Genomic DNA, 134,373 nt, shown 5'->3' on the forward strand with positions numbered 1-134,373 from the left:
CCCCCCCATAAGAAAGTTACAGATGAAATTGTGGCGGTGCACTGGTATGGGGTTTAGTTAGTACCATGGCCGTGTGCGTTTTTTTTGGCGAATGAAAAAAAAAACAGAGGGCTAGATGGGAAATTGGTGAGATGGAAAGAGGGGGAAGGGGAGAGAATTTGGCTGCATAAGGGGAAGAGGGTGTGTGTGTGTCAGGTTAGGGTAGGGGTAGTAATATATTACAAATAGTGGAATGTATATTTGATTCGGGAAGTATGGAGCTTTTTTTTTGGTTTGGGAAGTTCCGAGTTATCCGTTTTCTTTTTTGAACTTTTATTTAATCGTTGGGAAAGGTTGACAGGATGATAGAGGGAGAGGGGGGGGGAAGGGGTGGGACTAAAGTACCTCTTCTAAATACTGTGTGGTAGGTCAGGATAATCGTACTACAGTGTGAATGTTTTTTTTTCACCATAATCTAATGAGAATTGCATCGGAAAAGAGCACATCACGCATGATCAAGTTCTGCACGAAGAGAAAAATAAAGGCCCTAGACAAACTCATCTTTTCAGCAACTTTCTATCGCAGCTTCCAAATGCCATTATCAGTAACAAGGGCAAACCCTCTATGGATATCACAAAACAAGAAGAAAAAAGAGCGGGGTTTGGCAGCAAAAAGGACGGCATGCATAGAGAAGAAGTTAGAGAGAGAAAAGCTCGAGCTCAATCCTATGCCTTTTCCTTCTTCTTCTCCTTCTTATCATGATGATGCTTTCCGTGCTTCTCGTCCTTTGCATCCTTCTTCGCTGCCGCCTCGGCCATGAGCTGCTCAAACGCCATGAAGTCACCTTCTTCTTCGGGATCGCGCTCAGCCTATGGAAAAACGTTAGTCTTTTTTTCCCAATGCGAACAAGGACAAAAGTAACAAAACATACCTTCTGGAACATCTCTCCGATAATCATGAGGGCATGAGCGCGCTCTACACGCTTCTCGAGCTTAATCTTCTTGTCGTTGAGGACGGCGTCGCATACATCGCGCAGCACGCTCTGAATCTCAAACTTGCTACCTCTCCATGCAGCGGCGAGAATCTTGCCAGTGACCTTCTTCTCGTACTCAGCCTTCTTCTCATCAGTCCATGCCTCGCCACCTTGCTCTTCCAGCTTCGCCATTTCTTCCATGGTGAGCTGCGCATCTATCGCAGCCGACATGGTCGACCAAGTGTCCTTAACAAGAGTACCCTTGTCCTTGATGCGGGAGAAAAAGCCTGAAATGCCGAGGAATTTCTGAGACTTGAGGAATGAAGATGCCTTCATGGTGTAGGTGGTTCCAATAGCGTGGAGGATTTCAATACCAAACGACTCCATCTTGAGATTCTCAATCTCGAGATGAATCTTTTCCTTGAAAGCAGCTGTTACGTCGGTAGCCTTGTCGGTCTCGGTCCATAATGAGATGCGCTCAACAAGCTTCTTAGCAAGGTTGCTAACGCGTTCCTCACGGATCCTCTTTCGCTCCATTTCGTATGCTGCAAGCTCTTCCCGTTGCTCTTTAGTAAGACCAGCCTTCTTCTTTTGCTTTTCCCGCAGCTCCTTCTCTGCATCAGTCATGCCTTCTGCCTCCATGCGTACCTCTTCATCGGACTTGTCCATGATAGCCGCGCGGATCGGAATGCCTCGTGTTGGTGGCGTGCTTGTCCGGGGTGGGAGCGGTGGGGCCTGTGTAGGAGTGGATGCACCGGCTGCAGGCGCTGGAGGTGCTTCTGCTTCTACATGAGGAGGCGGTACGTTTGCCGTCTGCGTTCCTGTGTGCTCAGCTGCTGCTTCGGCCTCCTTGGCTGGTGCAGCAGCACTTGGGCTTGTTGCGTCTGTGGCAGCACTTGGGGGGGTAGCACCAGTCCCTTCGGCCGTAGGCGCCTTTCCGGCTTCTGCCTTCTCAGCCTCAGCCTGAGCGGCAGCCTCTGCCTCCATCTCACGCTGGGAGATCTCCATAGTCTTGGTAAGGTCCTTCATTAAGGAAATTTCGCCGATCCTGCAAGTATCAGCATTTTTGTTCGAACGAGACACCACTAATAATGTGTCGCGGACTATGCGGCTTACCAGTCTACAAAGGCCTCTCCACCAAAGATCATGGTGAAGAACTCGGAGGGGTCCTCTGTGACTTGTCAGCGTGCCGCACTCGCAGCGCCGAATGTATATTCTTACCAAAACCGCTACTAGGCATAGCACCCTCTTTGCCATGTTTGTCGTATGCTGCGCGCAGCTGTTCGTCGCTGAGAATTTGGTATGCCTCACCAATCTGTCATACTGTGAGCCCCGCAATCCTCTTGCATTCTCGACCATGTCTGTCGGACGCTGCCCTCGCAAGCGATATACATACTTCTTGGAATTTCGCGTGCGCCGTCTCATCGCCAGGGTTCTTGTCTGCCCTAGAGTCAGTCACAGGTCCTGAAAACTGTAGTCGTTGCGCTGCGTACCCGGGTGCAGCTTGATCGCAAGCTTGCGGTAGGCCTTTTTGATTTCCAGCTCGGATGCGGTGGGCGGTACGCCGAGGGCGTCGTAATATGCGGTTTCTACTACCATGATTGCGAATGTGTAGAGTAGAGGGGTAGGCGGTGGGCGGTTCAAAAGGAAATATGAGTAGAGCGCGCGTCGGCAGCCTGCACATGGCTGTCCGTGAAAATCACTGCACCGCCACAGCCGACGTCACCACTATTAGGCCGTGCCATCCGTTCCTTGTACGCTCAACAAACCCACTTGACTCACGCTCTATTAATATGAGCGATAAGCCACATCGGCGTATACGCTTAGTCGTGTATATACACACAGTATAGCAGCTACACGCCCACCTCACAAGACTAAGGCGCAACGAATCTTCGAGCACACCCTTCCTGGTGCCCGCCCTCACCATCAACCTCCGACACCCTCTTCACAATGCCAACCATCACTGTGCGGCTCTCACTCTCTTCAAACCAATCGTGAAAAGTGCGTCTATTCTCTTATTCATAGATATGTCAGATACTACAGTTTTTCTATGCGAGCCCAGAGCCCTTCACCCCATCGAGGTGTACCAGCCATGGCCGTATGATTCATATAAAGAACCTGATATCACCCTTCGCAATCCCATGCGGACGCCATGCTAGAAACTCGGTCCCTACCAACCGATAGTGAGATATTCTTTTGGACCAAACAGTGAACAAAGTGTGGAAATGCAGTCCGAACGTGGAGTGCGTAATGTGTCCGCCGACGAAGGAGGATATTACAAGCATCAGCCATGGTGCTGTATGCCTAGAGATGAAGCCAAAGCTTTAGACGCTGAATTTGGCTTTTGCGCGAGTGCTACCGGCGTGAGCGGCATCGGTGTGTCCAGAGAATTCGACAACATCGTTGTCCTTGAGCTGTAGCGCCTGCTTGAATCGCCTGCCAATCTTGAGAAGGACCTCCTTGCCCTGCTCTTGGGTCCTTCCCTTGCCTCCATCGCCGGGGATAGCACGGCCGACTGAGCGTGTCCAGAGACCAATACGGTAGAAACCTCGCCTAACGTTGACGACAACACCCATGACTTCGTTGTCGTCCTCATCCTCAAGGTTCTCGCCAATGGCGGCCAGCATGACGTGCAGCCAGAGCGCATCAATGTTGATTGCCTTCTTGTCCTTGAACTGGAAAGCCCATTTGCCACCGTGCTTGTTCTGTGAGTCTTCCCACTCGGGACGTACACCCTTCTTGAAGAGATGGTAATCGGACTTGAGTGCCAGGTCGGATGTTGGAGTAATGTTGTTCTGGAAGCCATGTTAGTTTCTTAGGCTGCGCCAGCGGCAGAAGATAGCTTACGTAGATACCCCAGAACTCCTCGACCGAGTCAAACGAGATAACCTCTTTGAGCAGTTCGGCCCAGTTGTCGCCCTGCAATAGTTAGCGAGGATACATTGGTTGGCATACACACGACGTTAGCGTACCTTGCCGCTCGGGGGCTTGGTGAACCACAGTGTCCATGTGTTCATGAGCGGGTGCTTGACGTTGAAGTTTTCGGGATCATGGAAGACAGTGCGGATCTCGCCCTCATTTGCTGTGTTGCTGCTGGACTGTTCGCCCTCTCCAGAGTTGTCGGTAGGTGAGATGGGAATCGTGTCGAGCGGAACCTGTTGGTTGCTGTTCGCGGATGCGGCGACTTCAGCCATTGTGTTGGTTTTTGGGATGTGTATGTGTGTGGGTGGTGGTTTGGAGAAAAGGTGGTAGCGGTTGCGGGGGAATTTAAGAGGATTGGTGGTGGGCGGAATAAGGTGAAGGCGGGCCTATCGCAGTCGCACCAGGCGATGGTACCGAGGCGGTCGCGGGAATGTGCAGCCTAAGGGACTGCTTGCGGAGAAGGGACGGGTCGAAATTAGCTGCTTGCGGCGGGCGTGTCTGTCGAGCAGAATAATATGCAGCGCAATCGCACTTGGTGGGAGCCTTTTGGCCTTGGCACGCTAGACGCTCAAGTTTCAAACATGTCGCAAGCAGAGCGCCAGAGTCTCAGATGGCAGTTGGGAAGAAAAATAACTTTCGCTTTTCTTTGATCGCCCCCCCGAACTTGTCTTCCCATCACCATGAACGCGTTTACCAAGACAATTCTTATGAAGATAACCCCATCCCCAAGTGAAGTGCACGCCTGCAAAGACACCTCTTCGACACACCCATCAATGCAAAAAAGTATTATTATACCCCGACTATCGTGCCAGGTCCTCACAGATGACTTGTAATCCGGCCTCCATCGTCGTGCAAAATTAAAATTACTAGGATCCAACTCTATAACTGCCTTGACTCGTTCATGGTGGCTAATATAATTACATACAGACATAATGGCGAAACATAGAAACCCTGGAAATCCTATAGTTCGCTCTTTTCCACAGTCTCTAGGACTTTGGTGACTTGCGCAGGTGCCGTGCTGGCTGCTCCGCCTAGAAGTTTGCCAAGGTCCGTTTTGGCCTGAGACCAGGCAATATCGAAGCGGGCGCCTGCGAGGTAGGCGATGAACAGCTACCAAAGGTTAGCAAAGCTCGAGTATTCGTAAACTTGAGACATACCATCAGCGAAGTCATGACAAGAACAGTTCCAATCACAGCAGCGACAACATAGATCAGGTCCCAGTTGGCCTCTGCATCTTCCTTCTGCTTCTTGATCGCTTCTTCTATTGTGGCTGGTGCTTTTCGGTCAGGTGGAGGCTGTTGCGATGGGAATATCGACTCGATGAATTGCTCAATCTGGGCCTGGTTAGCCAAATCATTTTGAACCGACTTCACATGAGACTCACCTTTCCCAATGTAATGCTGATCTTCAAGAAATTCGGGTCGTGTGGGTTGTTCTTCTTCGCAATCTTGCGAGCATATCGCCTAAAAATTTCACAGACAAGCTGCAAGTTCTGTGTAGATTCAACCATCAACTGGCAAGCTTCGCCCTTGGTAATCTTGACGTTCTTCTGGAAAAGATCATAGTTCTGGAAACAGGCTTCCAGAGTCGCAATGGCCATGGACTGGGGGATCGCGCAGAAGTTGAACACACTCTGCTCTCGGAGACCAGCCAGATAGTACAAGCAGTCATCCGCACGGGTTAATGCCGTCAGAATCATTTCTGAGCTAGCGTTCAGTGCCTTTTCACTGTTTTCCGGCTTGAAAAGGTCCTCGAAGTTGTCCACGTGCTTGGACCAGATCTCCTTGGGCCAGAATCGGCGGCCGTCGTCGAAGTCCTCCCTGACGTCACGGGTGATGTTGACCTGCTGGAGGAGCTGGCCCATGGACTCCATGAGTTCTGGCCTCTTGAGTAGCGCAGCATTTGCCAATCCAGCCTCGACAAAGAGGCGTGTGCATCCCTCACCAACCAGGCCCGCGACGTAGTGGCAGTATAGCTCGTATTCTTTGATCGTCTTGACTCCAGCATTAAACTCAGCGTTGTTGGCATAGTCTGCCATTCCGTTGCCCATGCGCCTGGTGATGTCCTTGATGATGTCCTTGTAGGCGGGCTTGATCTTTTTGTATTCCTCAATGACCACGTTGAACTCGACCAGAAGCTGCCTGTCCTTCTCGTTGGGACCATTTTCCGTAAATGTCCAGCCATCCTGTTCCAGGATATCCTGGAAGTTGCGTAGAAGAGGCTCCTTCTTTGCCAAAGGGATGGTCATGTCATCCTCAATCGTATCGAGACCACGCAGGATCAGGTAAAATACTGTGACGGGCGCCAAAAGATCAGGGTGCAACTCGAGGATGACGGCGGCAAAACTACGGCTTGTTTGGTTGAGGAAGTGGTAGCATCGCTTCAGGGACTCGGGTTCCTTTGATTCGTCGCGCTCATGTACTGGGTTGTGCCATACTTTCCTGGGGGGGACATTAGCCACGTCGACCACGTAGGGAGGCCCGCAGACGCGCAAAGGAATACGCAAGATGGAACTCGTACCATTGAATTATGGAGCGCAATTCAGCCGGGTGAACGGCGTAGTAGAGGAAGCCCAAGGGACTCATGCCAGGCAGACGTAAAGGAATCGGGGGTTTGTGCGGGTGTTGGCGCAGCGGTGTATACTACTTGCAGAAAAGCCACAAGACAGACGCCAATTGGTACGCAAGAGACAGAGGACCGTGGTAGATACAAGATCCAGGATGGGTGGCAGAGTGTGCTGCTGGGCGGTTGCAGAAGACGTTGGTTTGCCCCTAATTCGAGCCTCTCCGCAAAGAAACAGCCTTGGACCCTGTGGTGCACGGCCCATTGGTAATCCCGCTTTTCGCGCCTCCCTCTTGTCATCACTGATTGTTGCGTGTCACCCATCTTCACCGCCAACCCCTTCTTGAGCGTACGAATAACGGCCAACATAGGGACGATGACGAGACATCATGGCTTTGCTCCAAGAATCTGGCACGCCGTCATGCGCATGCCCTGCTCTTACTCGTAGTTCGTCCGCCGTGAAGGCCACCCGTTCTGCATTCTAGCGGGAATGATGCCAAGTAGATGCGGATACATTAACACTCATTTCTTGATCGCTCTTGGGCCTTTGCTCATTTTCTCGTGCCGAGTACAGCGATGTTTTGGTATGCCAGTGGCCTCAGGCAACAATTTCGTTTTCGGTTTCCGTAATCTGCTCCACAACAGACTCAACGACTTTTCACTACGAACTCATCTGGTAATAGGATGTGGGACGCGCAATGAGATCATGTCATGTATTTTGTGTTGGGGGAAAAGAGATCGAAAAATTTCGTCCGCCGTTCACGAAGTGATGAGAGATGAATGGATTAGATGAGTGGATTAGATAAGGTGCGACGGTGACACAGAAGCAGAACCCAATCGGTAATTTTCTATTCCATAGCCCCCCTACAGTGCAGCTCGCACCCTGGCTGCCCCGTCAGCTTTCCACACACCACGGCCATGTGTATCGAACTCTAGATAATGATGTGCTCAGCCCAATTGAGGTAATGACGCCACAGATGCACTATCGATAAGCCGATACCATTCCTTCAACCCACATACATATCTACAGCAGAAACAACACATCCTACACCAAGAGCCATGGCAACAATACAGGCTGCACCAGTTGCTCTGCCACGCGTTGCAATTACATACTGCACTCAATGTCGCTGGATGCTGCGAGCAGCCTATGTAAGCCCTCTTATACGTTGCACCAACAACCTTCACCAACATATACTAGTTTGGCCAAGAACTCTTATCAACATTCGGAACGCAAATAGGTGAAATCGCCTTGATCCCCGCGACTGGGGGCCTTTTTACGGTGGAACTGGTAGGTTTTCATATTGCCATCACGCTTGCTTGCTAGCTGCTGACATTGCAAGACATACCTTCCGCCTGTGGAACAAGGTCAGAATGCTGAAGCAACAAAGGTGCTACTGTGGGATAGAAAAGCCGAAGGGGGATTTCCTGGTATGTATCTCTCAGCAATGAAAAGCGTTCAGTTAGTGGGATGCTGACTGGCTCTAGAAACAAAGGTACTGAAGCAAAAGGTGCGGGATTGCATTGACCCTTCACGGGATCTAGGGCACTCAGATAAGCACGGTAAGAAGAAGGAAGAGAAATCGGTCCAAGGAGATAAGACTGAGCCCGAAGACAGAGGAGCAGGCCAGGAGAAGAGCCAGGAGGTTGAAGTCAAGAGGAATCCAGATGGAACCATTTGCGAGGATTGTAGATGATAAGCGAGGCGTGGGCTGTCATTGGCAGGATGAGCTTAAGCTCGGGTATGTCCATTGCTATATCTAGTGTTTTTTCTTAGTAGGCAGTAGTGTACAAACTGATATATCTGACAGAACAAACTTGTGTATGGGGGTGCGGAATGCCACCCTTGATTTGATCCACACTTCGCTACAGAAACTCTATTCCATTTTGTACGTATACTGTCTAACCCTAGGCAAGTAGAAAAGCTAACGATGGCTCAGATCTCATGCCAAGTTTGCCGCAACGCCAATGTACAGCTAGCCTCAACATCAACAGCAATGCTGCAGCAGCATTTGCACTACTGTGAAGCGATCTATCGGCGTAGCCTCTATGAGACATGCATTATCGTGAAGTGAGGAGCCGCGCGTAACTTTGGCGCGCATGTGGGGAGGATGCACTATGGTAGGTGTAGTAGTGAATGAGAATACGTCATCTACTTGACAGCAAAGCTTTGATCCGCGGATGACGATTAGTTGGATACATGAAACTGACCATGTCGATGATCTTTGCGACGTGGTGTAATCGTTGGTGATGTGAATGCTGTCACGTAGTCGCTGATCGCGACACTCGGAGGCTGTAGCCGGTGATGCTCCTTGCATGGTGCAATATGTTGTAATACACCATCATTCGGCGGAGGTGAAGTCCGAGTAGGCTCTGGCGTGGTGGTGACGACGACGAATGCGATTACAAAGCTGGCACAAGTCGGCGGGGAGCACTGCCAGTATATGCAGTGGCATGATGCCCACCGGACACCAGCATCTATACCTGTGCTCCTGCTGTAATAGACAGCCTGTAAGTATGTAGTCATGCATCGCAATCGTACGCTAAGCTGTGAGGAGAGCCGAGCTGCGAGCAATCTTGAACGGCGATCATAGCGGGCTGACGGCATCCCCACCCCCGACTTCACACTCACAATTGGTGCGCAACAAACACTCCGACACACTTGAATTCGGACGCGTACAACACCACGCCAGGTCGATGCGCAAGCCATCATTTCCCCATCCTCGCTGCCACATTGCCGTGGCGCCAGTAAAGCGTGGGAAAAATGGCCCCATACAGCCTCGACAAAAACCGCCACCCTGGCTGAGGGAGATCGCCGTATCGTCTAGAAGCGCCACACAAGCCTTGCTAATTATTCCAGCACTCCCAAGGCTCATATGCTGGCGCGCGCTTTACTACAATTTGAAAAAATAAGGCCATGTAAGCGACTGCGGGGTCCTGAGTTGGGAAGCAGCGCAGACAGCCCCAGGGCCTAACAGCCAGGCCAGGTACACATGGCCGCCCAATTACACGCATGGGGGGTTCTAAACTCTACTCTTCTGGGACGCCTCTAGGCATACTCTGCACCATGTGCGTCGAGAACGGCCGCGCCAGTTCGATTTCCCGGGGCCATAGCCTGACCAGCGCAAGCCACTCACGGCAGTCGACCCCTTCTGGCATGGTCGTCTCGCAAATCGCTCTACCCGCTTCCTCACGAGCCGATACATGCACACTATAGTAGGCGGGCGTTGCGATAGCTGAAGGGACGACGGGGATCTAGACACATGGCTGCATTGTCCCACCTTCGGCTGCTACGAACTTCCACTCAACCCTGTCTCCCTGCCGCAGCAGAGGTAAATCGATAACATTGATCCCCGCCCGTGCGTGTTGTGTATTTCATTCTTTGGTACGCTTACCTGCGCTTTTTCACACTAACATAGCCTCGAAAGCGCCTCAGCCCGTACAATTAACGTCAGAGACAAAACTTCATTAGCACTTGATTCCCAGTCGCACGTCTACCCTCTTGACAACTTTTCATGATTCTGCACACAGTGACCTGAGCTTGGTAGTCGCCACAGCCTCATTGGGCGGACTTCGACGGCCACCCAAGGACTCCGTACATTCCAATCAACACGTCATAGCCGGACTACAGGCGACCATATCTATTTTGGGTTTCTACAGGACGATAACACGAAACCTTTAACTGGCATCTAAATGGGCTCGAGATCTGCCAGCTGCTCTGCAGCAACACGAGAACCGATGCATCCGACAAAGATTCAGCGATGGTCGGGCTTGACCCGTACAGTAAACGACTGGGACCACGGTTTGCGAAGGGTATGTTGAAGCTCGTCGTTATTGCTCTTGGCTGACAGTTCGAAAAGGACCCCGAACTATGGTATGAAGATGGCGACTGCTACATTCACCTTCATGCCAGAGGAATGTCACGTCGCGGCCCGTCTTTCTGCATTCCTTTTAGAGTCTTGCGACAAAAAAAGTGCGAGTCGATAATCAGCCAGTGTGATGCCCATTTGGTTTCACTGCAGACATCGGCCTCGCAAAAATTGAAGCGGGTGCCCAGTTCACTGATTGATGCAAACAAGCAACAAAGCACTATGGAACTTTTCATACCTGCGCCCGCAGAGGTTGCTCGACAAGACTCTTTCAGATGGCACATTACAACTCGTAACTTCTTCGCGTTCTTGCTAGGCAAACCGTTAGTTGGCGACCATATGGGCCAGGCTTATGTGGATCTCCAAGAAAGGTTACACCTTTTCCGGCCTGATCACCCTAGCAACATGCAAGACTTTCTATCATACGCTGAAGACCAGGGCTACCGGGACTTGGTCGAATGCACAGATTATGCTCTTGCAAGTTTGTTCTATGCAGAGCGTTACAAGCTCAGGGATGTTTGGGTTGATGCTTTCGCCCATTGTGTTGGCATGAACGAAAGTTTGGCCCTCAGCCCGGAATTTTCAGTAAGGAGCCAAAGTGTGCTACTTGAGTACGACGCTAACAACTACACAAAGCCTATCTCAAAACTTACCAAAGCCTTGATTACCCGAGCTCATCGCGAAGTCGATGCTCATCTCGGGCGCGTATCTAGTGCGCTCAGCAAGTTCCTGCAAGAAGACTTCTCGCCTACATATCTTGGGCTGACGGACGCTGCTCGAAGCCATCTTGACCGATTCCGCCGTTTCTTGCACACATTCTATGCTGAAAAATTTGGCTACTGGCCGCCACCTCGAGGCACTGTATTCCCCAAGGCTCTTTACAAGTCCATGTATTATGACTTCAAGAGCCTTTACGACTATCTCGTAGATACAACATCTACTGTCGACATTTCTTCTCAAGGGCCAGCGAGTGGTGGGATTTGTGTTCTGCAGAACGTGCTTACTTTTGACCAGCGGCACAACTTCACTTCACTGCCACATCCATTGCCACTGCTGCCAACATACGTATCGCCTTCGAAAAAATCAGACTCGCACAGGGCGTTACGGCAGCTTACTCTTGCTTCTCAACATCAGAAAACACACAAGATCCATACCATGAGCGGCGCGTTAAGGGCCGCAACGAATATTCTAGACCAGCATGTCATCAGCTCGAAGATTGTTCAGGCGTATATGCACTTTGAGAACACACATGCCGTCAACGCCTGCCGGCGTCAGGAGAAAATAACCGTCATGGATGCGCGCAAAGTCCGGTGGCTCCTCATTTATGGTACACTCCAGTACCTAGTGTCTGCACTTCGGGCTCCAAAGCAGGTCCGCGACTCTGAAAGCTCAGATTATCCCTTGTGTTATATTGCAGATCCCACTTCATCAGCTGCAGACCGCACAGATGCGGCTCCTTCGCCAGCCCCTTCGATGAATATTTCCCAAGCCATCGACCAGTACATTTTGGAGTCACAATGCAGCCCTTCGCCTATCGAACCAGATTGCCAAAGGGAGGACTATTTTACCCCCAAAAACTTGAGTCGGCGAGGGTCCATGGAAGTATCACCACTCAGAGTTTCTCGACCTGCGCGTCCATCCTCAGTGCGGTCATTGTCACAAATTTCACTGTCCTCTCTGAGCTCTAGACGGAACAGCCTTACGACGCAGTCCACGCGTCTCTGCGTTAGCAGTACCAAGGTGTTGAACGAGTTAGTGGAGAAATCTCAACCTTCAAATAATGACCCGCTTGTTCTTGTTTGCTCTGATCAATCCACCTCGCCGATCGTCATCAACCGAAGTGGGTCAGAAACATCTTGGTTCAGGTCGCGCACACCTTCTGTTTCGCGCAGCAGGCGAGCCTCAACAAGGAGCACAGATGGCTTCCCGAGAACCCCACTACTTGACAGCTCACAACTCGATCGTTCTGCAAAGGCGCTATCGCTCTTGGGCATGGGAGAAGTCCCCAGCCGGTCGGACAGCACTAGCTCTACGGGAAGTTCGTTGTGGAGTGAGGGTGTAAGTGCAGCTTCATCCAAGTCAAGTACATGCGACGATAAACCTAAGACCAGTGAAGCAGAGGAGTGTGGTCTTCTAGGCGGTCTTGTCTCCATTATGACCCCAGTGGACTCACGAAGGATTATGTTGCCAACCACACCTCCCGTGTCACAAAGCCACATACACCCTTCGTTGCGGCAGGAATCTCGGGGAGACGGGTTCCAATTCGAGTTCGATGACATGAAATCAGGAGCCGAGCATGGTCACCATGAACCTAATGATTCTCAATCAACCATTGGCATGGCCGTGTCGATGCCTCCATCATCCAGCCCCCATGTTTCTCTAGGAATAGAGCCTACACTCACTGATACCGAGACACGGCTTCTAGTTTCTGACAAGAGACCGTTCCTTCCACGATCCATTTCCATTCTATCGGCTCCAGCCAGTCCATCCTCTGCATCCCATGACGGCCTGGATACCGTCAAGGCTCCCACAGAGAACTACTGGGAGCATTACAAGGCCACACTTACCCAACAACGAGAACGGTCAAGGTCACGTACCGGTTCGCGGTCAGAACTTGCCTCTCCCGGACCCTTCAAAGTGCCCTTCTCCCGCCTCTCCAACCCCAGTAATGAGGACAATCGCGGCGTGAAGAGTGAGCGAAGACTATCCCATCTATGGCGGCGCTAAATTTCATTCGTTCGGCTTTGTCGTAAATTCGGTTTCTTACACTTTTAGCGACTATGTGGCGTTCGGCGAACAAAACTTGTTCCAGCATCTCTGTTCTATACCCTCATCTGCATCAGCATTTTCACCTTTTACACATGTACATCAACAGCTAGCAATAATGCACTCATAAGGCAGGGAAAGCGATCTCTTACCGCCATCTTGCTCTGCGCATCTAGAAAATCTTGAACCTTGAATCTTTGACGTATCTCTAATCGGACCATGGTAAACGGAGCGACCACGGACGCAGCCTAGATATGAGTTTCCCCGGCTGCTAGGTTCATGACAACAATCTCTAGCGTCTTGCGGGGAGTAGGTTGCTGCTAGCTACACTCGCCTATCCTACTGACTGAATGCACTGCGGTAATTTGTGCACAATCGCGATCGTCATTAGGAGAGCCTTGACAGAAGTAGCGCGTAGTTGTGTATTTAGTAGCCTAAACGTACATCTTCAAGAGATTTTACAGTCACAGTTCTTCGCTAACAATTACATAGGCATCACCCCGATCCGACTCATGTGTAGCAACCTCCACAGTATAGCGTGTATGCAGATGGTGGAGACAGCCAGGTACAAGTTCGATAAGGTTCTTTGTCATGGACCTAACTCAGGATAGAGTGGCCTCGACGCTGGGCTCGGAGTGTGGCTCGGCATCGACGCGGTGAGCTGACAAGGAAGACGCCGAAATTTGAGTATCCACTGATGGCGTTATCCTAAGCAGACAGGCTAGAACGGCTTGCGGCCGAACTGTCGAATCTTTTCCTCAACAAACATACGATCGCCTTGAGTGATCTGGAGCGCAGTTAACTTTGCGCCAGCGATGGGGGTTCTAAAAATTGAACCCCGGCCCCAGAATTTCGAATGCGTCGCCTTCCACTAACAACGTCATCCAGAAGCAACTAAATAGACCAAGTGGCGAGATTGCGACATCGATGAGGCTTGGGCAGATTCATCGCCCCAAATGAATGGATGTGGCGTGCGGCTCAACAGCATTTACCGCTCCAGAGCGGTACCTGTGCAGCCTTGCACTTGCGAGTCATTGTCTATCACAACAAAACAACGTGGTACTCATGCTCGCTAGCAACAGGCTATGGAAAACCCGTTGCGAGCACCTAAGGTTCGGCCCTTTGCCATTGCATGCAGATGCACGCACAGAACGGTTGTTCCTCGTATTTGAATCAAGAATATCTTGGGCTGTCTGTACAAAAGAAGCCATGTTGGGGGTGTGGAACCTATTTGTGCCGAATATGCGGAAGACATTGTTGGAACTAACTTGCACTAATCCAACATCTGTGACACGGGCGAGTACAGTTTACGCAACTAATTCCTCCTGATTACAGCTGATCAGTTCCCTGTTTTGCATAACAAGAGCAATTTGCTAGGCAAAAGGGAAGGCGCAAGGCGTAGTGTCCCGCCATTTTCCACACACAAGGCCGGTAAACGTCCGTCTGAGGATAGGCAGGCGGCAACCACCACGCTGTGGCTCCATCATTTCTCGTATTCTCCACTACCCCCTTGGTATAGAATGTACAATATCTGGAGCTCTGATAGACGATCACGTCGAAGCTTCGTGCCCCAAGCGTCGACCTTATGCCAACTATGTATGTAAGAGCCTGGGGTTGAAAATGGAAACAAGATAAATACAACATCCCCATCCTCCCCACAGCCCATCTTCATCCACAGGCAGCCGTCTCACTACCTCCTTCCAATCCTCTCCTCCAACCCAAAACACCGCAACAATGCGCTTCCTCACTCTCACCACCCTCCTCGCCACTGCGAGCGCTGTCCCAACGCTCTACCAGCGCAGCCCTGTCGGCAACGTTGAGCCCGTCCTGATCACCGACTACAGCCTGCGCAAGACAAATGGTACCATCCAAAATGTCAACTTCCACATCCACGGCTTCCAGGCCCGCAATGTGTCCTGCGCCGCTGGCCCCATCCTCTCGCTTCCCAGCGAGACTGTCACCTGCGGAGCCAGCAACTACAGGTTTGTGCTGTCGCCATTGAACGGCACCGACCCCAACCAGTATGCCCTGAGCGTTTACCACCAGACCGGTATTGCGTAAGTTCTTCCCTCTCCCCTTTCCTTTTTTCCATAAAACTGTTGTGGTATGATGGTAGTGGCTAACGGAGAAATTAGTTCTGGCAAGTACGCCACTGGTACCGTTCCTACCTACTGCGTTGCTGGCGGTCTCGGATCCCAGGATCTGCAATGCAACCAGATTCGTCAGCTTGGTCCTTACAAGCTTGTTCTTCGCTCCTAGATGGATGCGGGTAAATTGACGGGGTAAATGAAAGTAAGATGGATATGAATATTGGCAGGCCCTGAAATGTTTACTGTATATAATGAGGGCGCGAGAAGAGATGAGAGACTGGGGAGGTGGTGAAAGGGGCGAAGTGATTATTGAATTTCTTGTATATAGAGTGAGGATAGTTTATTGAGTGGTTTGTTGGCTTCGATCATTAATGTTTTTTATCTGCGGTTGAGTGTAATGAAGTGAGGTTTTTTGACATGTGGTGTGAGGACAAAAACAAGTACATACATTGGGAAATAGGTAACTGTACCAGTGTTTTCCTCATCTATATTCCATACACACAAAAATCATGACATTGTCTTGTTGACATGCAAATACACCTCCTTACATCAACAGCTCTTCACTAGGAGACATACTCCGGATCAACCTCAATCACCATGTCCACCCCAAATGCACTCGGCCTAGGCGCTACAAAATGCGGTATCCGCCAAACCTCCTCATTCCATCTCTCCAGCGTCCCCGGCGCAAGTTCCTCCTGGCAATCATAAACATTAAGATACTACCACATCACAAAACGTCAGTCACACATCTCCATCCCCAACTCCACCCCCTCCCTCAAAACCCCCCAAAAAATCAGAAAGAGAGAGAGAAAATAATAAAGAACAACATACCTCCAACCCCCCCATCCCCCCAATAATACTCAAAACCCCCTCCCCAATAACCCCCCCACACTCCCCAAACTCCACCCTTCTAACCCGTTCCTTCCCACACCAACTCCCCAGAAAATCCCAAATTCCCCCATCAACCCCACTACACCTTTCTAAACACAGCTCTTCACACCCCCTACTCTCCTTCAGCAAAACCGCAACCTCCGCCGTCCCCACCACCGCCCCCTCAACCCTCAACCCCAGCAACCTCCTCCCCCAGCTCGGCGTCTCGGCGCCCAACACCCCCCACGCCTTCCTCTGCTCCTCCCTATCCAGCGCCATCTGCGCGCGCTCCACCGCGCGCCCATGACTCCCAGCATCGAAACGCAGAGAAAGCCGTTGCAGTGCGGAGAGGTTGCGCAGTGCGTGCGCCATGCGGACGCTCATGGTCCAGAGCGTGATGTCGACGTGCGAGAGGAGGGGTGCGTGGCGGGTTAGGAGGGTGGTGAGGAGGGCGGATTGGAAGTTTGAGAGGGTGGTGTAGGGGTAGGTTGTTATGTTTGGGATGTGGAGCCAGTGGTCGTGGGGATGGCGGTCGGGAGTGGGATGGACCTGAGAGGAGAGTGTTTGAGGAGGGGAAAGACGGTGGTTTGATGCGGAGAATGAGTATGGGGAGGGTAAGGGGGGATTCCCAACGAGAGGGATTGCAGGTTTGCGTTTGCGAGGGTGCGGGCTGGACGGCAGGTTTCTGAGAAGCGGAGCAGGGAGGGGAGGGGGAGGGAGGTGATGATTTGGCTGAGGAGTTCGGCGGGGAGGGAGAGGATGTGGGGGGACATTCTTTCTTTCTTTTTTTCTTTTTTGGAGGTTGGGGGGATGGGGAGTGGGTGAAGGGGAAAGGAAAGGGGAGTGGAGTCTTGCTTTCTTGACTAGAGGTAGATGGTGAGATAGTATGACAAGAGATGGATAGACATCTAGTTGGGAATCCCGAGACACTTGTAGTAGATCCTCCAGAACAGATTGTGCTGTTGTTACCTCGACCAAAAGAGGCCATACGTGAGGCCCTATTTTCAGCCCTCTCCGCGGAATCACCCACCGCACTCGTCCCCTCCCCTCTTGCTCATTCTTCGCAAATCATCTCACAGGCGCTTATCCCATCGGTGTCTCTAGCCCCAAGTCCTTACTCTTCAACAAACCCCGACATGGACGCCGTGGCGCTCGCCAGTGCTGTGGGGGTGGAATTCTTTGCGTGCGGCGTTTTTCCCTGACCTACATCGCATGATGTTGTGTAATACGGCCCCCCCCCGAAAAACCGAGGTGCGTCAGACGAGGTGAGGACAGTGTACCCGAGAGAAGACGAAGGGATATCCTATTTCTCACAGGGTCGATGAATGTCCGTGTTGAATCTGGGTTCTGTACGAAGGATCGCTGTGTAACTCTAAGAGACGCGATCGCAAAAGTGATGCATGGGAATGTGGGGTTTGCACGCATTGCAGGCTACGTGCTCTCGTTTCGACGCGCTCGGCGTGATAGTGATAAGAATCGAGCTGCTGTCAAGCAGCACAGCACATGAAGCCAGCCCCGTCATCTCTCTTCGGAGAATGGGCATTGCTGTGTGAGGCATACATCATGTCATGTGCGCTCGTGTGGATGCGAGATACATCACGACCGCATACCAGGTTGGTTGGGAATGGCCAAGCACGCACAGCGCCAGGATCTGGACATGGCAGATGATGAGCACCGGGGCCACGGGTACGTATTGTCAGTGGGTCGCTTGTGCATTCGCTACGCGGTGCATGCGTATATGCACGAGAAGCAGTATTGGATCCTATGATCATCTCGCGTAACAAAAAAGCAAGCATGCATGGAGAAGAGTGTACATTCGCCTTTGGTCCTCTGCATTGGGGCGAGATCGCCATCGCTATTGTATTCGAAGGCCTGCCTTAGCCTATGATCAAGCCACATGTTGCGAGGGAATAATGAGGCGTGTTGGTGCAACTCGAGATCAAGCTCTGTCGGGGCTGGGGATCACTATCAAGCCTCTCCACCAGCACCCCTCTCAAAAACCCTCACGCTACCGTCGCCTTTAACCTGGTACAGAAACTCCTTTCCTCGCCTATTGTCACCACTTTCTTTGGGTTCATTTTCGTTGAGATCCAAGTCTGACCATTCATGCTTCTGTTCGGTGATCCGTATGACGCCGCTCACGTCCCTTGCAACTCCAGTGTCCAAGATCCTCACACCCAGTATCCTCCTGCTCATGTGAGCAAATTTGACTAGCAGGTTGTGATGCGCAAGCTCAAGTGGTTGAGGTGGTGTGGAAAGGTTGAGAAGCGGGTTATCGGATTGTATATGGGTGAGAACAGGTGACACAGTTGGTATTGTGTGAAGAGCCAGAGTAAGCGAAGTGAAGTCCGAGGGTGTGATGGAGGGGTTGAGGGCGAGGAGGAGGTCTGGATTATCGAAGATGAGGAGCGTCTTTCGCTGTACCGCTGAGGGATTGAGTGCAGAGACGGCGCTGGAAATGGTCGTTTTGATTTCTGAAAGGTCGAGTGTCTTCAATACGTAATGACCGGGGGTACTGCTACCTGCGTCGGCCGCCTCTGATGTTGTAGGAACCGTAGCGGGTGATTGTGTAGGCGCTGCCGCTGCCACTGCCGCTACAGGTGGTCCTCTTACAGGCGCTATCCCTCCGAGAGGACCTCGTGCAGGTAATGTCTGCGGCCCTCTCTGCACCTGGATCCTATTCAGTCCCGTGACTTGTGGTTTTGCCTGTCGATTGGCCCGCGCGTCTATTCCGGATATACCATTGCCAGGCGTATTTGCACCAGCCCCCAGCCCATCAACGAAGGCGAATCTCCCCTCTTTCCTGAGTCTCTCCAAATCTAGACCCGCGCTCTTTCTGGATTCCTGTTTCCAGAACTCGTACTGTCGCATCCAAGAAACCAGCACTACATTGTGCCCCTCCTCCCCGCCGTCTTGAGCTGTGACTGTGCTCAGCGCATCGCACAGGAACCGTAGTAGCAGCCAGTTTGCGCTGGCTCCGAGAGTGCTCGTGAGCAGGATAAGCGAATCCTCGCGAGGAAGTTGGATGTATGGTTGGAGAAGAGGTGGTATGCGACTCGACGGTGGCATTGCGACACAGGGCTGGAACAAAATTGTGAAACGCAAGAAGCCGCCCTGAAGCGATGCACACGTGCCGGTTGCTGTCCGAGACCGATACTTTGAGGCTTTGAGGCTTCCGGACTCTGTTAATCTGCTGCCGTCAGTCAAGTTGCGTGTTGGACATTCGAGCCATCAGTCGGCATCCCTAGCAGTTGACCGTCACATTTTCTTTGATTGATAGTGCAGCCGTCATGTGTCTGACGCCTAATCTACTGTGAATGCTGACTTGAAACCCACGACCCTTGTGCTGGTAGATGAGAAGATCAGAATCGTCTAGGTAAACGCTTGTAGCTAATTAGCAGCATTGCTGTCTCACTGGGCATGATGGAAAGCCTAAGACTGAGCTGTACGATAGAGAACATCACGTGACCATGACGTATCTCCATCGGCCAGTGAAGCTGGAAACAGAATCTCCCCGCACCAACGATATGAAGCCCACTAGATGCACAGCAGTCTATGTATACACGATCATGGCGACCAGGATATCAGTGATGAAACAGCAGAGCATACGTGACAGGGCACCACTCAAGCGATGCTATGGCCGAGCGAGCGTGTTTTTGGATGGAGCGTCGTCGCCGATGCGCAATTCGCTTTTCTAGGCACCATCCTGCCTGCGTACGTCCGACTCTACCTCGTCTGCTTCTGTGGCAGCACAACTACATACGCAGACCGAACCTGCGCCACTTTCGGTTGGGTAAACACATTCCATAGCCACTGGTTATCTCGACCCTGCTTGCCATCGTCCAATCACATGCAGTCATACAGGACCCCAAATCAGTTGCAGCATGCCCAGTGATTTGCCAAGGGTAGACGCCTCAAAATGCGGTTCCCATTGGAGCCAAATGATCATCAATGGAACTTTTGTTAAGTTCACGTTGTTTTGCAACCTTCCTAATCCGTCATCCGGAATAATCGCCGTGGGCAAATTATATATGAACAAATAATCCCACAAGACGCATGACTAGCCATCATTTACTTGCTAGCTTCTATCACACAACAATCAGCTCTTCCAGGGACCACAGTGACACACTCGTATGCAAGTAGTCAGGCGGTAACCAGGCTTCAAGTATGCACGACGACCTCGAAAATGTTAGTGCTGCTAGCGAGCCGATACAAAACAACAACAATAGAAACTCTGTGTCGCCAGCAATATCCATAACGCATGCCTCAGGCGAGGACAAGAATCCGAATAATTCATTGCGCCAAGAGGCCCTTGTCGAAGAAAGTACAGCCAGAGCCGAGCCAGGAGAGACTCACGCTTTTCTCTTCAACGATCGTTCCGAAACCAGAGCTATAGGACAGTTCATTGCAAAAGACAAACACAACAGCGCATCAGTTCTCACGACATGGTGGTTTGAACTGGCCTCTTTAGTAGCCGCCCTATCGGCCTTGATCGCTATTGTGATTACTATGGCAAAGTATAACGATAAAGAGCAACCTGAATGGAGATACTCAATCAATCTCAACACGATCATCGCCGTTTTGGCCACTGTGCTGCGATCATGTATGGTGGTTGTAGCGGAAGAAGGTAAGAGGCCCATCGATCTTTAAGTCAATCAAGGGCTTGACACTGTACCAGTCATTAGCCAATTGAAGTGGTTGTTGTTTCGGCGACCACGGCCCCTCTGGCAACTTGAGCATTTTGATACAGCTACTCGAGGGCCCTGGGGCTCGCTGCTACTCTTCTTCCGAACAAGGTCTCTGTACGTATACTCCTACGGTGCTGTGGCGGAAGATTGAAAAATTGTATAAACTAAAATACATGATAGAGGTGCGGCGTTTGTAGGATGCATAGTCATCATACTGTCAGTCGGCATCGGGCCTTTCTCACAACAAGCTGTGAAGTCTGTATCGTGTGAGCGACCTCTGGCGGGAGCAGAAGTATCCATCAGGATCTCCCAATAGATGACCACCTCAAACACAAGTGAAATCGCAAAGGGTCACTCGAAATGGGACTTGGACTTGGACACCAAGGTTGCCATCCTGGACGGACTTGTGAATCCCAACACAACTCGGTCCGATATCACGCCGAGTTGCAGTACTGGCAACTGTATGTTTCCTTCACGCAACCGTGTCACACATTCTTCGGTCGGGCTGTGCAGGAAATGCGTGGATGCATCTGATCGGTTAGTGGAGGTAGGGCTACAAGATCAAGACCGGTGGATCCGGTTATCAGACGGTAATGGCATTAGTGGAAACCTAAATAGAAGCCTTCCACGAATTGCCCTATCTGTTCTTACACGATCCAGTATGCAGAGAGACTGGGAATCGGTTTCTCTGAACGGAAATCTTTTGAAACCATTCGACGTCTCATCAGACGACATATTTGCAGCATCAATACTCAACGTCAGCATTGTCACCTTTACGAATCATGGCTGTGAGTCCTTGGGGCGGGAAGATGACCCAAAATTTCAGCGTTGTCCAGGAGCTGATGCAAACTGGACACTTCCAGTCATGAACTTCCTAAACGCCGTGGCGGCAACATGCTCGTTCTACCCTTGCGTCCGCGACTATGCCGGAACTGTCCGCAACACCACCTTCACCGAGACAGTCATAAAGGAAACGCCAATAAAACCAGCAAGAATCACAAAGGAGAGCCGCACTTACGACTTCAAGGATCTGCACAGTCCATGGATCATCGATAACCAAATATACACACGCAACAATATATCCTCCGTACCAATCCAAGGCAACAACTTTTCTAGCTACTTTCTCAATAGCATCAGCACAACCTTCCCAACAGCCTGCATCTATGGCATCGATGGTGACTACGCACTGAGTCTTGGGCGTTTCATGCAATCCGTCATGAGTGGGAATTGCTCCACCGTGGCACACTTTGTTCCCGAATTTTACAAAAACGACTACAAAGCTCTGGTGTGTAACCCCTGGCAGCTCGAGGCCCTGGTAAACAAGGGCCGCGCCAACTTCGACACAATCAATCGCAATATGCAATCTGTAGCCACGGCTGTTACGAGCGAGATGCGTAGAAAGGGGTCTTACTATGATCCAGAGGTTACTTACGGTCCTCGGTTTCACAGTGCTCCGCCTACATTTGTTACAGGAACGGTTCTTCGTACGACGACCTGCACGAAGTTTGATTGGGCGTGGTTGAGTTTCCCGCTTGCACTAATGATTTTAACAACACTTTTATTGTGCATTACGTGCGGCAAGATGGTGTTTGACAAGTCCGGGGTTCCCGTATGGAAGTCATCGATTTTGCCGTTGTTGCTAGCGGGCCATCGACTGAGAGATGTGGCTGCTGCGGAGGATATGGATGACATGAAGGCGAATACGAAGTTGCTGATTGTGAGCCTTGTGCAGGATGAGAGAGGATGGGAGTTCGTGATTGAGGAGTTCAAGGATAAGAAGAGAGGGGAGGACTAGGCTTTGCGACACTCAAATGTAGATTAATCGCATTATCTATATAGAAATTTATCATCAAACCATACTTTTTGGTTTTACAGCTCTAGTGTGCTGATGAATAGGGTTACGAGCAACCATAGGTAAAAAACTCTTATCGTCCGAGCTCTGGTATAAGAGTACGACTTCTCTTTCCTGTAGAAGAAGCATTCAATCCATTATGACTCCAGTCATCCTCCAAATTCTTCGTAGCTCTATGCATCCGGATACTCCTGTGATATCGAAGGCGTGGAGGTGAAGATAGCTCGTCGCCCCTATTGTAAGACTCATTGCTCGACACCATCTACACCCGTTGAATAAGGCCAATCGCAATCTTCCGACAACTCGGCAGAGTATATTGTAGAAAGCCTTGCTCTCTCATGTCATCATAGAAGCTACTCAGAGAGTTACTCTGCAGACTTTCGGCATACAATATCGCTTTCAGTGTTTTAGTTTTCATATTTTATCATCTGTTTATCGATATTTATCTACATCGGCTTTCATGCCAATGATACCGTGTGTCCCGCATCCACCACTACCCATGGGTATTAGAAGCTGGGTACATTCCCCGTTACCTTTTCATATCATTGAAAGTTTTCATAAGTGACCGTCGAGGCCGAATCACCGTCCCGTAGAACTTTGGTAGCTAGATCTTGAACCCAGAACCTCAGATTATCAGCCCATCAAAGCCCCACATCTCAGACTTGCTCCTCCTCTTGGATGCTGACCCACTCACTCAAGGTCTCCGTTGCAACCGTCTTTTGCTGTTCCTTTTCCGGACCTAGGTAAGACTCAATGACAGGTGGACAGAGTAGGTCGAATAGCGATGGAGTCGCGTTTGTTACTGGGGTCTGAGCATCGGGTTCATCGTTGGCGCTACTATTGTCCGGGCTTTCTTGCGTCTCAGGTGCTGTGACGACCGGGGCGCTCGCTTCAGGTGGCCCAACGCTGAGATCCAAGCCCAGTAGGTCCTCCAAGTCCAGTATTTCTCCGTAATGCGTGGTACCTGCTGCTGTCTCCACGGCTCCAATTTCAGCATCTGATTTAGCAGGACGAACGTGCTTGGTTTGGCGAGGCTGGTCACTGGTCCCATTCGGTTGGTGACTCGTTTTGCCGCCGGTAGCAATCTTTCCGAGCTCACTTGGGAAAAGCCATGGGAAAGATATCAGTGGCATGTGCTCTGGGTCCTTGATACGAAGAGGTACAGTGCTGCCTCCGACAATCTTGGTTTTGGTACATTCGTCCAAAGCAGTTTCCATCTCGCGTGCTGTGACTGTGTACATGGCAGCAACAAAAGGTCCTAGGCGTTCCCAGTCGTTGTTATCACTTAGCTCCGCGGCAATGCGGCACTCGCTGCGGAATTGATGCTTCAATGCTGCAATGGTTCTGCCGAATTCTTCGGCAAATTTATAGTCACCGCTCTCGTGGTTGTGCACCAGTACGAAGACAGACCATGCTTCGAACTCGGTTTTGATACCGTGTTTGGCCATCAGTCGTCGGAGTGCTTCGTCGTATGAGAGCTTGAGACTCGCCGCCTTGTCCAATAGTTCTTGGTCGAGGTCGAACGCCCCCAAGATGCGCTTGTCAAACGGGTTCTCCCACTGGGGCTTAAAGTCGATCAATTTTACCTCATCGTAGAGAAGACCGAGAATATTCTTAGACGTATAAATCTGATGTTGAGATAGATACTTCTTCTCCATGAAATGCGGCCATTTCCTTGGCCTGAGTTCGCGCTTCATCTCAGCTGGTATGCCGCTCTTGGGGAAGTCCACTGCTCTCGAATGCAGCTCCGCCAGTTCGAGACAGATTGGATCACCAACGCCGTCTTGGTTTAAGTCGGCTTGCGCAAGATGCGCATGAGCGATTTGGCCGAGAGCGTCGTTTTTAATGTAGTTAACGAAGAACTTACTCATATCAATGGCGGAAATCGGACCGTCAATCTCCAATGGTTTTTCCGGTGTGAAATCCATCGGCGGCTCGTTGATGAGCTTTGGTACCAGGTCTTCGTCCCATAGGACCATGTAGTCATCTCCATCAAGATCACCCCCAGAGCACATGTTTGCAAGGTCGCGATCCCCATTCTGAGGAAATACCACGACATTTTTGAGATGGTGAAGTGCTGGGACGTTCACTGCGCGAACCACTCGAACATCTCCTGGATGCAATGACGGGTTTCGTGCTAGTATGCATATGCCTTCGATGGTAATATAATGACCTTTGCTGTTAGGATCGCTGACCCGTAAGAAGATTTCTGGCAGGGTAGCTAGTTTCTCCTCCCTGGTAGCATCAGGTCTGGATTGAGGGTCGTTTAGATGTCCTTTGAGCGTCTTAGTCTCGTCAACACAGCCGAGCAAGAAAGCGCCCTTATCAATAGCAATTCTTGCCTTCTCTTTCAAGTTTTTTATAGTGCAAGCTCTCCAAAGTGCGAGCAAAGACATGATGAAAGGCTCACGGGATCCCATGAAGCCATCTAAAACCATTGCAGCCATCGTCAAGGTAATCTGGTTAATGTCGATGTTCTTTCTGAGTTTCTGTACGGCGATCGATTCATCACTCATTGCTTTCGAATACTCGTTCATCATGTCTTCTTGTTTTCGAAGGAAAACCGCATCTTGAACGCCAAGATATGAAAGAACGAGAATAATCTGCCGGTTGAAATATGGTGTCGCAAAGGAAGATGATCGGATGATCTCAAGGCCGGTATGAGGGGCCCGAAACTTGTATTGGCTCATTCGAATGTGAACTTCGTTACCATTCAGATTCGGGTCGAGTGCAAGTACTCCTTTGCTTCCTCCAAGTCGAAATTGGAAGAGGGAAGGGGGGTCAGTAAATGCGTTGGCCAAGCCAAGTTCCTGAGCTGCCATTTGGGCCAGGAAGGGAGAGAGCTTTCCAACACCATCCGTGAAGACGAAACCGTTGCGCTCAACGTCTGGAGCCTTGACAAGCTTCACAGTAACCCCCATCGCGCGTGTCGTAGAGAAACATTGACCCAGACGCGCTGCAAATTTGGATACGGTTTTGATATGATCAAATTCTCCAAGAGACATACGGATATCGTTCGCCGACTTTGACGCTGTAGGTGCATAAAAGTAGGCACCATTCTCACGGAACTGTGAATTTCCAAACGCTAGGAACTCATAGTATCTCCCGGCAACAACGATACCATTCTTCATGGCGCGAAAAACCCTGTCAAATAGTGCTTCAGCCCTACCATTTGGCTGGTTACGTAGCTGACCCTCGGACTTCTCGTCGGTGAATCTCACCCGAATAAAGCGATCAGCGTCCGCTTCATATTTGCGAATGATACGGTTGGATGTCTCCATCACAGGTGTTGCCACATGCATCATAGTTGGAGTGATGGTAACCGATCGCTGCAGAAGACAGTAGCTCGGTATCTTTCTTTTCGTACTTTTGATTGGGATATCGAAAATCTCCATGGGATTGTAGTAGATTTTCTGCCTGTCAGCAACCTTCTCCAAGATGTGCACAGCTCGTTGGCTTTCTAGCGTCTCTAACTTCTTCAAGAACCCAATCGTGATAGTGTGCTCTTTGATATACCCATTTGAAAGGCAGACTTCAAGCTGGTAGCGTACCGGAAAACTCAGATGAGCCTGTCTTGCGAAGATATTGTTGAAATCCATTCCCTGGTTGCTGGGAGTGACATCAAGATGCGGGTGCGTACCGTATATTTCCTCTGACAGAAGACTCCACAGTGGCGAGGGGATTTTCCGCTTGGTAGGATAGTCGATGAGATCCTTGATCTCCACCCCATGGTCGGTAAGGGCATCACTGAAGTTTTTGAATTGCGGGCCACTCAGTGATGGATTATCAAATACCAGGCGGTAGTCAGTCCATCGACCTGATCAGATTAGCAGGAGCTTGCTGAGACTAGTTTGGATGTTTACGTACCAATGTCGATAATAGCAGTGTCTCTATGATTCATCACGGGAGTACGCCGGAGGGTTGCTCGAATGGCTCCATCAACGATATCAGTCACTCGGTACCAAGTATCCCAATCACTCCAGATCTTGTCTGTCCTAGAGAAACTAGTTTGCTTTCGCCCGTCGCCCAGGTTTTCACCTTCGTTTCTCTGCATGTAGAAACATGGCGTGGAGTCGAACGGAATGACGAGGGACGGCTGACCGGTGCTATCTTTGGTTTTGTAAATGTGCGAGATTAGAGAAATGGGTAAGGAGAAGCGAAACTTTCGCATCTGGTTGTTGATTGGAATTCGAAGTGAAAACAGAATATCGAGCTCTTTGCGCTTCAAGTTTAGCGTCACCTGAACACCATCCTTCGCAGGTGGCTCGACGGTGCGCATAGCAATCATGGCTTTTTCCGACACTCTGGCGCCAAACTCGATCCGCTTCGCAGAAAGTATGGTGAACTCGTAATACTTCTTCGCAGTATTTGTGGGACTTGGGATAGTAGCGGCAAGAGGTGGGCGTACTTCAGACCGCACATGTGCAGCACCAACTCGCAGCCTTTCACAAGGGATGGGTTTGTGGGGAGGAGGCCTGGAATACGTTAGTTATGTTCATTTAACTGTGGCGCATGGCTTACCTGAACACTACATATGCATTGTAGCTGGCATCACTACGCGATGTCTCCATTTCGATCCTGAAGACGTTGCCATACGATGACATTGCCTGGTAAACTTCTCTTGTCCAGCAAGTCTTCGGTAAACCCAATATCTTGAACTTGCTTTCCTGGTAATGCGCTGCCTCGCTTTTCAGGATGGATCTATGCAGACTGCGCTGACCATTTGAGTCGCCCTTGGATTTTGCTCGGTTAGTCTTGGAATGGCTGCCAGAGCTACCGGAACTGTTGGAGGATGCTCTACTACTGTGGGAGCCGCCACGAGAGCCGTGTCGAGCGCCTCGTTGGCCGCCTCCATCCCCGCGATTCATACTACAGCTTCACAACTGATTTTGTGCTTGGGGCTTGCCTCTGATTTTGTTCGCTGTAGCGCTGTAATGTATGGTCTTTAGCACGTTATGCAAGCGGTGGACGGTGTGGAACTATTATGGTTCTATTCAGGATTGGGAACCCATGTTCGTTTGCACGTAGAGGCGCTTGCTTTCACTCTTACTTACAGGGACGCACTAAAAGATTGGCGGCTGAGGCGGTGAAACCCCACCAGATCAAGAGAGGCGGGAATTCAACAAAGCCGATCCAAGTGATAGAGAAGCGACAGACTGGTCAGGTAGTAGTGGGAAAGTTTCTACCGAATTCAAAGACTTTAGTTAAGAACTTTAGTTTTGAGACAACGACGACCAGACCGCAGGGATAGAAGTAAAGTGGGCCAGTGTGGCGGGGACTTGTTCGCTTGTTCAAATGATGGAGGCAAACAAATCTTGACACGGGCTGTCTAAGCGGCCGAAACGTGTAGTTGCAGGCACGCGCAAGCAATCGACTATTGCGGTGAGTGTGGATGCGGCGAAGTTGCAATTCTGGCCTTGGAGCTAGCTTTGTAGTAGACGCGAAAGTCTGTGTGGTTGTGATAATAGTATTTAAAAAAACAAATATCGATCAGATTGGGAAGGGAGAAAAATCTCGGGCCGATAGAAAAGGAAGCCCTTTGCAAGGAAGGTGAGAGGGATGCAGCTGTGTATGTGTGTACGTGTACTCGATAAGCGTGCGCAAGTTCTACTAGTAGTTAGTAGAGAGACAAGTTGCAGCCAAGTGGAGGGCTTGACGTCACGCGGACAATGACAGCGGTACCAGAAAGGCGCCAGTTTCATGTTGCGCACTGCAATTTCGAATACAACCCGGTTAAGATCATATTGAAAAGGGGATTTGTGTTTTTGCGTTGCAGATTAAAAAAGAAAAAAAGATGCCAAGCACACATGGGGTGCTCGCTAAACTAGTACTACTAAGCAAGTACTACAAGGGCATGCAGTTTGAAGACAAGAGGTCATTCTGCAATACCAAGGCAAAACAACAGAGAAACAATAAGGACTGATCCACAGCCAACAGTGAGGGAAACAACAACGCGAGGTGGATGCTTAGTGGGTCGAGGTCTCTTTTCCCACACAAGGTAATCCCTTTACTATTGATACGCAAGGAGCACATTGCATGCATTTCGTACTCTGATGCAGCTGGCCGAATTATCATATCAACAATATAATAGCGCTACATCAACAATCTATCTGAATCTCCATGTGCTATAAACTGACTCTAGGACATGCGTGTGGAAGACACCTCACAAAATAAGAACACAAACTAGTTTGTGTATATCGAGATAAACGCCGAGAAAACACAGTTACCAATGCCGCTGGGCCAATCCATTGGTCCCATCATTTGGCATGTCTCGCTCCTCCCCTTGTGCCTCTCACCTTTGTGATGTCCACAATAGTCTCGTCGAGCTCCTCCATCGGCTCATCAACATCAACATGCGCCCTCTCTACCTTTTTCGCCCGTATACGACGCACCGCTTTACCTGCCGCAGTAGCTTTACTGTTCTCTTGCTTGACCACTGCGGCAGTGTTTCCAGGCTTGCGTCCGGGCTTTGTCCTAGGCTTTGTTGCAGACTTCTTGGCAACCGGAGATTTCTTGGTAGCTGCAGCGGTTCGGGACGAGCTTGTCTCACTTGCATCGTCTGTTGATACCTCAACAAGATTCGTTTTGGGACTTGGAGATCTCTTCTTCCCTGGTTTGGGAGTAGCTTCCTTCCTCATCCTTTTGCGTTTACCTGCTGTGATAGCGGTACTATCGGATGACCCATCATCCGAATCGTCTTCAGATATGAAGCGAACCGACTTTCCCGAAGTCTGGTGCTTGCCAGTGGCACCCTTCCCCAGCGATGAAGGCGTCCCAACCTTGTTGCGCTTGCTCTCCGGAGTATAGGCTTCATCACCAATACTACGTTTGCGCCTAACAGTCCTGCCGCTGCTGGGCTTGGGCGTGGTAATATCGGCGGGTGTGTGTTCCAACTGCGACACATCCACTACCGGTGTCTCAGATCCAGGTGTATCGTCAGACTCCTCGATAGGAACGGCATCCGTTGTTGGAGTTGTTTCAGCACTTGTTGGCGCAGTGCTGACGCCACTCTGACGTCTTGGACTCTTCTCGAGCGACATCTCACGTTCTCGATTGATCATTCTAGAAACAGGGGATGACACATGATTGTCCGATGTCAGTTTTCCGTTGGCTTGGTCTGCTATCCTGAGAGCATCTAGTACTGCTTTGCGTGCTTTTTCTCTCGCAGCACGTGCACTCTTTTCTGCAGACTGGGCCTCTTCCCTTGCAATACGAACCAGGTCATTTGCAATAGCCACTCTGTTTTCTCGTGTCCGCGGCAAAGACGCTTGTGACTTTCCGGATGACAACTTGGCGGGAGTCTGAACCATAGTTGGTGTGGCTTCAGCGATAGTGCTCGAAACCGTTGCTGCGCTCTTTGTTGTCGACGATTGCACTCGAGTAGCGTCTGCACTGCCAGACTGAGCACCACTTTGCACTACACGGTGACGTGGCTTGGTGGGTGAAGCATTTACAGCACGTCGAATATTCGTTGGGCCATCTGAATTTGGGTTAGTGTAAAATAATGAAAGAACTAATTTGTTCTATACCTTTCTGCTGAACGCTCAGCTTATCCAGGAAGATCCGCGGAGCATATTTCTTTCCAAACTCATCCTTCTCTTCGCCAGCGTTGAATTCTTCCACAGCTTTTGCGATTTGATCGGCCGTGCACAACCGCTTTATCTCTTCTTCAATCTGCTTTGATGGCATCGGGAGTTTGAATCGGGACCCAGATTCGTACAAAGCAAGACTTTTGTATTGGTCAAGAGCTGGATGGTCGAAGGATACGTTGGTCTCGACAACGTCACCCTCTGCTTTCTGCTTTTTCACAGATTCATGAAGGTCATAGGCAATTTTGAGATTTTCCCAGTACGCCAGTTGATGTGTTTCGGGGAAGGGCAGGATCGCTGGGAAATTTCTGTGCCAAACCTCAGCATCACTGGACGGTCCTCCGTACTTGAATGTCCGGCTGGTTTGCACCGTTTTCTGTGTTTTCTGGCCTTTTCTCAGGGGCCCAGTCACAGGATCATAAATCTGCTCATCTTCTCGGTATAACGCGTGCGTCACGGTTGCATCAGATCCCCTTTCCCGCAAAGACTCTCTGTTCTCCATCACGGTTTGTGTGCTTTGTCTAGCTGCATCATAAGCCTCCAGCTCTTGCCTAACCGTACCGCGCAAGTGTTGATAGAGCGCATCGTCGAAGTTGGCCCCTTGCCGAGGCAATTGCTGTACGAGATAGTCATCGATTTTGGCTACATGCTCCATATATGTCGCGGGAGAGTCATCACCTCCTTCGTCATCCAAGTATTCCAGAGCTTGGGCCAGTCGGCGGTTGATCTCCTTTGATGATGGCTCTTCACTACCGCTCGTTGAGGCAGCCTGCGTAGGGCTAGATGGGCTGCTGAGGTCGGAAAGATTGTCCGCCAAAGGATCACCGTAGGTATCCACCATTGTGTATCTGGTCAAAAGTATGGAATCAACAGCTGGGTCTTGCGCATGTCAGCAGTGGTCATTTCACAACACGGAAACAAATAGACTAAATCATTCATACCTTGTCCAAGTCACGAATCGAACTGAAGAAAGGGGCACAAGAGACAATTTCGTGAGTTCGAACAAGATATCTATTAGGCAGACAGGAACAAGAAGTCTTTGTCGTGACTGCGGACAAAGGATGTCAATAATGAAAAACAGTAGTGCTGGCCGCATGCGGTTACCCGCCTTGACATTGTTTGACCATATTCGTTGGAATCTTCTTTGTGCAGACGGCAAATAGCATAGTAGCACAGCCATACGTAGTGCTCGTGACGATTAGTGACATTTCCTTGTGGTAAACAAACCACAGTCGAAGCGGTATTGTAGTGTTCCTCTCTGTGGCGATTCCAAGCTTGCAACAGCGGTTCGGGCTGAGGACAGGTCATCTGTAATCTTCTCCAAGGCCAACACGATAAATTGATACTGTAGGGGGCGAGGCAAGGCACGCGTGTTACCCCCAATAAGCAATTAGCTTGGCAGTGTTCCAACGCGCCAGCACGTGACTGGCACCTCCGCCCGAAACTCCGATGGCCCAACTTTTTTCCTGGTGGGCGATTCGGCATCCCGAAGCGACAAGACCTCAGCGTCGTCCTTTCGTTGTATACCCTTTCTTTTAGCATTTTGAGGTGTTCAAGATGCGGGTACAGTCTATCCTCCGGGCTCAATCGCTCGCCACGAGCAGTCTTCGCTGTTCTGCTCGATCAGCAGCGAGAACGCCTTCACGATGCGCTCTCTCGACTATTGCCGCATCGCGCACGCCATACACCAATGGATTGAAGACCGACACATGGATAGAAAGCCAGCGGATCCAGCAGCAACGAAGATGGAACTCAGTGGCCGCTCAAGTGTATGTGCCCGCAGAGACTTCCATAGACAATGGCGAGGTGGCAGCAAAATGCTGATTAGGAAGTTTAGATTAGAGCAAGCCAAAGAAGATCCGTCCGCCCTGACCCAGGAGAAAATCGTTGAGAACCTGAACCCTGTCGAGTGGGAACGACTCTCTAGAGTACGAAACATCGGTATCGCTGCGCACATTGACTCTGGTAAAACTACCGCCACCGAACGTGTTCTCTTCTACACCGGCCGTATCAATGCTATACACGAAGTCCGTGGTAAAGATTCTGTAGGCGCCAAGATGGATTCCATGGATCTTGAGCGTGAGAAGGGCATCACTATTCAGTCTGCCGCCACTTTTTGTGACTGGGTCAAGAAGAACGATGAAGGAAAGGAAGAGAAATACCACATCAACTTGATTGATACACCTGGCCATATCGACTTTACCATTGAGGTAGAGAGAGCGCTGCGAGTCCTCGACGGAGCTGTCATGATTCTGTGTGCTGTCAGTGGAGTGCAAAGTCAAACCATCACTGTCGACAGGCAAATGAGGCGTTACAACATTCCTAGGTTATCCTTTGTCAACAAGATGGACCGAATGGGCGCCAATCCATGGAAGGCTGTTGATCAGATCAACCAAAAACTCAGGATAGCAGCTGCGGCTATTCAGGTGCCTATTGGACGCGAAGATGGTTTCTTGGGTGTGGTCGACCTGATCAGGATGAAGGCCATCTACAACGAAGGATCCAAGGGCGAAATCATCAGGGAAACCGACGAGATTCCCGCAGATCTTATTGAGTTGTGCAAGGAGAAGAGGCAAAAACTCATCGAGACATTGGCAGATGTGGACGATGAGATTGCAGAGCTCTTCTTGGACGAGCAGGAGCCAACCGTTGCCCAGATTAAGGCTGCCATTCGACGAGCAACAATATCTCTCAAGTTCACTCCAGTCATGATGGGTTCCGCCCTCGCCGATAAGTCTGTACAACCGATGCTCGATGCCGTATGCGATTATCTACCGAACCCCTCCGAAGTCGAGAACATGGCGCTGGACAAGAAGCGAGCAGAAGCCCCAGTCAAGCTAGTCTCATACAATGATTTACCGTTCGTTGGTCTAGCATTCAAGCTAGAAGAGAGCAGCTTTGGACAGCTGACGTACATTCGTGTATACCAAGGTACGCTCAAGAAGGGCATGAATGTGTTCAACGCTAGGTCAGACAAGAAGGTCAGGATCCCTAAGATTGTGCGCATGCATTCCAACGACATGGAGGAAGTACCGGAAATTGGCGCTGGAGAAATCTGTGCAGTGTTCGGTGTTGATTGTGCATCTGGCGATACCTTTACTGATGGTAACCTTGCATACACTATGGTAAGTGGCCGCAATTATTTGGGCCTGTACGGAGCTGACATTACAGACCTCCATGTTTGTTCCCGAGCCCGTTATCTCTTTGTCGATTAAGCCCAAGCACACCAAGGATACACCCAACTTCAGTAAGGCCATGAGCCGCTTCACCCGCGAGGATCCTACTTTCCGCGTTCACACCGACCCTGAATCGCAAGAAACCATCATCTCAGGTATGGGTGAGCTGCATCTCGACATTTACGTCGAGCGCATGCGCCGTGAGTACCGAGTCGAATGCGAGACTGGACAGCCACAGGTTGCGTACCGTGAAACAATCACCAAGCGCGTCAACTTTGACCACACGCTGAAGAAGCAGAGTGGTGGATCCGGAGATTTTGCGCGTGTAGTAGGATGGCTGGAGCCCAGCGAGTCCCTCGCCGAGAACAAGTTCGAGCAGCAAATCTCCGGTGGAACTATCTCAGAAAAGTTCTTGTTCGCTTGCGAAAAGGGATTCATGGCCTCAACAACCAAGGGTCCTCTTCTCGGCCACAAGGTACTGGGCACCTCCATGGTCATCAACGACGGAGCAACGCACGCCGTTGACTCCTCCGAAATGGCTTTCAAGAACGCTACTCAACAGGCCTTCCGCAAGGCTTTCCAGTCTGGTGCACCACAGGTCCTCGAGCCCCTGATGAAGACTACCATTACTGCACCAAACGAGTTCCAGGGCTCCGTCGTTGGACTCTTGAACAAGAGGAACGCAGTTATCAACGATACGGAAATTGGACCAGAGGACTTTACAGTGTATGCTGATTGCAGTCTGAACAGCATGTTTGGCTTCAGCAGTCAGCTACGTGCCAGTACGCAGGGTAAGGGCGAGTTCAGCATGGAATTCAGCCACTACAGTCCTGCGCCGCCGCAGCTGCAAAAGGAGCTTGTTGCTAAGTACGAGAAGGAGCAGAAGGAGAGGAATGCTTGAGCCTGAAATATGGGCAGGAGAAGCATGTTGAAGAGAAGATGTTGAGGACTCGAATGGTATACCCTGGTGAAAAAAAGCAGGACAACATGGACAAGAAATGTATGACTTGCATATAGACGGAAATGTCTGGCGTATTCTACGGAACCAAAACACTGGGTGTATGTAGATTATTTGTACATGTATTGTAAATGACCACGCAGCCTTGTAAACGACTGAAGAAAGAAAAAGAATGATATCCCTCTCAACAATCACAACCTTCTACCTTCCCATCTCTCTTTGAAAAAAAAAACAAGTTACTCAACATCCAACCCCGGCCTCATCCTCCTCGCCCTCCTCTCAAACGCCCTCCTCACCGCAAGCGCCACCTGCGCCCATCCTACAACCTCGTTATGCCCTCCGTACCGCGTAACCTCCAGCTCTACGCATCTCTCCCCCTTCGCATCCTCAACCTTCTTGTACGCAAACGCACCACGCTTAACACGCTCACCCCCATGAATACTCCGTCTCGTCTCCTCCGCCGCCACCTCCGCCGCCGTGTCGGCAGACCCCAGCATAAGCGTCTGCAGCGGCTCAAATAGCGTTTCGCTCTCGTGATATGAAATATCCTGATCGTTTCGCGCGTGGAGGAGGGAGATGTAGAAGCCGTGTTTCTTGGATTTCTCGGCGGAAATGAAAGATTGCAGGCGGGGAAGCGTGGGCCAGGTGTCGAGGATGCGGGAGGAGAGGAAGTTTGCTAGAACGGGGTAGGGTTGGAGGGGTTTGAGGATGGGGAAGATGCCGGCGATGCGGTAGTGTTGGAGGAGGAGGGGGAGGGTGCGGAAGGGGGCTACGAGAATTATGCCGGCGAAGGATTCTTTGGCGGGCTTGGGAGGTGGTTGTAGGGTGGAGAGGGAGGAGGGGAGGTGAGGGGAGGTTGGGTCCGTGTAGTAGAGTGCTGCGGCTGCTGTGACGGCGGTGCCGAGACTTTGGCCTAGGAGTACGGTGCGGGACATGGGGTGGGAGAGATTGTTGGTCACGTAGGATACTAGGGAGATGGCGTCGGTGATAATGCCGGTTTCAGTGGGGATATGAGGAGGGTTGTTGAGGGTGGAATGTCCGAAGCCACGGTAGTCGCAGGTTAGGAGGTGGGTTTTTGGGATGCCGGAGATGGAGCGGTAAGTTGATGGGCGGTAACCTTGAGCGATGTGTCCAGCGTTCTGTCTGAGTGTGAGAAATGAATTTCGCTTGCTTTGGGATGAAGCGGGTGTTTTGAAGAGAAGATAATGAAGTCTCTAAAGAGAGACTAGACCGTGCCTGACGACTGATAATATGGAATGGAGATAGTAAAAAGACATAATGAAAGTTGAAATATAGTAAATCAGGGAAGATGAACAGAAAATAGAGACTTACGCCATGAAAGTTGATCACAACTCTAGTATCAACATCCCTACTCATCAGCTTCTCCCCCACCGTCCCCTTCAACTCTTCAACCGCCTGTCCCACTGCCGCCGCCGTGGAAAGTTCATGTTCATTCTCCAGATACACATCTAGAGGAAGCACGTGCCAGCAAAACAGCTTCTCATTATCAAAAGTCGTGAGCCAGAACGGCTGAACCTGGCCCTCTGTTGGCAAGAAAACATGTTAGTCAATCAAAGCACCACTTCAATCGTACTTCCCAACCCACCACAACCCAGATACGATAAAATAAAGATAAGATGGATAAACTTACTCGCAAACCCAAACTCCTCGGGATTCGACACATTGCTCCAAAACCCTATGTGGAATTTATGAGCATATAGCGCACTGTCGTTGTTAGTCCATGTCTCTTCTTATCTTCTCCATCTACCCTTCCCTCCTTGCCCCATCTCCCTTCTCTCCAACGAAAAAAGAAAAAACACAAAGAGAAAAGGAAAACTCACTGCCTCTGAAACCTCGAACTCGTCAACGCCCCCAGAAAAACCGCCCATAGCATACCCAGCCCGGCAAATGTCCAGTACGCTCTTGTGAACCATACTTTAAAGTCTGGCATCTTTTCGTTACGAGTTAGTACCGTTTGTGCCGCCCGCCACCTACAAGCAACCCAAAAAAATTGGGGTCCAATGGTTCAGGTCGGAAATGGAGGAGATGTGGATTTAGAGTGGTGAGATGAGGTATTCGGGAAAAAGAAGAATGCAAGATGGCTAGATCGGACTTGGGCGTTTGTTTGCGGTGGTGCGGGTTAGAAAGTCGGGGGAACTAGGCCGGATGAGTATGTGAGGGCCGATAGAGGAGAGGGGGAATGGGGCTTGGCGTCGGCGATAACGAATGACGGATGTTTCTAGTATGTTGCTTATCGGGAAATGGAATGATTTACTGTGTAGTCCGGTAACAGTGATTGATTTGTACATGTTGAAGTTATCTATCTGGGTAGCCTGATTGTAATGGAGAGATTTCAAGTGGAATCTATTCACGCAATTGAGACAATTTCACACAAGGAATAATGTTCAGGAAGCACCTAGCGATGCTCAAAATTCGGGTATCGTTTATACTTTTGTAGTAATACGAGCTATTATTTTCTTCATGATTCTCGTGTAATATCAACACAACTAGACGTACACGTTATAACATTACTTCAGACCAGACTCTTCCTAGGTCGTCCGGCCTTTTTTCTATCAGCTGCGCTTACTGTAGCCGCGCCTATGCCTGTCATATGAACATCCTGCACCGGTGTTGCAATTGCAGGCGTCACATCACCACTCCTCAGCCTCTTCTCTGGCACTTCGTCGCTACTTCTCGGCAGCCTGAAAGCCAGATACGTTTCGTCGGCGCGCTTGCAGCGATCAAAAACCTCGTTCATGTATTTTTCAACAATGTGCGGTGGTCGAATTGAGCGCGGGAGGGCGCTGGCGATTTCATCCCCGTCGTCGTTTTCGATGAGTAAAAGCACAGTGACTGGCTGATAAAACTCAATGTTGTCTATTTCGTTCATCTCGTCGAATTCCTCAATTCGCTGGGGTGGTTTGGGCGGGGCAAATGGCGTTGCAGGTGTTGGAGGCACCGAGGCGGCGGGCTGTATGGATGTGAAATTCGGGTTCGAGGGGGTTGCCATGGGCGTCATTACGTTCTGAGGAGCTGGGCCAGGCGTAGGGGCGCCGGGTGTAGGGGCGCCAGGTGTGGGTGCGCTGGATGTTGGTACGGGTGCGGGTGTAGGTGTGGGGGCTGGCGCCGGCGTAGCCTTTGGAGCAGGTGTAGAAGGCGGTTCAACAACAGATTCCGGCTTTGGCTTTGGCTTCATCTTCGTAATCAAAAACGATAGCTTTGCGCCAGTGCCATTGGGCAGCCATTCCATAAAGCTGTACGAGGGAAAGTAAAACTTGTCCTCGTTGCCATGGACAAAGCTGAAGACCAAGGGACGATACGTCGTTCTTGGGGGAGGGTTGTAGACGGGCACTTGAGGTGGTGGGTGGTACTGGGGCGGTTTGCTGTAATTATTAGGGTATGGCGGGTGAGGCTGGTAGAGCGGAGGAGGTTGCTGCTGCTGCTGCTGCTGCATGTGGACTTGCGAAGGACCCGGGGTATAAGACTTGGGCGTGTTAGGCTGGATAGGCTGGGGCATGGGCTGGACAGGCCGTGGGAGTGGAGGCGGAGCTGTTTGCTTTGGCGGAACGGGCGGTGGAGGCGGGGGCGCAGGCTTTGGGGCAGGCGGCGTGGGAGCCGGCTTGTGCATCTTTTCCTCCTTTTGGCGGGCAAGGATGGCCGTCAGCTCGTTGATGTGCGTCTGGAAAAACTCAAGCTGCTCCTTGCTGGCCTCGCCCGCCGCGACAATCTTCATGACAGCCTTCAACGCCGGGTCGGTACCAGCTCTAGCAGCGAGCATGTGGATGACGGGATCGGGGGCGGGAGAGGGCGCGGGGGGCGCTGGGGGTGGAGGTGCCACCTGGACGGGCTTGGGCGGCTGTGGCTGAGGCGGTCGTGGCGGAGGTTTCTGGTGGAGGGGCGGCGGGACATGGTGGTATTTTGGGTGCTGACTGTGGGAGTGCGGGTGGTGATGGGCGGGCCATGGGGCATAGGGCGACGGGGCAGGCGTCTTCTTGTGCATTGGCTTGGCCACCTCGCGCGGGCCATATAGTCTTATAGGCAGCGTATGCGGCTCGATGACCAGCTTCACCACGACGCGGTCGCCACCGACCTGAGGGAAGTTCTTGAGCAGCTCCTTCTGGCGCTGAGCCTTTGCACGGTCTTCATCAGTGCGGTCGGCCAGCTTCTTGGGCTGCGTGAAGTGCGAGTGGAAAGTACGAAAGTTTGCGCCCGACAGCCACACGGCCTTGGATCGCTCAAATGATGTTTCAAGCACGCCGCTCTGCTGGATCGTCTGCCATTCGCTGCATGGAAGATCGAGCGGCTGGGGCTCGGATAGGGTAGGGAGCGGTGCGCCGTCGACAATGCGTAGCGGAAGTGCCGGTTGTTTGGGGGGAGGAGGTGCTCCTTCAGTGACTGGCGGCGTCGACGATGATGCTGCTGCTGCTGCTGCTAATGCCGCTGATGCGCCTGGTGTTGATGATGGTGGCAACTGAGGCTGCTCCTTGACTCCGGCAGTCGTCCTCTTGCGCTTCTTCAGCGACGACGAGGACGAGGGCGAAGGCTTTACGGCCGGAGCAGCTTCTTCGCGAGCGCGTGCCCTGGTCGACCGTCGCGGCTCAGACATGGCGGGCGTATAGTAATGCTTGGGATGGGTGTCATGTGATGTTGGCACGCAGGTGGACACATGGCTAGGAGGGCGGTAGGGCGGGCATAGTCATGGTCAAGGCCGGCAGCGTCGTTGCGGTCGTCACAATGGTCGCAGTCGTGGCGGGCGTGTCGAATGCAACGCGAGACGTTGCAGGGCGGCGGGACTGCCAAGCGACCCCGGCTCCCTGCTGGGCCGGTCAATGCGGACTGCCTCATCTAGCCCTCTTCCTACTTCCCTCGCCTTGGCACCACCTGCATAAGGATGCGGAGGCCACTCTATCTGTTTCTTGTCCCTTCTGGACCTCGTGTTTCTAAATTTCTCGTCTTTTGGTCTGCATGACGGTTGCATTATGAAACCAGCTATGAGCGGGCTGATTACTCCCAGGACCCCTACATGCTTCTTATTCACCGAGTATCGCCTTTCATCGTAGTCCAGTGCGCTTGGGGCTCGCCATGGCAAATCAAAACCATTCAAAGCCCCCGCGGTATCCCCGGAGGATCGTGGCTACGAACAATCAGGTTTGGCCACTTTTTATGCTGCTCGTCTCCAATCCCACTATAAGGCGCCCGCCATAGTCTCTCTTGCGTGCCTCTCGTCTCTTTTGTACGGACCAGTCGTTACACCCTTCACCACCTCCCCTCCCATATCGCCCATCATGCGGATCGCTGCGCTGGTTCCCGTACTACTGACCTTCTCTTCCTCTGTCCTTGCCACCTGCTGGTTTCCAGATGGCCAGGAGTCTACCCTCGACACTGCTTGCAACCCGGATGCCATAGTCTCCTCTTGCTGCTTCGACCGTCAAGCATGTCTCTCCAACGGACTATGCGTTTCCGACCCCCATGACCCAGCAAAAGCTCGCACTCATCGAGGAACATGCACAGACCGAGGCTGGAAGAGCGGAAACTGTGTGCGTCAGTGTTTTGGTGAGTCGCGTGCCCTCATCCACACCCATATATCCCACATACTCACTGCCATACAGATAACATGCATGCTGGCGCGCCCGTCTACAGCTGCAACGTCACGGATGTCGACTCTTACTGCTGCTACGAGAACTGCAAGTGCGAGAATCCGTTCGAGGTCTTTTCCTTTGATGGAACGCCTGCAAACGTATCCACTATGACTGTTATCCTCGAGGCTTTCACCCGGACTCGCCTCCCAACCGCTACAGCGAAGCCTCAGAATCCCAGCAGCCTGCCAGCGACTTCCTTTGCTCTCCCTACTGGCTCTGCGAATAGCTCTGCGAATGGCTCTGCATCCGCTGCAGGAGCCTCATCTTCAACCTCAAGCCCGAATTACCTCGCGCTCGGCATTGGTCTGGGGCTCGGTCTGGGTCTAGGCATTCCTGTCATCTTCCTCATCGCCTTTTTCTTCTGGCGTCGCAGAAAGGCAGCAGCCAAGAAAGTGCATGAGAATTCACGGCAACCCCCAGAGTTGAGCAGTGACGAATACTGCCCTCCGGCACAGAAATACGCATACAACCTCAATGTGATGCCCAAGGCTCCGCAGTAAGAATGCCAACCTTTCACTGTCTCTGGGTATCTGGACTAACAACCCGTCCAGACCCGCACCTTCTCCCGAAATTTCGCCTTCAGAAAAGGACCTAGCTCAGATCCACGTGGCCGAGCTACCAGATGATCAGGTCCTTCTCCCCGGCTCATCACATGGCAAAGCGGGGAACGAGAAACAATTTTAAACGATACTTGTATAAATATTTAGACGAGAGAAAGTGTATCAATATTTAGTTTGCCTTTTGGACGCCATGTAAGGATAAGGATGATGAGAACAGTTAGATATACCCCTAAACCAGCCCGTTAATTTTACATTAAGTACACGAAAGAAAAGAACGAAGAAGTAGTAGTAAATAGCCCCATGAATCAAGAAAGAAAATCACCCCATGGCAAGTGTCACGCAGTATGGTAGAAACCGTCTCGAGTCTTGTCGTTCCCCACTTATTAAATGTCGCTAGATTAACTATGCCCGAAATACCCCCCGAACACTCGACTTTAGTCAGACTAGAAAGAGAAAGGTATAGAATAGCATTGGCCTCACGTAAGCACAGATGAACCAACGGTCTATGCTGGATTGAACGGAAAAACTAAAATCTATCTATTAGCAATCGATAGTTTTTTCTAGTACATACAGCATCGAACACACAAATCATTGGTGTTGAAGATGTACGCTGCCCTAGTCCCGCCTACGCATACATCTCCCCACTCATCCAAAAAAAACGGCCATTCACCTCACAAATATAAGTCTCACCACCACTACCACTCCAACTCCCCATGCCAACACATCCCCCAAGACACCCACCAGCACGTCCCCCTCCCCCAACCCCATCCATTCCCACTCTCCCACTAGCCCCCAACGCCCCAACCACCTCCGCATCCTCCCCCCACCAAACCCACTTAAGTAGGTACACTCGTACTCATGCCAATAGCGCCGCCAAGAAACCGTCCTAAGTACTACTTTACTATTTCCCATAATTCCCACCCATCACATCCCTACTATCCGTAATCCCTTGCCCCCCCCCCTACCTTCCTGCCTACCCCATGTAAATCTCTGTCGTTCAGCAAGTAGCCCTGTGCATCGGATCTAGAATGGGGGGAAGAGAGAAAACTCATGACTCACACCCGCTATGTGTGTAGTAGCACCCAAGGACCCAGTCTAACTGTACCGTCAGATTGATGGGGAGATACTAGATAGAATCTGTAATTGCTGGGCGGACTTTGAGAGATTCATTACGTACAAATTTTTTTAAATGGGAGGAGAAGGTCTGAGGGGTTTAGTGCTGATGGGGTACTTACGTGAACACTTGGGTTGCTCAAAGGGGGGGGGGGGAGATCCCTGTGTGGGATCATATAGGGAGATGATGGGGTCAGATATTGTCTTGGTGTATTTGAATGAGGTTCTTGGGGTGGTGTGTCTCGGGAACTCGGTTCCTAATTCCAAAACTGGAATAACTAGTAGTGAGTAATCTTGTCTGACTTCATGTTCACTCCAAGTGTTAGAATCTGGTGAAAAGGGATAGTATGTGCATCACTATTGAGCAAAAAGGAAGATATGATAGAATCAACATTTGAATTTCGAGTTTCCCACGGCTATGAGCCGAGGGTTTGTTATATACACCGACGTCTCCCCCATTTTCTTATGTTCAAACGCCCGATATGTGTGTATCTCCCTTCGTGTCTTCCAAAGACCACGATTGTTGTTTCCCTTCCATGTGTTTCGAACTCCGGTAAAATGCGCAACAAACAACGACGACTACCTCAGCAGCAGCAGCTTCAAGTTCTTTCGAACTCATCCAGAAGAAAAGAAAAGAAAGAAAAGAAAGAATGGCGGGCTAGGCGTTATCCACCACCCAAAAAGAAGGAGAAAGAAGAAAAGAATCGGTCCCAGACCTTTTGTCGAAAGAAGAGAAAAGTGGAAAAGGAGTGTAAGAACGTATGTGTTAGCAACCACAACTCATCAAGTGAATGTAGAAACCTAGTAGTGACCAACCCGACGGCTCATCAAGTGCGAGCGTACAATACGTCCATTGTAGCCCCTCTTGGTGATGCTGCCATTAGCACAGGTAGTACCAGCCGCAACCTCCTGCCAGACAAGCTTGCCATTGTTGCAAATACCAAACTGAGTAGCGCCGTTGCACACGATGGTACCGTTTTCGGAGCAGGCGGATGAGCCGCCGCCAGGGGTGGAGGGAGCACCTGAGCCACCACCAGGAGTAGAAGGAGTGGTGGGGGTAGCGGGAGAACCGGTGCCTGCAGAAGGAGTAGGGCGGACAGGGGGAGTGGGGGTTGCGGTGACGGTGACGAGGGTGGTGGAGGTTGAGGGGCGAGCTGGGGCGGTAGGACCGGCGGGAGAGCCGCTAGAGGCTCCGGGGGCGAAGACACCGCCACCGTTGGGAGGGAGGGGTGCGGCGGAGGGCTTGCTGCCAGATGGAGGTGATGGGGCGGCACCAGATGGGGGAGTTGGGGCAACAGTGGGCTGGCCTCCAACTGCAGAGGTGGGAGCGACAGAAGGCTGGCCAGCAACGGGAGGAGAGGGAGCAGAGGGAGCGCCACCAGCAGGAGCAGAGGGAGCGGAGGAGGGCGCTCCACCAGCAGGGGAAGAGGGCTGAGAAGGATCAGAGGGGGTAGTACCAGTAGATCCACAGTCACCAGTAGGATCGAGAATATCAGCCGCGTCTCCACCCGTTTCGAGGACAGATCCAGGGTTGGGGAACTTCAGAACTTTGCTGACCTCCTGCTTGCAGGTGGTGGCTCCAGCGAGGTTGGCAACAAGCATGTCAGGAAGTGCGTCAAACTTGGACTTGTCGCTAGCACCACCAGTGACCTCGATAGGTGCACAGTTCATGTACATCTCTGGGCCACCGCTGAGCTTCGCAAACCAAGTCCAGGCGAATGTAGCCTTGCCGTTGGGGATGCTGTCAGGAAGTTGGAACTTGAACGTCTCAGCCTCTGAGATACCTGGGCATCCACCTTCGATGGACTTGATAACCTTGAAAACTGAGTCCTTTGTTGGCTCGGTATCCATTGTTACGCTGAGCTGGCATGAGCCTCCTCCATGAACAGCACTTCCTGTAAAGCTAAGCTCCTGCTCCTCTCCTACAGCCATCTGGTTCATCTCAGAGACAGTGAAGCCAATGTTGGACTTGCAAGGAAACTGGGAAGCAGAAATCGGTGAGTTGTCGAGCTTGTCAACACTGAATGGTACAGGGTGCTTCATGATCATGTGTGAGTTGACGGCGGCAATCATGGTTGCCGCAGCCATAATGGTAGATCGGAGAGACATGGTGTTGGTGGGAGAAATGATATCGTACAACGATAGTAAAATGCTGAAAGTTTTGAAGAGAGAGTGATTGATCTAGTCCAGCTAGTCGTGCAAAGAAATGCTGCAAAGCAAAGAGTGTGGAGGCTGCTGAGAGAGCGTGTGTTGTGATGAGGACATGTCGTACATGCGCTTATAGTCATTTATACAGATGGCACTGCCTATACAGTGTGGGCACTATAGCCATCATGTGTTGCCACTGTGACCTCCACAATTACGTCCTCTGAGATGCCCCCTAATCAAACCTCGCCTCTGATAGCCAACAGTGTAGAGTCAAAACGAAGCGCATGGCACGTCCTTGCTCCACACCGGCGAGCGCCTACGGGATGAAACGAGCTGTCCAGGTACGCTGTGGCTTTCAACCAAGGAGAACAGCTGGTTACGGCAATCTTGCCGCGGGGATGTTATGCGTTGAGCTAATCGGGGAAGGCGACGATTGCGTACACGTGAAGATCAACATGCCACGATGTAGGGCCTTAGGCGAGGTTTCGTTTCGATGGTGCCTCTGGTCGATCATTGGTTGGGGCGGATTCGCTTAGCAAGCCAGCAAGCAAGCCAGGCCCCTTGGTGTTTTATGCTACGTCGCACTTCCGGCCTTACAATCCCTGCATTGCGTGGCCGATTGGTGAGCCATCGCTGTTTTTTCTCAGCCGCCAACTATACGCATCCACTATCAGGTCCACTGCGCCTGCTAACAAAGCTTGGTTCTTCTTCACAAGGCTGCACCCCGACCTGTCACATCTTTGCCCATATGCCATACAACACTGGCTGCAGCGGAGCGCCAACGTGCAGATCATGATCTTGATAGGATGTGGCTGCGGGGATGCAACATGGCTTTTGGTAGTCGGTGGGCAGTAATAATGGCATTGTTTCATGTAACGTCGAGCTGGCCTATGGGCTAGACCAGCGAACTAGGACTTCATCCGCTATTGGAAAGATGACGAGTCCTGGTGTTTCGAAGCGTATATTGCGTATCGCTCCCCGTACGGCATTTCCAAAAAAATCTTGTCGCGGTAGTATTAATGCGGTGGCGTCAATGCGACTACGCCACAATGGATCGGGTGTGGCGCAGGACTTGTTAAGTCATGCGCTGTTGAGCTTGCAAGACCCTTACTAGTAGTAGAGGCGTCCTCGTTCCAACTTCCGAATCGGCACACCAGCGGCAAGGGCAATATGGCCGACTTCCTCGTCTCCGCGTACGTCGGCAATGTATACGTCAACATCTTTAAGGAGCCTTGCTCTCTCCATTGCATCCAACGTGGTGCCTCCATCAGGTACCTTGATCCAGGGGTTTTCGTATGTCATACTGGTGACAAAGCCAAACATTTCGGGTCCTAGTGTTTTATATTTTAGAACTAATGCCGCGACGCCTGTCAGGAGAGTAACTGATGAGGCGACAAGCAAAAGTACAAGCCAAGCAAATTCGCAGACGAAAACCTCTTCGGTGGCAGTGATAGTAGCTGTTGTTGTAGCCCCGATAAATGGAGACCTGATATCCTGGAGTCCTATCTCGAATTGGCCATACCAGTCGGTGAAGGTATGGTCAGTGGCCGACAAGTTCTTCGGTAGGTATGCATTTATATCCGTGGCTGGATCGGTATCCGGGCCATATAACGACAAGTTCTTTGGCAAATTACCAAAGTAACCCGTTGGCTGTATGCTCAACTGATAGAAAGTGTTCATGGCCAAGCTAAGTCGTTTGGAGAACACCTCAGACGGTACAAGTGATAAGTCAGTCAGAGCAACGTCCATTGACAAGTGTCCGACTTGTTGTACAAAGGGAAATGCAGATGTGTTTGCTAAGAAGAACTCCGTGGGACTAGAGCCAGATGAAAACTTCACTGCCCTTGGAAACTGCTTTGCAAACCAGAACATGATGGTACCATGTTCGAAGCCAGTGAGTGATGTGGGGCGATTATCTTTCAAGGACTTGCGCACCTTTTCAGTGGAGCAAGTGCTGCCTTTGCATTGGATAGCAGCTTCGATGTGATTTTGTGATAGGGAACATTTTGCGATGTTCAGGCCTAGGCGTCCCTGGCTATTTGTTGAATACTCCGAGACGAACAGCAACTCTCGTTTGGTCGTAAGCTCTGCCTCAGGCATCAATGAACTGTTGAAGTTGCCGAAAAAGCCGTCCAACCGGCCCATATAGAGGTCGCGATCATCGCCCTCCTTAATACCCCAGGGAAAACTACGAGTTGTATCCATGAAGAACGATGTCCGTCCACTTGTCTCATCACCGAGAGGGGGGTCCTCATCTTTTTCATACCATACCTGGCCAGGCACTAGCTCTTCGAGGCGAGTGGCGTTTACATCGTACCAATAATTGGAGCCATTATTTCCGGGGAAGGACTCTTGAGTAAATGGTTGACAATCCACTGAGAGATAGGTGTATTCCAGGCTGAAATTGGATTTTTCGTTGGAAGGGAGCCCAACTACGGGTAGTCCGACCAATGACGAGTAAGCCTCGGGTGCTGAAATGTCAGTTGGCACAGCGACCCAGCCATCAGCATCCGCAAGTGATGAGTTAAGTCCCTCTAACGTCGGGATCTTGACATTATTCCAAGGGTCATGTGTACCTAACTTCGTAGATAAAGGTGCTAGTAATGCAGCAGTATAGAGAGCTCCGGCATCAGCCCATTTGCCACTGCCAACATATGTCGAAGACAAGCCCCACATACTTGCTGCTGGACCGGTAGTCATGTATCGAAGCTTCGCGTTTGAAAATGAATCCTTTGTGTCTCTTGTCATGAGTCGGAGGGAAGCTTGACCTCCAAGAGGGGATAGGGCCCACAGGAAAAGGAGGTTTATACCGACCATCGTCATCCTCTGCATGAGTAGTTGGCTTTCGAACGTGCCCCACACAGACTGGCTTGCGACGAGGAGCTCCAATGTCTTAGCTGATTTTAGCCGAAAGATTCAAGGACCTGTACGTAATCACGTCGAAGAAGCGCACTTACGCTAATTTTCGTGCCCTTTTCTGCAAGATATCGTGCGATCATCTTCATACTCCGCCCGACTATCGCGGCAAACAAAATGGGGAACAATGTTGGACCCTTGAAAGGTCAGTAAAGCCCTCGTAAAATGCTGGTCAGCGTAGTTTACAAGATCCATAGCTGCCTCTACTTTTGATCCAAAAGCAGAGCCGGCGGTTGGCTTTCCATTTAGTATGATAACAGCCACACCGAGGACTATACTGGTCAGATGAATGATTTGGTATCCAACTGGAAACATACGTATAAAGTATATTGGCAGTAGCACCAGTATCACATCGCCGAGTGAGTAAAGGCGAGTAAGCCAAGTGTGAGCTTTAAGCGGCTTAGCCTCTTCAGGCCAACTTTCAATCTTCTGTAAGGTCGTGTTCCATGTTTTCGATTTTGGTGGTGCCAGGGGTGGCTGTGTCGAATGCGTCTCTTCTACTATAGAATTCAAGACACGATGTCGGAATGGGTTCCATCGGGAATTGGCAGTCGTACTCATGATTGCTGATGCGCTTCGTCACGCGGCGCTGCAAGGCCACGAAGACGTATAGGCAGATGCGGCTGATGGTTCGCGGGCAGCGGACATGTCTCTTTTGGATGGCATCTTTGCGGCACAGCAATAGCGAATCCCCAGCACGGCGCTAACAGAGTGTGCCTTGAGCAGGAGCGCGCTTCTGAAGGTATGCTGTGCTGGGATGCTCCCAGCGAATCATTTGATGTGATGAAACTCGAAGCGCCCGGTGGACCCCAGTTGATTTCCGGGTACCTGCGCTCGGCGGAAGACGGGCGATAACGAGATGGCTTGCATACGTAACGGATGCTGTGTAATGTCTAGCATTCGTCCTGGAATGCGGCGAAGCTTCGGGCACAAGAGCTTAATAGAGCAAGTGATGTAGTCACGATGATGTGCAGCGAGGCGTGAGACGCGTGCCAAGTCCAAGTGCGCAGTGGCGTCACCTGATGCTTGCTCGGTTTCTAACAGGAGCACGACCTCCTTCCTCCTAATAATTACCTTTACGGTACGGAACGGGACGATGTCACAGACTTGCAGTTCGACAGCCGCCCTGGCTAGGCCTATTATGATGTGCTGCTGTCGATCAAACTGCCCTGCGAGGCTGTCTGCTTAGACTCAACAGACCCCCACCGAATCAAGCGCAAGCACGATGCAAGCAGCACACTTTCACAGGAGGACCAGCGGTACATCGCACTCTCACTTAGCGAGAAGGATTTATTGAGAGAACTTTGACATTTTAGTCATCGTCTATGCTATTGTTGTCTTAGAACATGTCACGCATGCGCCGTCGAGCATGTGGCGCGGACTATTCGGGCCTCATCAACAGAAGGCTCACTCAGCGCACCCAAATCCCCACACGAAGCAGTCGTTGAAAGTATTCTGGGCTACAAGTGAAATCGGTGGGTTGTGAGACCCTTATGACTATTTCAGCACCGCTCCTCATGGTCTTGTTCAGTACTCGTGCAGTGGTCAGTACGAGCCACACCAGTCATGTTTCAGACGCCACGTGAAGAGGCGCAAGCATGCGACTACCAAGACCAGGTCCGAAAGGTACCCATGATACATGGAATCTGAATCCATGCCTTTCACCTGAGGCCATAGTTGCTGTATGATCCGGTGTGGAAATAGTTGCCTGGTGGTTCGGCTGTTATCAGGCGCAAGATGTAGTAGTTCATTTGATGTCTGCATTCTCCTTTTGCATCACACAACTCACGAATTTTGCATACTTTTTTTCCTCATCGAAATGAAGCCAGAAACAGAAGAAGCGGTTCAAGCGGTAGGTTCCCGTTCCAAAACTAGCGCTTTGGCGGCGGCACCTGTTTCGCATATTGATTATGGCAAAGTACTGACCGAGTTTATCCAGGCCAAAGGCCTATTAACAGAACTGGTAATCGTCGCATCGCTGGTGCGAGCTTTGACTGATACTTTTGGATCAGCGAGCGATTTGTATCAAAAGCTGAAGCGCAAATCTAGTCCCAGAGACAGCGACGATGAAGACAGATTCCACATCAGCATGTTTGGACGCAGACGCCGCGACTCTGGATTCGGCATGTCGGGCAGCAGCAAGGATCTTTGTGAAAGCGAAGGAGAGCTCATTTTTACCTCTTCCGCTCAAATACGAGCCGAATATGACCGTGGATATCGGAAGATTGGAGAGTCTTTCGCTCGCGGGGATGGTAAGTCCTCATTTTGACTCAACGGGCTATATACTGACTAGACGAAGCTACGGCGCAGATCCAACTTCAATCACAAATTATACAGCTTCAGAAGGTTTGTCTGGTTATACACCAAGACCTGTCAATGAGCTCGTACATCGCGCCCTCATCTACCCACTCGCACCTGGTGCGTCTGATCCAGACCACACGGACAGCCCGTGCAGCCTCGATGGCGGCACTGAGCATGCAGTATCAGCGTATGCTGCCCACACCCTCACCCTCCCCAAGGCAGCCAGATCCGCCATTCAGTCCTCCTTATAGTCCGCCTTGCAGTCCGCCTGGGGCTTTTCCGGACCCCGAGGATACCTGGCACACGACGAAGCCATTCAAGCCAAGGCGGCGTACGGGTGACAGCTCAAGCTCGTCGACTTCTTCAGAAGACAAGGAATTCAAAATACTCCCAGTCCCCAACCCGATTTCCAAACCGAAGCCAGTACCGAAACCAGAACCGAAGCCAGCACCAAAACCCGAGCCAGATCTGAAGCCGAAACCAAAACCCGACGACAAGCCAACAACGAAGACCAGGCTATTCTGCATCTACGCAAAAGAGCTCCAAGACAACCCCCTGATGCCGCTGGCTGACGCCTACAAGCCATGCGGTGACAACAAGTGCCCATTCTGCCGCACATATCTAGCCATGCGGACCGGCAAAATCTGGGAAATCGTCGTCGACGACTGCCGCGAATCCAGACACCTCCGCCGCAAACCCCTCTACCGCGTCTTCCGCATCAAAAACCGCTTCATCGTAAAGTCGCACCGCGAACAAGGCGGTTTTGCATGCGTCCTCTGCGCCCGATTCCGGCGCTTCGACATGTTATGCCGCGACATCGGATCGCTCATGGATCACCTGTGGCGCGAACACACGGCCGACGAACTCGAGTGGGACTGCGACATTCTAGAATGCTGAACAACACACACACTCTCCTATTCCTTTTTTTCCTTTGACTTCGGCGTTGTTGATGATACCCCCCCTTAACGATCTCTCACACTCACGACCTTGCTACGCTCACGATTTCCTTATTGTTTTGTTCGAGTTTACCATACACGTTACTTCTCCATAGCAAATTAATCTTACACCATGTCATCGTTCTCCTTTTAGAAAACAGACACAACTTCCATCTGACCCCTTTTTACCCCCGTGATATCCAACACCCCCCTCTTCACACTCTTTGCATCGCACATCTTCACGGTGGAGAAATACCACATATGCGCATTGACATCCATAGCCAACCACTTCCCATTCCCACGAAAGCTAACTGCTCCCTCGTACACTTGGACGTCGCTTGCGGATACATCCTTGCCGTTCGGCTTATCGATGTAGTACTCCGGGCTCGTGTGTACGTATCCCATCGTCAACAACGGGAGTTTGGGCATGGGGTCGTTCCAGTGCGTGATGCGGTAGTTGCCACCTGCCTGCTTGGAGATGTAGTCGCTGATCTTGCTGCCACCTACACGCGGCGAGCCGTAGGTGTATAGTGCGACTGTACGGCCTGCGTTGCGCATGCTGGCTGCGGCGAGGGTGGCGATGGCGCCGCCGAGGGAGTGCCCCGTTACGCGGATCTCGTAAGAGGGGTTTGCGGTCGCGGCTTGCGATACGGCAGGTAGCACGCGGTCGCGGGCGTCGAGCCAGGAGCGCCAGAAGCCGCGGTGGGCGGAGCAGGAGGAGCAAATGTCGGTTTTGGTCATGCCGAGATCGAGGTTTGTGAGCCAGTTGTCTGGGGTTTTGCTGCCGCGAAAAGAGACAATGATGAGTTTGTTGGTGTGGTCTGCGGCGATGTAGCCGGTAACGTCTGTTGATGTTTCATCTCTGGTGGATTTGTTAGTTTTTTATTTTACTTTTCCAGGTCGTTGAGGGCAAGTGTAGTCGACTTACTCGCTGTATTCGGCTATAGTATTTGAATCTGCGGCTTGAACTAATGGGCACTTTCCGTTCACGCAGCTGACCTTGTTACCAGGTGAATTGTAGTTATCGGAGCAGTACGCTGCTGAAGCGTATTGGCTCATCAAACCCATGTCACTGATGAGCTCATCGGTAACAGCCACTACTTCTTGTTAGAATGCGATTGGTAAAAACTTTAGAACTCATGGGGGGGCGACATGCCTCTCTTCTCCATAGCCAGTGGCGAAGCATTGCCCGTGAGAGCGCTTAGAAGCGCAGCGATAGCGAGTGACGCGAACGAACGCATGTTGTTGTAATGAAAACCAATGAATGAACAAAAATGAACGACTATAGAACTGTAGCAAAACGGGTATCAACTCTCAGGGTGACTCGCGAAGGGAGCCGTACGGCATATAAAACATGCACATTTGCTTTCCCACGGATTCATGGTGGGCGTCCCAAAGAAACAGGACGCCATCGCAACGAGATAACGCCAGCTCCCTTGTCAAATGCGGTCCTTTCAACTACCCGCCGACCCGTTCCTTTTGCGGGCCTCTGCAGATGTGAATCAAGACAGAGTCATTGGAGTATTGATTTGTCACGAGGCTTTGCTTCACCTTGTGTGTGTCTAATTCCGGAGCGACTTCTGGAGCGTGATTGGCTACACGCTAGAACTTGCCATATTGCTAGTCCGGATTATTGGCGCGTGCCCAGCGCTTAGGGCTGAGTCTTGGCTATTGAAGGCGTGCAGCTAATCACTTGAGGGAAATGCAGCAAGGACAGCTTGTTTGATTTACATTGAGCTCATGCTGTTCGGCCCATGGTTTGGGGTAAGGTAGTAGTTGAACGAGTATGTGAAAGCCGAAACTTTATTCTCTACTAAGAGCGTGTGCTTAGTACAACAACTCTAACTTATCGATAAAGAAAATATTCTTCTACGCACGGACGGAAAACCACGATTTACTCCCCTTTTTTGCATATTCTGTAAACTTTGCAAAAGTAAAGTGTTAGAATACATGAGCGAGATCAATGGTGAGTTCTGTGCAGATTTCCCGCCGCGAAGATCTGCGAATGCGGAGATTATTTCTTTCAGTATAATCACCGTATTCCCGTAAGTAATATGGAGATGGAGATACTAAGGCTTTACGTTGACTTGGCACATTACTTCGCCCCGACCTCAAAACAAATCGTTACGGCATTTACCTGTAGTCTAACCATATTCTGCTGTTTCAGGTCTGTTCAACATACGTCAAAAGGCCCTAGAGTACAGGAACGAACATGATGTTTGCCCAAGGCCCCGAGGCTGAGGCGTTTGAGAGCTTCGTAATGAACTCGCGATAACAATCAAGCCTCTGTAGAGTATCAAAACTCTTCAGCGGTCTTAACTCCAAACAAACTTATTTCTGGAAATGCAGTTTGGTTCGCACTTTGACCTACATCTTGTTGAAAACAGTCGTGTCCTAGACAAGGAGCAATCCTTACTTTAGTGGGTGCCGCACCATTCCACGCCCCGCGGCTCCCGCTTATTTCCTCGACGATAATTTGAATGACCATGTTTTTAGTCGCGCACGTAATTTTCGAAATTCTTGCTTCTTCCTTTCGAAGCAAGAATAAAATTCCTTCGTAGGTAAGACGAATTCAATGCGCATTGCAGTTTTCGCAGGGCCGTTATATTGAGTTGTCAAGTCTGAAGGATAAGCTTAAACTTAATATCCATGTTGTAGTGTAGCGAAACAGCTATTACCCTATAACTTGGCGCAGCTGGGTCTAATTCCCTAATGAGAACAGAAAGTGAAGACGAATATTAGAAAGTCTGGGTGCTAATTCAACTCTCAGATAGAGATGCCATACTGGTCGATGAGAGTTTTGAAGGTCGGAAGGTCACGTTACCTTCCTTCCTCCCATCACAAGGAATCATCGCAATGGGATGCTGACTAATAATTCCGGTCTTTTCTTTGTGCAAATACTGTTTGAACAGATGTCAAGTCACACGTGAAAGGGTCCAAGGGTCCAAGGGTAAACCTGAGCTTCCGGAGTACGTGTACAGTCTGGACATCCAGGGAAAATCCGAGAAGCAGCATTTACCAGCGATGCTACTGGATGTAGCATATTAACAACCATTAGTTTTGAGATGACAGAAGCGTTCAACTAAACTCGCACACGTCGAGATTGCTCATGAGAATTGGGGTTCTAGGCCACAAAAATGGTCGCGGGGCTGAATCTTGCCATGTGGATCTCCAGGGGCGCGGCGCTAAACCCTTCAGTCACCGCTTGGTATCTCCTTAGCGCCACATCCTCGCACCTCAATACAACTACAACCCTATCAGAAACCTGAACCCCAGCCTTTTCATTGTCACGAAGTTGATGGTTCGCTTATTGTACCCCAAAGTTCCTAGTAGTTTTTAATTGCGAGTCCGGCGAGCTTTCCATCGCTGTTGGGACCATCGGGCCACCTGGACATACCCTACTGCCAGCGATATCTTTGCATCGCCTGCAGAATGGGCAAATTAGCTTATCCTCTGGACCCCAAACTCACTGGCCAGGATCGTATTGTGCTGAATCTTCTGCAAAAAGAATATGAGCTGCACGGAGACCCTGCATGCGGATCGTCGACAGATGCAGGGGATGATTCTGACGACTCGGTTATCAAACATTCCAAGACCGTAACCCCATCACCAGAAGGTGCGTTTCTCCATTGTTGCAAAACAGTTCCTCGTCTTTCCTCATTCATGGGGTTGTGCGACTAACCTTTGCAGACCTCCAAGACCAGCAACAACAAGCAATTGCTTATTTCAAAAAGCTCAATGATCCAAAGTCTGACAGTTTTGAGCCCACGGTATTCTGTACGTTTGATGAGCCAGACATCAAGAATCCCCTTCTTCGCAAATGGATTATTGATCCCTACATTCGCTGGGCCAAGAAGGTAGTCCGTGTAGAGACAGATGTTGTAATGGTTACACATCTGCTTCTTTACTTTTGCACCAGCGTCCCATCAGCTATTTACCTATATGTCAACTTTCATTGGTGGCATGCTGTACTCCACTGCGTCATGCAAGGCACGTATATGGGACCATTCACTCTCCTGAAGCACCAACATATCCACATGCGGGGTGTACTCAGTCCCAAGTACAGCCTGTTTGATCGGATCTTTCCATACATTTTGGATCCGCTGATGGGCCATACCTGGAACTCGTACTACTATCATCACGTCAAGCATCACCACGTGGAAGGCAATGGCCCTAATGACCTTTCTTCGACTATCCGATATCAGCGAGACAGCCTCTGGGACTTCATGCAATATGTCGGCCGCTTCTATTTCCTTATTTGGTTCGAACTGCCCATGTACTTTATCCGCACACGCAAGCCCAACCTTGCACTTCAAGCAGGTGTGTGCGAATGGGGTAACTACATCTTCCTGTACCTCATGTACAACTACGTCAACGCCCGCTCAACAATCTTTGTCTTCTTGATCCCTCTCAACTTTATGCGGATAGCTCTTATGACGGGCAATTGGGGCCAGCACGCCTTTGTCGACGAAACCGAACCGGACTCGGACTTCCGGTCAAGTATAACGCTCATCGACTCAGTAGTAAGTTTAAGATGCACATAGCCAATCCACATATCAGCCTAACCTTTCAAAAGAGCAACAGAGACTGCTACAATGATGGCTACCACACCTCTCACCACCTCAACCCCCTCCGCCATTGGCGCGATCACCCCGTCGCTTTCCTCTCGCAGAAAAAGCAGTACGCCGACGAAGACGCCATTGTATTCTACAACATCGACTACTTCTTCCTCACAATCAATCTCCTGAGAAAGAACTACGAGCACATCGCCAAGTGCCTGGTCCCCATCGGCGATCAAATGAACCTCACGCTCGACGAGAAGATCGCAATGCTAAAGCGCAAGACGAGACGCTTCACAGAAGAAGAAATTGCAGAGAAGTGGGGGAAGCAATTTGCAAAGTCAAAGTAGAGTGCGAGCTTGAGAACTTGGATACATATGTAGCTGTCTGAATATAGAGCTTGATATGCCACCTTAACCCCTGTCGCTATATCGCAGGTCTCGATATGCGACGCTATTCCCTAACACTGTCCGTGAGTAGCGACGGGAACTTTGCAGTCCAATAGTATCCTAGCAAAACTATATATTTCGGTGATCATTAAAGTTTGTGAAAAGCTTGGTTTCCGCTATTCTCACGATAGTACCCGAGGTCCTTAGCCCCACCAAAAACATCTTACATGCAACTCATTAGATGTCCGGAGCACTCGTCCAACAACAGAATATCGCACACGACGTGGTAATCTAAGATCAGTAAAAAGAAACATATCTTGCGTATGCATAACTTTTCAGAACATATGTATTGGCACTTCTATGCTAATCCTCATCTAAACCCAATATATAGTGTCCCATGCCCATATCCCCAGCCTTCATCCCTCAAATCCCCACCCAATCCATCCACGACTCCAAAAATCGCAACTGGCCCTGTCTCATATGTTCCGAAAACTCCTCCAGATTGATCAGCCCACCACCCTTGCGCCGATTGATTTCCTGATCCACGCTTTCCAAACTAGCTAGCATGATCAGGTGCAAGGGGGATTGAGGGTCCATAGCTACCCGGCGAATGGCGCGCTGCAGAGGCTTGGCCTGGTTTGTCTCGGGGTGGTAAGGGTCTGTGGAGTGGCTGATTTGGTTGCAGCCGCATTGCACGAGATCTGTGCCTTCTAGGTTTTGGATGAAGAGGAAGTGGCGCTCGGGGACGTCGGAGTACCAATTTAACTGCACGGTGTCTGGAGTTGGGCCTCCAGGCTCGGCGGGGCATGAGAGGGGCATTAGCTCGAGGATCCGTTCGCTGACGTCGGCTGCTGCGGCAACTGTGGAGGGAGAACCGGATTCTGGGCCTGACGTCGAATCTGTGGATCGTTTTCTTCCAGGGTATCGTTTTAAACCGTCGTGGGCTGCGCATACGAAGAAACACCGACCGGGGCCTGCGTCTTCGTTGGTTGATACTGATGACTCGTCAGTGTCAGAAGCTGCACCGGTCTCTGAAGAGCTGCATGAGCCACTCTGCGAATTGGTTGGTAGATGTGTAAGAGAGTTCGGTCGGAACTGGGGCATGGTAGGATCTCTTTGGTCAGAAACTGGACTTTTACTCGGAACAGAGGATGATAGCCATCCCTGCTTTTCTGCACAGCTCATGAATGCATTGACGGCCTCTTCCCGAAGCTGACACTGGCACATATACATGTTCCATATTGTCATATTGTCAGCATTACTTGGCTTAGGATTCTTAACTGAGCTCAAAACTTTGGCCTCGACAGAATTGTAGATGGCTTCTACTGCTGCTCGAACCTCATCATCGGTGCGTGGTCCCTGATGGCTTGGATTCACGAACAAATTTTGGATATTTGATTCTCCATAGCTCAGCGCCCAACAGAACTTGTCTATCATGCATTTGGAAAACCGAAAGACGCCAACCTGGAGGATGACTTCAATGTCCGCTTTCCTGGCTGTGAAGAGATGCGTAATTGTAGACTCGATTTCGGCGGCTCTTGAGCGGCGCTCACTGCGTGTGTCCTGAGCGTCCATGGCCATGTCTTCCTTTTCAAGAAATAGTGGGTTGAGTAATTCGTTAAACCCTTGCTGTGTAACCTGATACAGTACTTCTTTACCAAGGTCTTGCTCAGGTTCAGGTATCTCATACCCACCCCAACGCTCTCCAAAAGGCCTTGAAGAGGAGGCATTTGAACGCGTCTCTAGATCCACGTCTTCCTGGAAACGGACCCTCGACGATGAACGCGAACTTCTGTTTCGGGGATGTTCCTCACTTGCGTCTGCGGAGCCACCAAATTGAGCCTGTCCTTCGAGTGGGCCTTGGCCATCTGCTCCATCTGGTTGTGTGAAGCCCTCCTCTTCATCTATGTAGTATTGTCTACGGGCCCATCTTTGGTTCAAGATGTTGGCTTGTTGCTCGCCGGAGACTTCATCGGGCACAATATGCTGGAGGTCGGTGGTCCTGAGGATCTCATTCCGCTCTGCAACGTCGGTGTTTCGTTCGAGCACGGGTGGAGTTATGTCCATGTCACCCTCCTGCTTCTGCCGTAAACGGGGGTTGCTTGTGTTGGAGGCATTCATACTGCGAGGTGGAAATGCAGAGCCCAAGGGCTGACTAGACCGGATAGTATCTAGGGCACTGCGCACCGTAACCTCTTCAGACAGCTCCATGATGTAGTTCCGGGTAGCTTCCTTCTCGATCGAGTAGTAAGCCCGGAAAATGCGTAGTATGTCTTTGCGCGACACATAGCCATCTCCATCGATGTCATATCCGTCGAAGACGATCTTGGCCTTTACATCCACGTCTGTGGTATGCATTCCGTCAAGTCCCTTGATCCATTCTTCAAAGCCAATGAGCCCATTTTTGTCCGTGTCATAGTATGCGAAGATGCGATCGTAAACGAGATTAGGTGCAGCAGGGAAGCCATTGTAGCGCGGTACGAATGCGTGATTGAAATCGCACCGATCGATAGCCCATCCTATATTGTTTGGGTCATCTGTCCATTCTGCCCCTGCCAAACAAGTAAACTGATCCCACAACGCCTCAACCTCCTCAGCCTCCATCTTTGTTTCAGCTACTAGGCGCCTCTTCAGCGACGAATCGATCGAAAGGTTCATCATATGAGGCTTTCCCGGGTAAACCGGTTCTTGTTTCTGCAAACTCAGGTAGCCTGCAGGCACCCGTATCTTGTAGAATATGTGGTTCTTGTAGTGCGAGTTGGTGGCTTCGCAGTTGGAGCATAGGTCGAAGTCTGGGCAGTTTGCACAGTGCCATCTAGTTCCTCGAATGGGCTTCTCGTCACAGCCGTTACATGTGATTCCGCGATGGACCACGCCTTCTAGCCTTGCGCGGTCTTCCGCGATGTGATATAGGGTGCGCTGGAGGGTTTGGCCCTCCGGATCAATGGCATCATCGTCCGGGTCCTCATCACTTCCCAGAGACAGTTCTGTGGGCGCGACGCTCTCCCCGCCATCCAGCGCAAGGCTATCCGTGTTTCCAAACATTTGCGCATGCCATGTCGCTGCGCGGGCTATGGCATCGCGATCTAATGCTGGATTGTTCGGGTTACGTTCGGTCAGCCAGGCCAGAAGAGCATCGACTTCTGACGGCGAAAGCGCACGGTCGGGCGAGTGTACCACAAGCAGTCGATCGAAGAACTCTTCGTATGTGCGCCCGGAGAGGTGATTTATAGTCTCTTCACTGGCGTCCGGCTGGGCGCGCAGAATGATGCTGCGCAGCTCCGCAGGTGTGACCAAATTGTGAGGATCAAGCAGCACTCTGGTAGTCAGGACATGGTACTCGCCCAGCGAAGGTATGTCTTGCTCGCTCAGTGGCAGCACGGACGGTGCCGGTGCTGAGTCTCGCGGCCGCCGTCTGCGAACAGCATTGCTGCGGTGGAGACCGTCTGTAGGTGTGGAGGATTGGAGGGTATTGTATATAATATATGCCGCATACCCAGCCGACACTCCTGTGAGGAACAGCACGGCGGGGCCATAACGGGATACGGTCGAGGGGGTTGATGCCGTCATGCTCGAGCGGCAGGGCCCCAAAATTGGGGCCTAGTAATAGACGAGCGAGGACAGAGTGATGGGCCACAATATAGGAGTAGGGAATCGATGTCTGGGGGGTACATGGCAGGTGATACCTACCAGCGACACCATAGCTATCTGTTGGAAGATTTCATGGCTCGGCAAGGGCCAACAGACGCTCTCTGTTTCCTCGGTGAAGGGCGACGCTCTTGCCAGAGTCGCCAAGATATCGCTTATTCAGCAAAACATCCCCATTTACGGACTTCCGCAGCCTCGCATTGGACAGAACACCACGATGCAGTCGAGCTAAGCACTTTCAACATTATGAATTTATGTGTCTCTATGTGCGACTACATTACTACCATGCCGAGTGGCCACCGTCTATCCTCAGATCTGACCCAGTCATGAACGAGCTCGCATCGCTGAGAAGGAAAACTGCGGCACCACGGTATTCTTCTGGCTTGGACAAGCGGCCCAACATATTCTGCGTAGGCCATGTTTCCCTTCGCTCAGGATACTGCTTGAAAAGCTCCTCCACCATGGCTGTCACGATATAACCCGGCGAGATTGTGTTGACGCGAATCTTGTGCTCACCCCATTCCGACGCTAGGTTGCGAGCAAGCTGCAACACACCTGCTTTCGAAGCATTGTATGCCGAGCATATAAGACCCTGTTACTGCATGTTAGTCGAAAAGCCAAGCATTCCAACTGATTAGAATCATCGTACCCTATTTGCTACGGTGCCAGACATGCTAGCAATAAGCACGATACTTCCGCCGTTGCCAAACTTGATCATTTGCTTTGCGGCAGCTTGCGCAGTCATCATGGATCCAGTGATGTTCACCTCAAACATTCGATTCGCATCCTCAGCGGTATACTCCAATGCAGGCGTCTCCTGTTGGATACCAGCCGCCGCAATCAGCCCGTCTAGTCTTCCCTCCTTGTTTGCAATGTCATCGACGATCTCATTCAACTTCTTTACATCCCGCACGTCTATCTGGCGGTACTCAAGCGATGTTCCGAGATCCTTCTTTGCTCGCTCTGCGATCGGACCAAAGTCCGCGGAGGGCTCGGGAAGCCTATCAAGTGCGTAGACTAGGAGCGTGTATTAGCCAACAAATTCTATACATCCCCGCATGTACGCAAGTATCTACCTCGTGCACCAGCTTCTAGCAATGCTTCGGCCTGTGTGAGTCCGAGGCCTCGCGCACCACCCGACACCAATATGACCTTGCCAGCTAAGCTGAACTCTGGTAGCCCGCGTGTGGCCGACATGATTGGAATTATCTGAATTACAATTTCAAGACACGGGAAGAAGAAGAGGGATCTGAGTTACAATATACGCTGAAGGATCCGCTGGAAGGTGGGTATTTATACAATTGATAACGCGCGATCGTTCGGTAAGCTCTACGCAAGATGGGGCTATTGTGGGTTTATACTATATCGGTCCCAGACGCCTTTTCAGGTCATCCGTTTCATTTGAAGCGAGTCTGGCCGTGGCCACCCTTTCCTGTCTGCATATATGGCACTATTGGGGTAGAGCTCAGGGCGTGTTTGCGGGGAACTGTGTCCGGCATTTTCGGATGTTGCCTAATTGGGCATTCCGGGAGCTCGCCGTGGGGTCTTGGAGGTGAGGTCCGGGGACATCAGCCAGATCACATTCGTAACTGGAACTATATGCCAACAAGGTATGTGGGGCTCGAGACGAATGCGAACATAGTACACGGAGCATGTACAGCCGAAGCGATGTGCGGCGAGCGCATGTAACAAATCTAGACAGGGCCACCAGTATGCGCTTTGAACAACAGCGTATATACAGCCTTTTTCCCTGTGCTGAATGGCGTTCGGTCATCTAATTACACTCGCTTTTGAGGACGGTATGGTGTCCTCTCTTTTCTGAACAGTCTTTGCCGTGCAGATGCGCAGGAACGATATTCCAGATACCACGGGATAATTTACCAGCTGGCACACCACAAGCATACAATCTGTGTTTCAATGCAACGACACAACGAGGGACGACTCATCATAACCATAACTGCAAAGTTGTATGTGGCGAGTCTGAGTCTACTTGCCTCTCGACTGTTCTGGCAATACGTAGGGAAAGCCCTCCACCGATTCAGCGTGCGATACCTGAGGGGCCTCACCAACTGAGCCCTCAACTACATCGTCGAGCCTTAGGGTCTGATTATCCCGCGGCCCCCTCAGGGGCTGCCTAAGGCAAACTTTCGCATTCACCTGATCGTACGATACCTCGTGTCCGCATATCGCTGCTGTGTGGTGAGGGGGCATGTCTCAACCCTAGCACGCGGCATAGTTACGTCTTACAAGGCGCCGGTCAGCGAACAAGGTGAACGGCACAGTGAAGCGCAGAGTGCCGGGATGGGAAATCTTTGCGCAGCACCAGACGAGGCAAACTTCTTCATATCAGGTGTTCTCGACCATTAAACAGTTCGACAAGGACTGAATTTCGTTGAATGCTTGCCCAACCTGACTTAGACAGGAAACGGCTGCATAGAGCACCTTTGCTCTCACAGCAACCTGACACGACAAGTATCTTTATCTGTAGCTCCCAACAATCTTCATTGTGCATCGAAAAACGAACAAGTAGAAGCAGAGCTTCCGACAATGCATCGCCCATCGGCAGACAAAGACCGCGGCGCCTCGCTCGTGTAACGAGGCTGCCCCCAAGGCGAACGCGGTGGAGAGGGGCAGTGCAACAACTAAAGCGACCTCACACCAACCCATGGAATGAAACTAATATTAGGCGCCGCATTAAGAGGCTTAACGCATAGTCAACCTAAGCTTTATTTAGGCGCTGTCGTTAAGGCAGGCAGGAAACAAAACTGCGCATCGTTGCCGCGAGGCTGCGCATCATAGGTAGGGGTAGGGCGCCTATGCACTCCACGCCAGCGGGTAGAGAGCAGGACATGTAAAAGATACGCTCGCGCTGCAAGAGGCCTCTCTTTATCGACCATTCCTTTTATTTGTGTTCTGTATCGTTTATTTCAAGGGAAACTTGTCTTGTTTCCCTTTCGAACCAACATTTACATCGTTGTCCGCTGTTTCCTATCCCGACAGCCACCAGCCCCACTACTATACACAAACAATGGCTCCCAGCAACTTACCCCACAACTTTTTTCCTACAATCAATCTCCCTACCATCATCCAAAAGCGCTCAAGTTCTTGCGAAGTCAACTACTCCAGCCAGTGCTCCACCCACCGCACTGTCCTTCTTATTGTCTCCACTTTTGTGGCCGCCTTCCTCTTCATCGGCTTTGGCCTCGCATGTATAGTGAAAAGAGCCCGCCGCAGAGCCCATGAGCGCGCCCAAGCTACAGCCAAATATCCCTACAGGGAACTGAGGCTTCTAAGGAATGACTCTGGATTTCCTGTTGTAGCGAGGCTACCCCTGACAAGGCCGATGGGCGATACGAATCTCGGGGCTGGAGCCGATCAAAACTGGAGGAAAGAGTGTTCGTGGAATGAGAGGGCAGCAAAGAGAGATGAGGCTCCGCCGCCTTACACACCGAGAACACCTGAGCCTGCAAGGACAAGGATCTGAAAGAGGGGATGCATATCAGTAAATGAAGACGAAGCAGAGACTCCAATGCTACACATACCAGAGCAGATGTGGCCATTGCGTCACTAGCCGGCAGTGGCACCGCGCCGGACGTGCGATTGTATCTATTGCATCCTGGCTGCAAATGGGCTCAGTACAGATGAGCTGTCAACGTTCATGCCTGTTACTGGGTACCACCGGGACTGCCGCAAAGCTGCGTCAATCACTAGCGGAAGATGCGGTCCATAGCCCGCCAATACTTCTGTTTGTGGTTTTGAATACGACCAAGAGATGAATAGACCGAGCTGTATGATTGGGAGCATTTGGAAACTTAGATAGAGACAGTGTTGACCACTCACCATTTTCCTGGACTTCTTGACATGGGTTCGGAGATTGTTGGCGGCGATTAGATGAGCGACACGGCATGAAAGCATGCCAATATGGACAGCGAGAAAGATAGAGAAGAACGATATAGCGTTGTTATTGTACATAAATTGAATACATCATTCTATCGAGTGAGATACTCTTGGCAACAAAATATTCCGACATTGATGGTGAGGCGTTACAAAAGCGATTAGTCAATAGTTGGCTGCACTTGCTTCACTTCGGCCTGCGCATTCGTATTGCACGCTACGCGTTCGCTGAACACTACGTCGTCATTATGTCAGCGCTGAAGTGAGCTGAAAGATAGTGCTCTGCAGCTGGTTAGCGCATAATGGGTTCAGCTGTATATGTCTGTTTCATTCCTGTTTTTTGAACCTAGACTAGTCGCATCCCAGCTGCGCGCAGCCAACGGCAATCTTCGAGACTACCAGCAACGCCAAGACCAATACGAGTCCAATTACATTTGCTTGTCGCTCCCAGAAGCTTCCCGAGACTATAACAACCTTTCGACTCGTGCAGCCGCACGGCAGCCCTGTACCTGGCAGGCGGTACTACAGGACCACGACAATGTTAGCCCGGCATGGAACGTTTGCTCTCCAACAACCGCGCGCTTCATACAAAGCCTTGGCATTTGTTTAGTAACGTACGATAACTGTATGTCGCCCCCGAGGCTGCTTGAGATTGAGCTGAGGTGATCAAGGAACAAGGTTGTCTATGAATGGACCATGACACTACGGCACGGCACAGAATCCTTCTGGAATTGGGATCCAGCATCGTTTTTCCTTGCCAGCGAACAGCAATGATTAACCGAAACCCACGACTAGGCTGGATGCAAGAAAGCGGCAGCGAGGCTCCCAGAGACATCCCGACCGTTTGCTCAATATTGACCGCTCGGTGCCGTCTTCACCGATATCAACACCTAGATGAGCCTCGTGCGCGACTGGCGTCGTTCGTCTTGTAGGCTGGAGACAGCTGATTTGTCCCGCAGCGTTGGCGCGCTAATTGCTTTTGCAACCGTGCCCAGCCGGTTGAAGGGCCAAGAGGAGGGTGAGCACTCTCTGCAAGAAGCCCGGGAGAGCCAAAAGCTGTGCAACGCCCTCGCGTGCCCAAGTCCGAGTGTTGGAGCTGTTTACGGCCTTGCGAACGTTGTCGGTCACAAGCATCGACGTAGTGTCGAGTCTCCGCCTTTTTAACTTTCCCCTAGACCTAGACCCTCTGTTTTCGTCCGGCCCCGCCGTTGCGTGGCGTGTTCTATTCCGCCTCATCTCATTCAGCCTTCAGCTACCTCCAGTCTGTCTCCAAGTCCTTCCAGACCCTTGAGCAACGACGTCTCGTTAGTTAGGCCTCTCTTTGCGATAGTCGCCAAGCCGCCAGTCCCCATCCGGCCTAGACGGTTTCCGCGCTCCACACTCGGGCACGAACCTCGTTGTCATCTGTACGCGCCAGTCCAGCAAGACTACCCGTCCGACTACCGCCTCTTCCTTCTCTGCATACATTTTACCGTCCTGCTGGATCGCATCCCTCCCCGCTCCTGTGTGGCGCATTATCAAGTAAGGCTTTTATTATCTCTGCTCTTCATACATGCTCCCTTGTCCAGTCTTCAACAGCCCCTTCATCAGACGCCCACCGCCCAGATGCAAGTATGAGATCAAGTCGGGAACCACCACCATTTGCGGCTGCACTGCACCGAATTGTTCTCTGCCGTGCTAGAAGACCGACCTGTCTTACCCTGAGGCGCTCCTCCAGGCAAGAGGTTGGGTACCACAAAAGAGTAGCACAACAGCAAAGTCACCTGCCCCAATACGAAAGCATGGCTGCTCATCCCAGGCAGTGCGCTGCGGTGGTGGTTGAGACCTTGCATGCAAATCTGCATCGGAGAAGGGCTGCAGCTAGCACTGTCGGATTACTTCAAGAGCCGGAAACTTCTCTTTCAGCGCCCCTCTGCATTTCATTACTCTTGCTCGAATTCCATCGCTAACCATGGTCTTGTCGTTAGGTCTCTTTTACCCCTCTGTTGGCGCTAGTGTCGGGCCGTTGGGTGACGTTTCATCTTTCTGGAGAAGGCAGAAGGGGTTGAACATCAAAAGGGTCTTATTGAACAAGAGACGTTCACGTGACGTCCGAGCACAATCAACAATACCTCTCGCCGATGCGCGCTATGATCCAGTTGTAGTACCTGAACGCGCCTGTACGAGCATTAGATTCAAATCTTTCCGAGCATCGCTTATCGATTCGAGCAGTGCTCCCAACCCATCCGGTCAGCCTGCCCTGAGCGGCAAATCTTTGAGCGACTCTTTTTGCGTCCAGTCTCGTCATGCAGAGGCCCTGATTCCATTTCTGGCTCTACCTGTACAACAATTTCCATCGCCACTTCTCGACCTCCCCATTCACCTTGAACAAACACAAGAAATCCCAAACGAATTCGCGAGTCCGGCCAGCATGTCTCAGAGCCGGACAAACACCATTGATTCTCAGACGTCGGCGCCTTACATTGCGAGTCGGAACAGCAGTCAAACAAGTCTAAACCGTCAAGATATCCAGGATGGCGGGACCGAGCGCCCCTCGACCGCATCCACCCGGACGCCTGGCTCTGTATCCCAATCGCCAGCCACGCTCGCAGGTTTAGGCACACCCGCAAGCTCCACAGCAGGGCTATCGGGGTTAGTATGCAATGTACACAGGACTACTGGCAGAGAGCCACATCCGCTTGTTGGCGCAACCACGACTATTTTGGGCGACAAACTCTATGTCTTTGGCGGCCGAAGACTATCACGAACAAGGCCACAGCTGACGTCGGACTTGTACGAACTGGACCTTGTTAAGCGACACTGGACAAAGGTGGAAACCAAAGGCGACATACCGCCACCACGGTACTTTCACAGCGTTTGTGCACTAGGAGATACCAAGCTCGTGTGCTATGGTGGCATGTCGCCTGCCAATACCTCATCAAACCAAGCCACTTCCGTAATACAAGGCGCGCCTGCTGATGCCCAGCCTGAAGTTGTGGTCATGTCAGACGTTCACATTTACGATGCGCCTACGCGAACATGGATGCATATTGCTACGAGCGACGCGCCACAAGGTCGATATGCTCATTGCGCCACCATTCTGCCGAGTTCGGCCGTATTCAGCTCAACGAGCGCTGCAGTAACCGCTATACGTCACAACCCGCCTTCATCGAATCCAAACCAAGGATCGCTCGGCGTTGATCTAGATGGCGATGGTGGCGCGGAAATGTTAGTGGTGGGCGGCCAAGACAGTGCCAACCACTATATTGAACAAATTAGTGTTTTCAACTTGCGAAGCCTCAAGTGGACAGGAACTAGCACACTTGGTAGAAGCTGCGGTGCATATCGAAGTGTGGTCGCGCCATTAACCAGCATACACCCAAGTGATATTGGCGAAGGAATACGGCCTGGTGACGAAGGAAGAGCACCCGACGAACAGGAGAACAGCACGAGCTACGAGTCTTCGATGCTCATTTACTCAAACTACAATTTTCTGGATGTTAAGCTTGAATTGCAAGTACGGCATTCCGACGGCACTCTTTCTGAAAAGCCAATGCATGGCAACTTCTCGCCGCCTGGGCTCCGCTTTCCAAATGGTGGTATTATTAACAATCACTTTGTAGTCAGTGGCACATTTTTAACTTCATCAAAGCAAGAATACGCCCTGTGGGCGCTTGATTTGCGTACACTAAGCTGGGGGCGAATAGAAGCTGGAGGCAATATTTTCAGCCAAGGAAGTTGGAACAGAGGCGTGTTGTGGAATCGTAGAAACAGTTTTGTGATTCTGGGCAACCGTAAGAGAAGTCTGGTTGAGGATTACAATCATCGACGTATCAACTTCTCGAACATGTGTGTTGTGGAACTGGAAGCATTCGGATTGTACGACAACCCACGTAAAGTTACGCCCGCGTCAGGCTTCCAATCTGTAAGCGCGCCACCACTGCATGACCGACTTGACGTGCTTGCTGGCGGCCGGACACTTTTACCTGCAGCAACCGAACTTGGACAAATGGCTCTGGGCATGCGGGAGTTTGCTGACATGGACTTTCTTGCCTTGAATGGCGAACGCATCCCCGTCAACTCGCATATGATTGCTCGGCGGTGGGGCCCATACTTCAATCAGCTTCTTCGCGAGAGCGCACAGAGCGCCGAGAAGGAGAGTGCCGATGCAGCTACGCTGCGACCCACAGCTACTATGCATCCATCACGCAACTCGAGCATAACCATCACACCTTCTATCCGAACAAACTACTCAGCGGCCACAACACTCACGGCCAACACAATAACACAATCTGAGGTTACTGCAGTCTCAACAAACTCTTACTCTTCACTGAGCCCACCAGAAGCGTCATCACACGCACCTTCTCAACGGCCTCGAACACTATTCCTTCCCCACACTCACCTTACCCTTCAAGCACTGATACACTTCCTATACACATCATCCCTCCCACCGCAAAACTCGCAACTATGTTCGCCACAGATACTCTGTTCTTTACTCCAGTTGGCGCGGCCATACCACATCGATGGCTTGTTAGAAGCAATCATTGAACGTCTGCACACCTTACTCGACAACCGGAATACTGCAGCCATCTTCAATGCTGCCGCCATGGCAGCCGGCGGCGGATCAGGCATCGCTTTCATGGGCGTCAACGGTGTCACCGGTTCAAACGGAACGACAAACGGCTTTTCCACCTCTCAACTAAACAACAGCACCGGCTCTACCGACCTCGAACGCAGCTTCGACGCAGGACTACGTGCGCTCCGCCTCAACACCGACATTGAGCGAAACAACGATGACGAAGTCAGCTCAGCTGCATCCGAATCTACCTCTGCGTCGGCATCGGACAGCGGCCTTGGAGACGGCAGTGTGATTGAAGAGAGGGAAGTGTGGAATGGCGAGATTAGCGCTGTGGTTGGACTGCAGAAGCGTGGTCTCAGAGGATTGATGGAGGGCCGTAGGATCCGCGAGATGGGACGAAGCAGAGACAGGAGTAGGGATGACGGCGGTATGGGTAATGGGGATGGAGTCGGACTAGGCCTGCAAGGTGCTTGATTTGTCATGACGACGATGATGACGGTGAGCAAAAGGCAAGAGTTAAAGGCGACGGAAGAGAAGAGAAGGAGAATGACCATCTAACATAGAGCAGGTGGAGTTGAGGAAGATGTAACCGTTTTTTTTGGTTTTCCGAGTGCTTTGTACAGTTTTTTTTCTAGGGTGGATATTGTTGACGAGAGATATGTTTTGTTGTGATATCTTGAAGCTGGTTTGGAATGAGGTGTCAGATGAATGAATCAAGTGTTGAGAGATGTTATCCTTGTGTGGCGCCCTTTTTTTGGCGTTCACGTCACACTACATGCTTACCTAGTCCTTCTGTCTGCAAGAGCTTTCTCCGGATTTCTCCAGACTTTTGTCATTGCCGATATCGGACATGGGTTCAGTACGTGTCAGAAATGCAGACTGCGAGGTAGTTTCACAAAAATCGCCAGTTAGAGATGGGACAAAGATGGGACAAAGTGCTTTGGCGATTTATGTATTTCATTATCATGATCAATTTGATATCATGGCCCGCGTCCTACAAGGGACGAAACTAAATTCCTAGGCTTGCCCAAAACATCTACACACTTTTTCCTACAAAGTCTGCACCCCCAGCTTTGTCAGGCATTTAAGCCGCGCTGGTCTTCTCCTTTGCGAGCGGGGTGAATCGCAGGTAAGGCTTGACGATGCGGAAGTCAGGGAAGAGATCCTTGGCCTGCTCGTTGGAAACGGATGGGTGGACAATAACATCATCACCAGGAACCCCTGCAAGATGTACTGTTAGCAATGATATCCTTATACTCCCACCACACTATCAATCATGCAGTAAAAGAAGGAAGGGGAAACTTACAGTTGATAGGCGTAGTAACCTTGTGCTTATCACCCGTCTGCAGACTGTCCAGCACACGCAGGACCTCCGCGGTATTCCTACCGGTGGACGCCGGGTAGCTGAGAATCAAACGAATAGTCTTCTTGGGATCGATAATGAAAACCGAGCGAATAGTAAACGCAACACCCTTCTGATCGACATTGGTAGTATCCTGGTAGTCCAGCATATCGTACAGCAGCGCAACCTTGCGCTCCTTGTCGCCTATTATGGGGAACTTGAGGTCGCTGCCGGCCACCTCGTTGATGTCCTTGACCCACTCCTCGTGCGACTCGATGGAGTCGGCGGAGAGGCCGATGAGCTTGGTGTTGCGGCGCGCGAACTCGGGTTCGAGCTTTGCGAAGGCGCCGAGCTCGGTCGTGCAGACAGGGGTGCGGTCCGCAGGGTGCGAGAAGAGGATGGTCCAGGAGTCGCCGATGAACTCGTGGAAGTCGATGGGGCCGGCGGTGGTTTCCGCCTTGAAGTTGGGGGCGGTGCTGCCCAGGCGGAGAGGCTCGGGGCGTCCTTCGGCCATTGTGATGGTGGTGGTGCTGTGCGCGTTGGTTGTTAGATTTGCTTTGGGGATATGGTGGGGTAAATTGTAGGCATGGAGGGGCAAGGAGGGGGAGCTGTGGTACCTTTTGACGTGGGGTATGGGGACTAGGGCTTGTTTATGGAGGCTCTGCGATGAGTTTTTCGCAAAGATTTGAAAAGTAGAGCTGGCGATTGAGAGATTGAAGGATTGAAGGATTGAGAGAAGAAAAGAGAATTTGCTGATGACTTATGGGCCGTTTTTGGTGTCTCCAAGAGCCCTTCTCATCCTACCTTTGTAGCTAGCGTATATTGCGCAATCGACTCGTTCATCACGTGAATTCCACCATATCTTTTCTGCCACCCAGCTCCTCCCGTGTCAGCAAGGAAACAGTCGAATCACAGTCTCCGAGTCTCCGGCGGTGTCCAATTGCCAATGGTCTGCCCCTCGCGCCAAGGGTCTTTCGTCATTGAGACAGGAAAGGCGAGATCGGTCATTGACCCTTTTTGTCACTCCACGTGGGGTTTTGCTCAAATCAAGCCTGAGGACGATAGAATTTTGCTGCCTTGGTGGGGAACAGGGACGAATAGAGCGGAGGTAATGACAGAAATGATCAGAGCTAAACTGTGTTTTTCGTGTCGTTCAAAAGTGCAGCTGGCGATATCGTCTTCCCCGGGAACCATCCCCACGCGCCCCTCTAATAAGAACACTAATACATCTACCGACAGTGTCTAGTTGAAGTAGTGTTAGTGACTTATATCTTCTACAGTTATCCTAATACCACCGCTTTTGCTAAGCCCCAGCAACAATTCTGTTCCTGCCATTTTGTTCGGGTCCTACAGGCGTTAGCATCTGGAACTGTGACCTCAACGGGTATCCGTTGCAGTGGCGTTACCAGTGTGGCAAGGTATGTTGGTATGGAGAACTAGAACGACTACTGCTGATGCTACGAGCAGACGGCCTACGTACCATGTAGTTCAATCCAAATAGTCTGCCGCAAAGTACACTTTAACTGTTTCCTAGCCACAGATCTCTTTTAAAGATACAATCAATCTATGCAATCCTGCAGTACTGAGCAGAGTACAAGGTACTTACAGAGAAATATTCTACACTCTCAAGACCCGCAGCTTTACCTGCCCAGACTTCTTCTGCTTCGAATTAGCCAAGGCGTTGCCAGCCCTACGGATGAAAGATGATTGGTGCATTTGGTAATGTTCTTGTCAGGGTAGGTGCTTAATCCGGGGTTAGCATCATAGCCATTGGTGCTATAAACGCACGGTTGAACCCCGCCCGCTATTGTTGCCAAAAGCACAGTTGCTCCCAACACGTAGTAAGCAAAGTTTATGACAACACACCCAAAACAAATACAACAGCTCCTGTCACTGCCACAGCGCCTGAATCATGCGCTTTCAGTAGGCTTATATTTGAATAGAATCGAGCTGTTGACCGCTAATGTCTTGACAGAAGATCTCAATCCACATCCGACGGAATAGGTTCCGTCGGATGTGAAAGAAGGCTGGGTGTATCCGCACCCGTCGGGGAGATGTGGGCCTCTCCGAAGGACCATTAACCACAATGAGATCATCTTCGGATGATGCATCGTATCTTTTTTGCCTCGACCGGTCCGTTAGCTTGAGGCGTCCTTGGCGAGCCCGCTTCCCACTTGATTCATGCTATTTCCGACCAATACCAACCGTTTGCGACAGAGCCTACGGATATCTCCAGAGCCCGGCTCAACGTTCATTCGTCCCTCAATATGCACACCGGTTACACGTGTGGGTTGAGCCCGTGGTACCCGCGCTGCTGGAGCTATGTGGTCTACCTACATCTTTAATCAATTGCCGAGTCTGCCTCCATTCTCAGTCCTCAACGCCCATGGTGCTATAGCTCTATTACACGATTCTGGGCCGCGGAAAGGGCCCTTCAAGACAACATGAACCCCAATACTGATCCAATCCATCCCGCTAACATATATCCGGAGGGACTATCCCCGGATAATACCCCGGGAATAAGAGCGATGGAAATGGGCATTGGGGGTACTGATCAACAAGAGACAGGTTATCACATCGCTATTGAATCGAGCAGTAACTCGGAAAAAGACAGAGACAGCAAGGTTTATGACAGTGACCGACAGTATAAATCGCAAGAAAACATACAAGAAACAGAGATCGTCTGGCAGTACCTCACCTTTGATACCGAACTTCCTCATCCAACCACCATCTATCCACAAGAACCAAACCAAGGACCGCCACCTCCGCCTCCGAATCTTGTCAAATACACCAATCCCTTCGAATGGTCGGAGACAAGGAAGAGCATAACAGTGTGGATATCATGCCTCATCACCACTCTCACCGCATTTTCGGCAGGAGCGTTGAACCCAGCTATTCCACAGTTGAGGAATGAATGGGGCATAAGCAATGTTGCTGCTTTGGTACAAGTCACAACCTTTACAGCAGGCTTTGCCGTTGCTCCCATGGTCCTCGCTCCCTTCTCCGAGATCAACGGTCGACGGCCCGTCTTCCTTTTCTCTGGCCTTCTCTTCGTAATCTGCCAACTAGGTTCCGGTCTCACACAATCATACGCTGGGTTACTCGTTGCGCGTTTCTGGTTAGGCATTGGCGGCTCGACTTTCTCTACCATGGTCGGCGGCGTGGTATCTGACATATACCACACCAAAGATCGCAACACGCCCATGGCAGTCTTTTCCGGGTCAGCGTTATTCGGGACCTCCTTCGGACCCCTGGTGTGCGGCTTCATTGCGCAAAACACGTCGTGGCGCTGGATCCAATACGTCCAGACGATAGCCTGCGGAATAATGGTTGCGCTCATCTGCGTCGTCTTCAAAGAAACACGAGGCTCGGTTCTACTCTCCAGAAAAGCAAAGTGCCTAAACAAATGGTACGCCGCCCGCGAAGAAGCAGGCTACTTCGGCGTCGACGTCCGCGATGCTGAGAAGCCTGGCTCCACAATCTCCCAGCGTCTCCGCTTCAAAGTCCGCTCAGACGAGGAACGCGCCTCACTCGGCACCATGATCGCCATCTCTCTCTACCGTCCCTTCCACCTTCTCTTCACCGAACCCGTCGTCTTCTGGTTCTCCCTCTGGGTTGCTTTCTCCTGGGCTGTCCTCTATCTCGCCCTCGCCGCCATCCCCCTCATCTTCCGCAACCGCTACGGCTTCTCCATCCAACAAGCCAACGCCGTCTTCGCCTCCATGGGCATAGCAAGTATCCTCGCCACCATCCTCTCCGTTTACCAAGAGAAAATCGCAAAGAAGTACGGGAAGACATCTAACTCGCCCGAAGGTCGACTGTACTTTGCTTGCGTCGAGAGCGCTTGCATGCCGGTTGGACTGTTCATGTTTGGCTGGACTAGCTCCGCTGGTGCCCATTGGGTGTTACCCGCGATTTCTATTGGTATTGCTACCATCGGCATCTTCTCGATTTATCTAGCCACGTTCAATTATCTGGCGGATACTTATCATCGCTATGCTAGCTCAGCACTTGCTGCTCAGTCTTTCTGCCGTAACATGCTCGGTGGTGTATTTCCCTTGATCACTACGCAAATGTATAACAAGATTGGCTATGGTCCTGCCAGTAGTTTGCTAGGTGGAATCGGGGCTTTGCTGACGATTGTGCCGTGGATACTGGTCTTTTATGGTCCGCGGATTCGTGCGAGGAGTAAGTTTGCGAGCGAGATTATGAATTGAAGTGTTTTTCTTTTCTTTTCTTTTTACATAGGAAGCTTTTAGATACCCTATTATAGTCAAGATAAAAAAACATGTTGTTCTTTTAAGTCAGTCATCAACGTAATGCCACACATGTAGATTCATCTTGAACAAGAAATAGACAAGCAACTCACTCGGTGCACAAAATAGGCATGTGGCCATTATTACTGAGTAGAAGTCATTGAGGATTCAAAAACAACAAAATAAAACTTAATATTTCTTTCCCAATTATGACCCAACCGAACCATCCTTTTGGAATTACAGATGTTTCGAAGAAGACAATTCAGAAAAATCTGGCCTTGAACATCCATCCACTAAACTAAATATGTAAAAACGAACAATAACCTCCCACCCCTTATGCGAAATGCTAGACTACAGAAACCAGCAGCCTACTCTTCCAAGTAAGAAAGCTTACGCATCTCACCCAGCCTCGTCCTAGCCTGCGCAAGCGCATTTTCAAGCTGAAGAATCTCAACCTGTACCACCATATTAGCAAACGTTTTTTCAAAGTAACAATCAGACTGTCACATACCTGCTGCTCCATCTGCCTGACCTTGAACTCATGATCACCCAGCTTGCTGTAATCCACGACCTCGCCCTCCTCCCTGTTCTTCTGGGCAATAATCTCCTGCACCTGTCGAACAAGCGACCTGCAAGCGGCGGTGACAGTCTTGGACGCGCTCTCGAGTTTATCTTGTGTCTTACTCATGAAGCTAGCCTTGACACGACTGGCGGCCACCAGCTGAGCGGTGGAAGCAGCGACGTCGTTGGAAGCGACGATGAGTTGCTCAGGCGAGTTGCGGCCGGAGATAACGCCGTCGGCGGTCTCGATGAGCATGTTTGTCGAGTTGGCGACGGCCTTGGCAGCGCTGATGAGACCTTCGGTCCAGCGGTTGTGCTTCTTGTAGAATTGTGTCTTGGACATGCTGCCACGGCCTTCGCGCACGATTTCTTGCTGAGATGCGGTTGCGGCCTTGATAAGCTGTGCAATGGCATTCGTAACGGCAATGGCGGCCTCGAGAATGGAATCGTGGATCTTGAGCTCATATGTCGAGTATGAGTCTCTCGGCTTCTTCATCAGCTTAGCCAGACGCTCAGTGGCTGCGTCAATGGCGTTGGCAGCCTTGGTCAACTCGCTATCAACCAAGTCACCGAGATCGCCAGAAGCGTTGGTGATCTTGCTCTTGGGTGCAAATGCGTCTGCAAGCTTAGACAGACTCTGCAAGTTGCGCACCACCTCCGTGCTGTTGTTGATAACAACGTTGATCTTCTGTTCGGCGTCCAAGTCGTACAAGCGTACTGATTGAACATTACGGAAGAACCTGATAGTCGAAGTTGCAGAGGCTCGCGCTGCATTGATGAGTTGGTCGGCCTTGTTTTCGTCGGAAGCAAAGCGTGTCAATCCCTTGGTGTTCACCAGTACATCGACAATAGAACCGCCGTAGTTGTTAACAGCGTTGATAACCTCAGCGTGCTTGGCGTTCGGTCCATCAGCGATGAAGTTGTTGAACGCTGTCGAAAATTCCATCGTGCATGTCGATGCCTTTTCGATTTGTGAGAGAACGTAGGAACCAGTGGCATTCTGGTTACCAGCTTGCATGGGAGAGTCCAACTCGTACAGAGCATCATCAACCCGCTGTACACCACTTTGTAGAACAGAGTCGATAATGTCGTTGATCTTCTGGAGGCTGTCTTGGATAAGAGTATCCAGATGACCATCCAGGACGTTGTCGTTTGTGCTAGAGTTGAGCTTCAGCTCGTTCAATTCCAACAAGGTTTGGTCCATGCCTGCGCGGAAGATCTCAAGCTCTTCCTCCTTCTCGCGCAATTGACGTTCCAGGTCAGAGTCACCCTCGCGGTACTTCATCTGGACTTCGTCCAATGCGCGAGTCTTGTTTCGTAGAGCTTCTTCCAAGTCTGCGATCTCGCGGTTGTGTCTTGACAGCATCGCGGACAATTCTGATCCCTTGCCACGCTCAGCGTTATCAGCGCGGTCCAAAGCAGAGCGGAGCTCGCGCTTGAGTTTCTCAATCTCCTCGCGATGACCTCCCGTATGGCGATCCTTATCCATGAGCGCGCGGTCACGCTCACGAATCATGTCGGCAAGCTCCAAGTTCTTGGTCTTGAGCTCTCGTTGCAGCTTGTCCCTTGCGTCGATGGCTTCCTGGGCTGAGTTGGCCTTGAGTTGGACTGACTTAAACTTTTGGAGCAATTGAAGGTGTTCAGTTCGCAGCTGCGAGTAGAGCTTGGCCAGTGATTCGTATTTTGACCGCCAGGTGTTGAGCTGTTCCTGGAGCGCCCGTATCTGGTCGTCTCGCGAACCCATTTGTTGCTGGAAATTTTGATTCATCTGGCTGATTTCCCCCTCAAGAGCCTTCATTCGTTGATCGTATTGTTGCAACATGAGCTGATCACGTTCGTACTGGGCACGCGCATTTAGATTCTCGCGCTCAAGCTCAGCAAGGCGACCCTGTGTCTGTTGCTGATACTGCTCGCGCATAAGCTGCTCTTGCGCCAAACGAGCTTGTTCAGCTTGAAGCCTTTGCTGCTCCTCAAACTCACGCTGAGCTTGTAACTGCATCTGTTGCTGTTGTTGTTGGGCCTCTTCCCATTGTTTCTGTAGCCTCTGCTGTTCTGCCTCATATTCCTCTTGCTGCCTCCTCTGGTTGTCCTTCCAGAACTCGTTGATAGGCTCAGGATCGACCGAAGGCGCGCGAGGTTCAGAGTCGGCAGGCTTTTCATTTTTAGGTCTCGCAGGCAAAGCAGGTGCGTTTTCATCCTCGGATAGAAGGTTCGGCGGCTCTTGGGGCAGTTTCGGTACTGTGATGAGACTTGTCAAGTAACGGAGATTGGAGCATTCGTAGTAAAACTTGACGAGACGGTAATGCTGCGCATCGTATCGGCCACGTAGGGGAGAGAGCGCCTCATCGTCACCGAGAGCTGTGTGGCTTAGTTGGGGTTATCGGCTAGCCGAGGTTCATGGGACTTACTGGTGTGCATTGCGCGGAGCATGCTGGTAATGAACTTATAAATACCATAACTCTCCTGGACCAATGGCACCAGCGCAGCAATCCTACACTCGTTGTTCGTCCCGCTTCGGAAGTGGGAAAAGATGAGTTTCTGGAAGGCATCGATTTGATCCTGAAGGGTCATGAGGTCAGAGATGGTCTCATAGCCTTCGTTAGGGTCGTTGATAGATTTCAAACTGATGTACTCCTCGTACTCAAAGGTTCCTGTCCAAAATCAGCCCAGCCATTTGGAGATTTGTAGTTGTCTCTTGTACCATTGAATTCTGGATGTTGCCTGTGGAACGCAAGCTTGGCCAGGAGGTAGTAAATGTATTCTGAGATGAGCGGCGCATATCCTCGCATACCCTCACCAACGCTAGAGCCTCGCGACAAACTCTCGAGCCAGCCAGTATGCGACTGCGCTTCCTTGAGAACAATGGGATGGCCCTCCTGAAGGACTTTGTGGATCGTGATAAGCGCCTTGAACGTTTGTACTTCGTCGGCGAGAATTGGCTGCCTGTTCTTACGTTTAGCGCCGGGAAGGTCCACGTAGAGTGATGGCGCATAGCAAACAGATGCGGAGTTGACCTACACTTTCATGCCTTGCCAGAAAGAAGCCGAGCTCTTGTGATCCCAGGTATAGACAATGCATGCTCGCACGTGCTTTCCTGCGCGGATTCGTGAGTATGAGCGACATAAGACGGATGTTCACGGACGTACGTTTGGGTGAGACCTCGTCGATACTGGTCGCTTTGCGAACGCTGACGGCCAACTCAGTCTCTTGTCTAGACATGTTTGTTAGCCTCTAGAGTCGCCAGGCCAGCAGAAGGTATGTCCAAGGTGTTCTTAGGCGGGCATCGTGGCCACAGTACGTACTTGCCCATGTCAACATTGCGTGAGCTTCCGTAGAGCGCCATCTTGGTGGCTGTGAGCTCCTTCTCGAGCTATTCGGTGGTGATTTCAGGTACTCGAGGGAATAGGGAGAATCGGGGTCGGAAGGATAGAATGTGGTCAAAAAGTACAATCAGAGCCAAAGAAGAGTGGGAGCCTGATTATCTGGTTTGGCTGTGCTGTCGGCCATGCCAGGAGCTCTCGTACCCAACTACGCCTGAACTTAGGACCCTAGGAGGTGGCTCGTGCTCCTTGGCGCTTCGTCATCGCCTTTACCCACAGCCCACGAACCCTTCTCCGCGTGGGCTGCCCGTCACTGTCTCCCCTGACCTACATACATGAACGGCTGCCTTGGATATGGACTAACAACGCATACGCGGCTGCATGCGCAATCGCCTCGACTTCTGAGCTGGCACCGTGTAGTGGAGGGTGAGTGAGCTCCCGCGCAGCGAATAGGGCTACATGGTCTAGAAGGGCCCTCCCGGCCATACCAATCACGCATGGCCAGCGCAACCGTCATCAGAAAACTACTATGTCATTTTACTCGATATGTCCAGATGTGGCCCCAGGGTATCAACGCCATGCAATGCTACCAACACAAAATCAATGTCCTATGACAACTCAAATCGCCTCACTTTGGCTTCCCTTGGAAAGGTATGCTGCCATGGGGTCAGCCGCCATTGTACGCTTTCTGCGGTATTCCTCCATCTCCTCTTCGTTCACTTGGCCAGTCATCTCGTCCAGCGCCCGCTTTCGACTCGCTGCATCGGCCTTTGCCTTCTGGGCCTTGTCTGGAGCGTTTGGTACACGCTCCTCCAGAGCTTCGGCCTCCTTCCATGCAATCTCCTTTGGAACTTCCTCGAGATCAGCACCAGTTCGCATCCGATCCGCCAGTTCAAATGCTTCCTTGCCTGCATCGCCCGTACAATATGAGTTCTTGACCGTCGAATGACAGCACGCAAAGCCCCATTGGAAATTGGACCACCAGCTGCCCCAAACAGATGTGTGGTTGTTGAGTAGGACATCTTCTGGGTATTTTGACTTTGCCTTGACTTTTGGTGCACCCTTGATGGCCCCTCGCTCGTCATACTCAACGTACCGCTCGTTCTCTGTCACGGCGGTCTTGCGCAGTGTGTCATCGGTAAACTTATCTTGAGTTCCGTACTTCTCAGCCAGCGCCTTCTTCTTGGCTGCCGCAGCCTCTTCAGCCTCTCTGAGTTGCTTCTTTCTCATGACCTCGCCCGAAGTAGGATTGGCTTGCAGATGAATCTTGTTCTTGTCTCCGCGCTCCTGTGTCTCCCAGGCGTACCGCTGTGCCCTTTCAAACTCGGCTGCATCTCCAGAAGCCTTCATGAAACCTTCCTCCGCCACTAATTGTGCCGCACTATCCGCTGTTGCGCCGCTGTCGACCATGGAACGCGTCTTGGGGTCGTATTTTGCTGAGTCGAGGTCTAGATTAAGTAGGTACTTTGCAGTGTCTTCTCGTAATCGCAGGTTACGTGTAGATGTGGCCTGTTTCCTTCCCATGTCGGTCTCAGCATCGTATTTATCGCCCTCGTCCTCATCGTCTGACTTGTCGCCCTTCTCTGCCTCTTTTGCCTTTTTGCGAATTTCCTCCATGGCATTGTACTCCTCAATAACCTCAACGAAATCTGAGGCATCGTAGCCATTCCAGCGATCACGTTTTGCGTCGAACCCTAGCTGCACGTCTTGAATGACCTCATCTGCCTCGATATTTTTGCCCGTGTACTTTGCGCCTGCCTTGCGCGGTCGGCTCAAGCAGTCTTTCTTCTTGTGGGTCATGGCTCCGCAGTTCTCACATGCGCCTTTGCGGAACTTTGTTGCAGCCGGGCCAGCCTTCTTGCCGCGATCGTACCATTTGGAGTCCTGTTCCTGCTTCTGGAGACGTTGGTGCTCGAGGTAGTCGGTGGTGTCCTCGCCATTCTCGTCGACGGCATAAAAGGGCTTCTTGGAGATGAAGGAAGGAATGTACTCATTGCGCTCTTTCGCAGCAGCGGAAACGTCCGGTTTTTTGGGTTGCGAGGGCGGCATGTTTGGTTGTATAGGCTACCTGAGACGTGTCCGATGGTCGCGAGGTCGATGGTGGTTGAAGCTTTCCCTCGCCGGAGCGGCGAAGGTGGAGAACTAGCGCTATAGGGCTGAAGCGGCGATCCCATATATATCACGTGATCACGCGACACGTGTTGCGGTACACCGCGTCTGGTTTTCTACGCCACCAGCTACTAATAGTGCGCGTGCCATGTCCACGCCCGGTTTTGGATGAAAGCGAGAACAATGCAAGATTCCTCTCTCAGACACAAATCCTGCGCTCTGGATTTGTCGTCATGGAAACGTTTCGCTTTCGCCTTAATTGCATCGACAACTACCAGGCTGCGCCCACCGATCTCGATCCCCTTCTCCGACGCAACCCTGGGCCCTCAGGTAGATTAGGCGCGCCTGAAGTGCCTGTCATTAGGGCATTTGGGGCAACTGAAACTGGCCAGAAGGTGTGCGCTCACATCCACGGGGCATTACCCTATCTGTATTTGGAGTACAACGGAAGCCTGGAAACTGATGTTGGTATGCGGAGTACATCACCGACATGGTCTTGGTGGGCTGACAAAATGCAGTCAATTCGTACATCCTAGACCTCCGCACTTCAATCGACCAGGCCCTTGCGACCGCTTACCGACGCAACACTCTCGATGGAAAATCAACATACGTCGGCCATATCTCACTGATCAAGGGCGTGCCTTTCTTCGGCTATCATGTGGGATACAAAGTATTCCTCAAAGTCTACTTGCTCAACCCTATGCACATGACCCGATTCGCCGACCTCCTTCACCAAGGTGCTATCTTGGACCGGATTTTCCAACCATACGAAAGCCACCTACAATACCTCCTACAGTGGATGTGTGACTACAACTTGTATGGATGTGACTACATCGATTGCGCTAAAGTGCAATTTCGAGGGCCTGTACCCGATAACAATGAGGTGGACACTACCCTACACAAGTGGCACGATGCATCTATTCCAGACGAGTTGATGGCAGACGAAGACCAATATCCACGTCAAAGCCACTGCACTCTTGAAGTCGACATTTGCGTCCAAGACATTCTCAATCGGCAACAGGTGCAATATCGCCCCATCCACCACGACTTTCTAGAGCGGTCGAGCCAAATGCTTCGGAATCCTGATGATAAGTTCGTGCCATCTATGGCTGGTCTTTGGAGAGACGAAACACGTCGACGCAAGCTTCGCATGGGCCTAACCGACCCTTCCAGCAGTCCGTTTCCTACCGAAGTGCTAGTATCAATGTCAGCAGACATACGCGACACCAAGAAAGGCGGGTGGATACATGAAGATGAATATAGGGAAATCATTGAGGGCTTGATTAAAGAAGAACATAAGGACAGGGGTGAAGTGAGTTTTGATACATTCATCAAGCCAACAACAGGCCAGGATCGCATTAAGACTGCTGTGGAGAGCATTGAAGATCTCTATCCGGAAGTTTTGTCTACACAAAGGCTCGCGGATTATAGTCTGGGGCGTCAGGTTGAAACATTTGAGGAAGACAACGTTCATGATTTAGATGGAGTTGGACTACAGTCAGATGACCTGGACCCACTGCCGCAGTATCAGAATGATGATTCGATCTTTAGCGATGACGATAGCCAAAATCAAGCAGATGCAGACAATCAGTCTGATGGTGAGGAACTCCCGATGGACCCTCTCACCATATCCTTGCTACAAGCCTCCAATGAAACGACAGAAAACGGTAGACTCGTAGACGAAGGTATCGATCTGGTTGATCCAAGTGACGAGGACGAGCCCCCAAATTCCAGCAGTCCCAGCTCTATGCGCAAGCGCCATATCGAGTTTACCGATGAAGACTACAACAAGCGTCAACGGATTTTACAAGAAACGCAGGGCACCGCTCTTCGTGTCTCGTTCCGTAATGCTCTCGGTAAAGACCGCGATAGAGCGGCAGGCGAATTTCAGAAAGGCGATTGGGAAGAGGCTCCCCCAGCAGGTCAGGTTTCTCAAGCAAGCATCAAAGCTCAAGGGTTTGGGGGGTCTACTACACTCTCTTTTCCTGTAGTGAAAAATCCGAATGCACCTGAGACTGTTCATCGCCTCAGCCAGTCAGGTTACTCTAATTCTCAGGAGGGCCCGAAGACACCTGGGGCTAAGTATCTCAACGTTAGGGCATCACAACGCTCCCCTGTTACTCCTTGGACACATCAAAAGACGTCACCAGCAATGCCTAGCAGCAGTGTACCAAAAGCTCGCTCGCAAGCCACAGTTTTGGTGAAGAAGCTGGACAAGTCCTGTCGACATCATCGGCCTACAGTATATTACGCGTGTCTACCTCCAACGGTCGAAATGGTCGACAGTACTATGATGAATGCTGGCTTACCACCGGTAATCTACCAAGATGCATATTATAGTAATGAGAAAGACGTTCCGGACCGTCCTCGTGAATACGCAGGTAGGGAGTTCAAATTACAGAGTACTACTTTGCCATATCTTCCTCCATTCGACCCAGCTGGCGCATCCCTTGCGAACATTGGAGAATACCCGCCGGTCGTGGTAGACAAGAGGAAGCAAGTTACAATATATCAAGCAAGGTCTAAACGTTGCAGCTTGCGCCATTGGGAGATATCGAGACCTCCACCTTCTTTCAAAGAAGTAGAAGACTGGACACTTCGTAAATCGAAGCAACGTAAGACACTGAAGTCCACCATGAAGACAAGTTTCGCGCCCATATTACGCGAATTCGAACCTGCACATGATCCTTCACAGATTGAAGGCCCAACGCAGAAAAACCCCCATGGCTGCAAATATTCGCAGAAACAAAACAACACCAGTGTCAAGCACCAACCCCAGTACATGAGCATCATGAGCTTAGAGGTTCACGTAAACTCCCGAGGATCACTGGTACCTGATCCTGCCGAAGACGAAATACAATGTGTCTTTTGGAGTATCCAAGGCGAGGAGAACGCATTCACTGATCGACCACGCAAAGGTATATTGTGCTTTTCTGACGAAGACGGCATAGCTGTACGCATCGCCAAACAGGTCTCGGTAGAGGTCGAATACGAAGAGGACGAGCTGGACCTTATCAATCGCTTGGTTGATATTGTTCGTCAGTTCGATCCAGATATTCTCACTGGGTACGAGGTACATAATAGTTCCTGGGGCTACCTCATAGAACGGGCTAGAATGAAGTACGAGTACAATCTTTGCGATGAGATCAGCAGGATGAAATCGCAGTCGTATGGAAGATTTGGTAAAGAAGCAGATCGCTGGGGTTTCACGCATACATCCACTATCCGAGTTACTGGCCGTCACATGATCAATATTTGGAGAGCTATGCGTGGGGAGCTGAACTTGCTGCAGTACACTATGGAGAATGTGGTATTCCATTTACTACATAAGCGTATTCCACATTACCAGCATTCAGATCTTACCACATGGTACACGAACGGGAAGCCTCGAGATCTCGCCAAAGTTCTCGACTACTTTATTACTCGTGTTCAGCTGAATCTTGACCTTTTGGAGGCCAACGATATCGTACCGCGTACCAGCGAACAGGCACGTTTACTTGGCATTGATTTCTTTGCGGTCATCTCTCGGGGTTCGCAATTCAAGGTGGAGTCCACCATGTTTCGTATTGCAAAGCCAGAGAACTTTATTCTTGTCTCGCCGAGCAGGAAACAAGTCGGTCAACAGAACGCACTAGAGTGTCTGCCTCTGGTGATGGAGCCTCAGAGCGCTTTCTATTCTAGCCCGGTACTGGTACTGGATTTTCAGTCGCTGTACCCGAGTGTCATGATGGCGTACAACTATTGTTATTCTACTTGTCTTGGGCGAATCGTTAGCTGGCGCGGTCGCAACAAGATGGGCTTTATGGACTTCAAGCGCGAACCTCAATTACTGGAATTGGTCAAAGATCATATCAACATCGCCCCGAATGGTATGATGTACGTCAAACCAGAGATGCGGAAATCCTTGCTGGCAAAGATGCTTGGTGAGATCTTGGAGACTCGGGTTATGGTCAAAAGTGGTATGAAGGAGGACAAAGATGACAAGACCCTTCAGAGGTTGCTGAACAACAGACAATTGGCATTGAAGCTGCTGGCCAACGTCACTTATGGTTACACATCGGCTTCGTTTTCAGGACGCATGCCATGCTCTGAAATTGCCGACAGTATTGTTCAAACTGGTCGTGAGACCCTTGAGAAGGCAATTGCAATCATTCATGCGACAGAGAAATGGGGCGCAGAAGTCGTTTATGGAGACACGGATTCGCTATTCATCCACCTCAAAGGGCGCACAAAAGACCAAGCATTCGCAATCGGCGAAGAGATTGCTGCCGCTATTACCGCCGCCAATCCAAGGCCCATCAAGCTCAAGTTCGAAAAGGTGTACCATCCATGTGTTTTACTCGCCAAGAAACGTTACGTTGGCTTCAAGTACGAGCACAGAAATCAAAAAGAGCCAGAATTTGATGCAAAAGGCATCGAAACTGTACGCCGAGATGGCACACCTGCAGAGCAAAAGATTGAGGAGAAGGCGATCAAGCTCCTTTTCCGAACCTCAGACCTCAGCAAAGTAAAAAGCTACTTCCAAGAGCAGTGCGCCAAGATCATGGAAGGTCGTGTCAGCATCCAGGACTTTCTCTTTGCCAAAGAAGTCAAGCTGGGGACGTACTCCAACAAAGGGCGTCCACCACCCGGCGCCCTCATTGCCACAAAACGTATGCTTGCCGATCCACGCGCAGAACCACAATATGGCGAACGCGTCCCCTACGTCGTCATTACTGGTGCACCAGGAGCCCGGCTCATTGATCGCTGCGTCAATCCAGAGATGCTACTCCAAAATGACCATCTGGAGCTCGACGCCGAGTACTACATTTCCAAAAACCTAATCCCCCCGCTCGAACGCATATTCAACCTTGTCGGCGCCAACGTCCGACAGTGGTACGACGAGATGCCCAAAATACAACGCATACGCAACATTTCGATTCCCATTGCACCGAAATACGACGACAACGGCAATACCCTCATAGGCAGTGGGCACAATTCCTTAAAGAAAACACTAGAAAGCTACATGAAATCCTCAAGCTGCCTCGTCTGCCGTTCAAAACTCAGCCCCCCTTCGTCAACACAGTTTTCCAGCGCTGCATACGCCATGCTCCCACTGTGCGCAAAGTGCGTCAAACGCCCCGCAAACTCACTTCTTGCGCTCAAATACAGCATCCGGGATAGCGAGACACGGATGAAGCAGGTGGATGCCGTGTGTAGGGGCTGCGCGAATCTAGCGTGGAATGAAGAGATACGGTGCGATAGTAGGGATTGTCCAGTGTTTTATAGTCGGGTGAAAGAGAAGAGTCGGTTGGCGGCATTGAGGGAGAATGTAGGGCCGGTTGTTGAGGTCATGGAGGGTATGATGTATGGGGAGGATGAGGAAGAAGGTGAATATGGGGGGAAACGAGGAAATGGTGATGACATTGCATGGTAGGAGTTTTTTGTCAGTTTGGAGTGGACGTCTGTATACCCGTTTAGACTTTGATGTGAGATGTACGAAACGAAGAATGGTGTTTTCACTATTTTATGTGTGAACCAGTAGTCAGCATGTATTTTTGTAAAGAGAGGAGTGCATCGCAGAAGCGTATGAAGCGATCATTTGCGCGTAGACGCGTTACAGCGTCCCAAGCAATATAGTTTACATCCGAGTATACTTTTGTACAGCAAAAACATATGCACGTACCCCGCCAGCCATAACATTTACAAAGAGAAAGAATGAACCGAAACCACCCCATACTCAACCATCTCGCAATATAGCACAAATACAATATCAACCCCAGCTCGCCATGTACGCTAAAAAACACAACTCAATCAGCTCCAACCACGCCATATCTCCCGCCCCTCCACAGCATACTTGCTTTTTCCTATTCCCTTCCTTCCTTTTTCCCATCCCCACCCGCGCCCGTCCTCCCATGCACTCATCCATCCTTCCCTCCCCTCCTCTCACTCCCCCAACTCCCCCAAACTCCTCCTCGGCAATCCCAACCTAACCCTCCCCTCATTAACCCTCTCCAGCGCCTCCCTCCTCCTCTTCAACGGCAAACTCTCATACTCCATCTGCAGCGTTCTCGTCTCCCTGCGCCACGCCCGCACCCTCATGTCGTTGCTTTTTTGTTTCGCGCTCCCTGCGGTGGCTGGGGGATCCGCAGTGGTGGTGCATAGGGATGAGGTTGAGCCGGCGTAACTGGCGTTATTGTCCAGATAGGGTATGTGAGGATGCACGGTAGTGCTGGATGCGTTGGAGTGCCATTGCGAGGAGGCTTTGCGGAGAGAAAGGGGGAAGGTGGTGCTGGATTTTAGGGCGGAGAAGAGACGCGTGGTGGAGGAGGGTGTTGGGCTGCGGGGTGGGGTGCTAATGGTGCTGGATGAGGAGGAGGAGAGGGAGTCGTTGAGAGAGGGGGTTGGGGAGGGTGGGAGGGTGGACCAGCGTTTGAAGTAGGTCATTGCCATTTTTCCGGGGTGGTTGGGTTGGATGTCGGGAGCGTTATTGTGTTGAAGGTTGATTTGATGTAATAGAGCACATAGAAAAATGAGTGTAAGAATTGAAGAAGGGTTTGGAAAAGAGATAGAGGTTCAGATGTCCATCTGTGGAAGTTTTTACGACAAAAAATATTTTTGGGAAACATGGGAAGGCACATGCTGGAACCAATATTTGAGTCCTCGTGCCCTTTCCCTCCCAACAAGCAAAGTTGTTCTGAAACAGAATTTGTTATTTTTGGGCAAACAGTGGTTCGCAAGCCTTGCTCGCCTAAAGATTCTGTTTTCCGTGGTTTGGGCTTTTGCTTTTTCTGATACGCGGTATATCGGAAATTATCTTGGCTCCATTTACCTTACACGGAGAGATGGTAAATGGACGAAATGGACTTCGGTAGTTACAGATGAGCACCTCGGCTTTGTAGATCGTATCGGTGGCTTCGGTTCTTATCTGGGCACCATGTACTAGGTCAGGTTTTCGAAGAAACTTTAGTCCCGCCATGGTTCTATACAATCACTAGCTCTTCTACCTCGTCAGTCTCCGGCCCCTCAAAACACTCCGTCGTCATGGTTGTGAACCCAATCCTTCTCCATACATTCTCTTTCCCTTCCTGCTCCACCCTCTTCAATACAAGCCCCGATGCATACACCACGTCGTGGGTCCTCTTCCTGTCCCTCATAATCTCTAAACACTTCACCTCATCATTAGGTCTTAACTCTTCGTAGTCGTCTTGTGCATCCAGTACCGCAAAACACTCTGCCCCGGGTTTATGAAGCCGAACCCTGCCATCTGGCACATAACGTGGTATCACCTCTTCTTCATCATCCAGCCACATAACCGTTGTCCTTCCTCTGATCCTCATCTCTCCCGCTTTTACTGGCCCAAACGGATCGTCCGTGGCCAGTTCACACTGCACATCCAGCACCTCTGCGAGTTCGTGTGTCTGTGAAGTAGGAATTGCTCCTGGGTAATAGTACCACACAACGCCACCACTGCGACTTGCCCATGACCATGAGGGCGCTAGGTAGGTTCCCGTGGCGTGACGTGAGCTCTTATGCGTATCATATGCCTCCCACTGAAGTCCAAGAAGAAGGTTGTGTGACCAGAGTCCGGCGTAGTATGTCCCCAATCTAGGGCTGATGGCTTTTGCAAGACTAGAGGATGCTGGTAGAATGTCTGTAGGGTATGTGAGACCTTTGGCAGTGTAGTCTTCAATGAGGGCGGCATTTGCTTCCCAGAGATTGTTCCGGGCTTTCTCGAAGTATGCTCTTCCCACCATAGATGGCACTACCCCAACATTGTCAGGTTCAGACTCAGAGGCAGTCTCAGCTGTTGGTGCGGACTGAGATGAAGTGGAAGGAGACGAGGAAGCAACAGCGTCATCAAACGCCCTCAACGCCCTGGGTAACAGCCTCTTTAAACGAGACCATGAGCTCTGAAGGCCTCCGATTTTCTCTTTTAAGACCCTCTGGCATTCACAATCTATCATTTTGCCACATTCGAAATATGACTCTTCGCAATCACCCCCAAAGTGTAGGATCCGCTGCGCGAACAGCCGTTCCTGAAAACACCACGCGCGTCCCCAGTAGGACTTGGTATCCTGAGCTGGGTTGAAAAAGTTTTCGTGTTGCGGGATCGCCCGCACAAACACCGGGGTGCCGGGATCAATGGTTGGTTGTAAGGGCGGTGGTATAATCTGCCTTGTTCCGTAACGGTTGAAGAATAATTCAGGGCCATGTGCAGCGATGACGAGTGCTGCTTGTGCATAGACGTGACCCATATGTGGTGCCTCGGCTGCAAAATCGACTGCATCCCCTTGCAAGATACATAGGGAATCTATCCATATGTAGTCATAGCCTAGGCAGATACAGAGCAGTATAGCATCGCGGAAGACAGGTGAGAGAGAGCCCGAAGGAACAGAGGCAAGGTGAGCCGTCAAATTAGCAGCCGTAGTTTTGAGCGGCTGTGTGTACGACCAGCAGTGGCTAACTGCAACATATGTGTATTGTTCGGTGGGGGAAGTGTGAAAAAGTTGAAGAGTAGGAATGCCGTATTCGGGTGCAGGGGCGAGATTTATCCGGAGTAGGCGACTAGGAGGGCGTGCATTGGGAACTGTATTGCAAACTTTATGATTTTGGACGCATTTGTTGATCCAATCTGCGAACAAATTGAGGGTCGGAGCAGAAAGGACGACGGAGGAAATATGGGGTGATGGAGGGAAAGCTTTCCAGGGGCTAGGATTTCCTACGCATGATTAGTCGAATTTGGACTACAAAGCAACACCATCCTAGAGGTAGAATTCAGATCGCATTTTATCAAGACAAAGTGCACCGTAGCAAGAGAGAATATACTTGGGTCAGAGTAGAAATCAAGCTGAAAAACGTTCTCTTTTCTCCCCACACCCGCATGCGAGATTGGGGGCACCTGTAACCTGACTTCTAGCTTGCTCTTTCCTTTTCCAAACGTGATATTCACAATCATTACTTCTGTATCTACCGGCTGTTCTGGAAATTGATCTGGAATTTCGTCAACTAAACACTTGTGTTGCACGAACTGACTCTCAATCCACCGCAATTCATCCCATTTGGGTTTCCAGTCGTCTGCAAACTCGTTAATCCCCTGGAGAAGAATGGAACAGAAAGCGCAATCCGTGGATCCGGAAATCAGTTTTGCTAGATTCGTGACAACCCAGTATTCTCTTCCATTTTCGCCACGATACTCTAGTTCAGAGGCTATGGGCGGATGAATCATCGCTTTACATGTGCCTGGGATAGGGTCTTGGTCGTCAGAGTGAATGATTAGGCTACCCTTGGGACTATGGGTTCTTTGGCTAGAATGCATGATTAGTATATTGACGCAATCACCACAATAAAAGCAACACGATGATGTGCGTACTTCTTGGTATATGTCTGTGGTCCGCCTGCCTTATCTTCCTTGAAGCGGAGCCAGCGGGTGCCGTCACTAGTCTTTTTGCAGAGTAGACCGTTACGGAAGGCCCAGCTTTCCATTCCGAAAGCAACCTCATGCTGGCTCATGAGCACAGGCTTGGTCTCGCTAAGTTCGTCATCAATTGATCCTAGTTGATTGTCGGGTTTGGCGGTAGATGGGGAGGCCATTTTCATTCAAGGATAACACACACGTTGGTGTTGCGGTACTGAAGTTAGCTGAATGCGGGGAGTGTCGTTGTCTGATCGCCTAGCTGCTGCGGCTGCGGCTGAAGAAAGAGCCATCAAGTGGCGTGGAAAGCTCACAGCCACAGGGCTGAGATACTCTTCCAGATCAGGAGGCGTGACAGGCATTTGAGGAAATTTTGAGACGGGTGTTGGATATCGAAAACATCTCGACAAGGCAGGCACCAAAGGGCGTGGAAAGATAAGGGCGTGTACAGCTAACCGACGGCGTAGAAAGAAGAGCGAATACTCGACGGTTTTGCTGAAATCCGAAGCGTCAGGACCAGGATCAAGATTGAATTCGCTAGTGAACCAAACACTAACCAATTCTCGAAAAAAATCATAGGAAAAAGAGAAAGAGTCTTTGTAGCGCAGCCTCGTCTCGTGGTCCTTTTGCCATATGTAAGGTCCGATTTGGTAGCCCGAACTTCCGCTACTTGCAGCGACTGCATCTCTACTTTTTCAGTATGTCTTGGGCAGAGAATATTTTGATAAAAAATACTCATAACCATGAGTTTTGGTTAAAGCGCTACCGCTTGGTTGATGTAAATTGTTGATATTGCTATTCACACAACTCAGATGCATGACACTCACTTAATACATAAACTGAGAGCTATTACAGTATTCTGGATACAAGAGTCGGTTCCATGGCTCAACGCACACGAAACTTGGATAATCCATTGCGCAATTTTGTGTAAACCTACACAATTATGTATGGGATATTATAGCCAAAAGGAGAAAGGCATGAATCGAGATTGGTGCTCGATGCGACGTCATTACAAACTAGACTAATCCGATACGTACATCCACCAGCATGATCGGTTAAAAGCCCCGAGATGAATTGTTTCATGCACCCCCTCCACAGAAAAAGTGGCAGTACTTAGCGCGTACTCCCGAGTAAGGTACTGCTACTTTTTCTGTGGAGGGGGTGCATGCAGTCTCAGCCTCAGTTGGGCGCCACATACCTCATGTGGATCGATTGCATATGCGCGAGTGCCTTGTATAGTTACGGGCGTAAGTAAGGGTGCAGCATACTAACCCCTCTCCTCCAAGCGCCTGTCAGACGCATGCGATACCAACTCGATCACCGCCGGCGACGCTATCCAACATCCAAAACCTACTGTATAATAGGATTGAACAGAAAGATGGCTAACCCACATAAGATCAATATGGAAAAACACAACTTCTCAATTTTCCACTAATCGCCTTGCTAAGTTGGTGAGACTCAATGCATACCTTGTAGTTCTTACCTGTTTTGGTTGTCAAGCCCGACAGCGAAAAGTGTTGGTAATGATGCTGTTTTTGACGAGAACATAGTGTCATGGCTTAACCTCTTTGGAGGCAAAGCAGAAGTAATCCGTTCAACGGTGCTATCCGGAAATAATCTAGATATGATGAATCGGGTAGTATGACTCCAAGTATTCAGACAAGCTATCACACATACTGGCATCTTTCATTACGTAAAATGTCCCGGTCTCCTTCCTGCTAACCACCAATCATTTGTATTTGAGTGATCAAAGCTGCGCTGGCATTTCTCACTTTATCACAAGAAAGTGATGCAATTCAGTTGTAAGGGGAAATCGAAAAAGTCGATACATATTGGGTCGTGGGGTCAAAGTTCGTAAGCTAGTGTTGGAAACATAGGGCCTGCCAATAGTTCGACCAATTCGGGCGAGGGCTTCGTTAGGGGGCTGATTTGCGATACTTCAACCTTCATACAGAAAGATCTAACATACACAGCTAAGATGTTGTCTAAACAACTCACTAGCGTGGCCAACTATGTAGATCATGGGGCGCTAGGGGTGTTTTTAAGATCTCCTGGTATGATTTACATGTTACCTCGCTCTACTAGTCGAAGATCCGCTAATCAAACTTCACCTGAAAGGCAAGTAAAATGACCATACCAGAAATTTTGACTCAACGAAAATACGATGGCACAAAAAAATGATCTGCACTAGTCAGTAGTGGCTCTCGAAAGGTCTCATTTGAACATCCAGTCGGCTATAAGCCAATGGATATTATGAATCGCTTACAACCCGCCCCGAAGCTTGGTATCTGTGTTTGACCCCGCCTCAAACCAACTGTATAGGCAATATCTGGAGTCTCACCAGAAATGTGTCAGCATAAGTGCAGAATCCCTCAACCTTGAAGCAATTACTGAGTACTGTATGTATCTCAATGTACTACTTGCGTTGATATTTCTGAAACACTCAGTTAGAATGGGGAATACTGGGCAAGATAGAAATCCAGACATTGCTGTTGCTTTCCTGTAGATGAGCAGTCCTATGTTATTCTACTTCGTCACAAAGCTTTGACTAAGAGATACAAGGGAAACGTCGTAGAAATGTGTATATGACTAAGCATATATAGGGAATTGTATGTGGTTGCACATATATACATAGCTCAGCCACATGTATCCCTGTCTATCATCTACTACCATGAAGACATTAGTGACAACACATGTTCTAGTCCAAAGCACTAAGAGTGAGCAGACAATAGGCGTAGTCGGTAGCTAGGGGCAGGCGTTCCAGACTATGACAATAATGGGCCCATATGGGATAATAGTTACAGTCTAGCAGAAGCGAATACGTACCCCGAGAAAATGTTGCGTCATGACGGAACTCCGGCTCTACTTCAGACATCCAAGTTGCCGGTAAGCTAGGGTGAACGATACCATCAAGAAATGCAAACAGCGTCCATGGGCGATGACTTGCGACAACCATTGTACTGGAAGCGCTAAAAGATCAACCCATGCGACGTCAGGTCATCGGATAAAACGGTCCGAGATATGACCGGGGCCGTTGTGAAGTGTACCGGTATACCTGTTTTGAATAAAAGACCCACCATTGATACACCAAACAACTTGGAACTACTCAAAACACGGCACATAGCTTACTATATCTGAGAGCTAACATATCGTATTACTCAACCTAATCAGGGTATAGCCATGCTTTCCAAGGCACGTCCTATGTAGCCGCATAGTAAAGGATTGGCTTACCCTTTTCTGCTTCAAAGATGTATATGTAATCATAGTGCCCCAGAATCGGTATATAACTCGATTGAGTAGAGACAGGGATGTAACAGCCTGGACCGCATCGAATCACTTATCAGACCATGGTGTGCTAGAAACCAAGGCTGGCAGACATCTTGGGCTTTGGTGGTTAGGGTAAGCGAATGACACACGCAACCCCGAGTCAGACAGTGGGCATTCATACCTGTCAAGGCACTCTTTTTGTGGCTTGTGCATCCAAAAACATTTGTAGATGTCGAAAAATTCGAGCTGCGGAATATTCGTATTGAACTCTCATACGACAAGAAATAGTGCTGACTGCTCAATCTTCAAGTGCGTCGATGATTAGAATCGCCCCATTTACCTCGATCAATGGAATTGCTATCGGCAAAAGCAAATTGAAACGAACCAAGGGAGAGACTTTCCCATAACTAAGCTGGTCGTATCAAGATGAACAGACCAACGTGCGAATCGGGAGAGTTGAGAATGTAATTGCTCGAAGCTGATAGCCAGTACGTTGCAGCCTCCAGCAAGATATGTCTCAATGCACCTAACAGTAAGACGCTAAGCATTCACAACTCGTTTTCACATTACTACCTCAATACTGGAAAGCAATCTTCAGGTGCTATGTGCGCACTCGCGTTTTCATGACCTACATTGGCACCATTACGATTCATTAGTCGATGAAAGCCTCTCTATGGAGGCTTCCCGAATAATCTGTGAGCACAATTTGAATTGAGGTAGGTTATAAAGTAGAATATAAGATAGTTAGGACATTTGAGGTGAGTAATATGACGGTGAGGGGGCGCGAGGGGAGAAGGCGCGCTATCACGTGAGGCAGACGACTAAGGTTATTACATAATCACAGAACGCGTTTGCCAGTGAGAGCAACAACTTTCTAGCAAACAACAACGCCGCTGCTGCCTCCCCAGCGACCAATTTCCGCCACCTCTTACCTTCACCACTATTGGAATTTTCAGTGCGATCGCTAATATGTAAGGACGCCTTTTGCGCGATGTATATGATGAGAAAGCTAACGCAGCACAGGGAGGCATTCAACGACATTTATCTCAACCTCTCACGAAAGCCTGGTGCGACTCGATTCTCCGACTCAGGGTTTGGCTGGAAGCCAGCGAACGGCGAAACCTACACTTGCGACCAGTCACAGATTATCCAAGCACAGTGGAGCCGAGCAGCGCGCGGGTACGAAGTCAAGATCCTCTCACGTAACGATGGCATAATACAGCTTGACGGATTCAAGCAGGAGGATTTCGACCGTGTTGCAAAAGTCTTCAAAACTTGGTATGGGATAAGTTTGGACAACCGAGAGCACGCTCTGCGTGGTTGGAATTGGGGAAAGGCCGACTTTGGCAAGGCCGAGCTCACTTTCAACGTCGCCAACCGTCCCGCGTTCGAGGTGCCGTACACCGAAGTCTCCAACACCAACTTGGCAGGCAAGAACGAAGTCGCAGTCGATTTCTCGCTTCCAGCGGACAGTGATTCGGGCGCGAATGGCCAACTTGGAGGAGCCAGGTTTAGAGGCAAGAAATCTGCTGGCGCCCGGGACCAGCTTGTTGAGATGCGCTTCTACATACCCGGTTTGGCATCCAAGAAGGAGAAGACCGAAGATGGAGAGGATGCTTCTGGGGCAGAGGATGGTGAAGAGACGAATGCGGCTAATCTATTCTACGAGACATTGATGGAGAAGGCTGAGATTGGCGAAGTTGCGGGTGACACATTTGCCACATTCTTGGATATCCTACATCTTACTCCTAGGTATGGTGTTTTCATTTGCAGTTACATCCTAGGCGCTAACACTGAGGCAGGGGTCGTTTCGATATTGATATGTACGAGAGCTCGTTCCGGTTGCGTGGTAAAACCTACGACTACAAGATCCAGTTTGACTCGGTCAAGAAGTTTATGGTTTTGCCAAAGCCTGACGACATGCACACTTTGATCACCATCGGTCTGGACCCGCCCTTGAGACAGGGTCAGACGCGATACCCGTTCCTTGTGATGCAGTTCAAGCGCGACGAAGAAGTCAACCTAGATCTGAACATGAAGGGAGACTTACTCGAGGACAAGTACAAGGACAAGCTTCAGTCACACTATGAAGCGCCCATTGCTACAGTTGTAGCTGACATTTTCCGTGGTCTCAGCGGAAAACGCATCACCAGGCCATCTCGGGACTTTATCAGTCACCACGAGCAGTCTGGTGTTAAGTGCTCCATCAAGGCTAACGAGGGACACCTTTTCTGCCTCGACAAAGCATTCATGTTCATTCCTAAGCCGGCCACGTATATCAGTATGGACAACATCCAATCAGTGACGATGTCGCGTGTTGGAGGGGCCATGGCCGCAAGCCGTACGTTCGACATCACCTTCACGATGAAGAATGGCATGGCGGAACATCAGTTCTCCAACATTAATCGGTACGTAATTAATTTGTACATGCCGTGATTCAGTAGGACTAACACTCAATAGTGAGGAGCAACAACCGTTGGAGAATTTCTTCCGTGCCAAAGGCATCAAGACGAAGAACGAAATGGCAGATGACGTAAGTAGAAAAAACTCCCCAGGTCTCGTAGTCTGTGCTAATGAGGCAATGCGAAGTCGGGAGCTATTCTTGCAGCAGCACTTCAGGACGAAGATCTTGCATCGAGTGACGATGGAGCACCAGCAAACCGCGGTAGTGCCGACGAGGATGACGAAAGTGTTGATGAGGACTTTCAAGCGGACTCGGAATCAGAGGTTGGCGAGGAGTTTGACTCAGACCATCAGAGCAGCGGCTCCGACAGTGATGCAGAGATGGATGATGCGGAGAGCGAGGGTGACGCCGCGGAAGCGGTGCCAGAACGACCGAAGAAGAAGCAGAAGGTGTCGCAATAGTCCACGATCCCAGCCACCACACGCGGGCACGGGTGGACGGGCGACGGGGGAGGGGGAGGGCGGTGAAGGGGGGGCCACTATCTTTTGACGCTTGCACGTTCATCGAAGATGCAGCATTCCAATGATAAAAGAAGACGGTCGGGTTGCCGCTCTTAACGCTCACAACGGATCTCGAGGGCTTTGGTGAGGGCATGGAAGTAAGTCCGCCCGCTCCAATAGGCCGTATGTACGCTTGGCAGGATAGCAGGAAGAGAAGTTCCGAACAGGGTAGGATGCATCTAATGCGCTGGTAGTCCCAGAAGACGGGCCGACCAGCATCCTTAGCCGAATGTGCAGCGTACGAAAAGTTTAACTAAAGTGGCAAGTTAGCGCCCACCATTCCGGCTAGGCCTCCACCAGTGCACGTCTCAAGCGTCTAACAGTGATGTGCGCACTGCACTTCGGCCATGACTCGGCTGACTGCGGCGCTTGACGCGACCTGGCGTGTGCGTGCAGGCCCATCACAGTCCCTGTACGCTGAAGCCCAGGCTCTCCTACACCAGCCGGATTGAGCTATGCGAAAGCGATTCAGATGATGCACTAGGCCAGAGGCAACCCCTTGGTAGATTTTCCCGACCTTGTTCATGGTGACGGTGGATCCGCAACTGGCGTGAACACACATGCTAGACCCCGCATCTAACCATCGAGTTTCAAACGCTCTATCTCCCTCCATCAGGCTGATATAGATATAGGGCAGCTCTCTTCGATCCATGTGGATGCTCCCTCATACCCACATTCCTCGCCAAGAGGCTGTGTACTTTAGAGCTCTCCAGACTTGGACCCACACACTTAAATTCCTTTGAGATGCGTTCACGAACCGGATGGTAAGTGGCGTTGGACTACTAACTATGCTGCCGCCTCCTGACCTTTCTACAGCCTAACTTGCCGTCAGCGGAAGCTGAAGTGCGATGAAAAGAAGCCAGTTTGTGGGCAATGCACAAAGGCTTCCAGAGAATGCATACCAAGCTCAGGCATTGTCTTCCGCCACCAACACAATGCCTCCATGAATGGGGACGACTCGGGCGATGAGAACTCCCTCAAGGGCTTCTATGCATACAAGAACACATTTGATGACGATGCCATCTGGATAGACATTCCCAAGCATGGTTAGTACACCGATGCATCCTCTTCAGCTTGCTCGCTAACTCGACGCCACAGTCACATTCATCAACACCACCAACCCATATCTTGATCCTGGCACACCTGACTTTGACAACATGTCAACAGCTTCCATGGAATCACCAGGACCATTTGAGGCTCGTTCATTAGGCTCATGGCGTACACACAGCACTTTCCAATCAGTTACCAGCACACCATCCAGTTTGGGACCCGAACTAGCGCCTACCAGCATACCGTTCTGCTACACTCCCGAACTTGAGGCCCTGCCGCCTCTGATGCAGTCACCTCCCACATCTACAGTAGGAACGCCCATGTCACCGCCCATGTCATTATGCAACCGACACATACACCCAGTCATGGACTACACCGTTTCTGCTGCTCCGTCGCCACCTATTGATCCTCGCCTCAACTCACCATACGACTCTTCCGACCGAATGCATCGGTCTGTCTCCATATCCAGCTCCAGACGGTCAGTGCCCCGTTCGGATGGCGGCATGTCACCTCAAGACGACCAAGAAATTGCCTTCCTCCTGCGGCATTTCTCAGAAGGTCCCGGATACTGGATGGATCTCTTCGACATCGGAACATACTTTGCTTCGTACGTTCCTGTCAAAGCGCGTGAGAATCCACTACTCAAGTTTGCGGCCGTTGCGTGTGCTGCCAAGGCACTTGCACGTGTTCAGGGACGCAACTCCGTCATGGGAGGTAGCGCCACATACCAAGCTCGGATGGCCCAGTATCCAGATGCGCAACTAGTAGACTGGAAGCACAAGGCTGCCGTATATTATGATACTGCCGTGTCATTGCTACTGCACGCTCTGAAGATGGATGTCGTATCTTCTCCTGACGAATCAGAGTGCGAGCAGAGATACCCTTCCTCGGCTTTTGACGGACCAGTCCCCAAACGACGACGGACTTCGAGCAACACATCGTTTGCATCCAACACAGACGATCTTCTTGCAGCCTCCGCCATTCTGTGCGCCTACGAGTTCCTCGACACATCCGTTTCGGAATGGGCCAAGCACCTAAATGGTGCTAAGTCTCTTCTGGTCCTTTCCCAAGAGCACGGTATGCCACTACAACTACCAACACCCACATCGACATCCCCGTTGTCAAGTTACAACATGACTTCCAAGGCTCGTAGGGCGACGTTCTGGAACATTGCTAGGCAGGATATGCTTGCAGCTTGTAAGTTTGTGCCTGAAACACCTAAAGGGTCCTGCTAACATTATCCAAAGTCATCAATAAAACACACACAAGACTTGATACTGAAGACTTGGCTATCTGGAGGGACGCAGGTCTCATGGTTGATGAGCAAGGCTTCATCATGCCGAGCAACATTGCAGCAAGCGGCTACCTTGAAGAAGGCGATGCTACCATGCGAGAAGATATTGTATGCAACGCTCTTGTTTGGCTCATGGCTAAACTAGTCAACTTCATGGCTGCTGGCGATGAGATTGCCAGCCCATCTGGAGTTAGCTGGAGCGGTGTTTCGCAGCGCACACTGCTCGAATACTGGTTCAGTCTACGAAAGCAGCTCCAGGTCTGGTACGACGGTCTCCCTCCGACATTCCAGCCATCAGCCAGGGTTACACCTTCACACACGCCCGGTCAATCTCCGACAAACGAGAACGCAGCCATGTTCAGCGAAGTGTGGTACTCAATCCCCATGTGCGCTGCTACTATGCAGACATACCACATGTCGCAGATCCTTCTCTTCATGAACAAGCCGCACGAGTCGACGCAAGGCCGTAGCACGCTGGTTGCGCGCATGAACTCGTATCAATCTGTGCTTGCGACATGCCAGAAGCATAGCCGTGAGATCGTTGGAATCTCGCTGGCTCGGTCAGATGAGGCCGTTCGGATTCATTCCGTACAACCCTTGTTCACAGCTGGTCAATGCTTGAGCGATCCGCGAGAACGCCAAGTTGTCTTAGACCTTCTGAGGGACATTGAGTCTGACATCGGCTGGGCTACGGAGTATCGTGTGCGGCAATTATTCGAGCAATGGCAAGGAGAAGAACCGGAGGGTTTGGTACCATGAAGCCCATGTCCACCACGGAGGTGCTCAGCCCCATCCACCTCGGACCGCACACCCCTCCCATAATCCCCCTTCCCTCCAAACAGGGAGGTAATCTTTGATTTCAAGGCCGTTGTGCCTGTGTCAGCTTTGGCCGGACAGAAAGCCCTACCAAGAGTTTAGGCTGGTTTTGAGTCGTTCCGGGCAAGGACCCGGCTAAGGATGCGGTTGAGAAGCCGTTAGCGCGCCCAGACGCGCCCACATCGTCAAAGCAGCGGGAGCTATCGGAATAATACAGAGCGAAGGCAGCAAGTTGTGATTGCGTACTGAATGATGTACCATAGAATTCATTGGACAGAAAGCAACTGGAGCAAGGACGCCTTGAAATGAATGGCCGACAATCAAGCGGTGGTGGGTGCCTGCAATGCTACACCGCGGATCCATAAGGGATCCGGGCGCTGTGGGCGGCTACCCAGGCTATCTCAGATGGCGTGGAGAGCGTGAGAGAAAGATACAAAGATGAAGGAGAGATATAACGGCCAGGGAATATAGACAGATGTTGCATCTGGACCCACTTTGCACGGGGTGTTTTGGCACATATCAGCCCAAAGGCGGCAGAACTTTAGAATCGGAATTGCACACATGATACCCATTGAACCCCCACGACCATGAGTGTTGGCAAGTAATTCGTCTTTTGGGACCCCTGCATGCGCGTGACACGTCTATCTGTCTCTCTTTTTCTTGCACACACACACACACACATCACACACACACAGTCACACATACCCCTCCCTCCCACGCGCACCCCCCCTTCCAACCATAAACGAGATGACTACGCAGGGCAGCTGGCAACGCCCGCGATAACCACCACACGAAACCTATGTTTAACTTAAATTTTTGATGATATTTTTCACTCGCATCGCGTTTGACGAGATGCAGGAAACTCTAACCAAGGCTACTTGCAGCCGTGCCGCGTTGAGAAGAAGTCCGGCGCGGAACTTGGTGAACTCAAAGCAAGCCGCATGCCCCGCTTTTCTTCTTCCTACCATATCGGAAGTTCCGGTTTCCCCTTCCTATCGGGCAAAAAAGGCACACGCATACTTACTGTAGACAAGACAGAAGCACAGAGAAAGAAGGGGGACAGAACCACGCGAACGAACTTTGTTTTTCGGGGCCTTGGTTCCGTTCAGGGTCCAGGTGAGGGGAGGGGGGTAGGTTAAGCACAGAAGGTAAAAGCAAAAAAAACGGATACTTGCCAGATACCCGAAAAAGGACCCTCATTTTGTTTTTCTTATTCTGCTCGCTTCTGTTGAATTGGGAAAAAGGGCATACAGCGTTAAAGTAAGAATCGGGATAACCGAATCTAATGAAAATAGAAAAAAAGGTCAAAAAAGAGGGTTGCTGTTAGTCACAAAAGTGACCTTACACAGAAAGGGAGATCCGAAATAAGGCAAAAAATACAAGAGGGGGAAGGGGGGGAAAAAGAGGGTTCGGGCGACAAACAGGCTTAGCGCGGGTAAAGAATGCTGGTTCATCGGCGAACAACACAGTGAGCAAAGCAGACAAAGAGGACAGATGTGGCGTGGTCAGTGCACATACACACGCACCCAACTGAGAAATACCGCTTACTACAAGGACCACCAAGACAGTAGTAGACAAGACGAAAAGAGAGAAAGAGAGAGACAGAGAGGGGACACACGGACTCCGAAGCAAAAATTAAAAAATCGAAACCAACGAAAAAAAGGGTTTAGAACCGAACAACGAACAACCAACACGGACGAACTCCGTACGTAATGTAAGGTAAACGTCAGAAGAGCAGCAGCAGCAGCAACAATAACAATAACAACAACAACGCCAGAAAAAAAACGATGCAGAACTTTGCAAGGACTGTGCCTGCAACACACACACACACACACATACGCACGCACACACGCAAAACATGGCCAACATAGTTTTGAGTCTTCTTTTTCTTTTTCTTTTTCTTTTTCTTGGTACTACTTTACTCTCTAACTATACTGGTGACTTCCCGTAACCAAACCCTACTACTTTTACACCACCACCATCACCACCACCAATACCACCAATACCACCCACCACACTATTACACACGCACAGGTCCGTAGCGCAAGCGCACGCGCACACGCACACGCAACGCACGACGCAAAGGCCGCAAAACACTGCATAGCCCGCCGCCTTCGCCGCCGTCGCCGCCGCACTTGCGCATCGACGTTTAATCAGGGTCTGAATGCACTGGACAAGTTTTATTTTTTATTTTTTATTATTTTGGCCGGTGTCTATCTCTCGCAAACAAGGAAAAGGCTTGCTGCTTGCCTTTTCGCTCAGAAGAACTCGGGACCCCCGCCTTTGAGGGGAGGGGGGGGAGGCTGGCAGGTAGGCAGGCTAGGCAGGTTGGCGCGCCTTTTCTCTGTTGTTTAATTCGCCGTCAGTGCGGATCCGGTTCACGACCGAGACGAGCGGCGCGCGAGCGCCAGAAGTAAAAAAAAAAGGGTAGGGTAAGGGCCACCACTCAACTTTGACATGGGAGCTTGGCGAGACACACGCACGAACAGCTGCCTCTTAGGGGTTTTTTTTTTACCTTTTGCGCATTTTTCTACTGTGCATTTGCCCTGCATATATTGAATGCAGCGAACACTAGTGTGGTAGGTCGGCGGCCAGAGAGGGTAGAGCGGTTAGCTGGGTGATGGCGCTTTTGTTTTTCTGTTTTAACATTTTTACTGTTGTATAGGTCATACATGCATGACGCAGGAGAAGGGAAAAAGATGACACCGATCAGATGGCTTGTCTTTTTCTCCTGCGGCTAGGGCATGGGGGGTGGCAGGCATGGGTTTTCGGGGGAGGGGAGGGGGGGGGTAATGGTTCGAGAGACCCTTGAGCTTGTTCATGCGCTTCGGTGGCGGTGGGTATGACGGTGCAAAGTGTAAGAGACAGAGAGAGAAGGGGGCGTGGTGTGGCAGTGCATGGGCGCGCGTGAGTGTGTGGTTGGTCGAAAGTAGAGGCGTTGCTTCGGCGCGAATGCCAACGATAATTTCGTCATGGGCGGGCGATGGAGACAGGGTGAGTCGTGCACGTGTGGGTGTGTGTGAAGCGCGTCTAGGGTTGGGAGAGATGATTTGAATTTCGTACGAAGATGCCGGATTCAAGGACAGGAGAGAACAGGAAGATTGGCGTCGCTACTACACGTGTAAGCGGTGGCTGTTGGCTGTTACTAAGTGGTGGCTGTCTATTACTCTACAGAATCAGCGAATACGAAAACGTGGTTTAAGGTTTGGTCTAAGAGACGGGAACAAACGAGGTGTGGTGCCTCGTAACGAGTCGTAGAATTTTGTCAAGGGGGATCCCGGAAGGGGAGTGGTGGGGATACGGGTGGGGGGGGAAACACGTCCTTTGTTGGGGCCATGATAGTTGGCTCTCCCGGTGATGCGCAATCACAGCTTGGGAGTGAGCAATGCAAGTAATAGTTTCGACTGGGAAACTCGGCAATGACGAAAGAATCATACCACGGAACGCGCGCGATGTTACGTATGTGAGTACATGAGGGCCCTGGAGGAGTGCGGTGAAGGCGGAGCCGCACGCAAGGCATGGGTGCGGTGCGTGTGCGTGTGCGCGCGCGTGTATGTGTGTGTGTGTGTGTGTGTGTCCAAGTACAGGTGTATAGTATGCGCATGCGTTGTTGTTGTTGACGAGGATGATGATGTGTGAGAGAGTGTCTGGTCTGGTTACACAGCAACCGTGTGCTGTGCTGGGGGGGAGGGACTAGAAGCCGATGGATACATATGTATATATTCTGACCGGTTGGTGGCTGCTGGAGGGTCTTCTGGCGGCTGGTGCAGGCGCAGGTGGTAAGGTAGTGAGTGGGTGGAGGTGGGTGGTGCGACGCATGTGCATGCGCATGTGCATGTGCATGGCATGGCATGGCACAGCAAGGTATGGGCTGGTGGGCTGTTGGCTGGCATGTCGAGTGAGTGAGTAAGTAACTAACTACTCACATGTGCATATGCAAGCGAGAGAGGGAGCGAGGGAGCGAGGGAGTGCAAGCAAGTGCAGGCAACAGCAAGGCCTGCAGGACTGATTATGCACGATGGCGTAACCTTGCAGTGCGGATTAAGCGAGCCCTGGTTGGCTGACAGCGCTTCTCGAAGATTGCCGACCCCGGCCTAGTGCGGCTTAACGGCGTCTAGCGTGCACTACTGCAGGCTGTCATGCATGGCGCTAGCGAGCGGGTGAGACGACCAGACGATGAGACGACCAGACCACAGGGCAGGGGGCCATCTCGGCTTGCCCATTCCAGCTGGAAGATTGCGGCAGCGAGCGGCTCCGCCATTTAACCATGAATTGGGTAAACCTTTGCAGCCCCTGTTCCTGGCCCGCGCCCTGGCCCAACCTGTGCCCTGAGATGCTGATATCACCCTCTCGGCCACTTGTTGATTCGTAACAGCAAAAGGGTCTTCTTCGGCTGTAACTAGGTCGCTTGCGTGAAACGGTCGCGCATCTGTCCACCCGGTCATGCTGCTGGAGCTCGCTGTCTCTGTTCTTCTAGCGGAACTCTATGCCATGCGACAGAGGGCCGTCCCTCTAGAGGTTCCCTGGCCCAGCCCACAGGGTCGAGCTCCATTCACTAGCCAAGCGTTTGCCCAAACCACTAGGCCGCGTGTGGCAAATGCAACGAGATGGCTTGACGCACAGCAGCGTGCAGATGCCTCGTGGCTGGCCTCGAGCTACTACTTACATGACAGCTTCGAGCGCCTTCTAGGGGTGCCTACTAGTACTCTACTCACGGCCAGAGCTTGTAGGTAAGAAGACGACGCCTGTGCGTGTGCGTGTGCTTGTGCTCGCACCACGCTTTTGCTTTGGCGCCGATCGGCAGCCGATATAGCCGCCACGACTCAGGTGCCGACGTCTCACCTCCATGTTACCTGTCGTACAAGTGCATGGATGGTGTACATGTCAATGTACCTACTACGTAAGTCGCACATGCTTTTACACGTACATACTAAAATACATGCGTGTACTGTATGCACACATATTACCATACACACATGATGCTGCTGCTGCTGCTATCCTACACTATCCTACACTATCCCACTACCCATCCCCCATGGTCATCGTCATCACAAATGCCGACGTGGAATGATGTGGCAGGCAGGGCCAGCAGCCAAGCCGTATTCTCCGACCTGGAGCGTGACCATGAGGCCAGGCTGCTCCTGTCTGATATCGTCTTACGCACGTTACGGCTTCACCGCCGTTCCATCTGCACATGTGTTTCTTCCAATGCATGTCTGGACATGTCGTCAGGCAGGGTTGTCGGGCTTCTGGCGATGCTTGCCGCACCCCCACCACCAAGCACGGGTGCGTCCAAATTAGCCCCGCGCGCCAGCCGCACCCACCGTCCACCTGGCTGAACTCTAAAGTAATATTTCTCTTGCCCGTTTACGCGTCGCCTGCTCTCTATTCGTCCCTCCCTCTGAAGACGCCGCTGTCGCCGACGCCAGACACCACCAAACCGCGGTTACAGACATGCGTGTTGTCTTCTCTGCCTCATCACGAGGTTCGGCGGTGATCGGCGGCTCCATTGCTGTATCGGGCCTAGCTGCCTCCAAATTGCTCACAGCCGCCCGGATCCCGGTGACATGGATAGATCGATCCGGCAGCTGGGGGGAGGGTTAGAGGAGACAGCCCGCCCAGGCCCGGTTTGCGCGCCAAACCACAAGTCGTCGTAGCACTCCTTCTCTCTCTCCATTTCTCCCTCTCTGGTCTCTGCTGACGACATGGAGCACCACTTGGCAACATTGCATCCTGCCCGTCACTGGCTCCAAAGCCACTCATTCAACCCGTACATGTGACGTCAGCATGTTGCACAATATCACCACAACATCACCTGTCCATTCTGCATACAGAACGGTCACGCGTTCAACCCGCCTACATACGCTTGCTTTGCCGACGTGTTGGCGACCCAAACACCGCATTCTCCTCGTTACGAGAGAATTCCATGCACATTACTCGCTCATCACACCTAAGGCGCGAGCCAACTACGCCAAGAACCGCCCAATTCCTTAGACTCCTCAGCCGTTCGTCGCCTCGTGCAGCCCTTAACACAATGATCTACACACGGTTGACACTGCTCAACACATCAGGCCTGCACTCTCGGCCAATGTTGGCTGTCTAGTAATGTCACTCGACTCCACCTCGACAATGCGTCCTGGGGAACCCTATCCATATCGGAAGCTAAAGGCGATCGTGAATTACGTCGGATCCATTTTATGGAGAATACCGCCATCTCGGTACATAGTTGCTGACCACCGGACGGTCCAATTGCCCTCATACTTGCTCCCCCAGATCACGTCTTACTCCCTCACGCCGATTGTCACCGACCTGATCGATAGATAGCCCACCCCCTGGGTTGTGGTGGGGAAATGAAGCGAGCAATAGTGCGGACATGAGGCGCAATGATACCAAGTAGCTCGTCCAATATGCATCCCCCTTCTCTACAGCACCATATCTCGCTCCACTATCGTCCGGTGAGCCTCCACACACTGTACACGCCTGAACCAAACATCCGACATGTCCGTCATCCGACATGTCCCTGTATTCCACCTTTTTTGTTGGCATCGGAGTTTTTTCTTCTCACTTGTATACATACATGTGTACTACTACAAACTAACATTGAATTAAGCTTTGACAGTGTTCTAGGCCGACTCTTTGTCGCTTCTACACGGCTACCGGCAAGCTGGCGTCTCCACCCACTCCTCCGTAGAAAAAACAAAGGAGTGTCAGAGGAGGCAAGTATGATGTGCTAAGCGAATGTGCAGCTCCATCTGCGGGAACGATCCTTCCGCTGCTAGAAAATTCCCGACTCGTTAGGAGAGTTTGTAGGAATACTCCTTTGCATGTTTGCATTAACCGGTGAATACACAACGATCGACCTTTCCTTCTCCCACGCATTGAACGGTCAACATAGAGCACGCAATTGTCTTCTTCGCATGCACGTTGATCGGTCAGTTTGTTTCATACTATAGGACATGCATCGGTCAATAATCATCGTATTCTCGACATGAACTTATTCGTATAAACACAACCACGTGCGACAATCTTAAGGAAACTTTGGTGTTTCTACTAGTGCGAACGGTCATTCCTTTTTTTCGGCCGAAAACCCAGGTCACTAGTCGCAATCACGTGCATACGGGAAACAAACAAACCCCAGCACCCGGTTTATCCAGTCCCCTGTACATTCTTCCGCCTGCCTTTTTTTTCAAATATGCCCCTGTCCTATCGCTGTTCACACGGCGATACTATTAGCAGGTACATACAGCAAAAGATGACAATCAACCCAGAAATGATACGAGCCACAGGATATACAGGGACCATGCCTGTATGTCTCATATCAATCTATGTATGTATGTAGTATTGTCGCAAGCCGGGCTGCCACGCAACGGCTATGGTACTCGCAGCCCACATCCCGCACCCCCCTCACCCTCGCTTAGACAAATCAATGACCCCTACCAACACCGCAAACGGGTATGTTCTGCGACACCCAATGCACTTCCCAGTGGCCGTTGTCTACACGGTGAAACGCAAGAGAGTCAATACCAAAATCAGTAGGGAGAATTAAGCATCGCTATCATCCACGGCATTACCATTATCGTCGCAACCAGGATTTTATCCACCCTTTTCACCGAACATCGTGATCTTGAATATTCACCGAGATACCACACCAACATGCTCGAAAGAAGATAGAGATAGGATGAACACGATACACTAAAACCATAATCACCGCATCCCGTTTAGGAAACAAAAACGCCCAAAGCTAACGTAACCCTTCGTACATGCGTAGTCAACCTACTAGGTGAGATCATTCGCCGAACATACTAGTTCTGCTCGTATTATGTGTGTCGGCGATTATCGACCTGCACACGTTTGCAGGAAAGTACTACGTACACTACAAACCCGGCCTCATCAATCCGTAACTCGGCTACCATAACGCGATTGCAAGGGAAAAGAGTAGAAGCAAGAAAAGCACACGAGGCCAGAAAAAGACCAATAGAATGTAACCCTATGATCATCATCATCACCACCATCCCCCCGTGTTTCTGAGCGATACGAACAAAAAGGCAAGGGCCCAAGCTCACCAAGTATGCCGAGCACACGCACCCACGCAGCACCCACGCAACACCCACGGCCCCCCCCCCCAGAAGAGGATGAGCAAAGCCAGGGATCCAAAGAAATCAAGGCAAAGAAGAAGAGCCGCTGCAGCGGCAGCGCATCCGACAGGGCGGGATTTGCCGTTCGTCTCCAGGCCCAGCGCAGCAGCACCAAGGCACGAGCAAAAAAAGCGAAAGAGAGAATAGTGCCAACCCATCCCTCCACCCCCTTCCCCCTTCCCACGTCAACCCCCCCCCCCCGTCCATTCGACAAGGCATGGGGTTCAGCCAGCAGCACTTGTTCGTAACCAACTGGGGTTGGTGGGACCCACACCCCCAACACCCATGTCAGCAACGCGCCAACGCCCATGGTTACCGGGACCCACCTTCATGGGACTGGGACTCTCTCTTTATTCGTAATGTAACAAAATCAGCCGATTCGGCACCGACAACCAAGGGCCGCGCTTTTAATTGACCCGCTGCCCGGTTTTTTATGCCTTGAAACAGTGTCCGTACGTACGTAGCGTAGTTGGTAGTAGTGTGTGTGTGTGTACATGGGAGGGAACGTAGAGAGGGAGAGAGGGAGGAGAAGGGATGCCAGAAAAAAAAGTGGGGGAGGTGTGAGGGTGAGAAGGGCAGAGGCCCCACAGACTTTGTGATGCTGTCATGCTGCCCTGTCCACGAGGGAGAGAGGGCCAAGACGGGATGACTGGTGATGTAGACGTGGTGGTTTGTGTGTGAGAGAGAGAGAAAGAGAGAGAGAGGCAGAAGAGGAAGTGAGCCATTCCCTTTTGCTTGATTTTCCAATGTCTGAACACCGTCCATCTGAGAAACAGTGTCTTTTTTCTCTCTCTCGGAGTCCTGTTTTCCCCCAACATTCTTTAGACTCTTTTTCTTTCCTTGTTTCTCTTAACAAGTAACGTAAAATCTACAACATACCCAACATACTCCCACGATCGTACATTCAATCCATCCCCCCCCCTCTCTCTCTGTTCCATGGAGTCTCTTCGGGCACTTTGGCTACGTGCGTAACTTCGTCTTTTGGATATTTCCCACCCACCCATACCCCCATGCAACACACACACACTCTCTCTCTCTCACACATACATGGCGCAACTGACTCGTCAGGCAGCCCAGCCCAGCCCAGCCCAACCCAGCACAACGCACGCAACACAATGCAACGCCAAAAAAACCACGCACGTATGTATACATCCGCTGCTCTATCTCTCTTCGTTCAAGGTGCTCGGTCTACTACATACATTCTCTCGTCATCACGGTCTTTCTAAGATACTTCCTCATCTGATAAAACCCTCACCGAACGCACCAACCCACGCACGCACACGCTCCCTCCCGGCCCTGTCGATCTTTGCTCCTCTTTTTTTTCCTGTCTGACTTGGAATTGTCTCGGGAAGTGGGAAGCTGGTAAGGGTAGGGTAGGGGGAGCCGGGGGGTTGGTCGGTCAGTCGGTGGTAGTTTGTAGGCTGATGGGTAGTTGCGGAGCCTAAATTGGGGGGAGGGAGGGGGGAGGGGGCCTAGACACCCATCTCTGCACGCTTCGGCGGTTCTGCACGTCTTTTTTTCCTTCTGTTGTGCGTGGGATGGAGATGGCGATGGGCAAACGGCGGGCGGGCGGGCGGGCCAATATTAAACTACTACTACTGCTTAACTAACATGCTAACCGTACATACATATGTACATGGACATGGAGGGGATCGGGCCAGGGTCCTTGCAGGTTCCCAGCAACGGTTTCGGGTCGACCAAGGATTGAGTGAAGGGTACGTGTGTAAGTAGTTTAGGGAAGGGGAGAAGGAAATCAAGGCATCCATGGGTGCCTGCCCTGATCTGACCTGAACAGGTCGTTTGTCTGGGCTTCAACGTGCCAACCCACCGCCCCCTCCACTCCTCAGCCCAGCCACCGTTTGCAGTTACATGTAACTGTGCCCTCTCTTGTTTTGTCTGGATCGGATGCTGGGGTACTTGAAATCGGATGGTGCCCCTGTCCTCCTTTCGTATTATCACTGCCGGGCAGGGCAAGGCGGTTTTGTGGCCTTGTCCATTTGGCCAACCTACCTATAGGAGATGGGGAAAATTCCCCCGTTACGTACGCGAACTTTGACGGGAGGGGGCGTGTCCCCGTTCTGCTGCACGTCGTGTTCCTGACGAGCCCAATGGGGTGGCCCTACTTGCTTGCTTGCTTCCTGGTGCGGCTGCCTGACACACCGTGATGGCTTTACTCTACCATGGAACGGCTGAATTACTGGTCGCTGTAGATGTGACATTGCAAGGCTGTGCAGTATGTACCATCGGGCGCTTTGTACACCTTGTACATATCTCTCTATCTACTCTAGTTGCGTTGTTGCTGCGGCGTTTTGCGCGTCTAGAGTTGAGATCATGTAGGCATTTTCCCAGTCGGTGCATGAGCGCTTGGCCCCCGACTCGTTGGCTGAGTGGTTTTGGGTGATAATGGCAGAATGTAACCCACTTTGCATTACTTTGATATCGCGCTCGATCGACTCGTATCGATCGCTTGCTGTCCCACTGTGCTGAGCGTCCAAGTGGAGCTTGTTGTTGGACGCTTCTGGGCTTTGTATCTCGTCATTGCGCATGAGTCCAATAATTGCTTTTTCAATAGTCGCAATGCTTGTTCTTCCCCCACGTTCCTCATTTCCCTGTCCGACATCGTTCGTTGCACTTAGACCCTTGCCCGTATCACCAGTCCTTATTTCTTGTACCGTTGACGTTGACAAAATGATCGCCGGCTGGATAAGAGACTCCTGGGCTCCACTTGATGTATTGTCAGGCAACGGCGCCTTCACTTTGCGCGCCATTCTATTACCCCGATTTCGAGTACCTGGCGTGCTTTTGGTCTGCGATGAGCCCATGCTGGATGCCTCCTTAGCACGTCTAGCCAACCTGGCTGCACGAGCATCTGGTGGAGCCTCTCCCTCCTGTTCCAACTTGCCAGCCACATCTTCATTCCTGCTTTGCGACTTCAGCTGTTCTGCTGCTGGCTGGGCCTGCTGTGTTACCGCAAGCGCCGGACTCTTGCTCTTCCTCGCAAGGTCCTCTTCACTCAGCTCCACCCATTTTGCGCCCACTTTCTTCATTTGTGTGAACCTAAGGAATGTTTGGCTCGATCCGCTTGTGTCCATATACTCCGATCCTTCGGGCGGCGCATTGCGGCCTCTGACGTACAGTTGGCTAGGCCGGTGATACTCATCACTGCTACGGTAGGTCTTGTGGAACTCGACCGTATCTGAAAACTTGAGTCGCTTCCGTCCAAGCAGGGAATTGGTGCTCCGCGATCGCTTGGGCGACGGCCGAAAAGACAGTGGCGCATCACATTGCTGCAGCCGTGGATTGGGTGATTCTTCAGCTGTTACAGGAGGTTGGGTTGTTGGCGAATGTGATCTTCGACGCGTAATGCCTAAATGTGGTTCCTCGCTCCCATGGAACACATACTGCACCTCCGGACTTGCTTCTTTAATGCGCGTAGTGCATTCTCTAGTTGGTGGAACCGGGAGCGCCTCTACTGTCATGAGCCAGTTATCGAATTCCATGCGGGCTTTTTTGTGTTTGTCTCGCGCAAAACTCTTCGTGATGGAATCACGCTTGTTTTCGAAAGCCGCCCATTCCGTATCTGCAGCTTGTAGAGCATCATAGAGTGTGCCAAACCGCTGACAGGTGCTACATCCAAACTCGTCTGGTGCTTGTACGGGAGTAAGCCCATCAGCTGTGACAGCTGCGAGGACTCTAGTGCATGATTTGCACTTGATTGCGTTGTCACCGCCTGCCATGTGGAACCTGTTCGGTCGAGGGCGGGGGGATGTTAACAGGATCAGAAATTTGGTATAATATCGCTGTGAACGGAATTCGCAGAACTCCAGAGCAAAAGAGTGCCTGCGGAGATACCAGGCATATAATCGTTAAGGCAGTTGCGGATGTAACGATTCAAAGGTGTGGAGTCAAAATGAGATTGTTTTGATTGAGATAGACACGCAGCAAACCCCTCCGTGATCGTCAAAACAACGCGCCGCGCTTTCCGTAATGACAGTGAACACTGTATCGCGGGGGTCTGTATGCAGCAGAACCGTGGATGAAGTCGGATTCAAAGATGTTTGATGTTTTTGAGCGGTGATGTCAGAGACAAACAATGCTGCAACTAAATTGCTTGTTGCCTTGCTAATGTCGCTAATCCCGGTTGGGCCATCCCTTATCCTCGGGACGACAAAAAACAAAGGCAACATCGTGATTCCTACACAACACTAATGTCCATGTAAGAGATTTTGAATATATGGTTGGCAGGCAGGATATGGGCTATTTTCCACGAAGGGAGTTGGGATTGGGACTATTACAAGCCAGTTCATTGTCTGATATGTGAAGGATAAATCTTCGCAAGAGGTTTCTTGGGATGTTGTTGTACAAGAAAGAATACAGTGTATGCAAAGATGATACCTGGGATGTGACATGTTGGGGTTTCACGGTATCATAAGTTATGTAATCTTGAATGCAGATCTCGTCAGTCATCCAAGGCAATATATTCATTTCTTCTCGCTTGACAGCCCACTCCATGATCTTGATGTCGCAGTAAGTGGCCTGCCTTACTACATCTGATCAATCAGTTGCAATTTGAGGAGAGGTAATTCATCTACTTTGACCTGTGGAGATCTCCCCAAAAAGAATGCCGAAACATTACATTCAACAGCAGACATTCTCAGCATACAGCCGCAAGTGGTGGATTGCTACCGTCCCAGCCCCCTTTTAGTGTATCCGATCATAACAGCAAAATTCTATGCCTGATTTCCAACCCCGTCTCTATATTCATGTAGCCCCGTCAGCTATTAAAAAACTCACTCTCTCCATCCATCTTTCTCTCCAACTCCTTCTCTGTCATGCCCGCAACCTCAAGCCCAAAATGATAGTTATGCCATCCAACCTGCCTCTTATATCTCTCCACATATCCTCTCGTCATGTCCCTCCACGATCCCTTTCCTATGCCTTCCAGCCGCGGGTCTGCACTATCAAGCAACTTTGTGGTCCCATCAAGAAAGTTTTCTACAAAAGAAATTTTCTCAACACTTCCAAACGATTCCTTCATTATTCTCGCTACCATGGCAATATCGGCATGAGGCATAGTTTGGACGCCAATAATGAGTTCTGTTAGATGCAATTCCTTTGCCAAAGTGCGCAATTGGCACCGCCAGAAATACGGAAGGCCACCCATGTCCTTCTGCACTGGTGGTTGCAGCAAGTCAAATATTGGATCTGGTGCCAACCAGCGTACGCAATGCAGGAGCGCGCCGCGTCCGAAGTGGAAGGCGAGACGCCGGATATGGGAGCGATTGGTTGGTCCTAATTGCCACAAGAAATTTGTAGTTCCTGTGAGTCCGAAGTGGAAGGCGGTTCGATGGAGAATGTACGGCTGCATTGTACTTGTGATGGTGGGAGAAATGCGAAGGAGGGTCGAGAAACTGATGGGTGATTTGGCGTGTTTCGATGGCAATCGGTAGCTGATTTCAGGTAAAAGGTCGTAATTTCGGGACAGTCCCGCGGCAGTCATCAAGATCATTTCTTGAAGTTCTTGAGGTAGACGAAGGAATGGATGGAATAAGGGTTGAATGTTGACTGTGTCTTCTGGAGCCGGTTGGGGGTCAAGAGCTTGTGAGTGCGTAGGAAATACGCGCTCTGCTTTGCCTGAGACGGTGCTGGCACTGAGGCTGGTATTTTTGATTGCAAGACGCGTGAAGTAGAGATTGTTGAGATATTCACGGGCAGAGAGCCAGCCCGAACCGCAGCGGACAACGAGTTTATAATAGTTGCTCGGAGGAATGGATTTGACCTGCGAAGTTGGCTGGGCCATGTCGTCTTCAGTGAATGTGAATGGACACGTGCCCTCTTCCCACTCTGTAAACGCTTCTCTACTTTCAAAAGGGTCCATATCACCTCTTTGCGCCTGCCTTATCATACTAGCTTTCTTACTCTTCCTCTTACCCATTTGCGGGCTAAAAAGTCTGACAACGATCTTCTTCCTACAGTTCTTGAAGTTCGAATCTGTAAGCACGCACTGCACGCTCTTACCCAAATCCAAATCCTCTCTCCTACGCGGATCGGGAGGCAATAAACTGAGCTTCCCCTGGAAATGCGCGCTTGAATCGTGGCCCATGGACCATTGTTTCAAATGTTGGATGAATATTTTTCGCTGCTGCGCCTGAACCCAATGCTGGTTGACGGGGCTACGAGGCGACTTGGTGGGAGGTGAAGGGGTGTTTTTGCTGGGCGACACCAAAGGAACTGGTGGGGAATTTAAGGGTGTGGTAGTATGACCCTTGTCGATGGTAATAGGCGTGCGAACCATGCTGACTATGCCTTGAGGAGATGAAACAACGTTGAAAAATGGTGGCGGTCCAGGTCAGTTGAGGTATGTTTTAGTCTGGTGAGATGTCTTGGTTCACGATCGGTAAAGAGATGGTCTGGTGATAAGCGTCACAAGTGAAGAGTCCGGTAACGGCTCTAATTAGCGCTGGTTTCACCGCTCGCAAGCGAAAACAAGGGCACCGTCTGTATTGCGACGTGTACTAGTCAATCATACACGGCGTGGTGTTGAACGGAGGCGTTTGGGTGGTGATGCAGATGGCCAAACGAAGCAAGCAAGCAAGCACGCAAGCACGCAAGCACGCAAGCACGCAAGCGGAGTTGCGAGAGGGTTGTTGGAGATGGGGCGAACAGCAGGGCGTGACTCTGACCGGACAAGGAAGGAGACTTGGAAACGATCCACCTCAATGACGAAACCCGTCCGGCGGAGGCAAAATACTTAGCTGTCAAACTGAAGTTGTGTGCACGTCAATCTGGGTAGGGGACAGACCTAATGATGTACCGGCCGAGCCGGACAGGATTTGGTGAGATGCACTATGTACCATGACGAACGCAGATGTGGAGAAGTGGCCCGTCGCCAGCAGTAGCCGCTAGCCTGCAACGAGATAGCACGTGCCACCTCTACATGGACTCAGTCTATGTGTATGTAGGCGTAGCTGCCATCACCTGCAAGTGCCACAGCCCGTCTCCCAAGAGTGGGTTGTGAGAAGAAATTCCATTTCGTGCGTGGCCATGGTGCCGGGTATCGTATCCCAAAGTACACAAGAATAAAACGCCGCCAAGTGAATAGTGTTTCTGTAAGCCATTAGGCTCTTCCCTCTAGCCAGCTCGCAGCCCGCTCTAGAAGCCCATTGAGGCCTTTGACATTGGCCAAAAGCCCACCACCACGCGATCCGACATCCTTCGCTACGCCGTCTAGTAGCATGCTCAGTGGCATGTCTGGACCCTCGTTTTCTCTTCCTTCCTCGCGCGCCTTAGCACGACCATTTTTTATCGCAGCCTCGATAGCGAACAGGTTGTCGCTGAGCGTATTCTGCGCGTCCGCCCTGGCCTTCTCAGCATGGTACTGTGTCTGGATATCGTCCTGCTCCATGGCGATTTCCTGTCTACTGTTCTGGAGGCCGAGCATCTCTTTGCGTAGATCGGCATTGGCGCGTCTCAGCAGCTTTATTTTCTGGAAGTTCGTGCTTAATACGTCGTTAGCATCTTGTAAATCCATCAGCTTTTCATTTAAGCTCTCCTTGAAGGTAATCGACATGTTGATCTGGCTTCGTAGCTCCTTTCGGCTGTCCGAATCCTGCAACTTCTGCAGCTTTTCAGCCATGCGTTTGAGACGATGGTCAATGCTATCTTCTAGGATTGACCGCGTGATGTCTGCCGCAGTAACACCCCTAACTGTAGAGCCTTTTATGCGCATCACCGAGATAGTATGTGTCGGCCCCACAAGCTTTTGCCGCTTGCGGGGTGGTTTTTCCGTTGAAGGCTTAACGCGTGGGGCTTGCTCGGGAGCAGATCGCTTAGGGACGGGTTGAGGGGTGGGTTCCGCTTCTTCTTCTAGCGCAGAATCTCCTTCTCCGGCTGATGCTTCGTGTGCACTGGAGACTTCTACACTATCTCTCTGTCTTGTAGGCTGCGGTGATCGTGCAAATGCCTTGCCACGGGCAGGTGAGAGGTCATCGACAGTTTCACCAGCGATTTCGGTGGTAGGCCCTTTGTTCTTCTTTTTAACAGATTTGCGAATCGCTGGTGTTTCTTGGGGCTCGCTCTCTCGGACATTGGATTCCTCACGAGGGCTGGTACGCTTTACAGATTTCGCCGAAGCCACTGGTGGGGTGTCACTTTCAGGGTGATGCTCATCCGATAATCGCGGTCTGCCACGTCCACGTTTCGCGAGTTGTTGTTCCGTGGCTTGCTCCCCAACATCCCCATTTGCTACATGCACCTCGACTGGCTGTGATGTTGTCAGGATTTCCTGAGTTGATGTTGGCTGCATCTGTGGGGATAGCTCATCGACAGTGATTTCTGTCTCCTCTTGCGGTGTTTGCTGTGGCTGTATTTCACTCCCGACCACGCGCGGCGTAGCCACAGGCATTTGGGGTGAAAGCTCGTCTTCACTCTCATTCTCGGCTGGCGCCGCCGCTGGTGTGTTCAAGTAGGCATCAATTCGGGAGGCCGACTTTCTTGGTTGTCCGCTCGGGAGTAGACTAGGAGTTTCCGGGACAGGATCGGTTGACTTGGATCGTCTTGATATGGAGCGCCGTGACCTTGCTGATGTTGTCCCATTTGTGCCTGTGGTCGGTGTCTTTTGCCTTGCGCTTCCGGAGAGCGCCCGCTGCTGTATCGCTGCTTGAGGTGGTGTCCGTTTCATCACTGTAGATCTAGCGAACACTGCCTCGCGCATATTGCTCGCACCCTCGTCCAGCACCGAGAGCTCATCCGGACCATTGTCCTGTTCCTCACGTGCGGGGGAGGCAGTCCCAACCACTCTCTTGGTCTTTTCGACCGAGCGCGCAATCTCCTCGCGGTTTGGGCTCAGTTCATCCTCTTCTCCTTCAACGATATCCGACTGCGCAGTAGGTGAAGCCCGCTTTCGCTTGCCCAACCGCGGGGTAGCTGTCTTCTCTTTTGGTGAGCTCCTACGTTTTGACGCGCTGCTGCGTTGAAGCGACGCGCTTCTGTGTCGCTGTGCTGAGCCATTCGGGGCACGCGGTGTACTTTGGACTGGGGTTCGACGAGAGGGCGGCAGAGGAGGAAGGGAGGATTGTTTAGCAGGGGCTGCACCGAGAGCGCCGAAACTGAAGCCAAAAGTCGCTTGTACTGAGGAAGGGCTGCAGCTGTCAGCATCCAAGTTGTTGGCTGCATGTCATGACGCCTGTCTTACCCGGCACCGCGCACGCGCTGCTGTCGATGCTCGCGGCGATCTATGGATTTGTCAGCACAAAGACAGAGGGATAAGAATGGCACTATTGTCGCATACCGACGGGCGCCATGGCGATATGTGGTGTAGCAATTCGAATTCGGGGTGGGGTGGGCGAGGCCGCTGTCGTCGCGTGGTGGTGTTATGAGGGTCGACGCGCTGACCATGCATGACCAGGCCCTTGCTTGGCTTCCATCATCCCCGCAATAATTCCGCCCGCTGCCCACGTCTCACAACACAACGACTGCCAGTACATTTCACCATCATGGGCTGGCTATGGGGTACTAAAAACACCCAAACCGGGTCAGATCAGCTCGATCCCTCCCTCCGCGAATTTCTCAACAGAGAAGCCCCTACAGGCCCGGCGCCTTCATTGCCCTCTGTGCCCAAGGAAAAGCCCGCCGATGCGCAAACACCCGCACCCGCACCCGCACCCTCACCGTCGCAATCCCAGGAACAGACCGAATCCTCTAAGCCTCGGGTACCGCCTCAATCCCAATTCCAAGATGGACGCTATGCCCATCTTTGGAAGAACTACACCCCCCAGGACATCCTCAATGACCGCGGAAAGTCGGAGCAAGACCGGCTGCGAGACCTAGTCGACGCCTACAACGACCGCAAAGCCTCCATTGGCCGAGTAGCAATGGAGAACTGTGCACTTGAGTATATGGAGCAGTTTGAATGCTTCCGAAACCCCAAGACGTGGTGGTCCCAGGGCACAATGTGCAGCGCCGAGTCGCGCAAGTTCAACCGCTGCTACGATATGCAGTCCAAGTTCCTCAAGGCCCTGGGCTATATGACCATGGATTCCCGCTCCCCGGAAGAGGATGAGCGGATCCAGATGCACGCCGATAAGCTGTATCAGCGCATGTTGCAGCAAGAAGCAGAGATAGAAAAGGCAAAAGAGGAAGGCCGACCCACCCCAAAGTTTGAAAGCGTCTTGTCCAAACGTAACGTTGTGCAGGCAATGGGCGGTGTATCGCCAACTACCAAGAATGAACAGGTGGCTGAGATTGGAAATCTGAATACTCTAGACGAAAATGAAGTATGGGCCCAAATCAAACCAGAAGCACGGAAAGAATACGAGAAGAAACTTGAGAATCTGTCGCCTGAAGAGCGCGAGATTGAGAGGATGGCTGTAGTAGGGGAGCTGAGGGCCCAAAATGGTGTTGCGAAGCAGCTTGAACAGACATTTATTGAGGAACGAGTGGCTCGCATGAAGAGGAGAGAAGCTGGCCAAGCGACGTTTGGTGATACTATTAAGACGCTGTGGGGATGGGGTTGAACTACAAAAAAGGTATTCATAGATTGTGTTTTGATAATGTGTAGAATTACTCATGACACATACCATAAATCATACAAGACATGTCATCATTTCTACACAGCGGTTCAGCATAGTAGCAGCCTCGCAGCATCTCAAACGCCTGTCACGCCTTCAGCACCACGGATCGAGAAAAGATTTGATATACTAGAGTGATAGAGTTCTACGTATACAGTGGTATGCTTTAAGAAGAATCCGGATTACTATATAATGCCGGCGCGTAGTTGGGTCTCGCAACTGTTGCGCTAATTTGGTGAGGGAAGTTTTCATCCAGACATCTCGGTCCACCGAGAGCTGACGTTGGATACGTGGTACTTGACATGACATGGCTACTGGTTCTCCTATGACTTGAAATATCTCAATAAGAACTACACTAGGCCCGGAGACAACTGTATATTGTTCCAATCGCTTCAAACCACATGTACCGGAATATGTAGGCTGATGTAGAACAGATACGGCATAGTAGTGTATTGGCGAAGTGGGGCGTGTCAAGCTTTGCTTACTTTTCCCGACGTTAATTTTCCTTCTAGAGCGGTCAACCATGTAAGCGCAAGCTGTTACCTGACTGGTGATTTGTGATCCAGCCAAGTCGGACTACTGTAGTAGCACGGTGCGCTTTGAGCAAGGATCTTGTACCTAAAGGAGTCATCATCGCCTGATGAGATCATCCATTTTAGTCCCAACTTTGAACCTTTGAGTTCGAACATCAAAACTTCATTTACGAGTTGCCAACAGTCTGTGTGGATCTTTTCCAATCTAATATTGTGGCAAATATGGAGGAAAATATGGGACCATCTGCTGACGATATGGTCGGCAAACGTTCGGTGCGATGAGCAACCTACGTCTTACCGTTATTCTAACATTTCGGTTGTAGTGCGAATATTGTCGAACGAAAAAAATCCGCTGCGATCGGACTGTGCCGTGCTCAAACTGTAGAATGAGCAAAGACGGTAAGTCTGATGACCAGCAAATCAGTCAGGGTCAAAGACGATTGTCAAGCCTTGTTTGCAGTCTAGCCTTACACCCGGGCTTCCAATACGGTGTATTTTTGTAGTCCGCGGAGGTCCACTAACTAGCCAAGATTGTAAAATAGTTGTGCCTGAACAGAGAACCCCAAAAGTAAGAATCCATTTATCTGGGGAGTAGTGCGTATCCAACCCTGCTTTTGAGTTAGGCATTTGACACTAGGCAGTGAGAAGAAGATAGACCGTCTCGAAAGCCGTCTTGCTGGTATCGAGACTATCCTCGCCAAGATTGCTTCGAAACTGGAGATCAGTGATGCATGCACAGTATTTGATGGGCATGTCGTTCAAACAGAATCGCCATCAACTCCACTCAACGAGAAATCTTCCGTTACCGAGACTGAGGCGACGACACCTACACCCTTTGAAGGCGAGACTGGGATCAATAGGCAATCAGAATATGTGCGAGAATTGCTCGTTCAGGTGGTTGATCAAACACCATCAATGGACCAAAACGCAGAAGTCAAAGCAGCCTTGACAGCACTTGAGGAGCTGGTTGCGCCCAGCAATCATAGAGATGTCTCTCCAAAGCTGAATACTCAGCAATTCACCGACCGATCTGTGGCAAGAATTGACAGCGCAAAGTTAGAGCAGCCCCCCTGGAGTGTGGTGAAGGTTGCCATCAATAAGGCTCTGGGTTGGTAGTCCCTGGTATGGAAATATTTGGATCTGCTAACGCTTACAGAACATCCAACTATGATCTTTACTTCTTTCTTTCCTATCATTGATCCGAAGAATCTCTATGAGGTCATTGAGGATTTTTATTCCAACCCAACCACGTGCACTACTCCACGTCGAATCTTTGCGTGTGGCGTATTGTTCAACATATTTTCAGAATATTCATCGGCACCCTGGAGCGGCACTACCAAGGCGGAGTTGACAAGGTGCGTGGAACTCACTTTTGCCCTTAACTTCCTTATTGGATTATATTAACTATCACTAGATACGCGTCTTCTTGTACGTCGTCTATTGTGATGTAATAAATGTCCGTCATCTAATTGCAGGCGCTCACAGACAAGGCACAGTTGGAGCTCGCCATAAGTCAGCTTGGTATACTCATACCAGCTAGCCATGAAAACATTGTAGCTCTAAGCTTGGGTACGGCTTGCGCAATCGAGATGTGCAAACCGTCACTTGCTTGGATGCTGAATTCCTACGCCGTTGAGCTGTGTCAGAATCTAGGTTACCATCGTTTCGCAACCATGAAGAACGACTCAGAAAAGGAGCGGAGACGCAAAATGAATCTCTTTTGGATGATATATTTCTTCGATAAGGAACTGTCTCTGCGCTTGGGTCGAGCAAGTATCATCCAGGACTGGGATGTGTCGTTGCCCTTCCTTGCCACGAGCGATGCATTGAACAATGGATTCGAAGAGAACGTCATGCTTCCCTATTGGGTCAAAGTTGCCAAAGTTCAAGGACAAACATACGAGAGCTTGTTTAGCGCAGCTGCATTTCTCAATACGCAGACTGAGCGACAGCAAATTGCCATGAGTCTCGTTCGCGCGATGGAACAAGCTTGGCATGAACGAGGTCATGTAGGTATCACTGACTCCACCAATTTAGTAAGCCCCATCGAGACAGAACTACCTCTCAAGCATAAACAAAAACTAGGCAAAAACCGTCGAGATGCTCTGAAACAGGGTGATTGTGACACAGGTCAGTTCCCTTCATCTCTCAACTGGAAACAGGGCTTAAATATTTAGCACTTGTTGATGATGCCGAGGATCTGTTTTTTCACACAGATGTTGTAGTGCATTACTCGACCTGTGCACTTATCCACCGGGCAGCATGTCCAGAGAACACATTGAGCGAGGCATGTCTCGAGGCTTCTCGAGCGGCAATATCAGCACATATGAGGTGTAATGCTCAATTCAACTCAAAAGCCAATACAGAACTTTGGGCAGGGTACATTCACTGGTCCATCCTCCAGGTATGTAGGACGTGGAAATACCTTGATCACTTACTCAGCTTGGGCGACCCGGCTAATATAAATGCAGGCTCCGATCACTCCGTAAGACATTTCTTGAGACATGCAATAGCTCTGATATTGATTTGAACCAGCTTCATCGTCTTGTTTTGCAACGCAATCCAAACCACCAATCGCACTGATCTAGATTCCCTCTCAGACTTCGTCACCAGCCTTGAATCTTGTAAAACTTTCTCTGAGGGCGCGGAAAGGCTGTACAAAATGTGCCTTCTTTTCTTGAAAGTAGCCAAAATTTACATTCAAGCAAAAGAGAAAGAGATCGAGAAGGGTCTGACGTACTCTTTCCCACTCCCAGGACAAGGCATTTTCGACGCGACTTCACCTAGTACCTTGCCAGACTTTAGCACAGTCTCACAATTTGGCCCGCATCTAAGCGCCCTTGGCCTAATGTCCAATACAGACTGGTCGATGGCTAGTTATGTGCCAGATTTGGTATCGGAAGGACAGGAGAACTACGCATCAACTGAAGCCATGGGTTGCACGCAAGACTTTGACGGCGTAGGCATGAGCCAACAAGGCCTGGATGTAAGCCAGAATTTTGTGCAAGACTGGTTCTCAGGATCGCGATATTTGATTAACTTTATGGATTCGGACAACGATACGTGGATGTCTGACATGAACAACCCGGGTTTCTGATTGATATTACGGGGCTTTACCTTTCTTCTCTCCACTCAATTTAGCAAATCAGGGATCTGGCTAGAGTCTTTTTTTGAACCTTTCTGAAAGGATTTGTGATACAACAACAGATTCATCTTTACATCATAAAAGTCTTGGATGTTGAGGGAAACTCTCAAGCTCATACATTGCCAAAGCTCACAATCCTGTTCGCCCTGCTGTTAGAGTACAGATCATAGTGATAACGCCGAATGATAAGGTAAGAACATGGGGCTAATGCAGGGTCTCACTGATGCTCACCCGAATCCTTTTACTTTAGCTGCAAAGTCTTTTTTAATACTCAATTCCGGCAGGTTAAGGTGTGACCTGCCATTCTTTTCCAAGATTGTTGATCTAATACGCTATATAGCCAACAGAGATAAAAAGAAGGTCAAATCATGCGGTAAGAACTCAAGAAACTGCTTTTCTAGGTATATGATTCGATCCCTAGATTATATCAACCATATAACCTAGAGTAACACTAGAATCACCTCTCAACACCTCAGCATAAGTCCTACTTAAATGTTCATCTCCGCCATCTACGATTTGACCAAGTGTATTGATCAAACTCTCTTTCAAGGGTGCAGAGAATCTCCCGACCCTGCGATAGACACCCTGTCCTTCATCCGAAAGCTTGAGCACTAAGCCTGTGATTACCTTTTGATTTGACTGAACCTCAAATACTGGTAGTAAGAGCCCTTCTTGAATCTTTTCGTCGCCATAATCTGAACAATATTCACTCATCACAAAGCTTCCAGTTACGACTTTGTTGCCCGGTGATCGTAGTGCATTTGCATATCCCCCAAAATCCGCATGATGTAGACCACGACAACGAATTCTCATGGTGGCACTGTTGATCGCTCCGAATGGATCGGATTTAGTGTATCCGATTTTGACATCCACTACGGAAATCAAAGCTGGTAGATGGAGAAGATGTTCATAGTCTGTATCGACTGGTACATCCACAGAGGCCCATGACCAGCTTGGGGCGATGTATGTCTCCGTATTCCAACGTGGTTCTGCCGTATTCCGACGTGGCCCTGGAAACCAGATGAACCAGTACAACTGAGCTTCCAGGTTTTTCCTCCATAGCCCTGCCACATATTGGTCATTTGTTTGCTGCTGTATCTTTCTAGCAAGACTGGAGATGGCGACTAGTTTATCTTTGACATATGTTAATTTGCAGGCGCTATACCTAGCGACGATCTACGGCCACATTGGATCGTCTATTGTTCGTTTATGCAGAAATCCGAGGGGCACCATGGTTCCTCCAGGTAGTCTTTCTGGGAAGCTTTCACAGGCTATGATGTGATTACATTCCCAGAACAGCTCAGTGGTCGTAAAATGCAGAGTAAGCACGGCTAGTAAGCGTTCTTGGAGTGCCCAGCCTCGTTCCATTAGCGACATGCCAGATAAGCATCGCGAATAAAGAGAGACAGGGGCTGCAGAACAAGAAAGGGCGTGATGGCCATTGTATAACTGCAACTTGCAGTTCCAATGGGTGGGCCGAGAAAAAAAGTAGCCGTCTCGTCCATCTCTTGCGCCAGCAGCTGCAATATTGGGACTCGAGTTTCCATGAACGCTCGTCATCATCGCTGCTTCTCTTTCCCAGTCCATGAGGTCATCTTGAACGATACATAGAGTACCCACCCAAATGTACTCGAACCCCAGATCATGCGCTACCGTGATGGCATCTTGCACTGTACGTGGGAGATCTTCACTTGGTATCTGGGTTTTTAGTTGCTGCAGATTGCTCTTACTTAGGGTAAGATATTTAGTGCTTCCCCAACAGTGACTGAGTGTCGCATATTCGACTCCAGCATTCAACTCATCTCGCTGGTAGACACGGCACTGTCCCATGGTAGCGCCAACCAGCCGCGTAGGTATGTATTTTGATGCATGATTTTGGCATTTTTCATGTTTTGAAGAACACTCTCGTAGCCATTCTTTAGCTATAGGAATTGAGGATTTCGTGTTTTGTGCTTCCTGTTCTTTTGCAGGTGGCACAGTGACTTTTGGAGAAGGTAAGCGAAGAGCATACAACAATATGACGTTTGTACGTACATGGCTTGGGTGATGGGTCTATAGTAATGCTGTATGTTATGACCCTGCCTTCTCGCCAATCAAATACCTGGAACTTCAGTTCGAATCGTAGGAAGTCCTCTCATATAGGAATATTCGGGCCACGAAAATTACCAGAGTGGACATTTACGCCCAGTGACTGATATGTTTTGAGCGGAGATATCCCCACATCATCGTCAAAAACGATCGGAAATAGGGTTGACCCATCTCTCCAAAACTGATAACAAAGTGAGCAGTTGGATTCTGTGGCCCGTTCAAGTTCCGCAGGTGTTTGGTGATGAGGGAAGCAGTGACTTTTGTTTTGTTGCCATCGATCCCAGTTGTCAAACATAGACTGGCAATGAGTAGATAGTTTAGACAATGCAGAATCAAGCCGAATATTTCCGTTTGAAAAGTCGAGCTTGCTCCCAGTATCCTCGGTCATTTTTGAAGCATGAAAAATAATAGGAGCTAATACACTTTAGAAGACGCCGACCAGATATCGTTGTGGTAGCGGTTTCGTCTGCGTTCCTGAGGAGGCATGGGGGCTAGAAGGCGGGGCCGGTACCCGGCCGAACGCAACAAGAACATAGCCACCAACAATAGAAAGGTCAGGCTTTACAAGATACTAATGAAAACACACATTTGAAAGCCCTTTGGTATTCGAGTTTGGATCATAGCTATGTCTCTCATAGCGACTGCACTGTTTTCATTCCAATCACCCATATGAAGCGTGTGATAAATCACCGCTAGTAGTCACTACCCTAAACATCGCATGTAAAGCGTGTCCAGGTCAGCGCGAAACAGACGTTCGACTCGATTGAACTGTCAAGTGGAATTGAAGAGATGCTTCAATTGTAGTGACGGAAGGTAGTACGCCTGACTCAGCATGCCCCTCCGGCCTCGAAAGCTACCCCGCCACTGATTGTATCAGCACACCTGAAGGACAACAACAGCTTCATCTGCCATCATGACCGATCTAAACGCACAGCAGGCTGAGAATCACTACTTTGATAACGAGCCCCCGCCAAAGGACCTCAAGGCGAACATAACCCTTGCGAGAGAATTCATCACACGCCATAACGATGACCACCGCCGCGTGGTGCTGGTCACTTCCGGCGGCACCACGGTGCCATTAGAACAACAGACTGTGCGCTACATCGACAACTTTTCTGCTGGTACACGCGGAGCTACCAGTGCCGAGTATTTCCTCCAAAATGGTTATGCTGTCATCTTCTTGCACAGGCAGTTCTCGCTCTTGCCCTACTCAAGACACTATTCACATAACACACGCTCTTTTCTGGACTACATGAAGGAAGAAAACGGCCAGGTCGTGGTGGACGAACAACACCAGGACCAAATGCTACGCGTCTTGCGCCAGTATACCGAGGTCAAGCGTGGAAACAAATTGTTGATCCTGTCCTACGTAACAATCACCGAGTACCTGTGGAATTTGCGCGAGGTTGCACAACTCATGCGTCCACTCGGTCCAAAAGCCATGTTCTACCTGGCTGCTGCTGTGTCCGACTTCTTTGTACCCCAGGACCGCATGGTCGAGCACAAGATACAATCGAATGAAGAGTTCCATCAAGGCGCAGTCGGCGTAACCGAAAGCCATGCAAAACCTCCAGCGGCGCGCACTCAAGGCAAAAGTCTCATCATTGATCTCGAGCCGGTTCCCAAGTTTCTAAAACAGCTTGTGGACGGTTGGGCACCGGAAGCAATGATTGTAAGCTTCAAGCTTGAGACTGATCCTTCGCTACTCGTCACGAAGGCCAAGTATGCGTTGAATAAATACTCACACCACCTCGTCATTGGAAATTTACTGCTCACTCGCAAATGGGAAGTCGTGTTTGTATCAGTTTTTGAAGGCGAGAAATGGATAAGAGTACCCACAAGCCGTAGGACAAAAAGTTTGTCAGGCAGACCGTCACTTGTGGGATCTGCTGATCAGCTGGCAAAGAAGGACGACGATGCGGGTGGGTCAATTGCCACCGAACGGGGTATCCCGCAGGGCGAGCCCTCTGTGGAGATCGAGTCTTTGATTATTCCCGAAATCGAGTCCATGCATAGCAAGCTCATAGAACGAGCTCAAAAGGGAGCTGCAGCTTCTTAGCAATGACACACCCCACATCCAGTAAGCATCTCATCTCACCATCTATAACGTTGGTATGGATACCATCTAGAAAAAACTGCATCTCTATATACTTGTTCGTTATGCATCTCATGTACACATTACAATTTCAGAACCGCTCCCTTCACTCTAGGATGACCTTCCATTGTGCCACCGCATGCCGTGCACCTGCTCCATACTGGATGAGCAGTAGTGCTCCTATGGTCACAATTCCAGCGAATACACCGGCCATTGTGCCGAAGGCATTGACATAGCCAACGTCAACGACCCAAGGCACTACGCCGTACAAGAAACCAAAAGCCACGATATTCTTCAACCCATTGATGAGCAACATGACATCCGAGTTGACTGGCAGTGCACAATCACTAGCATATGCCAAAGTAATTGTAGGAATGGCAGTCAGCGAGACCGAGATCATTCCATAGCCGAAAAAGAGCGATACCCACGACAGCGCATTCTGCACACCATAACCAAACAGAACACTACCCGCAGTAGTAAGCACGAGCGGAATGACTATCAGATAAAGTCTGCTTTCGGGCTCATAAATGCCAAGGTGCTTCCTGGTCCGCCATTTGCACCAAATGTCTACGAGGTCACCTAGATGCGATTAGGATATCCTGCAGTGGTTCAATTTAGGTTCCCTTACCTCCAGCCCATGATCCAAACACATTGCCTAGGATGCCAGGAATGTTGATAAGGCCATTAATCTGTACGTTCCAGTTGTACGGCGGTGCCTGCAGAACAAAGGGATTGAGGATGTTGACTGCGACTGTAAGGACTAAGGAGATTGAGTAACAAAGAAATGCATAGATGGCTGCTGGATATATGATCATTGGAAACGGTCTTCTAGACGTCAGCTGAATGCACAGCCCTTCTCGACTACAACTTACCGCACAAACATCTTGGCCAGATTGGTTTCAGAAACCCCAGACCATAAGCCGAGATCCTGTTTCCATGTCTTTTTCGGCAACTGCTCCAGTGGTGTTCCGGGGGATGGCGCCTGGGGCAACTTCTCATCAGCCATGACGACTTTTTCGTTTGAAGGCAAGAGGACCGTGTTGACTTGGCCAACTTCGCGCATGTATCTGGTTTCTGGCACGAAGAAAAGGATCGTTAAGAAATTTAATCCTGTAAAGATTGCAGATATCCATTTCTGCCATCGCCAGGACAAATTGGAAACAATGAAGCCACAAATCAGGGGACCAAAGGTATTTCCGCCTGCTATAGCGTTCCTGGTGCATGTCAGACCTTTTTGAGACCATCCAAGGACAGGAAGAACGTGCTTACATGTATATTCCCATCTTGCTACCCCGCTCATGCAAAAAGTATAGATCCTAGACGGCATATGGGTTAGAGGCAAAACAAGAGCATGCATCGGTGCGTAAGACAAGACGAGAAACCCACATTCACTGTAGCCGCACCCAACGCCTCGGTTGAAGACCCGGCAAATGCTGCGATGATGTTGCTGCATAGCACGCTTTCGAATGAGGTTGCAACAGCACCCCACACATAACAGAGACAAAGCAAGCCACTTGCTAGAACAAAGACTGGTCGTTTACCAAAGTAATTGGCCATTGGCACCCAGAAGAAATTAAAAGCGCCAAGGACCAAGATTGGGTAGGTAAGCAAGTGCGAGGTTTCGTCCATTGTCTTGTTGAACTCAATGGACATGATGTAAAACGCTGGCGCTATGCCACCGATACCGAAATTGGTCAGAAATGTAAATGCGCACACTGATGCGAATGCAACATGTTTCTTCGACAGCGGCCAACGCAGAGGATCATTTGGGTCTGTTGGAGAGGGCTGTGGGTACAAGAGTATGTTTGATGAAGGCACTTCGCTAGTGGCTACGATAATTGTCAATCCCCACGTCGAAGTTGTTGGGACATCAACCTACTCTGCTGTAACAACACCGTACCGTCCGTCTGATCCAGGTCCCTCAGCCGCGTGAAGCGCATGTTTGTGAAGCGTTTGCTACCACGCTTTCCGAATTAGTTCGGATAAGAAGAAGATACCCGAGACCGAAAGGAGTAATTTGAGTAAATTTAGCTCTCTGTCCTCTCTGCTATTAGTGACATGGAAAACGATCTTGGAGTACGCAAGCATGGTGAGCTATGGCCAGACGCAGGACTATATAATGTTTTGGCCTTATCAACTCAGCGCCCCGTGGTTCGCAAGACGCATCTCACTTTCTCCAAGACTCTAGCAAGTTGCGTGTCGATATGCTTAGTGTTTTTGTTTCGGTTCGTGTGGTTGGCTGGATAATGGCGTACAGCTTGCAGCATGCGTGAGTGTCGGGGGGTGCGGGGCCGGTTGCCAATCCCGTACTTGTTGTCGATCGACGGCTAGTCTAGGATGATGGGTGCCAGTGCAGAGTACATTCCACGGTTGTTCGTCAAAAGCAACTCTGGATGCAATTCCAAACACAAAAGGGGTAGGAAGAGGGTCATGGGAAATGTAGCCTCGAAACCTGGTCGCCAGCTATTGTGTACGGATGCATAGGCCTCACAACGTCCTGGGAGCGATGCCATCACTGTCAACAGTCGAAGTCGCGCAAGCCCGTCCGTGGCATGTTTGACTGATTTTCACCATCAGACCATCTGTGCTCTGCTTGTGGCGTCCAGAGGCGCAGTTCATCGCTGTATGAGATTGGAAACTTGCTCTGTCAAAGACAACGAGGAGACGAGTCTTTATCGTTATGGTGAAAGCGCCAGCACGACGCAGTCATGCTCAGTCATGCTCAGTACCTGTAAACAGGCGATATGCGACAAGTCACCTGCATATCCCAGCCGCCAGAGTTATTACTGCATGGTTGCGTGCCATCCCGTCCCAGTTCGGTAAGTTGCTGGGCTCACTAGCGTCAATGCCGCGGAACTTCTACGTTCCAACACTGACCCTTCATCTCTTTCCCCCGACTAGCTCATTAACTGCCAGAACTGCAGCCCAGAAGACCGATCAAACATCTACGTTACTATCATTCAACAACCGCCAGTTGAGGTGGCGTTCGTACTGCGGCCGGTGCTGAGACGATCTGAAATCTCTCCACGGATAACACCATGTGCAACGTCGGGCGCAGTCCTGAACATTGCGTCTGTTGCACAAGGTGTCGGGTCGGCGACCGGACTTCCTAATGTTCACAGTAGCCGGCCCTGCTGTGGAGATGCTGGCGTTTGTATCTGTCGCAATCCCTGCTTTTTCGTCACTTCCAAAGCTCACTGTCAATCTGCAGTATACGGGCTTTGTTCCTGACGACTAGAGAACTTCCTCGACAGCCAAGAATAACGAATAGTCACACCTTTATAATGTTGTGGCACAACTACCAGACCCATTCCGATGCTCCAGGTGTACAGCCGTAGCAGTACAAAGGGGTTTGAACAACAATGACCCTCGCCGGTAGTCGAATTGAGCAAATCTTATGCCGCCCTTCTGGTTTCCCAGGACATCCAACAGGGCGGCCACCGCGGCGGCTAACGTGCGCTGCAAATCATGCTGCACAGCGGACATGTAGTCAGATCCTAATAGTGTTTCTCGACATATGTCATGGTGCAAGAGGCATGTTGACAAGACAGTGCGCCTTAGTTGTGCTTTTTTCTTGCCCCGAATCCTGCTACATTGGGCCACAAATGACGCCTTGGGTTCCTTTACGGGGCGCAAACTGGACATGGCACATCGCATCTTGCCCTGAGTGACCAAAGACACCTCGATACATCACGGGCGCTACGTATTCATCGAGGGAACATCAATAGAGCACAGCACTAACCGAGTTGTGGGGGCGGTACAGGGTAACACCTTCTACGATTTGTCCCTAGACTATTCTCGAGGCTCCCAATTTCCGGGATTGGCTGGTATTGTGGCTTGTTTTGGTGGGACCATTCTACTTGATAAACAAGGTGTCTCACCTCTTGGCTCCAGCATATTGAACATGTGCAACCATTTCTTGTGCGCAGAACCGAGTCTCTTGTTAAGGATCTTCTGCACTGATAGGTTCCCGCCTATCCCTCTCGCCCTACTGCCTACCATCATCTTACCTCTCTCTTTTGTGTCTGATTATATCACAAGAAATGGACGCCTCAACAATGCCAAAGGATGCGCCACAGCAGTCCCAGCCTACACCAGGAGCAGCGTCGCCTCCGAAGAGCCCTCGGTCATCCTGTTCACCATCCAAGACAGCCGAGTTATGGGACGGCTATGAAAGACTCGCTGTTGAAAAGGCAAAAGAAAGAGACGAGCTGATGCATGAAACGCATGAACGGAACGACTGCTCAACTTCACGAACAAGTTTTGATTTTAGGTTTAAGCGGGCGCAAACTACGATTCCATCTACTACAACGCCTGGTTGCAAATCTTGCGGGCGTCCCATCATATACGCCTCTGGTATGTGCGAAGGTTGCTTCAAACGCACTGTGGTTTCACCTGGTAATGAAGAGATTGTAACAACTCTCGGTGTTGCTGGACACAACATGGCCGTTTCAGGCCTTTGCCAGATTCCTTCAAGAGAGGAAATCATCACACCAACATACGCCTCACCCAAGCGCGCATCGTTCTGTCCACTACCAGGACACCTGACCGACGCCTCGACACGCACCTCGTCCACACAGGCAGGATCTGTGGGCCGTAGAAAGAAATCGCCCAGCGAACCTACGCAGCCAAGTCTCCAACTACAAATCACACCATCAACGTATACCTCGCGCTCGCAGGCCAACTCACCTCCGATGACACCAACATCACCACCAAGCACCGCGCACTCGGTGAGCTCGATGCGGCGGTCAAGTCTAGCCAACGTGACTATGCTGCCCAAGCTTCGCTATCCGCATTCACGCAACGATAGCGGCACCCCGTCTGAGTTCAGCACGCTCTACCAAACCGTGTCGACGACGACGACGCCACCAGCCAGTCTGCACCGGTTCGGGTACCCGCTGCAAAACACGACGAGCGCATGGGACGACTGGGACAGCGACGAGGGAGAAGAACAAGGCGAAGAAGAAGAGCGCCCAGGCCTATCGTCGTGGATGGGACGCCGCAAGATACGGAGCCGCAATGGTGGCGGAGCCGGTGGTGTCGGTGGTGGTGGCGGCGGCGCAAAAACCAGTATGGATCAGTGCGACAGCGCTGGCGAGGAGGCCCGGGAGAGGATGACGATGGCGCGCAAGAGTAGAGATGAGCGCGTGGAGCAGACAAGGGTTGAGTCTGTGGGAGGGACGAGTGTGCGTGTTGAGCGGCTTGTTGAACCGAGTCGAGATGGCAAGGTGAAGAAGCCGAGTGGGTTTGTGAGGGCGTTGAGTTGCGGATGTGGTACTGTTGAGTGAGGAGCTCTCTCTTTTTTTTCTTATCTTTCTCTCTCTCTCTCTCTTTCTCTCTTTCCTTCTTTTATCTTCTTCTTCTCCTTTTCTTTTGTTACACACGATTACTTTTACCGTTCTTCGGGCTTTTTTTTTCTTCCCTTTGTCTTGGGTAGGGGGTGGAGGGGTGGAGGCTACTTCTTTTTATTTTCCTATGTCATCGGCGTTCGGAGGATACAAGGTATGGGAGGAACAACTCTTCTTGGATATATACCCTCATTGTGTAGTGGTGTGTGTGTGTGTTGGAAGGAGTACACGTAGAGTGGTGTTTTTCTTTCTTTCTCTTAACCCCAGGCTTGGGGAAGTGTGGGTCATTTTGTATTACTATTATTACCTTTATTATTGTCGATGTTATTACCTATACATACTTCTATTATTACGCTAGGAGGGCTTGTATACCCCGGGGGGAGGGAGGGGGGTTCAGTTTACTTGGTAGAAATATCATGTGATTAAAATGCCTAAACAAGGTAAACCCCAGGTGTTCATTCAGCAGGACGAAGGGCTGAAGGGAAGGGGGGGGGGGAGGGGACGCGTGGATTATCATTTGCCTTTGGCGGCGATGGACAAAAAAGCACGGATGTCCAATAGGTAAGTAAGTAATATGCACCCCTGAACTTTACTTGTGTATGCAACCGTTCCCCCCTCAGTCTCAAGCGTCTTTAGAGTTTACCGCCTCGCCGAACTATGCACACACACACACACACACGCACTCACAGATACTCACGTGTGAATGGGTTTTACCTGCCCCCTTTCTTTTTTTTCCCTTTCGTATATCACCAACACGAGTCGTCGGGTCGGGGGCTTGGTTTATTCACCCTTTTTCCCTTTTGCTACTATGCATGTATGTGTGTGTGTGCATATCACATATCGGGAGAAAAAAAAAGAATACGATCTGCGATTGTCGTGACCAATAGGTTACAGCGGGTATGCAAGCATCCACCCATCCACCGGCAATCGATGTGGGTAGTTTGTACACCAAGAAGAGGGGGGGGGGGGAAATCAAACTCTCTTTTCCTCCTCCTCCTCATCATCATTAGTATTATTCTTATAATTATTATTATTGTTATTATCATCACGAGATCAATATTTACCAAGGAACGCCGCAGAAAAAAAGGGGATCTACACTGCGGCTGAGCGAGCGACAAGAATAAAATAAAAAAGAGTTGCCGCGCAGTGCCGAAAGTAGTACCAAGTAGGGGAGGACGAGCCAGCGAACATGTGTGGAAAGCGAGGGCGGAAGAGAGGAAGAGAGAGAGAGAGAGGTGGCTCCACCAGAGAGTGGGAATAATAATTTAGCTTCTCGTATTTGCCGAATGTGTTACTAAGTAGGAGGCAGAATCGGGGAATGGGGAGGGAACAAGTGTTCGTGGCCTTTTTTTATTATTCACAGAATCATTTTTTTGTTGATTTTTCTTCGAGTTTTGGGTTTGATTTGATTGTTTGGTGGCGCAGCTCAGCTAACGCGAACAAGCTTTTTTTCGCGGGGGAGGGGAGGGGGAGGCGCAATCGGCTGTTGTTGTTGTTGGATTGTGGTGGCTGGACGCAGATGGGGGATAGTGAGAGGCGGGTCGGGCGTGGCTTGAAGGAAGAAGTGCTTATACAGGGGACGCGCGGGCGGGGGTGTCAAACGCCTAAAATGCCTTGAGGTGTTTAAAAAAAGGGCTGGTGTAAGCGGGATTTCTTGGTGGACGGGTGGTCGGCGGCGGGCCGATGGCAGGGTGAGTGGCTGGTAGAGTTTGGTAAGGTGAGGAAGAGGGCACGGGGCAGGTGTGCGTAGTTTTGTACTAAGTACATGTGTAAGTAGCGCAGGACAGGACAGGACAGGAGAGGCAGAGAGAGAGAGAGAGAGAGAGAGAGAAAGAGGAGCAAGAGTATTTTGTCAGGCGGGCATCAGGCGACTAGTACCTAGACAGGAAGTGGGTGAAAGCACGAAGCCAAGGAAAGAAGGACGGGGAGAGGGCCTGCAGGGCGCGATGGAAGCGTCACAGAAGCATCTCGTCGGGCTTTCTGGGGGCATCGGCCAAATTTCCATGTGTTGTTGCGGGTATGCGGCCTGGATGGAAATAACCAAAGGGCTGGACAGATCAAACAGCTGTGGGGCTGGACAGGCAGCCAGACTTGGCAAGGCGTGTATTGTTTGCATGTTGGAATTTGCGGCCCCAAGGCCAATTTCCCAGGTACGAAGTTTCACCTGATGCAACTTGTGAGGCTGCCAGGCTTTGCATCATAGTGCTGACACGATCGACCGACGGGCGAAGGTGGTGCATGTCACTAGGCTTATAGCAACCAACTAAGTATATGCGGGAGGAGACTATTGTATTTTGTTGCGCTCAGGCCACTAGTCGGAAAGCATCGTCGTGGTTCATGCTGGAATCCGGCAATTGGCGGAGCTGAAGTGTAGGGACAGCGCAGCAGGACAGCCAGCACACGACAGGACAGCGCATGGCCAGATTGCAAGTGCTACTACTACCACTACTACTCACTTGGCTTGCTCCCGGGCAGTGGCAGTGGATGTCGGCGCCGAAGCAAAGGGAATTGTTGTTACGTGAGTGACAATGCGAAGAGGAGAGGCAGAAAGTCTTGGAGGCTTGGAGTTGGTCGCAGGTGTCTGGTCAGGGGCAGGATGTCGGCGCTAGTCCCAAAGGAGAAGGGGCAGTGGCAAGGCGGGCCATGTGATTGGCCCGGGGCGCAATCTCTGCAGTTGCATTTTGCATGCGGGAGAAGCTTAGCTAGGAAGCGAAAGGCTTGAGTGCAGCCGACCGGCTTGGTGACAGCGCACCGCCGTTGCAGCCGAACAGACAGCCTCGCCCGCTCAAAGGAGGATTGCGGTTGTTGCGGTTGTTGTTGTTTTTATTGTTGCTATTGTTGTACACACAACCCAGTCGCGTACAATGTCCATGTCACCTCTCGTACGACGGAAAAGGACAAGCTGCTTACCCTTCCCCCACACGAGGGTCGTCTGCCCGGCCCAGCAGCTGCCGCTTTCCGTCGCTGTGGGCGTCGTCAGCCAATCCCTGCGCCCAGAAATAGAAAGCCCACACGCCCACCCCCGGCCATGATCCAACCACGACGCGGGCCCCTTAAGGCTGCACGGCAACCTGCCCTCGATACCGTCATTGGCCCGCGCCTCCAGATGGCCGGTCCTGTCTGTCCTTGCCCGACCGGCCTTCACTCGCCGCCCAGCCCATGACTAACCTAGCTCACCTGTCCTCGTATATCCCGTTTCCTCCACAGCTACTTGAGCCCTCGCCCGCCCGCCTACAATCCCCTCCACCTCGTCCTTCGTTTGTCAACCACACTCGTTCCCCCAGGACAGCTGTCACTCGTTTCCAGCGTCCACCCCCCCGACCGCATCCTACCAGTCCTGGTATCATTATCCCTCTTAACAATAATTACTAATTCTTCTGGACTGCTTCGATGTAAGTGCTTTCTTTTATGAGCACCCTCCTTCCCTCCCTCCCCCCGGTACACGAAACATGTTCGTTGCCTGCTCTCGCTGGATTCTGGGCACAGGAACATGTTTGGTATCATCGGGCATTTGTGTTTCATTCCAAACAAGTCATGTGTGTGTGTGTGTGTTGAAGATTGCATGTCTTCTGATCACACACCCACACACATGACCACTACCCTATCCATCTCGAACCACTACAGCACGGCCCCTCACGCAGTGCCTGCGACTCAATGGTTTTTTGCATTGGTCCTTTGTCACCACCGTCTCCATGGCCACCTGATTGCTTTATGTTGCATTGGCTAACGCGCGCTACTCTAGCCTAGTCACAACCATGAGGTCTTCGGTTTACGGCCTTGGCCTGCTCGTTGGTGCGGCCTCGGCCAACATCAACTTCTTCTGGGTCAACCCCACCTGCAACTACACTGACCCCACTGCTCACACCTGCTTGACTGGCCAGCACTGCATAGAGAACAACACGTGAGTCTATCCATCCCCTCCCCATCGACAACCCCCCCCCATCTAATAACGCCTTGCAGTTGTGTTCCAGATGATGCCAGCCCCTACTCCAAGGTTGTATCCCGCTCTACTTTGCTTTTCGCTCCTACCAAGAGGCAAAACAACAAGTACTCCCAGGATGGCAAGTGCGGTCCTCAAAACGGCAATTTGCTCTGCGACCCCAACAGCACAGTCTACACGGGCACTTGCTGCTCCGAGTACGGCTGGTGCGGCAACACCGCAGCCCACTGCTCAAAGGGCTGCCAGTCTGGTTGCGACAATGCCGCCAAACCCTCTACTGCCGCCACCCCTTCCAACTCTGCCGCCCGGGACGACGGCCGCTGTGGAAAGGACTTTGGCGGCGCTACCTGCGATGCCAAGGGCGCTTACGGTGGCTGCTGCTCTGAGTACGGATACTGCGGTAGCACTGACGGTCACTGCCTCAAGGCCAATGGCTGCCAGAATGGCTGCAAGGATGGCACTCCTCAAAACGATCCTAAGCCTACTACCGCCACCGTTACCCGCCCTCCCTCGACCACCACCTCTGGCGAGCCTGTACTAGGAAAGCCAACCACCCCCAGCAACCCCAATGGAATCCCCACTACTGATGGAAGCTGCGGTGCCAAGTTCGGCAACACTGTTTGCGGAAGCTGGGCCCAAGGCAGCTGCTGCAGCATGTACGGCTACTGTGGTAACACAACTGCTCACTGTGGTGAAGGTTGCCAGAGCGGTCCTTGCAACCAAGCTCCTACTGTCCCTGCCCCCGGTGCCAGCCCGGCGCCTGTTGCTGCTAAGCCCGGAAGCATTGCCCTCAAGGGCCGATCCGGTGTCCCTGCTATGCACGCTGGTCTCATGCCCAACGGTCGTGTTGTCTTCCTTGACAAGGTTGAGAACTACACTGAACTCAAGCTTCCCAACGGCCAGTACGCCTACTCCTCCGAGTGGGACCCCGTCACCGGCCAGTTGGTTCCCCTTGCCTACAAGACCAATGCCTTCTGCTCTGGTGGTATCTTCCTTGCTGACGGTCGCTTCGTCTCCCTCGGTGGAAATGCTCCTCTTGACTTCATTGACCCTACTGTTGGTGATGGTTTCAAGGGTATCCGTTACCTCGAGCGCTCCTCCACTGATGCTTCCAAGAACGGAAAGGCCTGGGTCGAGCCTGGTCAGCTTCTCGATACTCCCCGCTGGTACGCCTCCGTCCAGATCATGCCCGACGAC

General features: G+C 50.9%; 45 protein-coding genes across 45 annotated transcripts in view; 19 read left to right on the forward strand and 26 right to left on the reverse strand.

The window, feature by feature from the left end:
- Nucleotides 1-704: 704 nt before the first annotated feature.
- On the reverse strand, nucleotides 705-2,551 carry COCMIDRAFT_3309 (uncharacterized protein; the record flags this gene model as incomplete). The annotated part of the gene is made up of 6 exons (XM_007687535.1): nucleotides 705-848; nucleotides 911-2,000; nucleotides 2,069-2,123; nucleotides 2,174-2,267; nucleotides 2,349-2,392; nucleotides 2,446-2,551. The coding sequence occupies 6 exons, from the start codon at nucleotides 2,549-2,551 to the stop codon at nucleotides 705-707; spliced, it is 1,533 nt and encodes a 510-aa protein (XP_007685725.1).
- A 725-nt stretch (nucleotides 2,552-3,276) lies between these two features.
- On the reverse strand, nucleotides 3,277-4,146 carry COCMIDRAFT_3310 (uncharacterized protein; the record flags this gene model as incomplete). The annotated part of the gene is made up of 3 exons (XM_007687536.1): nucleotides 3,277-3,747; nucleotides 3,800-3,871; nucleotides 3,925-4,146. 3 exons carry the CDS (start codon nucleotides 4,144-4,146, stop codon nucleotides 3,277-3,279), a joined length of 765 nt encoding a protein of 254 aa, XP_007685726.1.
- Nucleotides 4,147-4,834: 688 nt separating this feature from the next.
- On the reverse strand, nucleotides 4,835-6,459 carry COCMIDRAFT_89307 (uncharacterized protein; the record flags this gene model as incomplete). The annotated part of the gene is made up of 4 exons (XM_007687576.1): nucleotides 4,835-4,984; nucleotides 5,032-5,208; nucleotides 5,259-6,315; nucleotides 6,395-6,459. 4 exons carry the CDS (start codon nucleotides 6,457-6,459, stop codon nucleotides 4,835-4,837), a joined length of 1,449 nt encoding a protein of 482 aa, XP_007685766.1.
- Nucleotides 6,460-7,495: 1,036 nt separating this feature from the next.
- COCMIDRAFT_24390 (uncharacterized protein) lies at nucleotides 7,496-8,130 on the forward strand (the record flags this gene model as incomplete). The annotated part of the gene is made up of 4 exons (XM_007687548.1): nucleotides 7,496-7,585; nucleotides 7,635-7,724; nucleotides 7,777-7,864; nucleotides 7,922-8,130. The coding sequence occupies 4 exons, from the start codon at nucleotides 7,496-7,498 to the stop codon at nucleotides 8,128-8,130; spliced, it is 477 nt and encodes a 158-aa protein (XP_007685738.1).
- Nucleotides 8,131-8,421: 291 nt separating this feature from the next.
- Nucleotides 8,422-9,143, reverse strand: COCMIDRAFT_24391 (uncharacterized protein; the record flags this gene model as incomplete). Its single annotated transcript, XM_007687549.1, has 3 exons — nucleotides 8,422-8,549; nucleotides 8,645-8,942; nucleotides 9,114-9,143. The coding sequence occupies 3 exons, from the start codon at nucleotides 9,141-9,143 to the stop codon at nucleotides 8,422-8,424; spliced, it is 456 nt and encodes a 151-aa protein (XP_007685739.1).
- A 983-nt stretch (nucleotides 9,144-10,126) lies between these two features.
- COCMIDRAFT_89405 (uncharacterized protein) lies at nucleotides 10,127-13,029 on the forward strand (the record flags this gene model as incomplete). The annotated part of the gene is made up of 3 exons (XM_007687577.1): nucleotides 10,127-10,246; nucleotides 10,294-10,887; nucleotides 10,939-13,029. The coding sequence occupies 3 exons, from the start codon at nucleotides 10,127-10,129 to the stop codon at nucleotides 13,027-13,029; spliced, it is 2,805 nt and encodes a 934-aa protein (XP_007685767.1).
- A 1,773-nt stretch (nucleotides 13,030-14,802) lies between these two features.
- Nucleotides 14,803-15,327, forward strand: COCMIDRAFT_34751 (uncharacterized protein; the record flags this gene model as incomplete). Its single annotated transcript, XM_007687559.1, has 2 exons — nucleotides 14,803-15,125; nucleotides 15,204-15,327. 2 exons carry the CDS (start codon nucleotides 14,803-14,805, stop codon nucleotides 15,325-15,327), a joined length of 447 nt encoding a protein of 148 aa, XP_007685749.1.
- A 394-nt stretch (nucleotides 15,328-15,721) lies between these two features.
- On the reverse strand, nucleotides 15,722-16,801 carry COCMIDRAFT_34752 (uncharacterized protein; the record flags this gene model as incomplete). Its single annotated transcript, XM_007687560.1, has 3 exons — nucleotides 15,722-15,877; nucleotides 15,990-16,577; nucleotides 16,610-16,801. The coding sequence occupies 3 exons, from the start codon at nucleotides 16,799-16,801 to the stop codon at nucleotides 15,722-15,724; spliced, it is 936 nt and encodes a 311-aa protein (XP_007685750.1).
- Nucleotides 16,802-17,301: 500 nt separating this feature from the next.
- COCMIDRAFT_89367 (uncharacterized protein) lies at nucleotides 17,302-17,535 on the forward strand (the record flags this gene model as incomplete). The annotated part of the gene is made up of 1 exon (XM_007687578.1): nucleotides 17,302-17,535. A coding segment is annotated over one exon (234 nt), but the record flags the coding sequence as incomplete, so codon positions are not given.
- A 461-nt stretch (nucleotides 17,536-17,996) lies between these two features.
- On the reverse strand, nucleotides 17,997-19,097 carry COCMIDRAFT_89424 (uncharacterized protein; the record flags this gene model as incomplete). The annotated part of the gene is made up of 1 exon (XM_007687579.1): nucleotides 17,997-19,097. The coding sequence occupies one exon, from the start codon at nucleotides 19,095-19,097 to the stop codon at nucleotides 17,997-17,999; it is 1,101 nt and encodes a 366-aa protein (XP_007685769.1).
- Nucleotides 19,098-20,537: 1,440 nt separating this feature from the next.
- COCMIDRAFT_34755 (uncharacterized protein) lies at nucleotides 20,538-22,511 on the forward strand (the record flags this gene model as incomplete). Its single annotated transcript, XM_007687561.1, has 5 exons — nucleotides 20,538-20,655; nucleotides 20,707-20,830; nucleotides 20,897-21,008; nucleotides 21,066-21,177; nucleotides 21,460-22,511. The coding sequence occupies 5 exons, from the start codon at nucleotides 20,538-20,540 to the stop codon at nucleotides 22,509-22,511; spliced, it is 1,518 nt and encodes a 505-aa protein (XP_007685751.1).
- A 713-nt stretch (nucleotides 22,512-23,224) lies between these two features.
- COCMIDRAFT_24397 (uncharacterized protein) lies at nucleotides 23,225-27,172 on the reverse strand (the record flags this gene model as incomplete). Its single annotated transcript, XM_007687550.1, has 3 exons — nucleotides 23,225-26,385; nucleotides 26,436-27,043; nucleotides 27,090-27,172. 3 exons carry the CDS (start codon nucleotides 27,170-27,172, stop codon nucleotides 23,225-23,227), a joined length of 3,852 nt encoding a protein of 1,283 aa, XP_007685740.1.
- Nucleotides 27,173-28,825: 1,653 nt separating this feature from the next.
- On the reverse strand, nucleotides 28,826-30,998 carry COCMIDRAFT_89390 (uncharacterized protein; the record flags this gene model as incomplete). The annotated part of the gene is made up of 4 exons (XM_007687580.1): nucleotides 28,826-29,113; nucleotides 29,285-29,916; nucleotides 29,977-30,048; nucleotides 30,098-30,998. 4 exons carry the CDS (start codon nucleotides 30,996-30,998, stop codon nucleotides 28,826-28,828), a joined length of 1,893 nt encoding a protein of 630 aa, XP_007685770.1.
- A 716-nt stretch (nucleotides 30,999-31,714) lies between these two features.
- Nucleotides 31,715-34,234, forward strand: COCMIDRAFT_89280 (uncharacterized protein; the record flags this gene model as incomplete). The annotated part of the gene is made up of 3 exons (XM_007687581.1): nucleotides 31,715-31,926; nucleotides 31,995-33,282; nucleotides 33,329-34,234. 3 exons carry the CDS (start codon nucleotides 31,715-31,717, stop codon nucleotides 34,232-34,234), a joined length of 2,406 nt encoding a protein of 801 aa, XP_007685771.1.
- A 293-nt stretch (nucleotides 34,235-34,527) lies between these two features.
- On the reverse strand, nucleotides 34,528-36,242 carry COCMIDRAFT_89322 (uncharacterized protein; the record flags this gene model as incomplete). Its single annotated transcript, XM_007687582.1, has 4 exons — nucleotides 34,528-35,430; nucleotides 35,624-35,835; nucleotides 35,943-36,016; nucleotides 36,133-36,242. 4 exons carry the CDS (start codon nucleotides 36,240-36,242, stop codon nucleotides 34,528-34,530), a joined length of 1,299 nt encoding a protein of 432 aa, XP_007685772.1.
- A 582-nt stretch (nucleotides 36,243-36,824) lies between these two features.
- On the reverse strand, nucleotides 36,825-38,897 carry COCMIDRAFT_89450 (uncharacterized protein; the record flags this gene model as incomplete). The annotated part of the gene is made up of 1 exon (XM_007687583.1): nucleotides 36,825-38,897. The coding sequence occupies one exon, from the start codon at nucleotides 38,895-38,897 to the stop codon at nucleotides 36,825-36,827; it is 2,073 nt and encodes a 690-aa protein (XP_007685773.1).
- A 679-nt stretch (nucleotides 38,898-39,576) lies between these two features.
- Nucleotides 39,577-40,430, forward strand: COCMIDRAFT_34761 (uncharacterized protein; the record flags this gene model as incomplete). Its single annotated transcript, XM_007687562.1, has 2 exons — nucleotides 39,577-39,844; nucleotides 39,901-40,430. The coding sequence occupies 2 exons, from the start codon at nucleotides 39,577-39,579 to the stop codon at nucleotides 40,428-40,430; spliced, it is 798 nt and encodes a 265-aa protein (XP_007685752.1).
- Nucleotides 40,431-42,404: 1,974 nt separating this feature from the next.
- COCMIDRAFT_34762 (lytic polysaccharide monooxygenase) lies at nucleotides 42,405-43,712 on the reverse strand (the record flags this gene model as incomplete). Its single annotated transcript, XM_007687563.1, has 1 exon — nucleotides 42,405-43,712. One exon carries the CDS (start codon nucleotides 43,710-43,712, stop codon nucleotides 42,405-42,407), a length of 1,308 nt encoding a protein of 435 aa, XP_007685753.1.
- Nucleotides 43,713-44,861: 1,149 nt separating this feature from the next.
- On the reverse strand, nucleotides 44,862-47,228 carry COCMIDRAFT_3324 (uncharacterized protein; the record flags this gene model as incomplete). Its single annotated transcript, XM_007687537.1, has 4 exons — nucleotides 44,862-46,643; nucleotides 46,709-46,804; nucleotides 46,854-46,939; nucleotides 46,985-47,228. The coding sequence occupies 4 exons, from the start codon at nucleotides 47,226-47,228 to the stop codon at nucleotides 44,862-44,864; spliced, it is 2,208 nt and encodes a 735-aa protein (XP_007685727.1).
- Nucleotides 47,229-48,486: 1,258 nt separating this feature from the next.
- COCMIDRAFT_89326 (uncharacterized protein) lies at nucleotides 48,487-49,865 on the forward strand (the record flags this gene model as incomplete). The annotated part of the gene is made up of 4 exons (XM_007687584.1): nucleotides 48,487-48,519; nucleotides 48,607-48,919; nucleotides 48,967-49,391; nucleotides 49,413-49,865. 4 exons carry the CDS (start codon nucleotides 48,487-48,489, stop codon nucleotides 49,863-49,865), a joined length of 1,224 nt encoding a protein of 407 aa, XP_007685774.1.
- Nucleotides 49,866-50,053: 188 nt separating this feature from the next.
- On the reverse strand, nucleotides 50,054-50,971 carry COCMIDRAFT_3326 (uncharacterized protein; the record flags this gene model as incomplete). The annotated part of the gene is made up of 2 exons (XM_007687538.1): nucleotides 50,054-50,765; nucleotides 50,832-50,971. The coding sequence occupies 2 exons, from the start codon at nucleotides 50,969-50,971 to the stop codon at nucleotides 50,054-50,056; spliced, it is 852 nt and encodes a 283-aa protein (XP_007685728.1).
- A 2,364-nt stretch (nucleotides 50,972-53,335) lies between these two features.
- COCMIDRAFT_89406 (uncharacterized protein) lies at nucleotides 53,336-54,812 on the forward strand (the record flags this gene model as incomplete). The annotated part of the gene is made up of 3 exons (XM_007687585.1): nucleotides 53,336-53,519; nucleotides 53,594-54,426; nucleotides 54,480-54,812. 3 exons carry the CDS (start codon nucleotides 53,336-53,338, stop codon nucleotides 54,810-54,812), a joined length of 1,350 nt encoding a protein of 449 aa, XP_007685775.1.
- Nucleotides 54,813-55,274: 462 nt separating this feature from the next.
- COCMIDRAFT_89303 (uncharacterized protein) lies at nucleotides 55,275-58,421 on the reverse strand (the record flags this gene model as incomplete). The annotated part of the gene is made up of 1 exon (XM_007687586.1): nucleotides 55,275-58,421. One exon carries the CDS (start codon nucleotides 58,419-58,421, stop codon nucleotides 55,275-55,277), a length of 3,147 nt encoding a protein of 1,048 aa, XP_007685776.1.
- Nucleotides 58,422-58,779: 358 nt separating this feature from the next.
- Nucleotides 58,780-59,696, reverse strand: COCMIDRAFT_89451 (uncharacterized protein; the record flags this gene model as incomplete). The annotated part of the gene is made up of 3 exons (XM_007687587.1): nucleotides 58,780-59,091; nucleotides 59,149-59,516; nucleotides 59,576-59,696. 3 exons carry the CDS (start codon nucleotides 59,694-59,696, stop codon nucleotides 58,780-58,782), a joined length of 801 nt encoding a protein of 266 aa, XP_007685777.1.
- Nucleotides 59,697-61,527: 1,831 nt separating this feature from the next.
- COCMIDRAFT_89282 (uncharacterized protein) lies at nucleotides 61,528-61,983 on the forward strand (the record flags this gene model as incomplete). Its single annotated transcript, XM_007687588.1, has 1 exon — nucleotides 61,528-61,983. The coding sequence occupies one exon, from the start codon at nucleotides 61,528-61,530 to the stop codon at nucleotides 61,981-61,983; it is 456 nt and encodes a 151-aa protein (XP_007685778.1).
- Nucleotides 61,984-64,803: 2,820 nt separating this feature from the next.
- On the forward strand, nucleotides 64,804-67,425 carry COCMIDRAFT_89382 (uncharacterized protein; the record flags this gene model as incomplete). The annotated part of the gene is made up of 1 exon (XM_007687589.1): nucleotides 64,804-67,425. The coding sequence occupies one exon, from the start codon at nucleotides 64,804-64,806 to the stop codon at nucleotides 67,423-67,425; it is 2,622 nt and encodes an 873-aa protein (XP_007685779.1).
- Nucleotides 67,426-68,035: 610 nt separating this feature from the next.
- COCMIDRAFT_34771 (uncharacterized protein) lies at nucleotides 68,036-68,807 on the reverse strand (the record flags this gene model as incomplete). Its single annotated transcript, XM_007687564.1, has 2 exons — nucleotides 68,036-68,172; nucleotides 68,258-68,807. The coding sequence occupies 2 exons, from the start codon at nucleotides 68,805-68,807 to the stop codon at nucleotides 68,036-68,038; spliced, it is 687 nt and encodes a 228-aa protein (XP_007685754.1).
- Nucleotides 68,808-70,737: 1,930 nt separating this feature from the next.
- COCMIDRAFT_89426 (uncharacterized protein) lies at nucleotides 70,738-72,510 on the forward strand (the record flags this gene model as incomplete). Its single annotated transcript, XM_007687590.1, has 1 exon — nucleotides 70,738-72,510. One exon carries the CDS (start codon nucleotides 70,738-70,740, stop codon nucleotides 72,508-72,510), a length of 1,773 nt encoding a protein of 590 aa, XP_007685780.1.
- A 407-nt stretch (nucleotides 72,511-72,917) lies between these two features.
- COCMIDRAFT_34773 (uncharacterized protein) lies at nucleotides 72,918-76,453 on the reverse strand (the record flags this gene model as incomplete). The annotated part of the gene is made up of 7 exons (XM_007687565.1): nucleotides 72,918-73,004; nucleotides 73,061-75,468; nucleotides 75,519-75,761; nucleotides 75,812-76,053; nucleotides 76,129-76,204; nucleotides 76,257-76,321; nucleotides 76,404-76,453. 7 exons carry the CDS (start codon nucleotides 76,451-76,453, stop codon nucleotides 72,918-72,920), a joined length of 3,171 nt encoding a protein of 1,056 aa, XP_007685755.1.
- Nucleotides 76,454-77,048: 595 nt separating this feature from the next.
- Nucleotides 77,049-78,479, reverse strand: COCMIDRAFT_3335 (uncharacterized protein; the record flags this gene model as incomplete). Its single annotated transcript, XM_007687539.1, has 1 exon — nucleotides 77,049-78,479. One exon carries the CDS (start codon nucleotides 78,477-78,479, stop codon nucleotides 77,049-77,051), a length of 1,431 nt encoding a protein of 476 aa, XP_007685729.1.
- Nucleotides 78,480-84,464: 5,985 nt separating this feature from the next.
- Nucleotides 84,465-84,971, reverse strand: COCMIDRAFT_89389 (uncharacterized protein; the record flags this gene model as incomplete). Its single annotated transcript, XM_007687591.1, has 1 exon — nucleotides 84,465-84,971. The coding sequence occupies one exon, from the start codon at nucleotides 84,969-84,971 to the stop codon at nucleotides 84,465-84,467; it is 507 nt and encodes a 168-aa protein (XP_007685781.1).
- A 1,763-nt stretch (nucleotides 84,972-86,734) lies between these two features.
- Nucleotides 86,735-87,181, reverse strand: COCMIDRAFT_42287 (uncharacterized protein; the record flags this gene model as incomplete). The annotated part of the gene is made up of 1 exon (XM_007687575.1): nucleotides 86,735-87,181. A coding segment is annotated over one exon (447 nt), but the record flags the coding sequence as incomplete, so codon positions are not given.
- Nucleotides 87,182-92,200: 5,019 nt separating this feature from the next.
- COCMIDRAFT_89332 (uncharacterized protein) lies at nucleotides 92,201-94,065 on the forward strand (the record flags this gene model as incomplete). Its single annotated transcript, XM_007687592.1, has 4 exons — nucleotides 92,201-92,957; nucleotides 92,999-93,608; nucleotides 93,661-93,733; nucleotides 93,790-94,065. 4 exons carry the CDS (start codon nucleotides 92,201-92,203, stop codon nucleotides 94,063-94,065), a joined length of 1,716 nt encoding a protein of 571 aa, XP_007685782.1.
- Nucleotides 94,066-94,908: 843 nt separating this feature from the next.
- Nucleotides 94,909-97,267, forward strand: COCMIDRAFT_24418 (uncharacterized protein; the record flags this gene model as incomplete). The annotated part of the gene is made up of 4 exons (XM_007687551.1): nucleotides 94,909-94,928; nucleotides 94,981-95,210; nucleotides 95,263-96,411; nucleotides 96,462-97,267. The coding sequence occupies 4 exons, from the start codon at nucleotides 94,909-94,911 to the stop codon at nucleotides 97,265-97,267; spliced, it is 2,205 nt and encodes a 734-aa protein (XP_007685741.1).
- Nucleotides 97,268-108,260: 10,993 nt separating this feature from the next.
- On the reverse strand, nucleotides 108,261-109,196 carry COCMIDRAFT_70249 (uncharacterized protein; the record flags this gene model as incomplete). Its single annotated transcript, XM_007687593.1, has 1 exon — nucleotides 108,261-109,196. A coding segment is annotated over one exon (936 nt), but the record flags the coding sequence as incomplete, so codon positions are not given.
- Nucleotides 109,197-110,233: 1,037 nt separating this feature from the next.
- COCMIDRAFT_24420 (uncharacterized protein) lies at nucleotides 110,234-111,754 on the reverse strand (the record flags this gene model as incomplete). The annotated part of the gene is made up of 1 exon (XM_007687552.1): nucleotides 110,234-111,754. One exon carries the CDS (start codon nucleotides 111,752-111,754, stop codon nucleotides 110,234-110,236), a length of 1,521 nt encoding a protein of 506 aa, XP_007685742.1.
- An 822-nt stretch (nucleotides 111,755-112,576) lies between these two features.
- On the reverse strand, nucleotides 112,577-114,761 carry COCMIDRAFT_3343 (uncharacterized protein; the record flags this gene model as incomplete). The annotated part of the gene is made up of 3 exons (XM_007687540.1): nucleotides 112,577-114,599; nucleotides 114,653-114,692; nucleotides 114,749-114,761. The coding sequence occupies 3 exons, from the start codon at nucleotides 114,759-114,761 to the stop codon at nucleotides 112,577-112,579; spliced, it is 2,076 nt and encodes a 691-aa protein (XP_007685730.1).
- Nucleotides 114,762-114,953: 192 nt separating this feature from the next.
- COCMIDRAFT_24422 (uncharacterized protein) lies at nucleotides 114,954-115,973 on the forward strand (the record flags this gene model as incomplete). The annotated part of the gene is made up of 1 exon (XM_007687553.1): nucleotides 114,954-115,973. One exon carries the CDS (start codon nucleotides 114,954-114,956, stop codon nucleotides 115,971-115,973), a length of 1,020 nt encoding a protein of 339 aa, XP_007685743.1.
- Nucleotides 115,974-116,782: 809 nt separating this feature from the next.
- Nucleotides 116,783-119,657, forward strand: COCMIDRAFT_89316 (uncharacterized protein; the record flags this gene model as incomplete). Its single annotated transcript, XM_007687594.1, has 9 exons — nucleotides 116,783-116,833; nucleotides 116,884-116,959; nucleotides 117,091-117,154; nucleotides 117,202-117,668; nucleotides 117,717-117,919; nucleotides 118,036-118,690; nucleotides 118,738-118,964; nucleotides 119,032-119,045; nucleotides 119,096-119,657. The coding sequence occupies 9 exons, from the start codon at nucleotides 116,783-116,785 to the stop codon at nucleotides 119,655-119,657; spliced, it is 2,319 nt and encodes a 772-aa protein (XP_007685784.1).
- Nucleotides 119,658-120,122: 465 nt separating this feature from the next.
- Nucleotides 120,123-120,518, reverse strand: COCMIDRAFT_89455 (uncharacterized protein; the record flags this gene model as incomplete). The annotated part of the gene is made up of 1 exon (XM_007687595.1): nucleotides 120,123-120,518. One exon carries the CDS (start codon nucleotides 120,516-120,518, stop codon nucleotides 120,123-120,125), a length of 396 nt encoding a protein of 131 aa, XP_007685785.1.
- Nucleotides 120,519-120,881: 363 nt separating this feature from the next.
- COCMIDRAFT_24424 (uncharacterized protein) lies at nucleotides 120,882-121,535 on the reverse strand (the record flags this gene model as incomplete). The annotated part of the gene is made up of 1 exon (XM_007687554.1): nucleotides 120,882-121,535. The coding sequence occupies one exon, from the start codon at nucleotides 121,533-121,535 to the stop codon at nucleotides 120,882-120,884; it is 654 nt and encodes a 217-aa protein (XP_007685744.1).
- A 1,171-nt stretch (nucleotides 121,536-122,706) lies between these two features.
- On the forward strand, nucleotides 122,707-123,852 carry COCMIDRAFT_89442 (uncharacterized protein; the record flags this gene model as incomplete). Its single annotated transcript, XM_007687596.1, has 1 exon — nucleotides 122,707-123,852. One exon carries the CDS (start codon nucleotides 122,707-122,709, stop codon nucleotides 123,850-123,852), a length of 1,146 nt encoding a protein of 381 aa, XP_007685786.1.
- A 142-nt stretch (nucleotides 123,853-123,994) lies between these two features.
- On the reverse strand, nucleotides 123,995-125,828 carry COCMIDRAFT_3346 (uncharacterized protein; the record flags this gene model as incomplete). Its single annotated transcript, XM_007687541.1, has 6 exons — nucleotides 123,995-124,467; nucleotides 124,517-124,713; nucleotides 124,761-125,102; nucleotides 125,158-125,204; nucleotides 125,275-125,717; nucleotides 125,768-125,828. 6 exons carry the CDS (start codon nucleotides 125,826-125,828, stop codon nucleotides 123,995-123,997), a joined length of 1,563 nt encoding a protein of 520 aa, XP_007685731.1.
- A 2,118-nt stretch (nucleotides 125,829-127,946) lies between these two features.
- COCMIDRAFT_3347 (uncharacterized protein) lies at nucleotides 127,947-129,176 on the forward strand (the record flags this gene model as incomplete). The annotated part of the gene is made up of 1 exon (XM_007687542.1): nucleotides 127,947-129,176. One exon carries the CDS (start codon nucleotides 127,947-127,949, stop codon nucleotides 129,174-129,176), a length of 1,230 nt encoding a protein of 409 aa, XP_007685732.1.
- Nucleotides 129,177-132,991: 3,815 nt separating this feature from the next.
- COCMIDRAFT_34789 (carbohydrate-binding module family 18) overlaps nucleotides 132,992-134,373 on the forward strand; it is a gene marked incomplete at both ends in the record, with an annotated part of 2,501 nt that continues 1,119 nt past the window's right edge. Inside the window, 2 exons of the mRNA XM_007687566.1 lie at nucleotides 132,992-133,137; nucleotides 133,197-134,373. The exon at nucleotides 133,197-134,373 is cut by the window's right edge and continues 1,119 nt beyond it. Coding sequence (XP_007685756.1) covers nucleotides 132,992-133,137; nucleotides 133,197-134,373 — 1,323 coding nt within the window. The remainder of the gene's footprint in view (nucleotides 133,138-133,196) is intronic.

Source organism: Bipolaris oryzae, assembly GCF_000523455.1.
Source record: "Bipolaris oryzae ATCC 44560 unplaced genomic scaffold scaffold_31, whole genome shotgun sequence".
Classification (NCBI taxonomy): domain Eukaryota; kingdom Fungi; phylum Ascomycota; class Dothideomycetes; order Pleosporales; family Pleosporaceae; genus Bipolaris; species Bipolaris oryzae.